General features: G+C 40.2%; 4 protein-coding genes, 1 long non-coding RNA gene and 1 pseudogene across 62 annotated transcripts; 2 read left to right on the forward strand and 4 right to left on the reverse strand.

Moving 5' to 3' along the window:
• Nucleotides 1-14,168: 14,168 nt before the first annotated feature.
• Nucleotides 14,169-29,924, reverse strand: LOC148405786 (uncharacterized). Of its 44 annotated transcripts, none has more exons than XM_088406999.1 (16): nt 29,655-29,924; nt 29,279-29,468; nt 28,667-29,009; nt 28,378-28,548; nt 20,488-21,583; nt 20,183-20,361; nt 20,054-20,124; nt 18,579-19,954; nt 18,363-18,460; nt 18,019-18,135; nt 16,815-17,448; nt 16,645-16,709; nt 15,717-15,808; nt 14,625-15,200; nt 14,302-14,450; nt 14,169-14,221 (listed from the first exon to the last, which is right to left on the reverse strand). In XM_088406999.1, exons 5-8 carry the CDS (start codon nt 20,782-20,784, stop codon nt 19,941-19,943), a joined length of 561 nt encoding a protein of 186 aa, XP_088263125.1. In that variant the 5' UTR covers nt 20,785-21,583; nt 28,378-28,548; nt 28,667-29,009; nt 29,279-29,468; nt 29,655-29,924; the 3' UTR covers nt 14,169-14,221; nt 14,302-14,450; nt 14,625-15,200; nt 15,717-15,808; nt 16,645-16,709; nt 16,815-17,448; nt 18,019-18,135; nt 18,363-18,460; nt 18,579-19,940. The 44 variants fall into 44 exon arrangements, with proteins under 44 accessions (XP_088263125.1, XP_088263127.1, XP_088263124.1 ...); XM_088407001.1 differs by lacking the exon at nt 18,019-18,135 and adding an exon at nt 18,136-18,212; XM_088406998.1 differs by having other exon boundaries at nt 18,266-18,460.
• LOC148405787 (uncharacterized) lies at nt 25,489-27,639 on the forward strand (annotated as a pseudogene).
• Nucleotides 29,925-33,632: 3,708 nt separating the features above from the next.
• On the reverse strand, nt 33,633-51,085 carry LOC148405788 (ATP-dependent DNA helicase PIF1-like). 14 transcript variants are annotated; one of them, XM_088406736.1, is made up of 11 exons: nt 51,050-51,085; nt 49,910-50,560; nt 47,593-49,696; nt 47,305-47,413; nt 47,042-47,223; nt 46,834-46,969; nt 46,649-46,737; nt 45,874-46,053; nt 45,736-45,786; nt 45,508-45,636; nt 33,633-35,003 (listed from the first exon to the last, which is right to left on the reverse strand). In XM_088406736.1, the coding sequence occupies exons 2-3, from the start codon at nt 49,933-49,935 to the stop codon at nt 48,970-48,972; spliced, it is 753 nt and encodes a 250-aa protein (XP_088262862.1). In that variant the 5' UTR covers nt 49,936-50,560; nt 51,050-51,085; the 3' UTR covers nt 33,633-35,003; nt 45,508-45,636; nt 45,736-45,786; nt 45,874-46,053; nt 46,649-46,737; nt 46,834-46,969; nt 47,042-47,223; nt 47,305-47,413; nt 47,593-48,969. The 14 variants fall into 14 exon arrangements, with proteins under 14 accessions (XP_088262862.1, XP_088262865.1, XP_088262863.1 ...); XM_088406739.1 differs by lacking the exon at nt 51,050-51,085 and having other exon boundaries at nt 49,990-50,085; nt 50,306-51,012; XM_088406737.1 differs by lacking the exon at nt 51,050-51,085 and having other exon boundaries at nt 49,910-50,085; nt 50,306-51,012.
• On the forward strand, nt 41,658-44,091 carry LOC148405789 (uncharacterized). The gene is made up of 2 exons (XM_088406696.1): nt 41,658-43,759; nt 44,057-44,091. Exon 1 carries the CDS (start codon nt 42,078-42,080, stop codon nt 43,464-43,466), a length of 1,389 nt encoding a protein of 462 aa, XP_088262822.1. The 5' UTR covers nt 41,658-42,077; the 3' UTR covers nt 43,467-43,759; nt 44,057-44,091.
• A 638-nt stretch (nt 51,086-51,723) lies between the features above and the next one.
• On the reverse strand, nt 51,724-52,749 carry LOC148405790 (uncharacterized). Its single transcript, XR_015864249.1, has 3 exons — nt 52,618-52,749; nt 51,955-52,464; nt 51,724-51,896 (listed from the first exon to the last, which is right to left on the reverse strand). It is a non-coding gene; the product is annotated as an uncharacterized LOC148405790 (long non-coding RNA).
• An 891-nt stretch (nt 52,750-53,640) lies between these two features.
• LOC148405791 (uncharacterized) lies at nt 53,641-112,022 on the reverse strand. 2 transcript variants are annotated; one of them, XM_088407041.1, is made up of 6 exons: nt 111,679-112,022; nt 109,394-109,430; nt 56,376-56,727; nt 56,208-56,270; nt 54,424-55,754; nt 53,641-54,337 (listed from the first exon to the last, which is right to left on the reverse strand). In XM_088407041.1, the coding sequence occupies exons 5-6, from the start codon at nt 54,513-54,515 to the stop codon at nt 53,869-53,871; spliced, it is 561 nt and encodes a 186-aa protein (XP_088263167.1). In that variant the 5' UTR covers nt 54,516-55,754; nt 56,208-56,270; nt 56,376-56,727; nt 109,394-109,430; nt 111,679-112,022; the 3' UTR covers nt 53,641-53,868. The 2 variants fall into 2 exon arrangements, with proteins under 2 accessions (XP_088263167.1, XP_088263168.1); XM_088407042.1 differs by lacking the exon at nt 111,679-112,022 and having other exon boundaries at nt 54,424-56,270; nt 56,376-56,724.
• Between the last annotated feature and the right edge of the window lie 1,456 nt (nt 112,023-113,478).

Below are 113,478 nucleotides of genomic sequence, written 5' to 3' on the forward strand. Positions count from 1 at the left end.
GAACCGACCGGGTCCAGGGAGGTCAAAAAGATCCAACTGCTGGGTAGCCTGGAGGACAAAGTCGTGAGGGACCTTCGCCTGTCAACATACGGGACGGCGGATGAGATCTTTCGGGTCCTCGAAAACATGTTCGGAAACAAAATGGCAATTGTGCTGGAAATCATGGAGGAGCTACAGGCACTGCCACCTGTTAAAAGTCCCCATCCCAGGAAGATTGTGGACTTAATACAAATTGTGGAATAGGCCCTATTCCACCTCTGTATGACCTCAGTGGACTAGGGAACACCGGTGCCCTGAAAAATCCACTCGTCACAAAGTCCCTGGAAAGTAAGCTGCCGAAGGATTTAAAGAAAGAGTGGCTAGTCCATGTGTCAGAAGAGGAAGATCCCTCCCCTGAGGACAGGTTCGACATGCTCATTAAGTTCCTTAAAAATCAAAAGAAGATATATGGGCAAGTAGACTGTGCCGAAGAGGAGTCTGCTGGCAGAGAAAGGCCTTGAAGAGTTCCCTGTCATTATGATGATCCTGGAAGTCACCGCAAATGCTGGCCAGAAGATTGGGACTCTGATAGACTTGGCCTCTGACACAAACTACATAACTCATGAGTAAGCTGAACTTGAGGAGTGAGGATGTGACTCTTGTAGTCCATGGAGTCGGCGGGATGCAAGTGACTGTGGAGACCAAGCGGTACCTGCTAAAGATCCGGGTTTCAACTCCAAGAGGAACCCTGAGATCCCACCAGCTTGTTTGCTACGGGCTGGACAGCATTACCGAGGTGGTTTAGGGGTTGGCCTAAATTATTCGGCGTGTGTATTGTAGTTAATGGCTTGCTGAAATTTATTCTTTGTTGTATTCGCGTAATTTAAAAGTAGGTAGTCTAATTTTAAGGCACTGCTAGTTTAATGTCAAACACGTACTGTGTATTTTGATTATGTAATATTGTGTATCGGGTTTTATAAGGAATGTGAAAAGAGTTAATGTTTTTTGTTTAGGGTTTTTTACCTGTGACCAACATAACAAGGATTGAAGAAAATCAAAATAAAAAAGGAAATAAAAAAGGAAAAACAAGAGTCTGGTCATTGAGTGGAACCCAGTTAGAAGCTCAGTTTTGGTACTAACCCTTCAAGTGTGGGAGAAGCACAGCAAAAAAGTTAAAACACTTGACATTATTCGAAAATGAAATTTCTGCTTGGTTACGCTTTTTAGAAGCAAGAATATTCAGGATAACATTCATCATTTTTGCTGAACTACGTTTAGTTTATGTTTTACAGTCAACGTTAATGAAATGACCAAAACAGCGTTTTCAGCCCGAGTGGAGGACATTTTGACCCTATTTGGCAGACATCATTCTACAATGAAATTTCTGCTTGGTTATGCTTTAGAAGCAAGAATATTTAGGATAACATTAATCTTTTCTGTTGAAATATATTTAGTTTTTATTTTACAGACAACATTAATGAAATGGCCAAAACAGCGTTTTCAGCCCGAGTGAAGCACATTTTGACCCTTCTTGGCAAACATCATTCTACAACTAGATTATGTACAATTCCTCAAAAAATTGCGTGTGAAGGGCAAACAGTTGAAGGGAGAGGTGTTGCATGCTGGAGTTATGTTGAATGTTGAAGTGCTTGAACCTGTGACATCATGTGAAATATACAAAGTTGGCATTGTTTTAAATAGGCCTATCTTTGTAGAAGATAAAAGAAAAAAACAAAACATTAGGAATTGTGGGAACATTTTGAATTGTGGGAAGAGGAAAATGGAATTCATGGAACAGCGGGCTTCGGGGAAATCGATTAAAGTTGGAACATTTTGAATGAGTCAAATAATGTAGAAGATACAAGGAAATACTGAAAATGATGAATAGTTCTTTAACACTATTTTCTTCATAATATTTTTAGTAAACTCTCAATTTTCTGGTTCGTAGTTACCATTCTCCTAGTAAAATAAAAATTCTGGATGGAGCCCTGTTGTGTGTGCGCATGAGTGTGTGTATTCGTTCGTCACTTACATGGATGAATTGTCCATCCACGGTCACCGTCTCCTCATGCAGTTTTTGTTTCATGACGGATAGCATTGACGGCACAGATGAGGCATAGAGGAGCTCTCTCTGGCTGGGGCCTCCTTTTCCTCTGGAAATTGCAGTTGGGGCCCGACATCAATTTTGTGGCCCTTCTACTTATTGACAAACACGAAACTGCTGCCCTCTTTTTGACTTTGGATGCAGTTTTTACTTAGAGTCATGTGTTCTGCAACCACCTTAGCGATGAACAATGTTGTATCCATTCTGAAAGAGAAAAGCAAAAACTATTGACGTTGTTTTTTTTTTGTATTCGATGTATGTCAAAACTCATTTTGGCTCTGGGGCCGGATCTACACCTTCTGTTCTCAGGTGGATCAGTAAAAAAATGTCAACTCTAGCTTTGTTTCCCAGAACTATGTTTTATCATTAGCCTACATTTGTAGCCTATCCTACATACCTATCGTAATCACGGATGACAAGAGATCTGTTCTAAGCAAAACACATATATTCACAAACGATTGCATTAGAAAAAAATATGTTTTTGTGTTTGGTGGTGAATGTGTTAACAACGGCTTTATTTTAACAGTTGACTGAATGCAATTTTACTCCTGAACCAACTCACCACACTAACAAACCGAAGTGGAAGCTATGATTATTTAGTTTTTTGGCCTTGATTGTCATACTACTTTGAAACAAAAAATAAAACGTTATAGCAGCGCATGGCCAGTAAGATTAAGTTATATCATATTAATATTAATCGTCTTTTGCATGAAACCAGATTAATTTTATTTTTAATACACTGGACGTGAGGGATTTTTTCATATTTACTGCTCTCTAGCGGCGGAAGGGAGCATTTGTTTTGATTTCTTTTAAAAATCAAAACTTTTGATAGAGATGAACTACAGACTCGCTTTTTTTCGACGGACTGAAATTTTTGCCGGGTCGAATGAAATCTAGTGTTGTAGAAATCAAAGCTTTTTGATCCACTGAATCCGTCTGAAGCAACTGTGTTGAAATGGGTCAGTATCGCGACGCACTCACATGAATCCATGTTGAGCATCACGACTGCTTCCTGAAACACTGCATCAATGGGACAGTTGTGTCAAAATGGGTCAGAGTTTCAAAGCATTTGACACAATTCAGTATGGTGACATATTTTTGATAAAACCACATTGCATTTCCATTTGACATTTGGGCAATGTATAATAAAAATACAAGAAACTATTGTAACATTCTTAGAAAACAAAAAAAAAGAAATACTTGTGCAACAAGATACTGTGATGGTACCTTGTTGCAGTTGGTTGGCAACCAGTTCAGGGCGTGCTTCATCTACTGCCTGAAGTAAGGTGGGATAGGTACCAGCAAGCCTGCGATCCTTGTCCTCACAAGGATCGCTGGCTTGCTGGAAGACAGAAAATGGATGGATCAATGGATGGATAGGTATATAATATATATAGATAGAAAATGGATGGATGAATAGGTATATAAAATGCTTCAAACACTGGAATCGGTATTTATGTGTTTTACATATTTTTTTTTTCAAAAATAAAATAATTCCTGTCACATTGGTTCCTATTTTGTGGAGTTGCAGGCATATGAAAATATATTTTAGGTACCTATTTTAGGTATGTATGTATGTATGTATGTATGTATGTATAGTATGTACTGTACAGTATGTACATTGTGTATGCATGTATGTACACTGTACGCATGAGTGTGTACAGTACAGTAGGTATGTATAATATGTGGTGCGCATGTATGTGTATTTGTATGTATGTTTGTACAGTATGTATGTAATTTGTGAAAAATATAAATATTGCAGATGAACCAGTGCAAAATATACATAAATATTTAGAAAAATCTCAAAATAATGAATATTTATTTTCATATATTTGCATATTACTTTGAATAACCTCTTAAATTTCTGATTAGCAGATACCATGCTCCTAGTAAAATAAATATTCTGGATGGAGCCCTGTTGTGAGTGTGTGTGTATACGTTTGTGACTCAACAAACTTACATGGATGAATTGTCCATCCACAGTCACCGTACCCTCAGGCAGCTTTTGTTTTACGTGGGCTGGTGTTGATGGCACAGATGAGGCACAGAGCAGCTCTCTGGTTTGGGCCTCCTTTTCCTCTGGTAATTGTAGTTGGGGCTCGACATGAATTTTTGTGGCCCTTCTGCTCATTGACAAACACAAAATCGATGCTCTTGTGTCTTTGGACGCAAGGTGAGGACACAGGTTTTGCCTTGACACTTATGTGTTCTGCAACCACCTTAACAATGGAGCAATGCTGTTGCCATTCTGAAAGAGAAAGCCAAAAACACGGTTTTTGATTTGATATATTCTAATTGTTTCAAGAGAGTCACTGAAACTGCATAAAGTACAACAGAAGCTCGTATCTACACAACCTCAATGTGAAATTTAGCCATCAGGTGAAGCACAGCCGCAAAGCACCCATTTAAGCAGCAAGGAAGGCTTCCATTTCAAATGTCACTTTTGCACTAAAATAAATAGTATAATAAATAGTTTTGTATTATTATTACATTACATTTCATATTTCATATTTGGACTGCATTTAAGGCATCACATATATTTTAAAATTAGGTAAATAAGAGATACTTATATAGTATAAAAAGAATTTATGTAAATTATTAAATAATCATTTTAAATTAAGAACTACAGTACTATAAATTTATTATAACGTATTCAAAATAACGAATGAGCTCATTGTAAATGAACAAAAATTATCGTGCCTAACAAGCATTGCAATATGCAACGAGATAGTTTTAGAACATACAAGAATACTTTTTTGCGAGCAATGCAATGGCATTCGGCGGAAAACAACATGGCTTTCAGTTTACATTAGCATCTTAGCTTCGTCGTTCCTTTAGTCAGTGCAGAATAGAAAAATACTTCGATCGCCCTAGAAGAGATTAACATTGGCCGAGGGTCCCCACCAGGGCTCTCACCAGACATCGCCTTTATTCTGTGACGTATTATGAACGGTCAGTCTCGTAATTCTTTTTAAACATAATTAATTTACATCTGGACAGGTAACGTTGCCACATCAAATCCGCTCTTGCATCTGCAAAATGAAATAAATAAAAAATACAGTATTTACTAGACCGATTTAGTGCTAAATTTCTTCTCCACAACTCCAACGCAAAACTGAAAGTAAAAGTAGGAAGCTATAGTGTGTTGTTGCCACTCACTCATTACAAAATAAAAAACGAGTATAAAAAATGAAACTTATGCCAACAGGCTGAATTATTAACATTAGAAAGAAAAAAAGAAACGATGTAAAAAACTATTCTGTATGGAGTCTCATGACTTGCTCTGTGCTGAACAAAAGTGGGAGGCGCAGGCCACCGGCAGGTATAAGTGGGCGTTCATCAAATGTGGCTTCCCACATGGCCAGGGGGATAGTGACTGGGTTCCCCGAGTCCTCCACCACCTCCACTATGTCTACCAAGTAATCAACACGATGGTGATGTTTTTGCTTGACTCGCAGATCTGTTGAGTGGAATGATAAAATGAAGTGTCATAATGGATGAAATTCAAAACAAAATTACTGGTTGTTTACATACACACATTCCAGGCACACGCTCGCGCGAGATGGTCATCATTATACTTAACTTTCAGTTTTTAACACAAAACCTTATCATTTTGCGTTTAATGAAAGAGGACTACAGAACTCTTATTGTAATTACCATTAAAAGTCGGAATTCACAGGATTTGTGCAATTTTAAGTTCAACCATAGCTGAGTGTCTAATTTATTCCATTTATTCCAATTAGAATAGATATGAATGACTCATGAACAAAAGTGTGAGGCACAGGCCACCGGCAGGTATAAGTGGGCGCTCATCAAATGTGGCTTCCCACACAGCCAGAGGGATGGTGACTGGGTTGACTCATGTGTTTAATTAATACCATTTATTCCAATTAGAATAGATATGAATGACTCATAGTTATGAAAATGCTTCATATTAACACCTCAATTGGAATTAAGAGGCCAAACCTAAGTTGACTTTGATTTGGATTCACAGGTGTGTTGTATTCATTTTATTAATCCAAACACACGTGTCACGTGTATGGTTCAATCAGAATAGCCAAGCTACGTCAATGGTTCTGTCTTGACTGAAATGTGTTGTGAGATTGTAGATCACATGCTATAAATGGCAGCAAGAGCGTGACTGAGACAGAAGTACTTTGAGTACTGCATTGTTTTTGTCTTGATGTTGCTTGATAAGTATTAAAATACCTTGAACACAGGCAATTTTTGAGTACCACTGACATAGAAGCAATTAATTACTCACATCTACTTTGGTGTACTGCGTTGTGTGCATGGTGACACCGTAGTCATTGCCTCGTACACTCAAATGGGTGAAGCGATAGTTGATCCCCACAGAAACATTATTGAGGGTGGCCTCCCTCCAGAGGGTGATCTTTACAGATGCTTCATCCTGTAGTAGTTTAAAAATGCTCTGTATGTGTTGTTTGAAGTTCGACAACTGAAAATCACTAACTGTGTACTTACTTTTTGAATTGTGATTATGCACATGGGCGCATCCCGGGTGCCCCTCTGCCTCACCATCCGCATTGACTGCATCTAAAGTGGACCAAGGTAAACATAAAAGTCAAAGGCATAATTATGTGTGCTCGTGCCTAGAATGTGTGTGTATAAACAACCGTGAAACTGAAAGGGAAGAAAAAAAGTCATTCGGGTGTCCTTGTAATAATCAGTTCATTGCAATAATTGTGTTAACCTGCACGTAACTGTATTTCAAATGCATTCATGTCCTTCTGGGGCAACCTCTCGACAAACCAAAGTAATGGTGAGTTTTAGTCAATCACATTTTGAACGTAAAACAAGTTGACACTTAATGAAAAACGAAAGGTATTCCAAATACAGTATTGCAAGAGAAAGCAAGTAATCGTGTTAGAACACAAAAAATGGGCGTAATACACATGATGGAAATAGAATAATAGAAAAATAATTAATGAATAAATGATTTTTTTTCACACGTTATCTTTGATGAGTGTATGTACAAGCATGTGTGTGACAGTGCTTATAGGTGCATATGTGACCTAATAAACTTACATGAGTTACTTGCCCTTCAAGGGAAACCATGCCCTCAGGCGCCTGATTTTTGATTGCCTGAGGGGTGATGGTGGCGATGGGGGGCACAGAAGGAGCTTGGCTTGGGCCTCCAGGTCAGGGGAGATGGTGAGTTGGGGACCAGAATAAATCTTCATCCCCCTCTTGCTTAGCAGGACATTTGGGGTCCGGCTATCCACACAATTACAAAAGACAAAGTTGTTGCCCTCTGTGACTTTGGCAGCCAAATATGGAAATAGAACAAGTTTGTACACGCTTTGCCCGTCACAGAGGGCAACAACTTTGTTTTCATGAAATCCGTCCAACTCTAGCGGTCTTTAGGGCAAAAAATCCAGTTTTTGGCCGTGATGCATGTTTCTACTTTTACTGCTTTCGCGATGAGCATCTGTGTTGCCACACTATTAGGACCGTGATATTTCATCAAATAAATTCTAAATAGTTGCCAAAACGGTACAGTTGTACCGAACCTAGTATATGCACAACATCATTTAAAGTTTAGTGGTATAATGACGCGCAATTTCCACAAGAGTGAATTGTTGAGGGGATAACCACAAAGCATCAATTTAATTTCAATTAAATAATTTCATGTCAATTAAATAGGAACGTCTGCCTTTTCTAACGTCAGCGTAATATCATGAAAAAGAAATAAATTTTCACACCAGCATTATATTACATTTATTGACTGCATTTAAAGATAGTATTATGTACAACAAAACCAAATAATGCAACAATTCCTGTATTTGTAACGAAATAAAATTTCATGAGTCAGTGGATGAAGTTGAGAGCAATGATTTTAAAGATCCATCAGGTGTCAGTGTTGAGCAACAAAAGCAACAGGTCAAGCTAGCTTAAAGCCGCACGTGGCGAGTCTGTGTGCTAGCAGAAGCGTCCACATATACATTGTGATGGAAAACAAACTACGAAATTTCAGTTGACACTTTCTTTGCACATTAACAAAATAAAAATCCCTAACATATTCCAGCACTCTGGAGGGATTTATTGTGACGAGCGGCGACAAAGCAGTGTATATAATTAAATCGAGTTTTACCCCCCACCCCACCCCACTATTGCGTTGGAGAAAAAAAAAGGGGAAAACGTTGACGATGAAATAATGAAATGTACTGTCTATAATAGAAGAGCATAAAATAAAGACATTTCCAATGGTTCATCGACTGTTTGTAGTTTTACACAAAACGTGTTACACAATGCAAGGTAATTTTTCCTCCACCTGCTAGCCAAGAGGTTTTTTTTTTAATATATGTGGCAGAAGGCCGAATTTTTTTTCACACTGGTTTGCACCGATTTCTAACGGCATTTACAGAACATAAAACAACGTTACGGAAAATAAACCTAACACTATACATTTTGAAGTGTATAACCATGCCTTATATATTAAATATTTTCGAGTTTTTTTGTCACTTTCTTACATTTTGAGTCGGGTCAGTCGGCAAAATGTAATTTGCAGTATTTATATATTCCAAATATATATATAAAAAAAAAAAAACATGTCACAGAAGTACATTCACTCGAAAAAACTGAAACACGCAGAACAATAAATTCTCAATAATAAAGTAAACTAAACAATAAAGTATCTATCTATCTATCTATCTATCTATCTATCTATCTATCTATCTATCTATCTATCTATCTATCTATCTATCTATCTATCTATCTATCTATCTAATTTTGGGAAGGTGTTACATTCGGTTTGAATTTAAGAGGAAATAATAGCCTACCTCTCTCTGTCGTCGTCAATGTGAGGTGGACTTTTTATTCCAAATAGCATAGACCCATCCCACTATCGCGTTGGAGAAATAATGGCCTACCTCTCTCTGTCGTCGTCAATGTCAAGTGAATTTTTATTCCAAGTAGCCCCACCCCTAAGTGGCAGAAAGCGGAAAAAACATTCGATTTTGGTAATGTACGTCATCTTGAAAAAAAAAGAGGGGTGATTTATTAAAGTTGTAGCGGGCTTCAAATCGGCTGTGCATACCGACTATGTGCCTATTTATTACTACTTAATAAGCATAACATCTAGAGGTACACAGGGGCTTGAGAATGCACACCATTCATAACATCACCCTTAATAATTTAATGAAGCAACCCTCAATTTCCAGAGCATTCAAAACCAATAGTTTCTTTTCTTTTACTTTTTATTTTTGCAGCCATTGATTATTAACTAATAAACGTGACTACATAAGAAATAAAGTATTTGCACTCACCAATACGGGCCCGCACAGTACCTCCATTTATAAATGAAATGGTTAAGACCGAAAGACTTTGACCGAGCAAGAACAGTTTTTGAGCACATAAAAATATATTGATTTTCTGTGTTTGCGACCTCTGCGTTTTCGCTGAGCACGTAAGGACACAACTCAAGCGTGAGCGAAGGATTTGGAGCGAGCAAAATGTTTTTCTGTGCTGGACTGACTGCTTCGGCCAAAATTCTTGTGGTAGACAAGTGTGAGCAGTCTGGGTGTTGTCCAGGTTGTCTCATGAGGTTTGAAGAGGGTAATGTGGACAAAGTGTGATTCCTTTTGATACAGCATTTTGTTGGAATAAAGTTACTGAGAAATACAAGCAGCTTGTCTAAAATGCATCAAGTAAAAGCACAAAAGAAAAACCTCTCTGAAATTGAATATCATTATATCATAATGTTTAATTATAAACATTTAATTCTCTGGATATTATAATGATTATAATATGCAGAGAATTAAATGTATTTTGTGGCATTTAACAATCTGGCCAATTTGCATCAAAGGGGTTTCCACTGTATGACACAATTTTACTGTTAAGCACTCAAGTATGCTGGCAGCATAATCGATGCAACACTGAATGGTGTTAAACTGAATGCGAGAAACAAACGCGAAAAGTAATTCCTAAGAAGTTAAGAACAAAATTAGTTGGTAGAGTATGCCTGAACAGTGGAGAGTGTTTTTTTAATGTCTTATTAAATAAATCAAGATAAGATAGTTGAATAGCTGCACAATAAGAAATGTAAAAAAAAAAAAAAAGGGAATAGAAACAAATCTGTTCCAGCAGCAAAGAATTTCCAATTGACTTTTTTTTCTTATTCAAACTTTAGGGCAGGGATCACCAAACTTTTTGAAACCGAGAGCAATTCTTTGGTACTGAGTAATACGAAGGACTACCAGTGGTGGCGGTTGGCAAAGAAATACCGTGCATTCGCCGGAAGAGGGCAATGTTGTATTGAAACGTAACCTAATTTTGTTCTGTTCGATTTTTATATTTTGTATTTCGGTTGAAATGGCTCCATATTATTTCTAAGTCCACTGGAGCAATAGTGTTAATTTATGGATGATTTTCAATCCGTCAGCTAGCAGAGTTTATTAAGGGTTGCGAAAGGGGCTTCCGGGAAAATCATTCACGCTGCTGTCATCAAGTCAGACGCGACGGCACGCGTATATCCGAAGACGTAAAGTGTTCCAGCTTTGTCTATGTTTAGCGGCCCAAAGTGGTATGTATGAGTTTGGTTTATGTTTAAATGCATATTATGTTGTCCGTAGCTGACATCTCTTTTGTATGTGTCAGTTCTACGGTGTGAACTGTTGCAAACAAGTGCAGTCAGTAAAGCATTAGTACGAAGAACCTTGGTGTCTCTCCCTTTTTTTGGACAAAGCCGGCATAACCAGTTTATGTGAAGACCTTGATCATGTGATTGATTTCTCACAAGAATTAAGGATCAGCTGTAGTAAATCAAGTGTAATATGTCATGTATATGTGATTTGCATAATCGTTAGTAAAATTCCTGGAAAATTACAATGGTCTATCACTTGAACTATTATAACTATTATAGCAGACCAGGTCTGCTGGTTATTCATGTGATTTTTGGGGGCGACCCAGTGCCTGCGGCCACTACGTGGATGACCCCTGCTTTAGGTAATTCAATTATGCTGGTAGCATAAACTCTCAAGCAATGTATTATTCAATGACACGGAATTCAAAGTTCAAAGGAAGTTGCATGGTAGAATAGGCTAAAAGACGGTGGAAGAGGTTGAGCAATGTCTTGTTTTCCTGTAGTTTGAACATGTTTCCCATTGGGTGAATAAACATTTAAATATGAACAAATGTTGTTTTAGTCGAGGGGGTATCATACAGTGGAAAGTCCTCATTGTAACTACAATAGTATTTCTTAATGGAGAATTAATGATAAAATAGGAGATGAATAGATGCACAGAGTAGTACAAAAAAAAAAAATAATGGGAACAAATCTGGTCCAATCGCATCAAAGGTGTTTCCACTTTAAGGCACTTCCATTTTTTTTTACTGTAAAGGGTAACTATACATTTAAATATGAAGAAGTACAGTGTTTTAGTAAAGGCAGTATCAAACAGTGGAAAGTCCTCATTCTAACTGCTGTAAAATTTCTTAATGAAGAATTAATGATAAAACAGATGAATTGATGCACAAAAAAAATAGCATCAAAGGTGTTTCCACTGTCTGACTCATTCATTTTATTACTGTAACGGACTCAAGTATGCTGGCAGCATTAACCGGTAACTGATGAAACACTGAATGATGCTGAACTGAATGTTGGTTACAACAGCTGAAAAGTAGTTACTAAGACAATTCGGAGGAAATTGGTTGATACAATAGGCTTAAAAACAGCAGAGGGTGTGTGCGTGTGTGTGTATGTACACACACACACACACACACATTATATATATATATATATATATATATATTTTTTTTTTTTTTATAACAGGCTTCTCATTTCATGACTGTACATTCGAATGTCACCTTACACCAAAAACAGAAGTGCTGCATCAGTCCATCACACTGTTTTAGCTGAGGGGTTTTCATACAGTGGAAAGACAGAATTTAATCTCATAATAACTGCTTTAAGATTTCTTAATGAAGACGTAATGATAAAATAGTGGATGAAAAGATGCACAAAGACTTATGTAAAAAAATGGATTAAAGGAATAGAAACAAATCTCTAAGATCAAACAAGCTTGTCAAAAATTTTAAGTGCAAACCATTGAAAAAGGAGACCAACAAATACAAATACAATGGTTTACGAACTCCCTCTTTTACAAACTTTTCATTTTACGAACGTGGACCGCGGCGTTTTTTTGTCCCCCTCTTACGCACAAACCTTTCGTTTTACGAACAATCCAACATGCCCCAACATGCCGGTCAATGTGTCCGCACTATTTTTTTCGCTTTGCTGCATCAACAAAATCAACTGTTCTCACATGTCACGGTAACGCTGATATGCTATTGCTCTTACAATGTTACAGTCACTGTGTCAGTCACGGTGTCAGTCACAGAGATGCTGATATGCTATTGGTCGATTAAGGTCACAGTCCTGGTCTCAGTCACGGAGATGCGGATATGCTATTGGCCAGCGTCACGTCAATCAGAGAAATGCCAATGTGCTATTGGCCGAACGCCTTCATCTAGCTTGATGGCACAGCCGGTCGGTGTGTTGTGAAGACTTTGCAAACTTTATCTGTTAGACATGGCTTCTAAAATTGCGAGTGGTGGTAAAGGAAGAAATAAGAGGATGATGACAATAGAAACGAAGCAGGAGATAATAAAAAAATACGGAGGCGCACGCATAGTTAACCTTGCTCGTGAGTATGGCCGAAACCGCTCGGCATTCTTCTAAGGGCAAGACTTTCCTTGCCAGGGGACGGACCTCGGTCAACAACAAAATGGAGAGGCTTCTTCTATTATGGATTAAAGTGAAGGAAATCGCCTGTGATATGTTCTCGTTTGAGAAAAGTTTTCATTTAAGAAAATAAATAAATTCTGCGGGTTGGTCTCTGCTCCCCTCCGCCTCCACCCAGCTCAAGTCACGTCGCCCCAAAGGTAAATGTCATTTTTCCTTTGTATATTTGTTTAATTTAACTGTACAGTAGATTGTTACTACTTTTTAATATGTGTATAAAGTCATGATGTTTTTACCTAAGGTTTTTGCACGCGTTGCACGCATTCACTAATTAACATAGGTTTGGATTTCCCGTCATACGAGCAATTCGAGTTACGAGCATAGCTGCTGAACGGATTAAGTTCGTAACACGGGGGTCCACTGTAGTTGTGTGATGTGAAGCAGTACATTATAGCTTCATGTGTCAAGAGTGAGAGATTGTATTTATGTTATGGAATATTAAGATGTTACATGAAACATTGTCTGTATCAACGGCAGTGGTTAGATTTTGGAGCTGATTTGTTCTCATTCCATAATTTGCTAGGGCTGCGATTGGCTGGCAACCAGTTGAGAGTGTCCCTCACCCACTGCCGAAGACAGCTGGCATAGACACCAGCAAGTGAGCGGTCCGCGTGAGGCTATGCGCCGACAAATAGATGGATGGATAGAATTTGCGAGGGTAAAAGTTAACACAGGCAATAACAAATTGAGGTAGATGTGCCTCCCAGAATGCTTGTTTGATCTCAGAGATTTAACGGAATCATGAGTATGGTACATACAAATGTATTTAAACAAATGCATGAGTGAAAAGGTATTTCATAGAGCAACCTTTGCAGAGCACACAGATGATGGCAAAAATGTATCTATGGATACAGATCATGTAGGTTGGATTGGGGGACTAGGACTGTTCTTTTCAATGCAGGGACAACAGCGTAAGAACAGGAAAAGAGATTGCATTCTAAGGATAGGATGGCGTCATGGTCCTTGTAAACTCCTCAGCAAGGTCGCATGATGAAAAGATGAAGGAGGTGGTGAAGACTAAAGCTGTAAAAAGATAACGCTGCATTTAAAACACCACTTAATAGCAATTTGGCTACTCCTATTGGCGATTTACAAATGAATCGGCAGAAGTGGTGCTTGGTTGTCCGTGGTCTTCATGTTGTTGGCACTTGTTTTCTTTTTCTTCTTGATTTTTACTTTTTTTTTTGTCTCTTGGGGAAAAAGGAGAACACACGACAAAACTTCCATGATGCTGACATCATCTTTCATTTTCTACAATACAGTAAATTAGTATATCACACTCATGCCCAATCAAGTATCCAGTGACATGAATACACTCACATATTTGTTACTGTGATTCTGCTATAAACTGCTTGTGCACCCGAACAAAGAGCCTGTTAAAAAAGAAAGGAAATATTTTTACAACATTTAATGGCTTTAGGAAAAAAGATAGGCTTAATGATTAGCAGTTTACCTTGAAGAGAGGAGATGTTCCAGATGACAACAGGTCCTTGAGCAAGCAGTACAATGGCTCATCAAAATCTTCTACTTGGTGGCAAACGTCCAGCTGTTGTTTGGATGAATGAAATGTGGAGCCACAGGAAACAAGTGGACAGCATCAGTCTACAATAACGAAACAAATTCGTTAAGGGGGTGAAAACAAAAGCTGAGAAAGATATCCACATTTTTTTAGCTGTAATTGACATAAATTACGGCAACTCTCTCCTTTCTCCTGAACAAAGGACCTGTTAGAAATACTGTAGATGGGACAAAAATTACTTATGATGAGCTACTTACCTTTTCCTACCAATAGAAAGAAAATGGTCTGTAGAAAGCACAAAACAGACGTGTTTTAATCCAGAGGGGAACTGCCACTGGACAAGCCTGATGATGTGTCATCAAAGCCTTTGACGCGGTGGTGATCTTCCACTCGTTCTTTGGATGAATGCAACATGTGGAGCCACAGGCAACAAGTGGAAAACATCGGTCTCCAAAAAAGAAACAAAATACACTGAGGAGGTGACAACAAAAGCTGATAGAGATATGCACATTTTTAGTTTTAACTGAAATAAATCACAGCAATTTACACCAGAATGAGGACAACTCCTGCTTGATTGCTGGCTCTTTCTCCTGAACAAAGAACCCGTTAGAAGTAGATGGGACAAAAGTTACTGTCGTTACAAAAGAAGATGATGAGCTACTTAGCTTTTCCAACCAATTAAAGAAGGAAAAAACAGACTTGTTTTAATCCAGAGGGAAACTGCCAATGGACAAGCCTGATGATGTGTCATCAAACTCTTGCACACGGTGGTGATCTTTTCTTTGGATGAATGCAATGTGTGGAGCCACAGGCAACATGGGGAACACATAGGCCTGCAAACAAGAAACACATTCAGGGGGTGAGGACAAACTGCAAAAGAGAGGCGAACCTATAGTTTGTTTTAACTCTTTTAGTGCCAAGCGTTATCGGAAAAGGAAACCTCGAGAGAGCCAGTGTATTTTGCATTTTCAATCATCTTTCACGGCCAACAGAATATTGGATACTATGTCTATGTAAATATGTAAATGTAAAAAAAAAATGAAAATATGAATATATCACATGAAAGATTGACTACCATTCCTTTGAATGCATGTTCAGTTGACAATAGTTATGTTTTATATGTAAAAACACTGTTATCTAGTGGTCACATTTTATCACAACAGAGCTTACAGAAATTATTTTAGATAAGCATTAGTAGTCAAGAGTGTATTCTCATTATGAGTGTATTCTCCATAAGAACATACTTATAACTTTATTATTTAGTTATTATTGTGATTACTATTATTAAAGGGTAGAATTCTTGTCCATGGCACTGAAAGCATTAACTGACACAGTTCACGGCAACTTACACTGGAATGAAGAGAAGTCCTTGCTTGTCTGCCACCCTGGTTTTCAAGTCAGTGCTCCACGATGTATATTTATGGGCACCGATCATTTTAATCTGGGGGGAAAAAAAAGGAATTCAGAACCATTGAGTACAAATATATAACATATATAAATAATAAATAAATATATATACAAAAGTAAAACAGACTTGGCTTTGTCTTACAATATATGTGTAAGATAAACTGACTGATTTAATAGTGCAACAGCTTTGCTTTATGTATTCTAATTGCTATTTTTCTGGCTGATTCATTAGTACAACAGCTTTGCTTCATGTATTCTAACTTACTTTTTCAGACACCACAGCGCCTCTTTGTCTCATATGTGTGTGTGTGTTAAAAACAATGTCAAGGTCAAGGCCTGAATCGCAAGTTATCTGCAAGTTCTGCCACGGTGCACAATGCTCATGTTGTGTGACGGTTGAATTGTGAGACCCCCACACCTCAGTAACAGTTTTTTAATAAAAAGACTGCAGTCCGAAAGCTCGGAGAGAGAGAGGGAAGAGAGACTTTGCAACGAGGCTGACATGGTCACGCTCTTTTTCGAGCTCTCCCCACTGCAGTGGTAAAACTTAATCTCTGACTCCTGTGTTGTTATTTACACCTCTCCTCGGGTCATTTGTGGGGTATCAAGCCCACTTCAAACCCAACAATATGTAAATATCCTTTCCATTTATATCTCTACAATGGCATGCCGTTTAAATTCATATGTCATGCGTAATGTCCAGTCATATGCACGTGCAATCAGAAAGTGACATGAAAAACGCACACAAGTGGCTTCTGTTCTAGTATTGACGTCTATTTCCTCTGAACAAATATCCTGATAAAATACACGGGCCAAAAATTATTTTACTGGCTTTACAAAGGAAGACAGGTTGAATGATGAGCGACTTACCTTTTCCTACGAATAAAAGAAGACAGTCTGAAGAGAGCAGAAAACAGACTTGGTTTAATCCAGATCTACAAAATATAATCAAAATAGATGGTAGTGAGGACGACTGCTCCAAAAGATAGGCAGACCTACAATTGGTTTTAACTGACATACAGTAGTTCACAGTAACTTACACTGGAATTGTCACGTTTCTTGTCTTTTTAGTTTGTGTTGATTTGCAGACTGTCTCCTTCCTCCGCATTGGGCGGGGCCATCGGACACTCACACCTGTTGCGCATCTCGTCAGAGGGCTTTATAAGCTGGCCGGCACTTACAAACAAGCCTTTGCCGGGTTATCCCCTCGTCAAGCTCGCTTGCCGTCCCGTGAATCCCAGCGCTCTTGACCTCACGTCCCACCTTCTCGAGTCTTCTTGGTTTGTACTTTGTGCGTGTTATGTTTTACGGCTTGTGAACGATTTCTGTTGCTACTTTGTTTGCAGTCATCCCCCGTGGACTCACGTCCTCCTTGCTGCCCTTCTTCCCCGTGGACTTTAGATCCAGACGTTCTCGTCTCGCTTTGTGTTGGTACTTTGTGACTTTGGTTTGCTACTTTGCCTTCGGACTGTTTTTGTGTTTTTCTCACGCCTTGCGTGCTCCTTTTGTTAATAAACTCAGTAACTTCACCTCTCGTGCCTAGTTGGGGTCCATTCCCATTTGGGATCCGCGGGTTATTCGTGACAGGAATGAAGAGAAGTCCTGCTTGGCTGCCACCTTGGTTTACAAGTCAGTGCTCCTTGATGTATGTATTTGGGCACCCATTCTTCTACCCTGTGAGAAAAAGGGGAATACAATAGTGTCGAGTAGAAATTCGCATGCTGCAAAGGCGAGATGGGCTTGGCTCTTTCCAACATTTAAGTATAACCATTTCATTTTCTACAATGGTAGCACATTAAGATTATGTACACACATATCTATGCTCTCTATTATGAGATGAATCTACCATCTCTTCAGAACAACTAACCTGTTTAAAGTAGAGGAGAGTAAAATGACAACACTTACAGTTGACAAAAAAATATTTTATAGAGACTTACTTGGTCTGTTTTCTGCTGTCATTTCACGCTGACGATTATTACATTGTCAAAATTGTGAACAAAAATAATTCCACTAGACCCTCCCTCCCCAAAGATTTTTATACTTTCTCTGTACATTGTCTCTCCTCCTCACCTTCCACTCACCTTACACACACGTTAAACCGTCTTCGCAGCAGATTTCATCCTATCAAATGTCAACATATAATCCCACCACTCCCTCCCATCGACTTGACCCCTCCATTCCTCCATTTTTTTTTTTTTTACTTTTTCCTGAATTTTGACTCTCACCTCCTCACCTCCCACTCACCTTATCGCACACACACTACATCATCTTCACCCCTGATTTAATCCCATCACATCTCAACATTTGGGCTCCTTCACACAACAGGGACAACTCGTAATTTGCGACTTGGATAGGACTCACCTTTCAGTGTGTAAAACACAGAAGACAGGGTTGTGATAGCTATATTATGTTCGCAGTACACCTGAATGAACAGCACACTGAGGTCGGGAGACAAAAATGAGGTCAAGCAGTGTGTTCTTGTCAGTGGTACCTGTATTTATGAGCTGTGTGTAACCCTTAGAGACTAACAGTTCCATAATGGGCTTGTATGAGTCTGAGAGTGCATCTTCATTGAAATCTCCACATACCAAGATCTGATGATGATCCATCACTTCCAGAGCGTACAACAACCTTTCCAACTTTGGCAAAAAAGAGCGCAGACTCTGTCCCGGAGGCCGGTACACAGCTGCAATGAACATATTGATGGGAGCTTAAAGTTTGACCACAACAAATTCAATATCAGTGACACCCTGGATGTAGATTGTTTTGTGTGCCGGAATGTGTTCTTTCACCCAAATACCTACACCGCTGCCACATTTCGTTGCCAACTTGTTCTTTGCCCCTTGGACAGGGGCGGCTTGTCTCGCCATTGTGCCAGTCCTTTGGTCTTTCTTGTAGTTGTCGGCATCGATGGTCACAATTTCCTCATGAAGCAGATTCAGCATATGAGAGTTATGCTCATTTACCTGTTTGTTTGTGGCAAAAACATGAAGAACTTCCTTCGGGCAGCGGTGTAAGTCATAGCCAGCAAAGCTCTGTCCACTTCCGACAGCTCATGGGACTTCTTTTTGACGCGAAGTCGGTTTAGTAGTTTGGCGAACGGAACGTCATCCTTCTGCCTCATGATTTCGGTCAGCGTGATCATTTCAAAGTTGTCGCGCCAGTTGTCCAGTCTGGTGGGATCGTAAACACCTAAAGGTTTGGACTGTCTCACAGGAGGTAGCTGATAGAAATCCCCGACAGCGATAACGGACATGCCACCAAATGGTAAATTGATTCCTTTGATTTGCTTCAACCGGGCGTCGACATATGCAAAGAGGTCTTTCGACACCATGGAAGTCTCGTCGATGATGAGAATTTCAGCGAGCGATAGCTCCGCTCTCACTTCGTCCAGTTTGTTGCCCAGGCCATGATACGGGGGTTTGAGGCTTCTTGGCAGTTTCAGTAGGCAGTGTAAAAAGTCATACCTGAAATGTTGAAGGCCGCGGTGCCAGTGAAGGCTGCAAGAATGACCGTTTGTTTGGAAATGTCCGCTTCCTCAGCCAGTCTGCGCAGTATTTTTGTAGCCTCTGCGTGAATACATTTGATTAAATGTGACTTCCCCATTCCGGCGCCACCATTGATGTAATAGAAGAACTGCCGTGGTTTTAAGCCACACACACGTCGTATGCACCAATCTCTGACCAGGTAGAAGGCACACGCTTGCGTTCGGTTAAGGGTCCGATATATGTCGCGCAAAACAGCCGGATCGATGCGGCGGCTTCCGTCGCGATGGACATTTCCGTTACCTCGGACCTGACATTGTAGTCTGGTACGTTTTCCTCCGCGTCACCAGGATCATCCCTCGCATTAATTTCCTCGATGCACTCGAGTCTTTGCAGTTCGCTTTCAGGCGCTAGCTGACACCACTCGTTGAAGACTATTCCGCTTTCATCCACCTCTCGGATGGCGTTGTCAACATCTCTGCGTCACCGGGATCATCCCTCGCATTGATTTCCTCGATGCACTCGAGTCTTTGCAGTTCTCTTTCGGGCGCTAGCTGACACCACTCGTTGAAGACTATTCCGCTTTCCTCCACCTCTCAGATGGCGTTGTCAACATCTTTGCTGTGCTTCTCATCGTTCTTTCTCTTCCGGTCGACAATTTGCACAACGGCCTCTGGATGCTCAGCAGCCGGCAACTGTACAAAGGCATGGTCTTGAAACAACTTGTATGTAGGACTGCATGAACCTTTCAACACCTCTGCAGCGCTCATGTGCAAAACTCAAAAACCTCTTACCTCTTTGGTTCTGGACTTCAACTGGCAGTCGGCACGATGAGGCAGATAGAGCTTGAGAATGGATTTTTTTCCTGTGAAAATTTACAGTATTTGATGACGGCGTGTTTACCTGTTCTTTTTTGGACATACCCCATGTCGTTCAGCAGGGGGAAAACATTTCCGCCTTTAGCTTGCTTGCCGTACACGATTCCGCAGGTTGAGGCAAAATCAGCCAAGCACTTCGCTTCAAATTCCTCTGTTTGAGGTCTGCCCTTATACTTTTCCGGCAAGCCGGTCATCCACACTTCAACGGACTCCTGCGTTTGGCCCTCAAGGTAAGAGAGGGGATAACTCATTTTCAGCGCATTGTCACTGGTTTGTACAAAAACCACACTGCAGGACGCTTGCTTCATATGGAGGCCACATTCGCGTGCGACGCACTCTTGTGCACTCACCTCTTTTTTCTTTGAGTAAACTTGCATGATTTGTTTCATTTCATCGCTCTCGTTGACATTTTCGCTGCGGGAGTTCACAATCACCGATTTCAGGTACTGGCTCAGGCCGTGTTCAGCTTTGCTGATGTAGCTGCAGATGTAGGTAATGCAGGAATAAGCGTTCAGAATGTACCGAATGTCCATATTTGCATCCCAAGCAAGAAGCAGGTGTCGATTGTAGTTGTTCACCCAGCAGTCTTTGGGCTCTCGCTTGAGCACGACAGAGGTCTTTGCGGCAATTGAGTACAAACCTTCCATGTACTCATCACTGGTGAGCTCGCACTTAGCCAGTAGCTGCGGCAAAGTCAGAGAGGCCGTTTCCAGTTCGTTCAGCAACTTTTGCAAATCAACAAGCTTGGGGTTTGGCGCCGACCACTTCTACTTCTCTGGATTTTCTCCATCACACTCTTCACGTCTCATGATCATGGTTCTCTCGCACGGCTGCTTGAGGAAACCAAAACGGCACTGCGCGCCGGGTGCTTTGATGCACGTCTTTGAATGAGACTTATTTTGCATCTGAACCTCTGTGACTTTTTGATGCAGTTTGGGTTCCTTTTCCAGGTTGGGCAGCTCAGCGGAAATGTAGCGCGACACAAAATCGCAGATTTCTTGATCTGAGGCCTCCTCAAAGATGGGGGCGCCTTCAACCCAAATGATGCAATGGATGTGCAGACTTCCTCTGTGCTGAGACTCCAATCTGTAAAAGTAGTCGACCACTTTTCCAATGGGTTGCGCCGGAGAACAGAGCTTCCACACGTTTGTCAAACATGCGCATCGTTGTCATCGTATTGCTGCGGAGAATTTCACACTTTGTGGCCCAGTCGTGGTGAGCGAAAATCACCCGTTCACCTTTTTGCGCTTTGATGGCGGTGATGACTTCTTCCCAACGCATTTCAACAGTGGAGAATGTGCAGAAGAACGTGGGTGTGCCTAGCTGCCGAATCATGGCAAAAAGGTCCTTGAGACATTTCTCCCAAAAGGCCGGGGTGCCCCTTAACGGGACCATGAAGCGGACGGCGTCTTTGCTGTGTATCAGTTTTTCAACTTCCCGTTTGTCCTGCAACATAGCATTGTTTATTTGCCGACTGTCTCTGGTAAAAGGTTTACCTTTACGTAGCTGTATTCTTATGCTTGATGTGGCCTGGTGGATTTCAGTCACAAACTGAGCAAAGAACAAGTAGTTAGTGTCTCTGGCAAAACGTTCATCCACACAAGACAGTCGCACTAAATCATCTGTTGGTGTTAGTTATATACAGTTTCATATGTACTGTAATTGTGTATTTTATTTCTCATATTTTATATCTCGACTTGAGGATACTGCTATCTACAGACATCCAGGTACTTTAGCGAGAGCACTTGCAATTGCACAAATCACATCGCCGTCAACATTAAAGACAAATTTTAGCTTCTAAGCAGACCTTAACGTTTATGCAATACACATCTTTTAACCTTTTTGGTATGAATAAAACATGTTCATTTTCACATTAGTTTATTTAAGGTTTTCTCCAATAGTTTCAAAAAATATATTTTACTAATTTATAAAATTAACAATAATGAAATTCAGGTTATCCATACCAATGCCAAAAAGTCCACTTACCAAAAATCTAACAATTAGCCAACAGAGAAATAATTAAATGTACTTTTTATTTACTGTCTTTTATTTAGCTGTTAATGTATACACTGTAACATGTTTCGCATACCCCTACTAATGCCAAAAACAGCATGCTGATGGATGTGTGAATACGTGTGTGTGCTTATGTGTGTGTGTGTGTGTGTGGGGGGATGATGTACAAGACTTCAAGAGCAAAAAACGAGACACTGACTGGAACCTACTTATATCTAATATATCTAATATTTGTCGCAAAGTCAAGCGTTCAACTGCTAAAAAGGAGATGCCTAACTGTTATATGTACTCCGGGATTACATGACGCATTTAAAAAAAAATTTTTAAAAAAAAACGATTTTGAAAGTGGCATGTATGCAAAAAAGTGCTATGAAGAGTATTTTTAAAATATGCATATATTTTTGAGAAACACACCGGAATTACATTTAAAAAAATTATAATCTAATAGCTACTCAACCCCATTATCCCAAAAAGCCTTATTAGAATGATTTGACCAACGTTCTTTTGTCTTCTTCATATATGGCTATTACATTTGAAGTCCGGTGACAAACAAGACAGTTAAGATGAGCCTGACAGATATGTGCTGTTCTCCGTTTCTACTCACAGTTGTCAGAAATACTTCAGACATTGAGTTCAAGGCAGCAAGACTTTTTAAAAAATATCTTTCACAAAATTAAACATGCATATCTAATATCACGTGTTTAAGACGACAATTGAATTGGCACAATGACAACGATGACAAGTTAGGGTATTGACGATTTTTGTTCAACCGTCACTTCTTCTATAAAATTATGGTTGTGTCATTTAATTTTGCACTGTTTTTTCATTTAGTTATGTGCTGTACATTCCACCGAACGAAATATTTTATAATTAGGTTTAATCGTTTTTACAGCAAATTACTTAAGGATGTGTAAGTAATTAATAATGAATGAGAAAGAACGTCTACATTTTGTCTTGCTGATATTTATTAAAGCCATACAATTACATCTGTAAATAGAAGATTGTAGATAACGATAATGGCAGCAAAATTACGTTAGATAAGCAAGCATGTGAAAATAATAATAACGATAATAACAATAATAACAATAGTGGGGGAAATTCTAGGGGAATTTAGTGATAGCTGAATTTGAATATATTTCACAGCACACGTAGCATTAGTATACTAGCGAACAAACACGTAATGAACAAATTATAATGTAATTAATAATACTCAAAATAGTGAAAACAAAGTGATGGAAGAACATAGAGACTACTTTTTTTAACACCAACTAAGTACACCACTAATTGGAGAAAGTAAAGTTAATTACAACATTTATTTTTACGACAACTAAGTACACCACTAACTTAGTGTTGTTGTTCATTATTGCGTAACGAAAAATAATGAAATAATGATTAAAATAAATGATAATGAAAACAACGTTTTATTCATAAAAGTAGAAGATGGTGGCGGTCGATGTATTGCATTAAGTAAGCAATCAGGTTACTACATTATATTACCGCAACATAACTAGTCAAATGCGTCATCAAATTAGCACACGTAGCACACGTGTCGGCATACTATAGGACGAAAAAACTTAGCGAACAAAGTTGAAGTAATAATGACTAAATATGACAATTACAAATATTAATATCGCAACAGTTTAGACGACTTACTTACTTCACGGTACCCACGGGAAGAGCTAAACCGGAAGAGCAAGTGCACGGAGGTCAGCCCTTGGGTTACTTTCGCTGACACTTGGAAACGAAGTTTATTTTGGAAACGTCTTTGGAGTGTTGCTATGCAAAAAAAAATTTTTAACAATATATTATTTAGATTTGTTGCCGGTAGTAAGGGGCAAATTGAACTAAGACTTGAACTTGTGAATCAATAGGGCCGTAAATGTTATGAGCGCGGGTCCGAAATTAGAGCTGTGATGTCCCACTCTTCCTAAACAGTCCTCTACCACAAACTGACACAGGGAGTTCGCTTTTTTAATCTACAGTATTTGTTTAATGTTGTGTTGTACTGAATCTGATGGTTTGTAGCCCACAGGATCGTGAAATATTTATTGCCATGTACTGCATTGTATCAGTAATAAAGAATTTAGAAAAAAAAGAAAGAAAAAATAAGCTGTCATTTCAACTATCGCGTGAGCAGCGTCGACATCCATGACTGGGCCGAGTACGGCAACTACAATTCTCTTGTCAAAAAAAATCACCAAGTGGGACGATGTATCGTATGGAGGACCAAAAGTGCCAAAATTCAATAAATAAATGTACCATTCAATCATTAAATATAAGTGTCATTAAATAATTAAAAGTGTCATTAATTAATTAAAAGTGTCATTAATTAAATAAATGTTTAAATAATTTAAACGTTTCATTGAAATAATTAAACATTTATTTCATTAATGACATTTAATTATTTTATGACACATTTATTTAATTAATGACACATTTAATTATGTAATGACACATTTATTTAATTAATGACACATTTAATTATTTATTGACACTTATATTTAATGACACGCTGTTGCTACGTTTCATCCTTTACTTATCTGTCAAGCTCTCGCGTCATAGTTTAATGGGCGGGTCCTACACCTGATTGGTTACCCTGCTTTGTCTTGCAAGGGTAACCAATCAGATGTTAGGACCCGCCCACCCATCAAATTTGACGGAAGAGGTTGACAGTTTAGCAAAGTATGAAACACGGCCAGTTTTCAGCTATTTCTCTATCTGTCATTCGGCAATCTGTCAACCTCCCTCGTCAATTTAGTGGGCGGGCCCAAAGCCCGTTAACTCAAATCATGTCCAATCCATTACTTCGGCCTGAAGAGGTTGGAAACATGGCGGATGCGATGACAGAGGACCTTCGTGATCTTTCACGACAGTTAGGTCGAGATATTTCAGACCTTGCTGAAAATGTGGAGGCAGGGCCTGTAGAAAACGATTTTATTCAACGAAAAGTGAAGGAATTTATTGAAGTTGCTGGACTTATTTCTGCACTTTCCGTTTCCGACATTGACCCAAGAGTGACTGCAATTTTAGAGGAAGTACAGTAGAGGTTCACAGGTCCCCGAGCACGACACACAAATGGATCGGGACGTTTGGCGTTTGATATACCAATTGCAGTTCTGGAAAATTACGTACTTTGTGGATTATCAACAAGTCAAATTGCAGCGACGTTCGGAGTCTCAAAGAGGACAGTCAGGAGACTCATGAAGCAAGCCAGTTTGAGGTAAGTGTACTACATTCACAAGTTGTCAACTTATTCAGCGATCTCATCCACGTTTAGTGCCATATTTCTTTATTATCGGTAATGTATTTTGTGTAGATAGAGAGATCTCTCTTCAACGATGAACGACAAGGAACTGGACCGCATTGTAAGTGAAGTCCACATCCAAATTCCGGCTACAAGTTCATGCGTGGCCATCTGAATGCAAGAGGTGTGCGTGTTCCAAGTGAGTAAAACGATATGAGCAATGTTTTAATTCGTTTTAAAGTATTGCTTCTTTGAAATCAATTAGGGAGCCTAGCTGATTTCATGCATCTGGGATTTTATCTGCTTTAACCTCTGCTGAAATTTAAGTTAGCAACTTGATTTGTTTCTGTCGTGTGTTGAATAACTTTTATTTTGAAGGCTTTGGCTTTGCTGCACTGAAACTGTTTTACACACATGACTGTATATTTGTTACTTATAACCTGACCATTGCTTCAAAAAAGGATACCTTAAGAAATCCCAGAGGTCAATTTTATTTTCCTTCTGTCAATCTCAAGGCTGCAAGAGTCTTTACGCAGAGTCGATGCAGAGGGAATTCAAATGAGACGGCTCAGGTTGCATGTTTCAAGACGACGACAGTATTCTGTTCCAGGCCCAAATTCTTTATGGCATATAGATGGGAACCATATACTAATCAGGTCAGTGATCGTATTCAGTAATCTGTACATCTTTCTCTAGTTAATATTGAATACGATATGCTTTACCATAAACTTTTTTTTTGTCTGTTCACAACTGCCTGACAGGTGGAGATTTGTTGTCCTTGGCGGGGTGGATGGATTCAGTCGTTTAGTGGTCTATTTGACTGTGGCTGGCAATAACAGAGCTTGTACAGTCTTACAAAGAAAGTTTCATAGCTGCTGTTAATCAGTATGGGCTGCCTTCAAGAGTCAGATCTGATAAAGGGGGAGAGAATGCAGATGTGGCAGAGTTCATGATCAGGAGCAGGGATACTGACAGGAATTCACACATCACAGGCAGAAGTGTCCATAACCAGCGGTAAATACACATTTGGATCACAATATCACCAGATGAGTGTATTTCTTTATAATGTCACTAAGAAATAATTTGATACATTGCCAATTTTATCCTAAGCACAGAATTGAAAGGATATGGAGAGACGTTTATCAGCATTCCCTGGACCTCTTCTATCAGATCTTCACTTCACTTGAAGCAAAGGGAACACTGAATCCAGACAACGAAGTTCATCTTTTTGGACTGCACCGGATCTTCCTTCCACAAATTCAGCAAAGCCTGAACTCTTTCCAAGATGCTTGGAACTGTCATGGCCTTAGAACTGAAAGGAACCAATCACCACAACAACTCTGGAGACGTTACAGAGAGCAAGGCCCGATGGCAGATCCTACTGAGGTTAAAGAAAGAGTTGTACCTTTTTGATATGGAATTCATTATGAGAGGGGACAAAACCTTTGAGAATGGCCTATCACACACAGAAAGCAGCACCCCAGGTTATGTCATTTTAAGAAGTCTAAATGGCCACTGTTGGCTTAAAGAAAGAGGTTTAAAAATGTCAGCATGATGTACCTAGTGGAAGTAAAATAAAATAAGTAGTTCAAAAACTAAGGCTGGAGCTTCCATTGTCTGTTCAAAACAGGAAGTTTCAAAGCCTATGTTGAACAGAGTACCATTAGAAGGAGTAAAAAAAAAATACAACTGGGTCATGAAGCATCTTAAAGCCTTCTTTTCCCATCACTGCTAAATACCTCATGTCACCGGTTATAAATTCAAAATTGATCATATTCCTCGTCCTTTCAGGTTGAAGCTACCTTTTGACAGCTGCAGTACTTCCAGAAATTGAACTTTAAGTATCTTTAATGAAGATACATGAACTCTCGTCACTGGTACACAGAATGGATAACATCAATGCTGTGTTCTTCACACTCAGATGAGTGATACAAAAATGTTTAAAGGATGCATAATAAAACAGATGCCAAAAACTGCATGGTATTTGTGTAGTTTCACTGATACAGAATTTGTGTCACTTAAACCTCCTGATCAGTGCATTCAATAACTTTTATCATTTAAACATTTCTCGTTCCCTCTCCTCATCAGAGTCCCTTGCATCTATCTTCATTCTCAGTGGTTTCCCAAATGCATGTTTCCTTCACAAACTCTCTATGTAAACCTTGGTAGCTTGAGCTGGTTCCTTAATAAGCTCCCATTCTAGAAATAAATAAAAATGAAAATAAAGTAATAGATGTCAGAGAGACGTGTTGTGAGTTTGCAAGTTACATGAAACAGATATCTACTCGTTATCCATAAATATATGATTCATATTAATTAATGAAATGCCAAGTTAAAAAAGGAAGGAATTAGCTTTCAAACCAATAGGTTCAAAATAACTTATGAGCAAGGGAAAAAAAAAGACTAATTCCAATATTTATTTGATCACATTTTCAGGTTTGGTTAAAACAACCCAGATTAGGGGCGGCATGGCTTAGTGGTAGAGTGGTCGTCTCCCAGCCGAAAGGCCGTGGGTTCGATCCCCCGACCATCAAGACCATGTCTAAGTGTCCTTGAGCAAGACACTGAACCCCCGGTTGTTCCTGATGCTGCGTCATCAGTAGGTAAATGACTAGTTAGTGCAAAGCGCTTTGAGTACCTAAGGTAGAAAAGCGCTATATAAGTGAAAGTCCATTTACCAAAGTCCATTTGAGGCTGTCTTGTGTATCATTGAATGACTAAGTTCTCGAAATTACTTTTGTGCAAAACAACTCAGAAAATTATATCAAATTGGCCTAAATACTGGGTCAGTCCTTTTTTGACTTATAGTTGGCTTTTTTATTTAACCCAACCATTTGTTGAATGTAACATTCTGAAAAACAATATTTTTAACATACACTATAGTTGTGTTATAGTGCTAGTATAGATTTGTCTACATATGTTATTTTTCAATGAGACTCTTTTACACACAACTGGAGAGGAATTCTATTGTGATGATATAAACCTTCTTCTGTGTCCGTATGGTTCAGTGCCTCAGTGTTAGTCACTCCTGGTATGACTGCACTCTCCGCTGATGTTTCAGGCCTCTCTGGAACAGTCATTGACTGAGGCTGTCTCTCTGTCATTTTCACTTTGGCCTGCCTCTTGATGTGTTTTTGATTCCTCTGTTGATGTCCTTGAAATGTACAAAATATCTTCCTATTATCTTGATTGTGTGCTCGACACTCTTGAGACATTTGTTTCGGAACAAAAATAATATATACTAATCTTGCAGAATGGTAAAAAGCACCCACCCATTGCAGCTCAGTCTGTATACCTTCATTCCTGAAAAGGGAACTGCCTTTTCACAACTGAGACAGGGGACTTCTGGTCCAGAGGCCTGTTGTGAGTGCTCCTAACGACAACAAAATAGTTTTAAATAATGATTATAAATGAACAGTAAACATTGCTTTGACTATTGAACGTGAGTCTCTGTAAATATACGTAAGGCTGAAATGGTAGATCCTGCTGAAGTGGACGTATGTAAATTGTAGCCTGTCCGATCATCGTTGATGGCTCTTTCAGGTAGGCAAGTGTGTATCCAGAGCTTGGACACGGAATCAATCCAAGGTTTCTGCTGCGAGTAAATCCCGCTATCTTTAAAAGTTCAAAACGTCCTCAGTTTTGGAGCTTTGGAAATACTTCAAACAGTTCAGATGTGACAACCATACTTTACTCATGCCCACTCACAACTGAGCACATAAAAAACATTATTCATGTTATGGACATTAAGCTGGAGTCAGATATTAATTTATCATGTGATTGACTTTGAATGAAATTCTGAATACATTTGCAATATTGTTGTTTGTTGTTTATTTTTTTTTCTTGGGTGGGGGGGATTTGGTATCGCTATGGTAACTACTGACCTGAAAATGTTAATTTTTGCTCCCCAAGTCCGGCAGCAAGAAGGTGAGCTTTCAAGGTCATGTCTGGAACTTTATCTGCCTGGTGGTCAGACTTGTTTAGCCGATTTGAAATGCTGGTCTTCTCGGCCTTTTAACTCTATTCGCTCCAGCGGAATTACAGTATATGGCGCAAAAAGTCTTGCTACCTCGGCTGCAACAGAGAAATATGTCGCACCTTTATTTTCAAACTGGTGTGGTTCTGCCAGCAAACGAACAGCATTCGGCAAAATTACCGAGCGTTATGCTCGCCTAATTGATAGTCGTAATGAAACAACCAAATACATATATATTTTTAAAACGAATTCAAACGTGAAATAATAATGGATATTTGGCTTACCTTGGACGGGTGTTCTTGAGGGAGTAGCAGGTCTCTGCTGCTGCAACTGAGCCGCCATGGGAGGCTGAGTTTTGTGAAGTGCTTCTTCGATTCAATTTGATGCCTCTCTATGTAACTCTGTGCAACGTTTTGCCATTTTTCACTTCTCAAAACAATGGGACAAGCACGTGCACATGATGTATTCGGTCTTGAACTTTTTCTTGTTCGCCGTCGACTAATTATAATTAGGGATGACTACCAATCTAGGAGCATTTTCCGCCTCCTACTGGGCGTAAGATGACGATGATATTGATGTAGAAAATAAACCCGGCAAAGAATCGGTATAACAAGCGCTCAGCTGAACAAATGTTGTTGTTGTTATTATTATTATTATTATTATTATTATTATTATTATGAATAGGATTTTTCTTGATATTCCTTGAGACAGACAACCATGGGTTTAGTCGTTTGGCCTGACCATTCAAATAAATGTAAATGTTATCGTGCCATCCAACGTATTGGACTACATTCATCCTCTAAGTCAATCTTCTCTGAAATTGATTTGTTTTGGCTTGAAGAGCGGATAACCAATCAGGTGTTAGGACCCGCCCATTAAACTTTGACGAGCGAGCTTGACAGATAAGCAAAGGATGAAACCTAGCAACAGCGTATCATTAAATATAAGTGTCATTAAATAATTAAATGTGTCATTAATTAAATAAATGTGTCATTAAATAATTAAATGTGTCATAATGAAATAAATGTTTTATCAATTCAATGAAACGTTTAAATTAATTATTTAAACATTTATTTAATTAATGTCACTTTTAATTAATTAATGACACATTAAATTATTTAATGACACTTACATTTAATGTTTGAATGGTACATTTATTTATTGAATGTTGGCACTTTTGGTCCTCCATAGTATCGTTTTATCGTTATTTCTTTTGTCACCACACCCGCCTGACATGCAACTGCATTATGCTCCTAACAGTTTCCATATCGTTTTCATGCTCTCTTTTGGTCGTGCCATCATAAAAGCAACACAAAAATGCACGCAAATAAAAACGAGTCATATGAGGAAGCAGGATGATTCACTGCTTTGTTTCAGCAATAAATAATTGAAAAATAAAAATGGAGACGTCATGTCCACTGTCGCTTGACAGTTTCGACATCCATGACATATGTGTGTGTGACATGTTAATGCGCTTGAGTGACAGCTGATAGTCATTACTTTATTGACAAGGCAAAAGAGGCAAAAGAACAAAAGCTCCAAACGGAGTAATTTTGGTCAGCAAATATTGATACAATATATGTGGTATGACACAAATAAATTGTGAATGTCTAATTAATGTTGATTGAAAGCATACATTATGGCAACTGACGAAAGTTATTTCTGATAATGATGTAAAGACAATGTATTTGGGAAAAGAGATGATTTCTTACGTGATAATGAGAGGAAATAAGGGAATAACAACCACGCCCTGTCGTCTACATGTATCGTCATCGTTTGTTTATTTAAAAAAAAAGTCTCACCTATATGAAACCACATAGTGCGGTTTCCAAGTCATTAGGCGGCAGAAATGTCACAAATTCTGTCCAGTTCAAAAGAACTTTCCCTCTGAGGTCACCAGTATCAGAAGTCTTCCGTGGGAAAAAGAATAGCGCGATGACGCAAATCCCCGTTGAAGCTGAGCACGCGTGTCCACGAAACCGGAAGCTAGGGCAAATCTCCATTTAGGCTGGAGGTTTTGAAACATTAGATTATGATTAAAAAAAACAACAACAACAAAAAACAAAAAGCCCGGCCACATATAGCAAATAGGACAAAACGGAAACATTTAATGCCCGTTTGCAAGAACACCTATGTGTAGGCAAGGCCCGAGTTGTGTCCTTATCCCCCCATCACCTTTGTTTTCAGGGATGCTAATTGTTACCCAGGATCCCCTGGCAAGTCAAACCTGTTACAAATACAGTGGGCCCCTGTGTTACGAACTTAATCCGTTCAGCGGCTACGCTCGTAACTTGAACTGCTCGTATGACGGGCAATCCAAACCTATGTTAATTAGTGAATGCGTGCAACGTGTGCAAAAACCTTAGGTAAAAACATCACGACTTTATACACATATTAAAAATGAGTAACGTAATTTACAGTACAGTTAAATTAAATATCATATACAAAGGAAAAATGACACTTACCTTTGGGGCGACGTGACTTGAGCTGGGTGGAGGCGGAGGGGAGCAGAGACCAACCCGCAGAATTTATTTATTTATTTTCTTAAACGGGAACTTTTCTCAAACTAAAACATATCACTGGCGATTTCCTTCTCTTTAATCCATAATAGAAGAAGCCTCTCAATTTTGTTCTCGATCGAGGTCCGTCCCCCGGCAAGGAAAGTCTTACCCTTAGAAGATTGCCGAGCGGTTACGGCCATACTCACGAGGAAGGTTAACCATGCGTGCGCCTCCTTCGTATTTTTTTTATTATCTCCTGCTTCGTTTCTATTCTCATCATCCTCTTACTTCTTCCTTTACCGCCACTAGCAATTTTAGAAGCATGTCTAACAGATAGAGTTTGCAAAGTCTTAACAACATTCCTTCCTTCCGTTTTTGACTGATTTTCTCTCTTTCCTTCCGTCCCGACCAGCTGTGCCATCAAGCTAGATGAAGGCGTTCGACTAATAGCATATCGGCATCTCCGTGACTGACACCGTGACTGAAACAGTGACTGTGACATTGTAAGAGCAATAGCATATCAGCGTTACCGTGTCATGCGTGAGCAGTAGACTTCATTGATGTAGCAAAGCGAGGTCAATTATACGTACACATTGACTGGCAACGCGTGATGAAATTATAGTTAAAACCATCACGAATTTACACACATATTTAAAATTAGTACGATAATCTACTGTACAGTTAATATAAATAACATGGATATACAACGGATAAATGACATTTTCCTCTGGGGCGACATGACTTGAGCCGAGTGGAGAGGGAGGTGAGCAGAAACCAACCCGCAGAATTTATTTATTTTCTTAAACAAGAACTTTTCTCAAACTAAAACATATCACCGGCGATTTCCTTCTCTTTAATCCATAATAGAAGAAGCCTCTCCATTTTGTTGTCGAGCGAGGTCCGTCCCCCGGCGAGGAAAGTCTTGCCCTTAGAAGATTGCCGAGCGGTTCCGTCCATACTCACGAGCAAGGTTAACTATGCATGCGCCTCCTTCGTATTTTTAATATCTCCTTCTTGGTTTCTATTGTCATCATCCTCTTACTTCTTCCTTTACCGCCACTTGCAATTTTAGAAGCCATGTCTAACAGATAAAGTTTGCAAAGTCTTATTTCCCAACTCTATTGCTATCGCAATCTCTCAGTGACCGCTCACTATGCTGCTTATGCAGCGCTCTCAAAGCGGACCCGTAGGGAGTCTCACTCAGACACACATACAGCCCTCTCTAAGCGGTCACCGAACCCTTCATGTATAATATGCTAATTCACTGAAAGGCCCTAAATGCATCAAAATTGCAAATTAAAAAATCTGTAACTCTTTTTCTCTACATCCTAGCGTATGGCTGTCTTTGATTGTTATTTAGGTATTAGGGTCCTGCATATGCCTACAAATTTTGATAGCTGTAAGGCGAATCAACTGGGTTTGGCTGCAATCCTTCGATTATACAGTGATTCCCCCTACTTCGCGGTTAATGGGGGCTGTCAACCCCCCGCGAAGTCTGAAACCCGCAAAGTAGGGTATCAGTTCCTGGATTTCTATGTACGCCCCAATATAGCTGCAGTAACCATAAACAATCCTTTTTTTAAATTATTTTTTTGCCTATTTTATTTCCTTTCTCCTATTATTTAACATTACATTATACTTATTAACATTATTAACATTATTGTATATTCATTAAATAACTAATATTACTTAGTTTGTTGAGAATGTGTTCTCAGGACTGGTTATCTGCACCAAGACTCCGGTGAAAGAGGACGCAAGTCATCACTTTGAAGTTCACATTTATTTTGGCTCATGTATGGTGTATCATGTAGTATCTGTTGAATAATAAATCAACAACAATCTTAAAGTCAGTCAACTAACATATAAACACTTAATCTATGTATTTACTGTATTTTAGCCGACATGTGACATGTTTCGGCATTATCGTTCGCCTTCTTCAGGACACTGAAGAAGAAGGCGAGAGATAACACCAAAACATCTCAGGTAAACCTTTGCAAAATTTTGAGATTTTAAAATTTTGTTTTTGAATTATTGAGTTTTTAAGGTGTCACAAATGCCTATTTGGAGAATTGTATGTGGCTCCATAGCATCTCATTCAGACCACCAGGAGACACTACCAGTATCACAAAAAAATTCCCTAATTGGCAACAGTCCTCTTGACCGTGCAATCTATGGGATTTCTTTGGTTTTTGAAAAACAATAAAAACATGGGATGTATCTTCTATCGACCCATCGACCCTTGGAAAAAGACATGTATTTATTGTTCTTTAAATTGTAAACCATGTTAGATAAAATGGAAAGAACAAGAAAATGTCTGTAGGGTTAGGGTTAGGTTTTGGTTTGGTGTCTCGTTTTCAGCTAAAAAGCTTCTTCTCTTTGTACAATTGTCCTACAGAACCAATACACAGTGATCCCTCATATTTCACATTTGATGGGGACCAGAGCCTTCCCGTGATAAGTGAAAAACCGTGAAGTACCCCCCCCTCCGCACACACGCGCAAATTTTGGGAGGGGGAAGAGGCTTCACCAGACCTTTGGAAATCTCATACTTGTATTTATTTTGTTATAAATTGAAGTTTCAAATGTTTCAAATTTAAATTGTGATTGTTATCATGTTTGCCACAGCCATGGCTAATTAGACTTCCAGGCGCAGCTCTCTGTGAGACTACAGCCACTCAAAGGGCGCAAAGTAGCAAGGGGTCAGTGTGCACAGCTCGATGAGCAAGTTGTTGATCAATCAATCCCCCCAAAAAAGAACAAAACTAAATAGGATTCTTCAAAGAAGTGTTTTTTTTTTTTTTTTTTAAGAAATGCAGGTAAGGGTCAAGGTGTAACTCAATACAGTAAAAGGCAACATGCTCATAATACACACTTTTACAAAAACAATGGTGAGACCACATAATGGGAGCAAGCTTCCCGTGACTGTACAAGGATAAACTATAAAGATTGTACTGTACATGAATGGAAAAGGGCAGAACCTATTTTGATATACTTCATTTGTAAATGTGCATTACATGTTCAATTCACTCATGGTATGTGAGGCCATCTCTCTGGACCTCTATTTTGGTGGTGTGAAGAGGATCTTTTTTTTTTTTTTTACCAATTCTTCCATCATTTCAACTGTAGCAGCACCTGTAAAATAAAAATAAAAATATCAATAAAAAGTTCTCAACTGTCAAGCCTTACTTAGGCTGGATTCACATTGCATTATTCCGTATACAAGTTTGCATAAATGTTAAATTGATAAACCTCATTCATTACCTGTGCCCCTTCGCTATCCATTCCTTGGCTATAGTTAGGGAACACCAAGGTAGTGGGAGTTGCCCTCGGGGTGGGGCCTGTAGCTGACCAAACATGATAACGAGAATCGTTAGCTTGCAACCATCGACCATTGAGGGCAGGAGTGGATTACAACCCCTGTCGAGAAGGAAGCCAATCACATGTGTTGCAGGAGTGCCTGTGAGCTTATTGATAGATTGCCTGCCCAGTCAGTTGAGGACAGTACTTGGATGCAAGCGCGGCTGAAGGAAAGCAGTGAGGATGAAAGAAAGCTTTGGAATCCTGTTAGCTTTTGTAATGAGGCGTGTGATGTCAGGCCGGTCGCCCTGACATCACACGTGATGAAGACCATGGAGCGGTTGCTGCTACACCACCTGAGGCCAAAGGTCCGCCATGCCACTGACCCCCTGCAGTTTGCCTACCAGGAGAAGGTAGGAGTGGAGGACGCTATAATCTATATGCTACACCGATCCCTCTCTCACCTGGACAGTGGCAGTGGTGCAGTGAGGATTACTTTTTTGGACTTCTCCAGCGCCTTCAACACCATACAGCCTCTGCTGCTCAGTGGTAAACTGACAGAGATGGGAGTAGGCTCACACCTTGTGGCATGGATTACGGACTACCTGACAGGCAGACCCCAGTACGTGAGACTGGGGGGCTGTACGTCCGACACTGTTGTCAGCAGCACAGGAGCGCTACAGGGGACCGTGCTGTCTCCTGTCCTGTTCACCCTGTATACGTCAGACTTCCAGTACAACTCTGAGTCCTGCCACGTGCAGAAGTTTGCAGATGACACTGCTATCGTGGGATGTATCAGGAGTGGGCAGGAGGGGGAGTACAAGAAACTGATCCAGGACTTTGTCTCATGGAGCGACGCTAACCATCTGCACCTGAACACCACCAAGACCAGGGAGATGGTGGTGGACTTCAGGAGGCCTAAACCCCATCCGGAACCAGTAACCATCAAAGGAGAATGTGTAGAGTTTGTCCAGACCTACAAATACCTGGGTGTGCAGCTGGACAATAAACTGGATTGGACTACCAACACAGAAGCTCTGTGCAGGAAAGGACAGAGCCGACTGTACTTCCTCAGAAGGCTGGCGTCCTTCAACATCTGCAAAAAGCTCCTGCAGATGTTCTACCAGACTGTTGTGGCGAGCGCCCTCCTCTACGCAGTAGTGTGCTGGGGAGGCAGCACCAAGAAGAAGAACGCCTCGCGTCTGGATAAACTGGTGAGGAAGGCGGGCTCGGTTATGGGCACAGAGCTGGACAGTCTGACAACTGTGGCTGAGCGACGAGCGCTAAACAAGCTGCTATCAATCATGGACAATCCAACACATCCACTACACAGCATCATCTACAGACAGAGGAGCTGCTTCAGTGACAGATTGCTGTCACTGTCCTGCTCCACGGACAGGTTGAGGAGATCATTCCTCCCCCATGCCATGAGGCTCTTCAACTCCACCCGGGGCAGTAAAAGATCACATTAAACTCTAAACCTCATACTCTGCACTGCACTATTCACTTTATACAAGCACCTTAATTATACTTGCACTAGACTCCAACGATTCACACTATTCTGTTTACACTGTTAACAAGCACCTTAAGTATACTTCTGTACTGGACTTATGTGTATCTTTGTGTATTTTATTTCTCATATTTTATATCTCGACTTGAGGATACTGCTGGAAATGTGAATTTCCCTACGGGGATGAATAAAGTATCTATCTATCTATCTATCTATCTATGTTAGAAAGCCCACATTGTTTGTATGTTTGTACTTTCGTTCGATGTGCTGTTTGTGTGCGATGTTGTAGATTCCCATGCTGTGAGCATTTCGTGAACGCACCACTAGTTTAACGTGAATGACCCACCGTAGTTTTTTTGTTTCCTCGTCCGCGACATCGTTCAGTCCGTGACGTAGTTTGATAAAGTTGCTTATAACGCTCATTCCAGCACATTTGTGATTGTGTGTATGTGACGAAAGGTGAGTTTATTTCCTTGTAACGTTCAATTTGGACATTAGTTGTGTGTTATAGAGCAGGTGTATGCTTGTGTGTGACGTCCATTACTGCGCTTAAATTGTTGTGTTCGGCTAGCATGCTAACTATGCTAATAGCGTTTCGTTCCTATGAGGAAGCATTTATTTGTGTGTGGCTAGGGCTGAATGCAGTGAGATTAAAAGTTAATAATGTTATGCTGCTTGTTGAGTAGTGGATTGAATGGTGTATGTACTGTATGTATGTATGTATGTTAACATTGTTCTTTGTCTGTATTATTGCAGACCACAGTTAATAAATGTGCTAAATGGAGCAACGATACATGTTCTTTAACTGGAGCATACACATCCATATTTGCCACTCGAAAAAGAACTAGCTGGAGACATCATAGTCAAACCTGAACCCCACGATTTATGATCCTCTCCGTTTTATGGACCTCCGAGCCGGATCGAGTTTAATGCAAAGTATGGAACCAACAAATGACCAAAGTGAATCCACACCCCAGCGTGCTTCACAGCGAGAGCGACGCCCTCCAGCGTACCTGGCCGACTATGTGGTTGCAACTCTCCCTTCAATGGGACAAAACCAAGCCACTTCATCGGCACATGAGGAGATTCAATCTTCAGAAAGTGGGAGAACTCGCTCCTCCAGGAGAAGCACAAATTCCAAGTCCACTTGGTCATCTCGTGCCTCCATTAGCAAATTACCGACCAACATTCTCTCAGATGTGGAAAAGGCACAGCTGAATGAGAGAGTAAAGCAAATGGAGCTTGAGGAGCTTCAGCAGCACATAACAGAGGACCAGCAAGTAGAATATGAATGTCAGCAACTTCAGACTCAAGCCAGAGAGGCCCAAAGGATGCAGGAGGAAGCAATTAGGACACAGGAGTCACTAACAAGACAACTGGAAAGACGGCGACAGCTCAAGAAGCTAGAGAGAGAGGTAGAGATATCTAAGATGGTCACTTCTCTCCTTAAAGAGAAAGCCAGAGAAACAGACGACGCTAGACCCTCACCATGCCTATCGGAAGATGTTAATGCACAAAGCCCAACAACTCCACCTCCGGTTGTCCTCACGGCTTCACCGCAAATATTACCATCCCTACCTCAAATATCTCTTCCTCCACCTCAAACATTACATGCAATCCATACACCAGTGCGACATATGGTACCACCTCCTACACAATGCCGAAATGTGCCGCCACTGTTGCCAACCGCATCACCACCAATTTTACCTTCGAGCGTGGCACCTGGGAACTACTATACTTCCAATGCAGCCTTCACCTATCCTGTTGCACCAGAATCGTACTCTTCTCCCATCCTGCCGCCACCTGATCCACTGCAACCACAGTTGGCTCACATTTCTCCACCCTTTGGACCACCATATGGTATTCCTAAACCTATGATTCCCTCCTTCGATAGTGGAAAGGAAAGTGACTTTGCTTTATTGAAGATGGCTCTTGACAACTCACTGAATCATTTCCACCTGAACGAGCAGTACAAATATCAAGTGCTTCTTGGACACCTGAAACTACCAAGTGCGCTCCAGCTCGCCAAGGCCTTTATGCATGACCCGAGACCTTACACTATGGCCATGCAAGCTCTGCAAGACAAGTATGGACAACCACGCCAGCTTGTCCAAAGTGAATTAGGTGCCATCCTGAACACTCAGGCCTTCAAGTTTGGAGACTGCGAGGCTTTTGACAACTTTGCTTTATCAATACAATCATTAGTAGGCATGCTAAGGACTCTGGAAGGACAGAATGGCTATGAACTAAAATGTGGATCCCATGTTGATCGACTACTCAGTAAGATGCCACCAAGCTACCGTGACGGATTTGTTGAACACTGCCTGTCCCAAGGGATTCTTCGTTCAGGTACTGACCAGACTTATACATTACATGATCTGAGTTCTTGGCTGCAAATGAAATCCCAAGCAAAACGCATTGCCGGAAGAGCCGCTTCTCTCTACACTCATGAAGCTCCAAAAGCTACAAAGAAGGAACATCGCTCGCGTGATAAGCCAAAGGAGAGATCAACCACACTTGTCCTTGCCACCAGTGAAGGTCAATATCCCAAAGACCGGTCTGCTAAACCAAAGCCCATCTCCAAACCTAAACCATACTGTCCTCATTGCGATAATAAAGAGCATTTTCTCAACGCTTGCACCAACTTCAAGACATTGAATACCGACCAGATTGTTGAATGGTTAACCGAAGGACAGCGGTGCTTCAAGTGTGGACGAGCACACAAGCCAGAATTATGCACTCTCAAACGACCTTGCAATACTTGTAAAGAGCAACATCTGACAGTACTACATGATGCCGTGCAGCAAATCCAAAAGACTGTGCTTATGATGACTGCTCCCACAACAAAGGTGTATCTAGACAGACCAAACAGATCTCCTACAGTAATGCTGAAGGTGGTGAAAGTTCTACTGCATAACGGAGACCGAGCACTAGAGACTTACGCAGTGCTGGATGATGGCTCACAACGAAGTATCATCCTCCCACAAGCTGTTAAATATCTGAATCTCATCTCAGAGCCAGAGACACTCGCCCTCAGAACAGTTCACCAGAAAGTAGTGCAACTACATGGTGCATCTGTTGCTTTCCACATTTCTTCTCGATCCAAGCCTCAGGAGAAATACCAGATAAGTCAAGCATTCACTTCTGAAAATCTTGCTCTAGCAGAGCATTCCTATCCAGTGATCACACTTCAGCAGCGTTTCAAACATCTTCGCAATATACCGCTGCCACCTATTGACCATGCTCAACCGCTGTTGCTTATTGGGTCTGACGTGCCACACCTTCTGGCCCCCACAGAGCCAGTACGTTCTGGTCCACCAGGGGGGCCCATCGCAGTCCACACGAAGCTTGGATGGTCACTTCAAGGTCCCACATCTACAGATGAAGTGTCCATCTCCGAGCAACAGTGCCTGTTCACCTCCGTGGTCTCACCAACCAGTGAGCTTCACAAGAATATTGAACGTCTTTGGCAGATCGATGTGTTACCGTACACTAACAAGAAGCAGGTAACCCGATCCAAGCAAGATCAACAAGCCTTGGAACTTCTCGAAACATCCACAATCAGAGTTCCTGTAGACGGGATAGAAAGGTATGCAACACCACTACTTCGCCGAGTCAACTCCACCACGTTTCATGCTCCCATGGAGACAGTGATGCCAAGCCTCCGCAGCACCGAAAGAAGACTCGCCAAAGACATGGACCGTGCCCAGGCCTACTGCCAAGAAATCCAGAGGTTGGAATCGTTGGGATATGTGGCAGAGATACCACCTGAGGTCGCTAGCTCCACACCAGAATCTTGGTTTATACCTCATCATATGGTGCGGCACAACAACAAAGACAGGATTGTCTTTAACTGTTCCTTCCAGTACAAAGGGAAGTCCCTGAATGATCATCTTCTACCTGGACCTGTTCTAGGACCTTCATTGCTAGGCGTCCTTCTTCGATTCAGGCAGTATCCTGTAGCAGTGAGCGGTGACATTAAAAGTATGTTCCACCAAATTCGCCTTTTGCCACATGATAAATCAGTGCTGCGTTTCATCTGGAGGGACATGAAAAGGGACGACAAACCCAAAATCTATGAATGGCAAGTTCTACCATTTGGAACCACATGTAGCCCATGCTGCGCCATTTATGCTCTGCAGCGACATGTCCAGGACACAAGTAAGTCCAACAGCAATCTTGTTGATTGTGTAGAACAGTCATTTTACGTGGACAATTGTCTGAGCAGCACACATTCAAAGCAGGAAGCAAAAATCCTTGTTGATGATCTGCGTCAAGTGCTCCATGCTGGCGGTTTCGAAATACGCCAGTGGGCTAGCAACGAGCCAGCAGTCATTAAGCACCTTCCACCTGAAATCAGATCTGAGAGCAGTGAGCTGTGGCTGTCCAAAGCAAGTTTGGACCTTCAGGAACCCACTCTTGGCTTACGCTGGGATTGCCTCCACGACTCCCTGAAGTACAAACACAGAACTGTTGAGACATCTGAAGCAACACTGAGGAAGGTCTACAAGGTATTAGCCTGTCAGTATGATCCACTCGGTTTTATCCTACCTTTCACCACGATAGCCAAGATTTTGGTTCAGGATCTATGGAAACAGCAGCTAGGCTGGGATGATTTTATCCAGCCACAGAGTCTACGGGACAGGTGGCTTGCTTGGGAGCAAGAGATTCCAGACCTAATCCAAATAGAAATTCCTAGATGTTATGCACCAGCATCGACAGACATTCCTGGTTCACGTAGAGATCTTCACATCTTCTGTGATGCTTCCGAAAGAGCGTATGGGTCCGTTGCCTATTTACGGACAGAAGATGTACAAGGCCAAGTTCATGTTTCCTTTGTTTTGGCGAGATCTCGCGTGGCACCAAAGAAGCAATTATCCATGCCACGGTTAGAGTTGAGTGCTGAACTCACTGGCGCTTAATTAGCTGGTGTCCTCCAGACCGAGCTTACTTTACCCATTAGTAATGTCATTCTCTGGTCGGACTCCACAACTGTCCTCCATTGGATAAAATCCGAATCTTGCCACTACAAAGTGTTTGTGGGCACCCGTGTGGCAGAAATTCAAAACCTTACGGAAGTAAGCAATTGGAGATATGTGGATAGTGCAAATAACCCAGCTGACGATATCACTCGGGGCAAGACTGTGAAGGAGCTGTCCCAACCACATCGTTGGCACCAAGGACCTGATTTCCTCCGTCATGCTGAGGACTATTGGCCAATCAGTCCAACAGTCCACCTCGAGCCACAAGATAGCGAGTTGAGGAAATCCGCATTTTGTGGCCATGTGACTATAAACTCTGATATTCAACTCCCTGATGTCAACGCCTTTCCCACCTGGAAGGACTTGCTGAAGGCTACCGCTACATCCCTACATGGGGCGGCTGTCCGAGATTCTTGCATGCCTAACGATGCTGCCAAGTACATTCAAGCTGAGAATCTCCTCCTGAGGCAGGCGCAATCTGAGACCTTTCCTGAAGAGGTCAAGGCACTTGTTGCCGAAAGATCACTACCAAATAACAGCCATTTGAGTTCCTTATCTCCTGAGTATGACAAGGATACCGGCCTTCTGAGAGTTGGAGGGAGGTTGCGAAGAGCTGAGCAGCTAGAATCAGACAATATCCATCCAATTGTGCTTGATCCAAAGCATCCACTGACGAAGCTCATCATCCAGGATTTCGATGAGACACTCTTACATCCTGGACCCGAAAGAGTGTTAGCTGAACTGCGTCGTCGGTTTTGGATTCTGCGAGGAAGGGAGGCTGTTAAGAGACACCAGAGCCAATGCTTGCAATGCCAGGCATGGCGTGGCAACCCTTCTGTCCCCAAAATGGCCGATTTACCAGCAGCTCGCTTACGCTTGTGTAAACCTCCATTTTTCTCAACAGGTGTCGATTGTTTTGGCCCCTATTCTGTTAAGTTTGGACGTCGGACAGAGAAGCGTTGGGGCATAGTCTTTAAGTGCATGACTACCCGTTGTGTGCACTTAGACATCCTAGAGAGCCTTGACACCGATGCTTTCCTGATGTCTTTGCGACGTTTCATCGCTAGACGAGGTAAACCATTTGAGATCTTATCCGACAATGGAACCAATTTTGTCGGTGGAGATCGGGAGCTACGAGAGGCATTCGAGTCAATGGCTCCTTCCTTGAAAGCACAATTGGCCGAACAACAGATTGACTTTCGTTTCAATCCCCCAAGTGCTCCTCACTTCGGCGGCATATGGGAAAGAGAAGTGAGGTCAGTGAAGAATGCTCTTAAAGTTGTTCTTAAGGAACAGTCAGTTCCTGAGTCTGTGTTTAGGACTGTCCTTGTAGAAGTTGAGGGCATCCTGAACGCTAAGCCTCTTGGCTATGTGTCATCTGACATAGCAGATCCAGATCCCATCACGCCTAGTATCCTGTTAATGGGCCGCTACGATGCATCACTCCCTCAAGCTATTTATGACTCCAGTAACACCCTTGGAAATCGAAGATGGCGACACAGTCAAGTTCTTGTCGATCACTTCTGGTCTCGGTTCATCAGCTTCTACCTACCCAGTTTACAGGAAAGACATAAGTGGCAGAAAGAAGGGAAAGATCTCACACCAAACCAAGTGGTTCTTATTGTTGATCCACAGCTTCCGCGAGCCTTATGGCCAGTTGGGACAGTGACTGCTACTCACCCTGGAGTTGATGGACGTATTCGGACTGCTACTGTGAAAGTCAAGGACCGAATTTATGTTCGCCCAGTAGCTCGCTTGATCAAGCTACCAAAACTTGAAGATGAGGCCGAAGATCCCTCTGTTTGACTGGACTTTCCACCTTAGATTCGACAATTCATACGAATTGTCGGGGGCGGCTGTGTTAGAAAGCCCACATTGTTTGTATGTTTGTACTTTCGTTCGATGTGCTGTTTGTGTGCGATGTTGTAGATTCCCATGCTGTGAGCATTTCGTGAACGCACCACTAGTTTAACGTGAATGACCCACCGTAGTTTTTTTGTTTCCTCGTCCGCGACATCGTTCAGTCCGTGACGTAGTTTGATAAAGTTGCTTATAACGCTCATTCCAGCACATTTGTGATTGTGTGTATGTGACGAAAGGTGAGTTTATTTCCTTGTAACGTTCAATTTGGACATTAGTTGTGTGTTATAGAGCAGGTGTATGCTTGTGTGTGACGTCCATTACTGCGCTTAAATTGTTGTGTTCGGCTAGCATGCTAACTATGCTAATAGCGTTTCGTTCCTATGAGGAAGCATTTATTTGTGTGTGGCTAGGGCTGAATGCAGTGAGATTAAAAGTTAATAATGTTATGCTGCTTGTTGAGTAGTGGATTGAATGGTGTATGTACTGTATGTATGTATGTATGTTAACATTGTTCTTTGTCTGTATTATTGCAGACCACAGTTAATAAATGTGCTAAATGGAGCAACGATACATGTTCTTTAACTGGAGCATACACATCCATATTTGCCACTCGAAAAAGAACTAGCTGGAGACATCATAGTCAAACCTGAACCCCACGATTTATGATCCTCTCCGTTTTAATCTATCTATCTATCTATCTATCTATCTATCTATCTCTATCTATCATGAATTGAAATATCATGTGCAAATTCTGCTTGTTATCATGTTTGTTCAGGTAGAGGCTCCACTCAAGCTTGAAGTGTGATAGCCGTTAATCCGAGAGCGACTTTGGCCGTGACAACAGACAAAGAACAGAATCGGGAAGGATGCTTAACTACTGTAGGTTTAATAATTTAAGATTTAAGTAAATATGTGTATTGCAATAATCTTTGTATCAAAAATCTAAAGTATAATACTTTTCACTTTTAAAAAACTCTGTTACCCGCATACACAGGCATGAAAATTCTTGGGGGGTGGGAGAGGAGTCCTACTTTGCGGATTTCAGTTTTCTCGGGGGTGCTTAGCGTTGCAGTGGTTAGCACATCCTCCTCAGTTCAGGGAATTGAGTTAGAATCCAGTTCCGCCTTTGTCTTTTTTTTTCCTTTTTACATTTACTAAGTTTGGATTTTTAGGGAACATGCCTTTTTTATTTTTTACAAAATATAACGTGGATAACTGCTACGCTTTCAAGCTTGCTATAATTTGTATAGCTTTTATAGTATAAAATAAGATGAAGCAAAAAAAAAAAGTAAAGCAAGATACATTATCATTTCAAAGGAAAATGCAGTACCAAAATATATAATATGTATAAAAAATGTTGCCCAAATGAAAAATGAGTATTTTCAGTACATTTATGACAAAAAAGTGAGCAAATGAGCAGGTAAATGGTATGTGCCAGTTTGTTCATCTCTGAGCATATCTGGAGAATAATCAGCCGCACTTGTAACATTATTTAGTATAGAAAGCACTTTAATTCATTTACTGTATTGTTAAAAATGTGTGTGAATTCATTTAGAGTTTGCATTAATTGTATTTTATTTTGTTTGCTCTATTTTATCTTGGACATGCTTTTTTTTATTATTATTTTTTTTAGTCGTGTTGATTACAGACTCCTTGCTTTATGTTTTGTACACATATTTGTTCCTGGTGAAGGAATCTAGAAAAAGCTTCTTGCCTTAACCTAGTTCCTAGCGTGTTCGTTTTTTGTTGAAAGATCGCCCATACCACAACATAGTGAAACAATTGATTTAATCCAGACAGAGTGGGAAAGTACACGAGGCCTCGGGCCAGTCCTGCCACAGGCCGGAGCAGAAAATGGCAACGTTTCACCTTCAACATTCAGTTCTTATACCCTTTTGGGGCATCTAGTCCCACTGTGGAATGCAAGTGTGTGTGTGTGTGCGTGCACGTCCGTGTACAGAAAGAGCTGTGTAGGTTCACTGACAACGGACAGGGCTTTCTCTTTTGTTCTGAAGGGAGACCTCTTGCAACCTGCACATGGTGGTGATTTTCCAGTTGTTCTTTGGATGAATGCAACATGTGGAGCCAGAGGCAACAAGTGGACAACATTGGTCTACAAAAATGAAACAAAATACATTAAGGGGGTGACAACAAAAGCGGATAAAGATCTGCACATTTTTAGTTTTAATTGACATATATTAGAGCAACTTACACCTGAATGAGGACAAGCTTGGTTGCTGGCCCTTTCTCCTGAACAAAGAACCTGTTAGAAATAGATGGCACTAAAATTACTTTTACTGCCTCTACAAAAGAAGATAGGTTTACTGATGAGCTAATTAACCTTTCCTACCAATAAAAAAAAGTGGCCTGAAGAGAGCAGAAAACAGACTCGGTTTAATCCAGAAGCAAACTGCCACTGGACAAGTCTGATGACGTGTCATCAAATACTTGCACACGGTGGTGATGTTCCAGTTGTTCTTTGGATGAATGCAACATGTGGAGCCACAGGCAACAAGTGATCAACATTGGTCTACAAAAACGAAACAAAATACATGAAGGAGGTGAAAACATAAGCTGATAAAGATCTGCACATTTTTCGTTTTAATTGACATAAATTACCGGTCTAAAAGAAACAAACAAATAAAGAAGGGTGATGACAAACACTGCAAAAGATAGGCAAACCTACAGTTGATTTTAAGTCTTTTAGTGCCAAGCGTTCTTGGAAAAGGAAACCTCAAAAGTCTAGCATTTTCACTCATCTTTCAATGCCAACAAAATAATGGATGCTATGCCTATGCAAGTATAAAAATATTTAAAAAATGAAAATAAAGATAAAAATAAAAATTATAACTTAAATATATCACATGAAAGATTAACTTCCAATTCTTTGAACTGCATGTACAGTAGGCAATAGCTGTGTTGTATGTGTGGAAACACTGCCATTTAGTGATCACATTTTTTCACTACAATATAGATAAGCATTAGCAGTCAAGGGTGTTAGGTATTCTCTATAAAAAAAAAAGTATTTTATGTGACGTTTATTATTTATGATTGTTATGATTTAAGAGGAGAATTATCATCCATGACACCGAAAGCGTTAAATGACATAGTTCACGGCAAATTACACTTGAATGAAGAGAAGTCCTGATTGTCTGTCACCTGGGTTTTCAAGTCAGTGCTCCACGATGTGTTTTCTGGCATCCATTATTTTACTCTGTGAAAAAAGGGGGATATAGAACTGTTGAGTTAAAATATATAAAACATATAAATAGACTTGGCACGGTCTTACAATAAATTTAAATATCCTTACCATTTATTTCCCTACAATGGAATGGCAGTGTAGTCATATGTCACGCTTAATATCCACATACAATCGAACAGTGACATGAACAATGCACGTGTGGCTTCTGTTCTGGTATGGACGGCTCTTTCTCCTGAACAAATAACTTGTAAAAAAATATATGGGACAAAATCGATTTTTACTGATTTTACAAAGGGTGATAGGTTGAACTACTTACTTTTTCCTACCAATATAAGAAGGCAGACTGAAGAGAGCAGAAAACAGACTTGGTTTAATCCAGAGGGAAGCTGTCATTGAACAAGCATGATAATGTGTCATCAAAATCATTGGCGAGCTTCCAGCTTTCCTTTGGACAAATGGAACATGTGGAGCCACAGGCAACATGTGGACCACTTAGATCTACAAAATATAAACAAAATAGATGGTGGTGAGAACGAATGCTCCAAAAGTTGGACAAAACTACAATTGGGTTTCACTGACATAGTTCACGGTAACTACACTGGAATGAAGAAAAGTCCTGCTTGGCTGCCACCTTGGTTTTCAAGTCAGTGCTCCATGATGTAAGTATTTGGGCACCCATTCTTCTATCCTGTGAGAAAAAGGGGAATACAATAATGTCGAGTAGAAATTGGCATGCTGCAGAGGCGAGATGGGTTTTGGCTCTGTCTTACATTATATTTATATTTAAATATCCTAACCATTTCATTTTCTACATTGGGATGACATAAGATTATGTAACTCACGTACAATCCATCCGTAGACACATACCTATGCTCTCCATTCTGAGATGAACAACCATTTCTCCAAAATGATAGACCTGTTTTAAGAAGAGAGTAAATTATAACATGTACAGTAGACAAAAAAATATATTAGTGACCTACTTACCTTGTCTGTTTTCTGGTCTCAACTTATGCTGATGATTGTGACTGTCAAAATGGTTTACAAACCAAAAGGTGATAATCCCACTAAACTCTCCCATCAACTTGACCCTCCGTCTTAAAGATCTTTATATTTACTCGTTTGTGTTTTATCTCTCACCTCCTCTCCTTCCACTCACCTCACACACATGCTAAACCCATTTTGACATCAGATTTCATCCCATGTCAACATATAATCCCACCACTCCCTCCCATCGACTTGACCCATTTTTTTTTTTGTTACTTTGTCTCGAAATTTGACTCTCACCTCACCTCCTACTCACCTTCTCACCCACACGCAAGACCATCTCACCCCGGATTTTATCCCATCACATGTTAACCTCAGGGCGCCATAACATGACAGGGACAACACTTAATGTGCAATTTGTACATGACTCACCTTTCAGTTTGTAAAACACAGAGGACAGGATTGTGATAGCTGTAGTATGTTCGCAGGACACCTGAATGAACAGCACACTGAGGTTGGGAGACAAATATGAGGTCAAGCAGTGTGTTCTTGTCAGTGGTACTCGTATTTATGAGCTGTGTGTAACCCTTAGAGAAAAACTGTTCCATAATGGGCTTGTGTGAGTCTGACAGCGCATCTTCATTGAAATCGCCGCATACCAGGATCTGATGATGGTCCATCACTTTTAGAGAGTACAACAAACTTTCCAAGTTTGGCAAAAAAGAGCGCAGACTCTGCCCCGGAGGCCTGTACACAGCAGCAATGAACAAATCAATGGGAGGTTCAAGTTTGACCACAACAAATTCAATATCAGTGACACCCTGGATGTAGATCGTTTCGTGTGCCGGAATGTGTCCTTTCACCTAAATACCTACACCGCCGCCACGTTTCATTGCCAAGTCAGGACAATTTAAATGTGAGACACTTCGGTTCCGGCGATACACCGTGTAGCCTTCCAACACGACATTTCCAGCATCCGCCAACCCCTGGAGGTGAGTTTCTGTCAAGCACAAAATGTCAGCAAAGTGCAGCTCGTGGTGACATTTGATTATCCTGCGCATGACAAAGCAGCCCTTCGGTGTTGTGATAGACAACGACCAGGTTGATGGTCGGATCTAGTGTGGGCATGACATGAAGGAGAGGCATCACGTGGTCCAAGGAAGCTTCTGTCATCGTAGCAAGAGGAGAGGTTATTTCGGGGTTGGTGTGAATCCTTCTCTCGTCCATATGCAGCACATGGAGCCCACTGAGAGACGTCACTCAGCTCAGAGCCACGTACGCCATGCCGTGCTCAAAGACACCTTTCAGAGACGCCACCGCTTCAGATGTGGTTATACCTTGTACTTTGTGGATCGTGCAAGCAAAAGCAAGCTTAATGGGGAACTGCAAATGCACGACTCCTGGCCGTTTCAACTTTTCCTCCAGTCTGTCGATGTAAACAATGTTATCAGCAGGACTCGCCTTTGTCGCAGCGTCAAGCTCCAGCCCAAGTTTCTGAACGCGTGCATTGTTGGCATAATGCACCAATTTGACAACTCTCGCAAATGAGCCGTTGCACAAACCTGCCTGAACATCAATATTGCGGGTTACCATAACACGAGCACCAATGGCCACCTTTATCAAGTCCGGCAACTCATTCTTCGCCCCTTGGACAGGGGCGGCTTGTCTCGCCATTCTGCCAGTCCTTTGATCTTTCTTGTAGTCATCGGCATCAATAGTCACAATTTCCTCATGAAGCAGATTCAGCATCTGAGAGTTATGGTCATTTACCTGTTTGTTTGTGGCGAAAACATGCAGAGCTTCCTTTGGGCAGTTTTTTGGAGCAGTGTAGGTCATAGCCAGCAAAGCTCTGTCCACTTCCGACAGCGCACGGGACTTCTCTTTGACGCGAAGTCGGTTCAGCAGTTCGGCAAATGGAACGTCATCCTTCTGCCTCATGATTTCAGTCAAAGTGATAATTTGGAAGCTGTCGCGCCAGTGGTCCAGCCTGGTGGGATCGTAAACACACAAAGGTTTGGACTGTCTCACAGGAGGTAGCTGGTAGAAATCCCCGACGGCGATAACAGACATGCCACCATGTTGGTAAATTGATTCCTTTGATTTGCTTCAACCTGGCGTCAACATATGCAAAGAGGTTTTTCAACACCATGGAAATCTCATCGATAATGAGAATTTCAGCAAGCGATAGCTCCGCTCTCACTTTGTCCAGTTTGTTGCCCAGGCCATGATACGGGGGTTTGAGGCTTCTTGGCAGTTTCAGCAGGCAGTGCAAAGTCACACCTGAAATGTTGAAAGCCGCTGTGCCAGTGAACCCTGTTTGGAAATGTCCGCTTCCTCAGCCAGTCTCAGGCAGTCTGCGCAGTATTTTTGTAGCCTCTGCGTGAATACATTTGATTAAATGTGACTTTCCCGTTCCGGCGCCACCATTGATGTAATAGAAGAACTGCCGTGGTTTTAAGCCACACACGCGTCGTATGCACCAATCTCCGACCAGGTAGAAAGCACACGATTGCTTTCGGTTAAGGTTCCGATACATGTCACGCAATACAGCCGGATCGATGCGAGCGGCTTCCGTCGCGATAGACATTTCCGATACCTCGGACCTGATGTTGTAGTCTGGTATATTTTCCTCCACAGCATCGCCGGGATCATCTCTTGCATTGATTTCCTCGATGCACTCGAGTCTTTGCAGTTCGCTTTCCGGCGCTAGCTGACACCACTCGTTGAAGACCATTCCGCTTTCCTCCACCTCTCAGATGGCGTTGTCAACATCTTTGCTGTGCTTCTCATACTTCTCTCTGTTCCGGTCGACAATTTGCACAACGGGCTCTGGATGCTCAGCGGCTGGCAACTGTACAAAGGCATGATCGTAAAACAACTTGTATGTAGGATAGTGTGTGGACTTCAACTGGCAGTCGGCACGATGAGGCAGGTACAGCTTTAGCAACGTGCAGTAAAATTCCTCTGGCTTTTTTTCCTGTGAGAATTTACAGTATTTGATGACAGCGTGTTTACCTGTTCTATTTTGGACATAACCCATGTCATTTAGCAGGGGGAAAACATTTTTGCCTTTTGCTTGCTTGCCATACACGATTCTGCAGGTTGAAGCAAAATCAGCCAAGCACATTGCTTCAAATTCCTCCGTTTGAGGTCTGCATTTATACTTTTCCGGCAAGCCGGTCATCCACAATTCAACGGACTCCTGCGTTTTGCCCTCAAGATATGAGAGGGGATAACTCTTTTTCAGCGCATTGTCACTGGTTTGTACAAAAACCACACTGCGGGACGCTTGCTTCATATATAGGCCACATGCGTGTGCGACGCACTCTTGTGCACTCACCTCTCTTTTCTTAGAGTACGCTTGCATGATTTGTTTCATTTCGTCACTCTCGTTGACATTTTTGCTGCGGGAGTTCTCAATCACCGATTTCAGGTACTGGCTCAGACCGTGCTCAGCTTTGCTGATGTAGCTGCAGATGTAGGTAATGCAGGAATAAGCGTTCAGAATGTACTGAATGTCCATATTTGCATCCCAAGCAAGAAGCAGATGTCGATTGTAGTTGTTCACCCAGCAGTCTTTGGGCTCTCGCTTGAGCACCACAGAGGTCTTTGCGGCAATCGAGTACAAACCATCCATGTACTCGTCACTGGTGAGTTTGCACTTAGCCAGTAGCTGCGGCAAAGTCAGAGAGGCCGTTTCCGGTTCGTTCAGTAAATTTTGGAAATCAACAAGCTTGGGGTTTGGCGCCGACCGCTTCTCGTTTTCTGGATTTTCTCCATCACACTCTTCACGTCTCATGATCATGGTTCTCTCGCACGGCTGCTTGGGGAAACCAAAACGGCATTGCGCACCAGGTGCTTTGACACACGTCTTTGAATGAGACTTACTGTGCATCTGAACCTCTGTGACTTTTTGATGCAGTTCGGGTTCCGTTTCCGGATCGGGCAGCTCAGCGGAAATGTAGCGCGACACAAAATCGCAGATTTCTTGATCTGAGGCCTCCTCAAAGACGGGGGCGCCTTCAACCCAAATGAGGCAATGGATGTGCGGACTTCCTCTGTGCTGAAACTCCAATCTGTAAAAGTAGTCGACCACTTTTCCAATGGGTTGTGCCGGAGACAGGAGCAGGTCTCTGAACAGAGCTTCCACACGTTCGTCGAACATGCGCATCGTTGTCACCGGATTGCTGCGGAGAATTTCACACTTTGTGGCCCAGTCGAGGTCAGCGAAAATCACCTGTTCACCTTGTTGCGCTTTGATGGCGGTGATGACTTCTTCCCAACGCATTTCAGCAGCGGAGAATGTGCAGAAGAACGTGGATGTGCCCAGTTGCCGAATCATGGCAAAAATGTCCTTGAGGCATTTCTCCCAATAGGCTGGCACACTCCTTAATGGCGCCATGAAATGGACAGCGTCTTTGCTTTGTATCAGTTTTTCAACTTCCCTTTTATCCTGCAACATAGCATTGTTTATTCTTCAACCATCTCTGGTAAAAGGTTTACCTTTGCGTAGCTGTATTCTTATGCTTGATGTGGCCTGGTGGATTTCAGTCACAAACTGAGCAAAGAACAAGTAGTTAGTGTCTCTGGCAAAACGTTCATCCACACAAGACAGTCGCATTTTGAAATACTTGCTTGGTGTGAGTTTAATCTCCCTCTCTTCATCAAGAGTGTTTTCCCCAGTTCGAAACTGGACTGGAAAAGCCATGGCCTCACGTTTGGGTGTCTTGAAAAAGCTTACCGGGTTATTTCTTTCTGCGGGAGCAACAGAGTAAATTCCCTCAGTGAAACTCATAATTTCTTCTGAAACATTGTTAGGTTGGAGACATGATTCGAAAATTAAGGCACCACTGGGTTCATCTCCTTCTTGCACATTTTGGCCATGTTGCCGTGTTTTGTCACTCTTACCATTTTCTTTGTCATTGTTTATTTCACGGAGTGCATCACTCTCAAATCTGTTTATCTGGAGCAGATCTTCCTCATAAAAGTCACTCATATTCATTCCGTCTTCAGAAGAGCTACTTTCATCATCGGTGAGCGTTGGGTCACAAAGGTCAGGGTCGTCACAAATTATTATGTCGCTGTACTGTGGATGCACCTGTTTCAGTTTAATCAGAGCACGCATTAGGTTAGGCCAAGTGACAGTTTGAAATACCTGATGACCTTTGTAGCAAAGCCGTCGCTTCAGTTTCACTCGCAAAACTTGTGATTCACTTCTGGGTTGTGGCAAGACGTTTACTGTCTCTTGCACTTCTGATGGAACACACACAACATTTCCTCGAATGGCTCGTTGCTGACCTTTCGGAAGAGGAATAATTTTGGCGAATACCACATATTTTCATATGAGATGCCTCTCTAATATGTTTAAACCACAAAGCTCATTTGGAATATCTGCTAGTTGGAGGTTATTAGCAACCGCTAGAGCTGGCATTTTGCCATTTTTAAGATGCTCAAAGCAAGTGTGACAAATCCACTCTTGTTTTCTTTCCTCTGGTACTTTGCACGATGGTTCACATTCATGATTACAAATATGAACATACTTTCCTGTGAGGCAACTTTCAACAGTATGTTTATTTTTCTTATAAGTACTGCGCTTACAAGGGTGCATTTGGTTAGGAAATAATGCTCTGTGACACACAGAGCAGACAAATGTGGGTCCAAATTTAATTTGTCTTTTGAAGAGCTCAATAGCTTTAGTGATTTCACAACTGATTCTCTCTTTAAATAGTTGGTTTATGACTTTGTATTTTTTCAAAATCTTAGTTGTGCAACGCATTAGTTCTTAATAAATCACACTTAGTTTTCGTTGCCAGTCTCATGATTTCCTTGTGTTTGGCTCTGAATTCAGGGTCATTTTGGTATCGGTTTGTGACATAGGAGCACTCCCTGTTTTTAAACACAATGTGGCGAGGCGAAGAAACCACACGTTGCTGTGCTAGTGGAGATCTTTACTCTTCGCATGCCATCACAAAACTGATACAACAAAGTCCAAAACAGCAAAGACAAAGCCAACAGGTTCAAAGCATCAAAGGATCATAGCATCATGCCTACTGGGTGAGAGACATGGTCCTAATGTCCGCCACACAGCTCCCCCCCAAACACCCAGAAAGGCATAACGGAAAACCCCACAGGGTATTCACCAGTCTGGCACCCTGAGTCTCAGTCCGGTCCTGGGCAGTGTATGTGACACCAGGGCCCCAGGTGCGACAGGAGTAAGGGTGAGACACTCAGCGTGAAAACCATGAGGTAGGGTTGGCAAAGGGATGTTCTGAAGTTCCGCAGGAGCCGGAGTGGCAGTGCTGACCTGCATGCTGGCAGGCACAGTGGCTTCCGAGGGACGGCCGGTCGCGGTTGCGTCCCAGTCTGTGCCTGGGCATGAACCTGCTGCGGCACCAACACCAGCTGACCCGCTCCGATGTATACTCGGACCATACCTGCGGGCATGGTGAATCGGAGGGGCGGCTGAATGATGGTGGCTGGAGGCCTACTGCTGAGGCCGGACGGACATCGGTAGTAGATGAGGCCGCCCGGCTGGAAGATCCCGGTCGACGGCCAGGGAATCTGAAATTGGACTGCACAGCCGTTCTCACCAGCGCCCGTACCAGCCTGTTGCTGGCTGGCTCGATCCCTGGTGCGCCAAGGGAAAGGGCGACGGGTGAGAGGACCCTTGTCGGGGTGCTGGCTGGCTGACGTGGTACCAGCTTGCTGCATTACCTGACGTATAGAAGGCTGGTGGAGGGATGCCACGAAGTGGGACGTCTACGGCGATTCCTCGCTGAAACATTCTGACGTCCGGGGTCACCCATGTGGCGAAACTACATCTCCAACAGCCTGACGAAACTTTCTAACGTCTGGGATAATAATATGGCAAGATGACCCATCCGGGGTCACCCATTCTAACGTCCGGGGTCACCAATGTGGCGAGGCGAAGAAACCACACGTTGCTGTGCTAGTGGAGATCTTTACTCTTCGCATGCCATCACAAAACTGATACAACAACGTCCAAAACAGCAAAGACAAAGCCAACAGGTTCAAAGCATCAAAGGATCATAGCATCATGCCTACTGGGTGAGAGACATGGTCCTAGTGTCCGCCACAACAAGATCATTACTGTATCATTGTTTAGTGTAGCAACGTTGTCTATCTTTAAATGCAAGATCAGTATGATATCGTTGTTTAATGTAGCAACGTTGTCTATCTTTAAATGCAAGATCATTACGATATCGTTGTTTAGTGTAGCAACGTTGTCTATCTTTAAATGCAAGATCAGTATGATATCATTGTTTAATGTAGCAACGTTGTCTATCTTTAAATGCAAGATCATTACGATATCGTTGTTTAGTGTAGCAACGTTGTCTATCTTTAAATGCAAGATCAGTACGATATCGTTGTTTAATGTAGCAACGTTGTCTATCTTTAAATGCAAGATTACTATATCGTTGTTTAATGTAGCAACGTTGTCTATCTTTAAATGCAAGATCAGTACAATATTGTTGTATAATGTAGGAGCGCTGTCGGATCCTGAAGCAATTATCTGTCCTATAACGATTTGAAATGAGGGAAAGGGATTTCCTCCTATAGAGCTGGTCGATCATGTAACGCTGTCTGATGTAGTACTTTTGTTTTAAACTGTAATTTAGGTCTTGTCGATAGCGAGTTGTGATATAACACTTTTTACGTTGTCTTAGTTCTGCATTTTGACTGTACTTCTTTTTGTTTCATGTTCTTAGTTTTCCGCTGTAGTACGTTTCCAGAGTTAACATTCATCTTTTCCTGTGCCTTTATGCGTCTTTGGAATTTTCTTTTTCTTGCTCTACTCATTTTTGACAAATCTTGCAGCACTTTACCTGATGTTGGGCAAAGCACCTTATTGTTGTCGTTCGTCAGATCAGTGCATTGTTTTGCAGCATTAGGCGCTGGCTCTTTCGTACGAGAACTTGTAATGGTCTCAGCAACCGCTCGGCTCGTGTTGACACATTCCTATTGCGCCATCGGTGGAGGACGCTCTGCACAAGGCACCATCTCATGATCATCAGCAGTGACATCTACAGATGCAAAAATAACGGGTATCATCTCGTAACGAGAATCACAATTGGCGTTCGATATTGTGAAAGACTTAATCAATGTGTCTATCAGATCATTCAAGCATGTAAAAAGCATCATAATAGCTTTGCTATCTTGAACAGGGAGGCCATCACATCCTCTGCTATGCGGATCAAAAATCCCAAACCTGCCTTTACGGTCTTGAAAGACAGCTATGCACAGTGATTGCATAATCAAAAGAGCAAAGTTTACCTCTGCAGTCAAGCACTGAAGTCTATCACGAAGATTCGGATAATACACATCACCACAAAAAGAGGTCAACATGCCACACAATGAAAGACTCTTTATTAACATGTGCTGTTTTGAAAACCCACTTACAATTTCTGGAAGTTCATCGGTAGTCAAGAAATCATGAACAAAGCGACTTTCTGCTGCAACTTAGTCATAACACTTACATACAGTTCATGGCCCCGTTTGAGAACAAGATCAAGATGTGAGCTGGTCAGGTGATCTAACTCCTGCAGGAATGCCAGAAATATAACAAAGTTAGCCACACACTGGCTGTTTCTCCATTTGCCATATCTGCGATGGGCTTGGCTGTGAGAGGCCAACACATATGTTACCTTAGGTCGGACAGGTGCCAATCCATCACCACTTTCAACGTGTGCTTCACTGGCACGGTTACCAGTCTCTGAAAAGGATGCCTCATTCAGGCATGCATCAATCTCTGATATAGGTGCCTCACTTAGGCATGTATTCATCTCTGATATGGGTGCTTCGGTAGAACAAAAATCAGAGCGTGCAAGAGTTGCTTGGGAGCCACAACGTCGCTGCCAGCAAGACTTTACCACTTGAGATTTTTTGCTCTTCCTCTGCAATGCTTTTAATCTGATGGGGTGAGATAGAAAGAAGGAAGAGACAAAAAGGTAGAGCAGCAACAAAGAGGGGTGTTTGGGGTCAGGTAAAGAAGATCTTCTGAAAGAAAAAAAAACACGTTTAAATAATCCGACAGGCAAGTTCATAAGCATAATGCATTTCATGTACAAGACAAAAGTGCCAGAATATTGAACCCCATAAAACCTTTTACATTCAAATGTAGCATCATTCTAGATCAGGCGAGGCCATATGCTAGATTTTTTAATCTGCCCTAGGGAACGTGAAGAAATTATCAGGAGAATAATATTAATATCCTGAAGGATAGCAGAACTATTAGTACATTAAAATAGTAACTATCAGAATTGAGGGGGGGGACAACAACTTAATTTTGTTAATTCAATTTTCAGTTGTTAAATGATTTTAATAGTTAAATGCACGGGACTTGACTGCTTGAATTTTTCTCTTTAATTATCTAATGAAATATCACATTTTCATCTTTCATTTTTCCTATATTATTCCTAGGATTTTTTTTTACTATTTGTCTATTTCTTTTCATTTTAATTTTTATTTATATTACTATTATGTTTAGATAACAAATTCAGCAGTGTGTTAAACTATTACATTTACAAAATCAAACAATTTATAGAATCAATAATGAAGTGTTTAATGTTCCGAAATTAGAGCGGCCGTTTTGTCAAATTTTAGAACCCTTTGTGACTGGAGGAGCCATTGTTTCTTTACATAATTGTTGTTGCATAAGTGGTCACTGTGTCTGGGGTATAGGTGCGCGGGGTAGGGTTGAGGAGATAATTGGGAACTTATTTAAGGACAGGTGTGTTGGCAGCGCGGAGGTCATACGGTTTTTACCACACCGCTACAACGCAAAGAACGCAAGGAAAACGCCACACCACGCCACCAAACAATTCAAGCGCTCAATGCTATGCATGACTAATAATTGGAAACATCACAAGGATAAGATCTGGATTCGAGCACATCCTTTACTCACCATTTCATTGCTGCACGTAAAAAATCTCCCTTCCCGCACCCACCTGAACGGCTAAACTTGGGTCACTGGATTAGTCGCTGCAGTGACCGTCAAGTCAAAAATTTTGCCCACCCCCGTTTTCGATGGATAAAAAGCAGGAAGTTTGTCAGGTAAACACCCTACATAAACTCGTGAATTAAAAGCATGTTTTTTGTTCAATTATTATATATCACTTTCTCAAACCTGACATATGAACACAATACAGTGCAGAAAAAAAATATTTCCTTTCAAGCCCCATACAAAGTATTATAGCATAATGAACAATGAAGAAAAGGAAAGGTCAATAGGAATATGTAGAATAATCAAGTGTTGCAGTCACAGGCAGGGAGTTGAGTCTCTGGAGAAAACTGTTTTTGATCCTGCTGGTCTGGGCTCAGGGGCCATGCAGTTTTCTTCCCAATTGGCAGCAGGCTGAAGAGGCTGTGGGTCAGGCAGGAAGGGGAGGGACCCCCCGCGATCCTAATAGCTTTGCGGTTGAGACGCGTGTTGTAGATGTCCAGTAGAGTAGGAAAGGTTATGCTTATGTATATGATTATCCTGTCAGCTGCTTGCACAAGGAGTGTGACGACAGGACACGGTGCAGGCACCATACCACACGGTGATGTAGCTGCTAAATAGTAGTGCTCGTACTAGGCATGGGCCAAAAACCATGTTGACAGTTAACTGCAGTGTGAAAAGGTTAAGTAATACCACACTGAAATTCTTATTCTGTACACTTCCCCGACCAGACTACATTACATAATCAAGCAAAGAATTAAGTAGACAATAAAACAAAATAAAAAAAATGCAGTAACAGAGCAATAGGGGCACTACTAATGAATGACTAATAAATGAATAGACTTACTGTACATTCTGAGTATATTATGGAGTAGATGGAGTGGAAGAAACTTAAGGTTTCAATAATGGCTAATGCTGTTTATAACCAGTAATTAGTGTCTTTTTTTTCTTTTCTTTCTTGGAACAGGGCAGTTTATGATAGGCTTCTTGCATAGTTGTCCCAACAAGCTGCCTTTGAAAACAATTCAAAGGCAATTGCAGTTGTTAGGGCCCGAGCAGTGACCACTGCGAGGTCCCTATTGTTCCTCCCCAGATTATTAGGGCCCGAGCAGTGACCACTGCGAGGTCCCTATTGTTCCTCCCCAGATTATTATTATTATTATTATTAGGGCCCGAGCAGTGACCACTGCAAGGTCCCTATTGTTCCTCCCCAGATTATTATTATTATTATTAGGGCCCGAGCAGTGACCGCTGCGAGGTCCCTATTGTTCCTCCCCAGATTATTATTAGGGCCCGAGCAGCTACCGCTGCGAGAGCCCTCTTGTTTTTCTCCGGATTATTAGGGCCCGAGCAGCTACCGCTGCGAGAGCCCTCTTGTTTTTCTCCGGATTATTAGGGCCCGAGCAGCTACAGCAGCGAGAGCCCTCTTGTTTTTCTCCGGATTATTAGGGCCCGAGCAGCTACCGCTGCGAGAGCCCTCTTGTTTTTCTCCGGATTATAATGATTAGGGCCCGAGCAGCTACCGCTGCGAGAGCCCTCTTGTTTTTCTCCGGATTATTATTATTAGGGCCCGAGCAGCTACCGCTGCGAGAGCCCTCTTGTTTTTCTCCAGATTATTATTATTAGAGCCCGAGCAGCTACCGCTGCGAGAGCCCTCTTGTTTTTCTCCGGATTATTATTAGGGCCCGAGCAGCTACCGCTGCGAGAGCCCTCTTGTTTTTCTCCGGATTATTATTATTATTATTATTATTAGGGCCCGAGCAGCTACCGCTGCGAGAGCCCTCTTGTTTTTCTCCGGATTATTATTTAGGGCCCGAGCAGCTACCGCTGCGAGAGCCCTCTTGTTTTTCTCCGGATTATTAGGGCCTGAGCAGCTACCGCTGCGAGAGCCCTCTTGTTTTTCTCCGGATTATTAGGGCCCGAGCAGCTACCGCTGCGAGAGCCCTCTTGTTTTTCTCCGGATTATTATTATTAGGGCCCGAGCAGCTACCGCTGCGAGAGCCCTCTTGTTTTTCTCCAGATTATTCTTCTTCTTATTATTATTATTATTAGGGCCCGAGCAGCTACCGCTGCGAGAGCCCTCTTGTTTTTCTCCAGATTATTATTCTTATTATTATTAGGGCCCGAGCAGCTACCGCTGCGAGAGCCCTCTTGTTTTTCTCCGGATTATTATTATTATTATTATTATTATTATTATTATTATTAGGGCCCGAGCAGCTACCGCTGCGAGAGCCCTCTTGTTTTTCTCCGGATTATTAGGGCCCGAGCAGCTACCGCTGCGAGAGCCCTCGTTTTTCTCCAGATTATTATTAGGGCCCGAGCAGCTACCGCTGCGAGAGCCCTCTTGTTTTTCTCCAGATTATTAGGGCCCGAGCAGCTACCGCTGCGAGAGCCCTCTTGTTTTTCTCCGGATTATTAGGGCCCGAGCAGCTACCGCTGCGAGAGCCCTCTTGTTTTTCTCCAGATTATTATTATTATTATTATTATTATTATTTACTGTGCAGCGCTTTTCCATTTTTGAGGGCCTAAACATGCACGAAAAGTCACCAAAATTTGCACATTTGTCGGGCCCGGTGAAAAATTGGATATTTTTGTGTTTCCCAAAACAATGCAAAAAAAATGGCTCTGCAGCGCCACCTAAGGTCGAAAAAGAGCACCTGGTCCGGGCCCGTTTGACCTAGAGCTACGAAAATTTTTAGGCATATGAAGGACCTAGAGAGCTACAAAAAAGTCAGCGTGAGCCATGTGCTCAGATGTACAGAAAAAGAGTTATGAATTTTTTAATGTGCATTTTTGGCCCAACAAATTACTACAATTGTTGTAGCCAATTTGTAGTAATTTTTGCACGTTTGCAGGTCCCAAACTGCTCCTTGTTTCTCCTAAACGCTTTACTCAATCACCTTCAAATTTGCTGTGGTCCATATTCACACGTAGAAGCACAAGTGGGCAAAATTTGGTGCAGATCCGCTGACATATATGATAGGGGCGTGGCTTCAAATTATGTGTTCAATTTTTCCTTCGCCAAGAGGGACAAAAACCTTAATAACTTTGATGTACTAGCTTAAAAAAATCTAAAACTTCATAGACACATGGAAACTTATGTCTTTAACACCTTTAAAAAAAGTTTTTTTGAATACCTACTAGCGCCGCCTAGTGGTTTATTAAAATGTCATTTTTTACACTTTCATGTATTGTGCTCAGTCTGTTTGAGTACAACAAATGAAAATTGGTCAGAATATCAATAAGACATGGAATATTAAGGTTTCAAAATTTTATGACTTTTCGATAATGGGCGTAGTCTGCACGCCACCTCAAAGTCAGATGACTCGCCAAAACGAAAAAAGTGGCTGTAATTGGCCCCAAAATGGCCTTATGAGTGGAAAATAGCCTCTCACTCCCGGCCCGTTTGACCTAGAGCTACAAAAATTTGTAGCCTTATGTAGGACCTCGAGCCCTACAAAAAAGTCACCGCGAGCCATGTGCTCAGATGTACAGAAAGAGAGTTATGAATTTTTGAATGTGCACCTTTGGCCCGTTTTTGCTCATTTGCAGGTCCCGAACTGCTCCTTTTTTCTCCCAAACGCTTGACCCGATCGACTTCAAATTTGCTATGATTTTTGATCTGACTGTGAGGCACAATTGTTCAAATTTTCGTGACGATCCGCAATCAAATATGTTGGGGGCGGGGCTTCATATTAAGCCTTTGATGATTACTTTGCCACATGTGAAACAAACCTTTATAACTCAGCTTTCCAAGCTTGGAAAAATCTGAAACTTCACAGACACATGAAGACTCAAGCCCTTAACACATGTGTTTAAAAAGATCTTAAATTGCTTATAAGGCCACCTAGTGGCAAACAAAAATGTCAGTCTGATGTCTCACCAAAACGAACAAAGTTGCTGTGTTTGGTCCCAGATGGACTTATCTTGTCTAAACTTCATATATTTGATGGGTTTCCAATGCTGAATACACCTATCAACGTATTTTTTGTTATAGTGCGAGCGCCACCTAGTGGCAGCCAAAAAAATAGCATTTTTTAAACGTTTTTATGTGTTTAGCTGAGCCCTTTGAAGTAATATTGCTGAAATTAAGTCTGACAAGCCTCTAGACAGCCTTGCTGACCTCCACCAAATTTTACGAAGTTTCGATAATGGGCGTGGCCTCTACGACCATTTTCATTCCGAAGCTTTATCTGTCCAGTAAAAGTTGCTCTAATTTGACCCAGATGATTTGATCTTCTCACAATTTCACACATTGGATGAAAATATTCTCCTGAACATATCGACAAAAATATATTCCAGTTTAAAGCTAGCGCCACCTAGTGGCTGCAAAAAATGTCATTAGTCGAAAGATTACAGTCAATCCTGTTTGGTTTGACCTACAGCTATGAAACTTTGTAGGCAAATGAAGGACTGCAAGACCTACAAAAAAGTCAATAGAAGTGATGTGCAAGGATGTACAGAAAAATTATGAATTTTTTTAATTAAAGTTTTGTCCCATTCTTAGACATTAGCTGGTCTCAAACTAGTGCCTTTTTCTCTTAAATGGTTCACCCCATTACCTTCAACTTTAGCATGAATCATTATCCAACTGAGGGGCACACATAGTCCAAATATCGTGAAGATCTCTTGACATAAAAGATGGGGGCGGAGCTTCAAATTATGTTTAATACTTCCTTTGCCAAGAGTGACAAAAATCTTAATAACTCAGCTATGACAGCTTCAAACCATCTGAAACTTTCCTGGGCCTTTAAAAGTAATGCAATCATACAGCTATGTGATAAACTTTCAAATCATTTACAGCGCCACCCAGTGGCGGACAAAAATCTCATTTTTTATACTTTTATGTACTGTGAAATGCCTGTTTGACTAAATGACCTCAAAAATGGTCAGAAAAGCTATGACACATTGGAAAATTAAGGTTCCCAACTTTTATGACTTTTCAATAAAGGGCGTGGCCTCTATGCCAACTCAAAATCCGATGTCTCGTGAAAACGGTAAAAGTTGCTGAAAATGGACCTAGACGATCTGATATTTTTAAAACTTCATATATGGGATGGGACTCCAATGTGAAACACACCTACATGCCAATTTTTTATCATAGTACGAGCGCCACCTAGTTGCAGCAAAAAAAAGCCAATCCTTAATGTTTTTATGTACTCTGCTGTGCCCCTTGAAGTGATATCCCTTAAATGTTTTCTGAAAAGCCAGTGGCCATGCCTTATGCCCTCCACAAACAGTACGATGTTTCGACAGTGGGTGTGGCCTATATGGCATTGAAAGTCACAACATTGGAACAATAAAAGCTGCAGTAACTCCACCCACATTGTCCCACCTTGACTAAATTTTACATATTTGGTAAGAGTCCTGCACTGAAGTCATCTACAACTACTTTTTCATCGTTCATAGTCCTTGTTCATACCCCGACCTGTTCATACCCCAACGTGCACAGGTCTGCGAGGGCCCTTTATAGCTGCTTGCAGCTCTAGTTAGGGCCCGAGCAGCTACCGCTGCGAGAGCCCTCTTGTTTTTCTCCAGATTATTATTCTTATTAGGGCCCGAGCAGCTACCGCTGCGAGAGCCCTCTTGTTTTTCTCCAGATTATTATTATTATTATTATTAGGGCCCGAGCAGCTACCGCTGCGAGAGCCCTCTTGTTTTTCTCCAGATTATTATTCTTATTATTATTATTATTATTATTATTATTATTATTATTAGGGCCCGAGCAGCTACCGCTGCGAGAGCCCTCTTGTTTTTCTCCAGATTATTATTATTATTATTATTATTATTATTATTATTATTTACTGTGCAGCGCTTTTCCATTTTTGAGGGCCTAAACATGCACGAAAAGTCACCAAAATTTGCACATTTGTCGGGCCCGGTGAAAAATTGGATATTTTTGTGTTTCCCAAAACAATGCAAAAAAAATGGCTCTGCAGCGCCACCTAAGGTTGAAAAAGTGCACCTGGTCCCGGCCCGTTTGACCTAGAGCTACGAAAATTTTTAGGCATATGTAGGACCTAGAGACCTACAAAAAAGTCAGCGCGAGCCATGTGCTCAGATGTACAGAAAAAGAGTTATGAATTTTTGAATGTGCATTTTTGGCCCTTTTTTGCACGTTTGTAGGTCCCAAACTGCTCCTTGTTTCTCCTAAACGCTTTACTCAATCACCTTCAAATTTGCTGTGGTGCATATTCACACATAGGGGCACAAGTGGGCAAAATTTGGTGCAGATCCGCTGGCATATATGATAGGGGCGTGGCTTCAAATTATGTGTTCAATTTTTCCTTCGCCAAGAGGGACATAAACCTTAATAACTTTGATGTATTAGCTTAAAAAAATCTAAAACTTCATAGACACATGGAAACTTATGTCTTTAACACCTTTGAAAAAAATTTTTTTTAATACCTACTAGCGCCGCCTAGTGGTTGATTAAAATGTCATTTTTTACACTTTCATGTATTGTGCTCAGTCTGTTTGAGTAAAACAAATGAAAATCGGTCAGAATATCATTAACACATGGAATATTAAGGTTTTAAAATTTTACGACTTTTCGATAATGGGCGTAGTCTGCACGCCACCTCAAAGTCAGATGACTCGCCAAAACGAAAAAAGTGTCTGTAATTGGCCCCAAAATGGCCTTATGAGTGGAAAATAGCCTCTCAATCCCGGCCCGTTTGACCTAGAGCTCCAAAAATTTGTAGCCTTATGTAGGACCTCGAGCCCTACAAAAAAGTCAGCGCGTGCCATGTGCTCAGATGTACAGAAAGAGAGTTATGAATTTTTGAATGTGCACTTTTGGCCCGTTTTTGCTCATTTGCAGGTCCCGAACTGCTCCTTTTTTCTCCCAAACCCTTGACCTGATCGACTTCAAATTTGCTGTGATGTTTTATCTGACTGTGAGGCACAATTGTTCAAATTTTTGTGATGATCCGCCATCAAATATGTTGGGGGCGGGGCTTTATATTATGCCTTTGATGATTACTTTGCCACATGTGAAACAAACCTTTATAACTCAGCTTTACAAGCTTGGAAAAATCTGAAAATTCACAGACACATGAAGACTCAAGCCCTTAACACAAGTGTTTAAAAAAATCTTCAATTGCTTATAAAGCCATCTAGTGGCAAACAAAAATGTCAGTCTGATGTCTCGCCAAAACGAACAAAGTTGCTGTGTTTGGTCCCAGATGGGCTTATCTTTTCTAAACTTCATATATTTGATGGGTTTCCAATGCGGAATACACCTATTAACGTATTTTTTGTTATAGTGCGAGCGCCACCTAGTGGCAGCCAAAAATATAGCATTTTTTAAACATTTTTATGTGTTTATTTGAGCCCTTTGAAGTAATATCGCTGAAATTAAGTCTGAAAAGCCTCTAGACAGCCCTGCTGACCTCCACCAAATTTTACGAAGTTTCGATAATGGGTGTGGCCTCTACGGCCATTTTCATTCCGAAGCTTTATCTGTCCAGTAAAAGTTGCTGTAATTTGACCCAGATGATCTGATCTTCTCACAATTTCACACATTGGATGAAAATATTCTCCTGAACATATCGACAAAAATATATTCCAGTTTAAAGCTAGCGCCACCTAGTGGCTGCAAAAAATGTCATTAGTCGAACGCTTACAGTCAATCCTGTTTGGTTTGACCTACAGCTATGAAACTTTGTAGGCAAATGAAGGACTGCATGTCCTACAAAAAAGTCAATACAAGTGATGTGCTAGGATGTACAGAAAAATTGTTATGAATTTTTTTAATGTGCAGTTTTGTCCCATTCTTAGACATTAGCTGGTCTCAAACTAGTGCCTTTTTCTCTTAAATGATTCACCCCATTACCTTCAACTTTGGCATGAATCATTATCCAACTGAGGGGCACACATAGTCCAAATATCGTGAAGATCTCTTGACAGAAAAGATGGGGGCGGAGCTTCAAATTATGTTTAATAATTCCTTCGCCAAGAGTGACAAAAATGTTAATAACTCAGCTATGACAGCTTCAAACCATCTGAAACTTTCCTGGGACTTTAAAAGTCATGGAATAATACAGCTATGTGATAAACTTTCTAATCATTTACAGCGCCACCCAGTGGCGGACAAAAATCTCATTTTTTATACTTTTATGTACTGTGAAATGCCTGTTTGACTAAATGAACTAAAAAATGGTCAGAAAAGCTATGACACATTGGAAGATTAAGGGTCTCAACTTTTATGACTTTTCATTAAAGGGCGTGGCCTCTATGCAAACTCAAAGTCTGATGTCTCCCCAAAACGGTAAAAGTTGCTGTAATTGGACCTAGATGATCTGATGTTTGCAAAACTTCATATATGGGATGGGAGTCCAATGTGAAACACACCTACAAGCCTATTTTTTTATCATAGTACGAGCGCCACCTAGTGGCAGCAAAAAATATAGCAAATCCTTAATGTTTTTATGTACTCTGCTGAGCCCCTTGAAGTGATATCCCTTAAATGTTTTCTGAAAAGCCAGTGGCCATGCCTTATGCCCTCCACAAATCAGTACGATGTTTCGACAGTGGGTGTGGCCTATATGGCATTGAAAGTCACAAAATTGGAACAATAAAAGCTGCAGTAACTCCACCCACATTGTCCCACCTTGTCTAAATTTTACATATTTGGTAAGAGTCCTGCACTGAAGTCATCTACAACTACTATTTCATTGTTCATAGTCCTTGTTCATACCCCGACCTGTTCATACCCCAACGTGCACAGGTCTGCGAGGGCCCTTTATAGCTGCTTGCAGCTCTAGTTATTATTATTATTATTATTTACTGTGCAGCGCTTTTCCATTTTTGAGGGCCTAAACATGCACGAAAAGTCACCAAAATTTGCACATTTGTCGGGCCTGGTGAAAAATTGGATATTTTTGTGTTTCCCAAAACAATGCAAAAAAAATGGCTCTGCAGCGCCACCTAAGGTCGAAAAAGTGCACCTGGTCCCGGCCCGTTTGACCTAGAGCTACGAAAATTTTTTGGCATATGTAGGACCTAGAGACCTACAAAAAAGTCAGCGCGAGCCATGTGCTCAGATGTACAGAAAAAGAGTTATGAATTTTTGAATGTGCATTTTTGGCCCATTTTTGCACGTTTGTAGGTCCCAAACTGCTCCTTGTTTCTCCTAAACGCTTTACTCAATCACCTTCAAATTTGCTGTGGTCCATATTCACACATAGGGGCACAAGTGTGCGAAATTTAGTGCAGATCCGCTGACATATATGATAGGGGCGTGGCTTCAAATAATGTGTTCAATTTTTCCTTCGCCAAGAGGGACAAAAATCTTAATAACTTTGATGTACTAGCTTAAAAAAATCTAAAACTTCATAGACACATGGAAACTTATGTCTTTAACACCTTTAAAAAAAGTTTTTTTAAATACCTACTAGCGCCGCCTAGTGGTTGATTAAAATGTCATTTTTTACACTCTCATGTATTGTGCTCAGTCTGTTTGAGTAAAACAAATGAAAATTGGTCAGAATATCAATAAGACATGGAATATTAAGGTTTTAAAATTTTACGACTTTTCGATAATGGGCGTAGTCTGCACGCCACCTCAAAGTCAGATGACTCGCCAAAACGAAAAAAGTGCCTGTAATTGGCCCCAAAATGGCCTTATGAGTGGAAAATAGCCTCTTACTCCCGGCCCATTTGACCTAGAGCTCCAAAAATTTGTAACCTTATGTAGGACCTCAAGCCCTACAAAAAAGTCAGCGTGAGCCATATGCTCAGATGTACAGAAAGAGAGTTATGAATTTTTGAATGTGCACCTTTGGCCCGTTTTTGCTCATTTGCAGGTCCCGAACTGCTCCTTTTTTCTCCCAAACGCTTGACCCGATCGACTTCAAATTTGCTGTGATGTTTTATCTGACTGTGAGGCACAATTGTTCAAATTTTCGTGACGATCCGCCAAGAAATATGTTGGGGGCGGGGCTTCATATTAAGCCTTTGATGATTACTTTGCCACATGTGAAACAAACCTTTATAACTCAGCTTTCCAAGCTTGGAAAAATCTGAAACTTCACAGACACATGAAGACTCAAGCCCTTAACACATGTGTTTAAAAAAATCTTAAATTGCTTATAAGGCCACCTAGTGGCAAACAAAAATGTCAGTCTGATTTCTCGCGAAAACGAACAAAATTGCTGTATTTGGACCAAGATGGTCTTATCTTTTCTAAACATTACATATTTGATGGATTTCCAATGCGGAATACACCTATCAACTTATTTTTTGCTATAGAGTGAGCGCCACCTAGTGGCAGCCAAAAATATAGCATTTTTTAAACGTTTTTATGTGTTTAGCTGAGCCCTTTGAAGTAATATTGCTGAAATTAGGTCTGACAAGCCTCTAGAGAGCCTTGCTGACCTCCATTAAATTTTACGAAGTTTCGATAATGGGCGTGGCCTCTGTGACCATTTTCATTCCGAAGCTTTATCTGTCCAGTAAAAGTTGCTGTAATTTGACCCAGATGATCTGATCTTCTCACAATTTCACACATTGGATAAAAATATTCTCCTGAACATAGCGACAAAAATATATTCCAGTTTAAAGCTAGCGCCACCTAGTGGCTGCAAAAAAAGTCATTAGTCGAAAGATTACAGTCAATCCTGTTTGGTTTGACCTACAGCTATGAAACTTTGTAGGCTAATGAAGGACTGTAAGACCTACAACAATGTCAATAGAAGTGATGTGCTAGGATGTACAGAAAAATTGTTATGAATTTTTTTAATGTGCAGTTTTGTCCCATTCTTAGACATTAGATGGTCTCAAACTAGTGCCTTTTTCTCTTAAACGATTAACCCCATTACCTTCAACTTTGGCATGAATCATTATCCAACTGAGGGGCACACATAGTCCAAATATCGTGAGGATCTCTTGACATAAAAGATGGGGGCGGAGCTTCAAATTATGTTTAATACTTCCTTCGCCATGAGTGACAAAAATCTTAATAACTCAGCTATGACAACTTCAAAACATCTGAAACTTTCCTGGGACTTTAAAAGTCATGCAATAATACAGCTATGTGATAAACTTTCAAATCATTTACAGCGCCACCCAGTGGCGGACAAAATTCTAATTTTTTATACTTTTATGTACTGTGAAATGCCTGTTTGACTAAATGAACTCAAAAATGGTCAGAAAAGCTATGACACATTGGAACATTAAGGTTCTCAACTTTTATGACTTTTCAATAAAGGGCGTGGCCTCTATGCCAACTCAAAATTCGATGTCTCGCGAAAACGGTAAAACTTGCTGTAATTGGACCTAGACGATCTGATATTTTTAAAACTTCATATATGGGATGGGAGTCCAATGTGAAACACACCTACAAGTCTGATTTTTATCATAGTACGAGCGCCACCTAGTGGCACCAAAAAATATAGCAAATCCCTAATGTTTTTATGTACTCTGCTGAGCCCCTTGAAGTGATATCCCTTAAATGTTTTCTGAAAAGCCAGTGGCCATGCCTTATGCCCTCCACAAATCACTACGATGTTTCGACAGTGGGTGTGGCCTATATGGCATTGAAAGTCACAAAATTGGAACAATAAAAGCTGCAGTAACTCCACCCACATTGTCCCACCTTGTCTACATTTTACTTAATATTTGATAAGAGTCCTGCACTGAAGTCATCTACAACAAATTTTTCATCGTTCATAGTCCTTGTTCATACCCCGACCTGTTCATACCCCGACGTGCACAGGTCTGCGAGGGCCCTTTATAGCTGCTTGCAGCTCTAGTTATTATTATTATTATTATTATTTACTGTGCAGCGCTTTTCCATTTTTGAGGGCCTAAACATGCACGAAAAGTCACCAAAATTTGCACATTTGTCGGGCCCGGTGAAAAATTGGATATTTTCGTGTTTCCCAAAACAATGCAAAAAAAATGGCTCTGCAGCGCCACCTAAGGTTGAAAAAGTGCACCTGGTCCCGGCCCGTTTGACCTAGAGCTACGAAAATTTTTAGGCATATGTAGGACCTAGAGACCTACAAAAAAGTCAACGCGAGCCATGTGCTCAGATGTACAGAAAAAGAGTTATGAATTTTTGAATGTGCATTTTTGGCCCATTTTTGCACGTTTGCAGGTCCCAAACTGCTCCTTGTTTCTCTCAAACGCTTTACTCAATCGCCTTCAAATTTGCTGTGGTCCATATTCACACATAGGGGCACAAGTGGGCAAAATTTGGTGCAGATCCGCTGACATATATGATAGGGGCGTGGCTTCAAATTATGTGTTCAATTTTTCCTTCGCCAAGAGTGACAAAAACCTTAATAACTTTGATGTACTAGCTTAAAAAAATCTAAAACTTCATAGACACATGGAAACTTATGTCTTTAACACCTTTAAAAAAAGTTTTTTTAAATACCTACTAGCGCCGCCTAGTGGTTGATTAAAATGTCATTTTTTACACTTTCATGTATTGTGCTCAGTCTGTTTGAGTAAAACAAATGAAAATTGGTCAGAATATCATTAAGACATGGAATATTAAGGTTTTAAAATTTTACGACTTTTCGATAATGGGCGTAGTCTGCACGCCACCTCAAAGTCAGATGACTCGCCAAAACGAAAAAAGTGGCTGTAATTGGCCCCAAAATGGCCTTATGAGTGGAAAATAGCCTCTCACTCCCGGCCCGTTTGACCTAGAGCTCCAAAAATTTGTAGCCTTATGTAGGACCTCGAGCCCTACAAAAAAGTCAGCGCGAGCCCTATGCTCAGATGTACAGAAAGAGAGTTGTGAATTTTTGAATGTGCACCTTTAGCCCGTTTTTGCTCATTTGCAGGTCCCGAACTGCTCCTTTTTTCTCCCAAACGCTTGACCCGATCGACTTCAAATTTGCTGTGATGTTTTATCTGACTGTGAGGCACAATTGTTCAAATTTTTGTGACGATCCGCCAACAAATATGTTGGGGGCGGGGCTTTATATTATGCCTTTGATGATTACTTTGCCACATGTGAAACAAACCTTTATAACTCAGCTTTACAAGCTTGGAAAAATCTGAAACTTCACAGACACATGGAAACTTAAGCCCTTAACACAAGTGTTTAAAAAAATCTTCAATTGCTTATAAGGCCATCTAGTGGCAAACAAAAATGTCAGTCTGATGTCTCGCAAAACGAACAAAGTTGCTGTGTTTGGTCCCAGATAGTCTTATCTTTTCTAAACTTCATATATTTAATGAGTTTCCAATGCGGAATACACCTATCAACGTATTTTTTGTTATAGTGCGAGTGCCACCTAGTGGCAGCCAAAAATATAGCATTTTTTAAACGTTTTTATGTGTTTAGCTGAGCCCTTTGAAGTAATATCGCTGAAATTACGTCTGAAAAGCCTCTAGACAGCCTTGCTGACCTCCACCAAATTTTACGAAGTTTCGATAATGGGCGTGGCCTCTACGACCATTTTCATTCCGAAGCTTTATCTGTCCAGTAAAAGTTGCTCTAATTTGACCCAGATGATCTGATCTTCTCACAATTTCACACATTGGATGAAAATATTCTCCTGAACATATCGACAAAAATATATTCCAGTTTAAAGCTAGCGCCACCTAGTGGCTGCAAAAAATGTCATTAGTCGAAAGATTACAGTCAATCCTGTTTGGTTTGACCTACAGCTATGAAACTTTGTAGGCAAATGAAGGACTGCAAGACCTACAAAAAAGTCAATAGAATAGATGTGCTAGGATGTACAGAAAAATTGTTAAGAATTTTTTTAATGTGCAGTTTTGTCCCATTCTTAGACATTAGCTGGTCTCAAACTAGTGCCTTTTTCTCTTAAACGATTCACCCCATTACCTTCAACTTTGGCATGAATCATTATCCAACTGAGGGGCACACATAGTCCAAATATCGTGAAGATCTCTTGACAGAAAAGATGGGGGCGGAGCTTCAAATTATGTTTAATACTTCCTTCGCCAAGAGTGACAAAAATGTTAATAACTCAGCTATGACAGCTTCAAACCATCTGAAACTTTCCTGGGATTTTAAAAGTCATGCAATAATACAACTATGTGATAAACTTTCAAATCATTTACAGCGCCACCCAGTGGCGGACAAAAATCTCATTTTTTATACTTTTATGTACTGTGAAATGCCTGTTTGACTAAATGAACTAAAAAATGGTCAGAAAAGCTATGACACATTGGAACATTAAGGTTCTCAACTTTTATGACTTTTTATTAAAGGGCGTGGCCTCTACTACGACTCAAAATCTGATGTCTCGCGAAAACGGTAAAAGTTGCTGTATTTGGACCTAGACGATCTGATATTTTTAAAACTTCATATATGGGATGGGTGTCCAATGTGAAACACACCTACAAGCCTATTTTTTATCATAGTACGCGCGCCACCTAGTGGCAGCAAAAACTATAGCAAATCCTTAACGTTTTTATGTACTCTGCTGAGCCCCTTGAAGTGATATCCCTTAAATGTTTTCTGAAAAGCCAGTGGCCATGCCTTATGCCCTCCACAAATCAGTATGATGTTTCCACAGTGGGTGTGGCCTATACGGCATTGAAAGCTACAAAACTGTAACAATCAAAGCTGCAGTAACTCCACCCACATTGTCCCACCTTGTCTAAATTTTACATATTTGGTAAGAGTCCTGCACTGAAGTCATCTACAACTACTATTTCATCATTCATAGTCCTTGTTCATACCCCGACCTGTTCATACCCCAACGTGCACAGGTCTGCGAGGGCCCTTTATAGCTGCTTGCAGCTCTAGTTAGGGCCCGAGCAGCTACCGCTGCGAGAGCCCTCTTGTTTTTCTCCAGATTATTATTCTTATTATTATTATTATTATTATTATTATTATTATTTACTGTGCAGCGCTTTTCCATTTTTGAGGGCCTAAACATGCACGAAAAGTCACCAAAATTTGCACATTTGTCGGGCCTGGTGAAAAATTTGATTTTTTTGTGTTTCCCAAAACAATGCAAAAAAAATGGCTCTGCAGCGCCACCTAAGGTCGAAAAAGTGCACCTGGTCCCGGCCCGTTTGACCTAGAGCTACGAAAATTTTTAGGCATATGTAGGACCTAGGGACCTACAAAAAAGTCAGCGCGAGCCATGTGCTCAGATGTACAGAAAAAGAGTTATGAATTTTTGAATGTGCATTTTTGGCCTATTTTTGCACGTTTTCAGGTCCCAAACTGCTCCTTGTTTCTCCTAAACGCTTTACTCAATCACCTTCAAATTTTCTGTGGTCCATATTCACACGTAGGGGCATAAGTGGGCAAAATTTGGTGCAAATCCGCTGGCATATATGATAGGGGCGTGGCTTCAAATTATGTGTTCAATTTTTCCTTCGCCAAGAGGGACAAAAACCTTAATAACTTTGATGTATTAGCTTAAAAAAATCTACAACTTCATAGACACATGGAAACTTATGTCTTTAACACCTTTAAAACAAGTTTTTTAAAATAACTACTAGCGCCGCCTAGTGGTTGATTAAAATGTCATTTTTTACACTTTCATGTATTGTGCTCAGTCTGTTTGAGTACAACAAATGAAAATTGGTCAGAATATCAATAAGACATGGAATATTAAGGTTTCAAAATTTTATGACTTTTCGATAATGGGCGTAGTCTCCACGCCACCTCAAAGTCAGATGACTCGCCAAAACGAAAAAAGTGGCTGTAATTGGCCCCAAAATGGCCTTATGAGTGGAAAATAGCCTCTCACTCCCGGCCCGTTTGACCTAGAGCTCCAAAAATTTGTAGCCTTATGTAGGACCTCGAGCCCTACAAAAAAGTCAGCGCGAGCCATGTGCTCAGATGTACAGAAAGAGAGTTATGAATTTTTGAATGTGCACATTTGGCCCGTTTTTGCTCATTTGCAGGTCCCGAACTGCTCCTTTTTTCTCCCAAACGCTTGACCTGATCGACTTCAAATTTGCTGTGAAGTTTTATCTGACTGTGAGGCACAATTGTTCAAATTTTTGTGATGATCCGCCATCAAATATGTTGGGGGCGGGGCTTCATATTATGCCTTTGATGATTACTTTGCCACATGTGAAACAAATCTTTATAACTCAGCTTTACAAGCTTAGAAAAATCTGAAACTTCACAGACACATGGAGACTCAAGCCCTTAACACAAGTGTTTAAAAAAATCTTCAATTGCTTATAAGGCCATCTAGTGGCAAACAAAAATGTCAGTCTGATGTCTCGCCAAAACGAACAAAGTTGCTGTGTTTGGTCCCAGATGGTCTTATCTTTTCTAAACTTCATATATTTGATGGGTTTCCAATGCGGAATACACCTATTAACGTATTTTTTGTTATAGTGTGAGCGCCACCTAGTGGCAGCCAAAAATATAGCATTTTTAAACGTTTTTAAGTGTTTAGCTGAGCCCTTTTAAGTAATATCGCTGAAATTAAGTCTGAAAAGCCTCTAGACAGCCTTGATGACCTCCACCAAATTTTACGAAGTTTCGATAATGGGCGTGGCCTCTACGACCATTTTCATTCCCAAGCTTTATCTGTCCAGTAAAAGTTGCTGTAATTTGACCCAGATGATCTGATCTTCTCACAATGTCACACATTGGATGAAAATATTTTCCTGAACATATCGACAAAAATATATTCCAGTTTAAAGCTAGCGCCACCTAGTGGCTGCAAAAAATGTCATTAGTCGAAAGATTACAGTCAATCCTGTTTGGTTTGACTGACAGCTATGAAACTTTGTAGGCAAATGAAGGACTGCAAGACCTACAAAAAAGTCAGTAGAAGTGATGTGCTAGGATGTACAGAAAAATTGTTATGAATTTTTTTAATGTGCAGTTTTGTCCCATTCTTAGACATTAGCTGGTCTCAAACTAGTGCCTTTTTCTCTTAAACGAGTCACCCCATTACCTTCAACTTTGGCATGAATCATTATCCAACTGAGGGGCACACATAGTCCAAATATCGTGAAGATCTCTTGACATAAAAGATGCGGGCGGAGCTTCAAATTATGTTTAATACTTCCTTCGCCATGAGTGACAAAAATCTTAATAACTCAGCTATGACTGCTTCAAAACATCTGAAACTTTTCTGGGACTTTAAAAGTCATGCAATAATACAGCTATGTGATAAACTTTCAAATCATTTACAGCGCCACCCAGTGGCGGACTAAAATCTCATTTTTTATACTTTTATGTACTGTGAAATGCCTGTTTGACTAAATGAACTCAAAAATGGTCAGAAAAGCTATGACACATTGGAACATTAAGGTTCTCAACTTTTATGACTTTTCAAAAAAGGGCGTGGCCTCTATGCCAACTCAAAATTCGATGTCTCGCGAAAACGGTAAAAGTTGCTGTAATTGGACCTAGACGATCTGATATTTTTACAACTTCGTATATGGGATGGGAGTCCAATGTGAAACACACCTACAAGCCTATTTTTTATCATAGTACGAGCGCCACCTAGTGGCAGCAAAAAATATAGCAAATCCTTAACGTTTTTATGTACTCTGCTGAGCCCCTTGAAGTGATATCCCTTAAATGTTTTCTGAAAAGCCAGTGGCCATGCCTTATGCCCTCCACAAATGAGTACGATGTTTCCACAGTGGGTGTGGCCCATACGGCATTGAGAGTCACAAAACTGTAACAATAAAAGCTGCAGTAACACAACCCAAATTGTCCCACCTTGTCTAAAGTTTACATATTTGGTAAGAGTCCTGCACTGAAGTCATCTACAACTAAGTTTTCATCGTTCATACTCCTTGTTCATACCCCGGCCTGTTCATACCCCAACGTGCACAGGTCTGCGAGGGCCCTTTATAGCTGCTTGCAGCTCTAGTTATTATTATTATTATTTACTGTGCAGCGCTTTTCCATTTTTGAGGGCCTAAACATGCACGAAAAGTCACCAAAATTTGCACATTTGTCGGGCCCGGTGAAAAATTGGATATTTTTGTGTTTCCCAAAACAATGCAAAAAAAATGGCTCTGCAGCGCCACCTAAGGTCGAAAAAGTGCACCTGCTCCCGGCCCGTTTGACCTAGAGCTACGAAATTTTTTTGGCATATATAGGACCTAGAGACCTAAAAAAAAGTCAGCGCGAGCCATGTGCTCAGATGTACAGAAAAAGAGTTATGAATTTTTGAATGTGCATTTTTGGCCCATTTTTGCACTTTTGCAGGTCCAAAACTGCTCCTTGTTTCTCCTAAACGCTTTACTCTATCGCCTTCAAATTTGCTGTGGTCCATATTCACACATAGGGGCACAAGTGGGCAAAATTTGGTGCAGATCCGCTGACATATATGATAGGGGCGTGGCTTCAAATTATATGTTCAATTTTTCCTTCGCCGAGAGAGACATAAACCTTAGTAACTTTGATGTACTAGCTTAAAAAAATCTAAAACTTCATAGACACATGGAAACTTATGTCTTTAACACCTTTAAAAAAAAAAATTTTAAATACCTACTAGCGCCGCCTAGTGGTTGATTAAAATGTCATTTTTTACACTTTCATGTATTGTGCTCAGTCTGTTTGAGTAAAACAAGTGAAAATTGGTCAGAATATCATTAAGACATGGAATATTAGGGTTTTAAAATTTTACGACTTTTCGATAATGGGCGTAGTCTGCACGCCACCTCAAAGTCAGATGACTCGCCAAAACGAAAAAAGTGGCTGTAATTGGCCCCAAAATGGCCTTATGAGTGGAAAATAGCCTCTCACTCCCGGCCCGTTTGACCTAGAGCTCTAAAAATTTGTAGCCTTATGTAGGACCTCGAGCCCTACAAAAAAGTCAGCGCGAGCCATATGCTCAGATGTACAGAAAGAGAGTTATGAATTTTTGAATGTGCACTTTTGGCCCGTTTTTGCTCATTTGCAGGTCCCGAACTGCTCCTTTTTTCTCCCAAACGCTTGACCTGATCGACTTCAAATTTGCTGTGATGTTTTATCTGACTGTGAGGCACAATTGTTCAAATTTTTGTGACGATCCGCCATCAAATTTGTTGGGGGCGGGGCTTCATATTATACCTTTGATGTTTACTTTGCCACATGTGAAACAAACCTTTATAACTCAGCTTTACAAGCTTGGAAAAATCTGAAACTTCACAGACACATGGAGACTTAAGCCTTTAACACATGTGTTTAAAAATATCTTCAATTGCTTATAAGGCCACCTAGTGGCAAACAAAAATGTCAGTCTGATGTCTCGCAAAAACGAACAAAGTTGCTGTATTTTGACCCAGATAGTCTTTTCTTTTCTAAACTTCATATATTTGATGGGTTTCCAATGCGGAATACACCTATCATCGTATTTTTTGTTATAGTGCGAGCGCCACCTAGTGGCAGCCAAAAACATAGCATTTTTTAAACGTTTTTATTTTTTTAGCTGAGTCCTTTGAAGTAATATCGCTGAAATTAAGTCTGAAAAGCCTCTAGACAGCCTTGCTGACCTCCACCAAATTTTACGAAGTTTCGATAATGGGCGTGGCCTCTACGACCATTTTCATTCCGAAGCTTTATCTGTCCAGTAAAAGTTGCTGTAATTTGACCCAGATGATCTGATCTTCTCACAATTTCACACATTGGATGAAAATATTCTCCTGAACATATCGACAAAAATATATTCCAGTTTAAAGCTAGCGCCACCTAGTGGCTGCAAAAAATGTAATTAGTTGAAAGATTACAGTCAATCCTGTTTGGTTTGACTGACAACTATGAAACTTTGTAGGCAAATGAAGGACTGCAAGACCTACAAAAATGTCAATAGAAGTGATGTGCTAGGATGTACAGAAAAATTGTTATGAATTTTTTCAATGTGCAGTTTTGTCCCATTCTTAGACGTTAGCTGGTCTCAAACTAGTGTCTTTTTCTCTTAAACCATTCACCCCATTACCTTCAACTTTGGCATGAATCATTATCCAACTGAGGGGCACACATAGGCCAAATATCGTGAAGATCTCTTGACATAAAAGATGGGGGCGGAGCTTCAAATTATGTTTAATACTTCCTTCGCCAAGAGTGAAAAAAATCTTCATAACTCAGCTATGACAGCTTCAAACCATCTGAAACTTTCCTGGGACTTTAAACGTCATGCAATAATACAGCTATGTGATAAACTTTCAAATCATTTACAGCGCCACCCAGTGGCGGACAAAAATCTCATTTTTTATACTTTTATGTACTGTGAAATGCCTGTTTGACTAAATGAACTAAAAAATGGTCAGAAAAGTTATGACACATTGGAACATTAAGGTTCTCAACTTTTATGACTTTTCATTAAAGGGCGTGGCCTCTATGCAAACTCAAAGTCTGATGTCTCCCCAAAACGGTAAAAGTTGCTGTAATTGGACCTAGATGATCTGATGTTTGCAAAACTTCATATATGGGATGGGAGTCCATTGTGAAACACACCTACAAGCCTATTTTTTATCACAGTACGAGCGCCACCTAGTGGCAGCAAAAAATATAGCAAATCCTTAATGTTTTTATGTACTCTGCTGAGGCCCTTGAAGTGATATCCCTTAAATGTTTTCTGAAAAGCCAGTGGCCATGCCTTATGCCCTCCACAAATCAGTACGATGTTTCGACAGTGGGTGTGGCCTATATGGCATTGTAAGTCACAAAATTGGAACAATAAAAGCTGCAGTAACTCCACCCACATTGTCCCACCTTTTCTAAAAATTACATATTTGGTAAGAGTCCTGCACTGAAGTCATCTACAACTACTTTTTCATCGTTCATAGTCCTTGTTCATACCCCGACCTGTTCATACCCCAACGTGCACAGGTCTGCGAGGGCCCTTTATAGCTGCTTGCAGCTCTAGTTATTATTATTATTTACTGTGCAGCGCTTTTCCATTTTTGAGGGCCTAAACATGCACGAAAAGTCACCAAAATTTGCACATTTGTCGGGCCCGGTGAAAAATTGGATATTTTTCTGTTTCCCAAAACAATGCAAAAAAAATGGCTCTGCAGCGCCACCTAAGGTTGAAAAAGTGCACCTGGTCCCGGCCCGTTTGACCTAGAGCTACGAAAATTTTTAGGCATATGTAGGACCTAGAGACCTACAAAAAAGTCAGCGCGAGCCATGTGCTCAGATGTACAGAAAAAGAGTTATGAATTTTTGAATGTGCATTTTTGGCCCATTTTTGCACGTTTGCAGGTCCCAAACTGCTCCTTGTTTCTCCTAAACGCTTTACTCAATCACCTTCAAATTTGCTGTGGTCCATATTCACACATAGGGGCACAAGTGGGCAAAATTTGGTGCAGATCCGCTGACATATATGATAGGGGCGTGGCTTCAAATTATGTGTTCCATTTTTCCTTCGCCAAGAGGGACAAAAACCTTAATAACTTTGATGTACTACCTTAAAAAAATCTAAAACTTTATAGACACATGGAAACTTATGTCTTTAACACCTTTAAAAAAAGTTTTTTTAAATACCTACTAGCGCCGCCTAGTGGTTGATTAAAATGTCATTTTTTACACTTTCATGTATGGTGCTCAGTCTGTTTGAGTAAAACAAATGAAAATTGGTCAGAATATCATTAAGACATGGAATATTAAGGTTTTAAAATTTTACGACTTTTCGATAATGGGCGTAAGTCTGTACGCCACCTCAAAGTCAGATGACTTGCCAAAACGAAAAAAGTGGCTGTAATTGGCCCCAAAATGGCCTTATGAGTGGAAAATAGCCTCTCACTCCCGGCCCGTTTGACCTAGAGCTCCAAAAATTTGTAGCCTTATGTAGGACCTCGAGCCCTACAAAAAAGTCAGCGCGAGCCATGTGCTCAGATGTACAGAAAGAGAGTTATGAATTTTTGAATGTGCACTTTTGGCCCGTTTTTGCTCATTTGCAGGTCCCGAACTGCTCCTTTTTTCTCCCAAACGCTTGACACGATCGACTTCAAATTTGCTGTGATGTTTTATCTGACTGTGAGGCACAATTGTTCAAATTTTTGTGATGATCCGCCATCAAATATGTTGGGGGCGGGGCTTTATAGTATGCCTTTGATGATTACTTTGCCACATGTGAAACAAACCTTTATAACTCAGCTTTCCAAGCTTGAAAAAATCTGAAACTTCACAGACACATGAAGACTCAAGCCCTTAACACATTTGTTTAAAAAAATCTTAAATTGCTTATAAGGCCACCTAGTGGCAAACAAAAATGTCAATCTGATTTCTCGCGAAAACGAACAAAGTTGCTGTATTTGAACCCAGATGGTCTTATCTTTTCTAAACATTACATAATTGATGGATTTCCAATGCGGAATACACCTATCAACGTATTTTTTGCTATAGTGTGAGCGCCACCTAGTGGCAGCCAAAAATATAGCCTTTTTTAAACGTTTTTATGTGTTTAGCTGAGCCCTTTGAAGTAATATCGCTGAAATTAAGTCTGATAAGCCTCTAGACAGCCCTGCTGACCTCCACCAAATTTTACGAAGTTTCGATAATGGGCGTGGCCTCTACGACCATTTTCATTCCGAAGCTTTATCTGTCCAGTAAAAGTTGTTGTAATTTGACCCAGATGATCTGATCTTCTCACAATTTCACACATTGGATAAAAATATTCTCCTGAACATATCGACAAAAATATATTCCAGTTTAAAGCTAGCGCCACCTAGTGCCTGCAAAAAATGTCATTAGTCGAAAGATTACAGTCAATCCTGTTTGGTTTGACCTACAGCTATGAAACTTTGTAGGCTAATGAAGGACTGTAAGACCTACAAAAATGTCAATAGAAGTGATGTGCTAGGCTGTACAGAAAAATTGTTATGAATTTTTTTAATGTGCAGTTTTGTCCCATTCTTAGACATTAGCTGGTCTCAAACTAGTGCCTTTTTCTCTTAAACGATTCACCCCATTACCTTCAACTTTGGCATGAATCATTATCCAACTGAGGGGCACACATAGTCCAAATATCGTGAAGATCTCTTGACATAAAAGATGCGGGCGGAGCTTCAAATTATGTTTAATACTTCCTTCGCCATGAGTGACCAAAATCTTAATAACTCAGCTATGACAGCTTCAAAACATCTGAAACTTTCCTGGGACTTTAAAAGTCATGCAATAATACAGCTATGTGATAAACTTTCAAATCATTTACAGCGCCACCCAGTGGCGGACTAAATTCTCATTTTTTATACTTTTATGTACTGTGAAATGCCTGTTTGACTAAATGGACTCAAAAATGGTCAGAAAAGCAATGACACATTGGAACATTAAGGTTCTCAACTTTTATGACTTTTCAATAAAGGGCGTGGCTTCTATGCAAACTCAAAGTCTGATGTCTCCCCAAAACGGTAAAAGTTGCTGTAATTGGACCTAGATGATCTGATGTTTGCAAAACTTCATATATGGGATGGGAGTCCAATGTAAAACACACCTACAAGCCTATTTTTTATCATAGTACGAGCGCCACCTAGTGGCAGCAAAAAATATAGCAAATCCCTAATGTTTTTATGTACTCTGCTGAGCCCCTTGAAGTGATATCCCTTAAATGTTTTCTGAAAAGCCAGTGGCCATGCCTTATGCCCCCCACAAATCAGTACAATGTTTCGATTTGGGTGTGGCCTATATGGCATTGAAAGTCACAAAATTGGAACAATAAAAGCTGCAGTAACTCCACACACATTGTCCCACTTTGTCTAAATTTTACATATTTGGTAAGAGTCCTGCACTGAAGTGATCTGCAACAAATTTTTCATCATTCATAGTCCTTGTTCATACCCCGACCTGTTCATACCCCAACGTGCACAGGTCTGCGAGGGCCCTTTATAGCTGCTTGCAGCTCTAGTTATTATTATTATTATTTACTGTGCAGCGCTTTTCCATTTTTGAGGGCCTAAACATGCACGAAAAGTCACCAAAATTTGCACATTTGTCGGGCCCTGTGAAAAATTGGATATTTTTGTGTTTCCCAAAACAATGCAAAAAAAATGACTCTGCAGCGCCACCTAAGGTTGAAAAAGTGCACCTGGTACCGGCCTGTTTGACCTAGAGCTACGAAAATTTTTAGGCATATGTAGGACCTAGAGACCTACAAAAAAGTCAGCGAGAGCCATGTGCTCAGATGTACAGAAAAAGAGTTATGAATTTTTGAATGTGCATTTTTGGCCCATTTTTGCACGTTTGCAGGTCCCAAACTGCTCCTTGTTTCTCCTAAATGCTTTACTCAATCGCCTTCAAATTTGCTGTGGTCCATATTCACACATAGGGGCACAAGTGGGCAAAATTTGGTGCAGATCCGCTGACATATATGATTGGGGCGTGGCTTCAAATTATGTGTTTAATTTTTCCTTCGCCAAGAGTGACATAAACCTTAATAACTTTGTTGTACTAGCTTAAAAAAATCAAAAACTTCATAGGCACATGGAAACTTATGTCTTTAACACCTTTGAAAAAAGTTTTTTTAAATACCTACTAGCGCCGCCTAGTGGTTGATTAAAATGTTATTTTTTACACTTTCATGTATTGTGCTCAGTCTGTTTGAGTAAAACAAATGAAAATTGGTCAGAATATCATTAAGACATGGAATATTAAGGTTTTAAAATTTTACGACATTTCGATAATGGGCGTAGTCTGCACGCCACCTCAAAGTCAGATGACTCGCCAAAACGAAAAAAGTGGCTGTAATTGGCCCCAAAATGGCCTTATGAATGGAAAATAGCCTCTCACTCCCGGCCCGTTTGACCTAGAGCTCCAAAAATTTGTAGCCATATGTAGGACCTCGAGCCCTACAAAAAAGTCAGCGCGAGCCATATGCTCAGATGTACAGAAAGAGAGTTATGAATTTTTGAATGTGCACTTTTGGCCCGTTTTTGCTCATTTGCAGGTCCAGAACTGCTCCTTTTTTCTCCCAAACGCTTGACCCGATCGCCTTCAAATTTACTGTGATGTTTTATCTGACTGTGAGACACAATTGTTCAAATTTTTGTGACGATCCGCCAACAAATATGTTGGGGGCGGGGCTTCATATTATGCCTTTGATGATTACTTTGCCACATGTGAAACAAACCTTTATAACTCAGCTTTACAAGCTTGGAAAAATCTGAAACTTCACAGACACATGGAAACTCAAGCCCTTAACACAAGTGTTTAAAAAAATATTCAATTGCTTATAAGGCCATCTAGTGGCAAACAAAAATGTCAGTCTGATGTCTCGCCAAAACTAACAAAGTTGCTGTGTTTGGTCCCAGATAGTCTTATCTTTTCTAAACTTCATATATTTAATGAGTTTTCAATGCGGAATACACCTATCAACGTATTCTTTGTTATAGTGCGAGCGCCACCTAGTGGTAGCCAAAAATATAGCATTTTTTAAACGTTTTTATGTGTTTAGCTGAGCCCTTTGAAGTCATATCGCTGAAATTAAGTCTGAAAAGCCTCTAGACAGCCCTGCTGACCTCCACCAAATTTTACGCAGTTTCGATAATGGGCGTGGCCTCTACGACCATTTTCATTCCGAAGCTTTATCTGTCCAGTAAAAGTTGCTGTAATTTGACCCAGATGATCTGATCTTCTCACAATTTCACACATAGGATAAAAATTTTCTCCTGAACATAGCGACATAAATATATTCCAGTTTAAAGCTAGCGCCACCTAGTGGCTCCAAAAAATGTCATTAGTCGAATCATTACAAACAATCCTGTTTGGTTTGACCTACAGCTCTAAAACTTTGTAGGCAAATGAAGAACTGTAAGACCTACAAAAAAGTCAATAGAAAAGATGTGCTAGAATGTACAGAAAAATTGTTATGAATTTTTTTATTGTGCAGTTTTGTCCCATTCTTAGACATTAGCTGGTCTCAAACTAGTGCCTTTTTCTCTTAAACGATTCACCCCATTACCTTCAACTTTGGCATGAATCATTATCCAACTGAGGGGCACACATTGGCCAAATATTGTGAAGATCTCTTGACATAAAAGATGGGGGCGGAGCTTCAATTTAGGTTTAATACTTCCTTCGCCAAGAGTGACAAAAATCTTAATAACTCAGCTCTGACAGCTTCAAACCATCTGAAACTCTCCTGGGACTTTAAAAGTCATGCAATAATTAAGCTATGTAATAAACTTTCAAATCATTTACAGCGCCACCCAGTGGCGGACAAAAATCTCATTTTTTATACTTTTATGTACTGTGAAATGCCTGTTTGACTAAATGAACTCAAAAATGGTCAGAAAAGCTATGACACATTGGAACATTAAGGTTCTCAACTTTTATGACTTTTCATTAAAGGGTGTGGCCTCTATGCAAACTCAAAGTCTGATGTCTCGCAAAAACGGTAAAAGTTGCTGTAATTGGACCTAGATGATCTGATGTTTGCAAAACTTCATATATGGGATGGGAGTCCAATGTGAAACACACCTAGGAGCCTATTTTTTATCATAGTACGAGCGCCACCTAATGGCAGCAAAAAATATAGCAAATCCTTAACGTTTTTATGTACTCTGCTGAGCCCCTTGAAGTGATATCCCTTAAATGTTTTCTGAAAAGCCAGTGGCCATGCCTTATGCCCTCCACAAATCAGTACGATGTTTCGGCAGTGGCTGTGGCCTACATGCATTGAAAGTCACAAAATTGGAACAATAAAAGCTGCAGTAACTCCACCCACATTGTCCCACCTTGTCTAAATTTTACATATTTTTTAATAGTCCTGCACTGAAGGGATCTACAACTAATTTTTCATCATTCATAGTCCTTGTTCATACCCCGACCTGTTCATACCACAACGTGCACAGGTCTGCGAGGGCCCTTTATAGCTGCTTGCAGCTCTAGTTAGGGCCCGAGCAGCTACCGCTGCGAGAGCCCTCTTGTTTTTCTCCAGATTATTATTATTATTATTATTATTATTATTATTATTATTTACTGTGCAGCGCTTTTCCATTTTTGAGGGCCTAAACATGCACGAAAAGTCACCAAAATTTGCACATTTGTCGAGCCCGGTGAAAAATTGGATATTTTTGTGTTTCCCAAAACAATGCAAAAAAAATGGCTCTGCAGCGCCACCTAAGGTCGAAAAAGTGCACCTGGTCCCGGCCCGTTTGACCTAGAGCTACGAAAATTTTTAGCCATATGTAGGACCTAGAGACCTACAAAAAAGTCAGCGCGAGCCATGTGCTCAGATGTACAGAAAAAGAGTTATGAATTTTTGAATGTGCATTTTTGGCCCATTTTTGCACGTTTGCAGGTCCCAAACTGCTCCTTGTTTCTCCCAAACGCATTACTCAATCGCCTTCAAATTTGCTGTGGTCCATATTCACACATAGGGGCACAAGTGGGCAAAATTTGGTGCAGATCCGCTGACATATATGATAGGGGCGTGGCTTCAAATTATGTGTTCAATTTTTCCTTCGCCAAGAGTGACAAAAACCTTAATAACTTTGATGTACTAGCTTAAAAAAATCTAAAACTTCATAGACACATGGAAACTTATGTCTTTAACACCTTTAAAAAAAGTTTTTTTAAATACCTACTAGCGCCGCCTAGTGGTTGATTAAAATGTCATTTTTTACACTTTCATGTATTGTGCTCAGTCTGTTGGAGTAAAACAAATGAAAATTGGTCAGAATATCATTAAGACATGGAATATTAAGGTTTTAAAATTTTACGACTTTTCGATAATGGGCGTAGTCTGCACGCCACCTCAAAGTCAGATGACTCGCCAAAACGAAAAAAGTGGCTGTAATTGGCCCCAAAATGGCCTTATGAGTGGAAAATAGCCTCTCACTCCCGGCCCGTTTGACCTAGAGCTCCAAAAATTTGTAGCCTTATGTAGGACCTCGAGCCCTACAAAAAAGTCAGCGCGAGCCCTATGCTCAAATGTACAGAAAGAGAGTTATGAATTTTTGAATGTGCACCTTTAGCCCGTTTTTGCTCATTTGCAGGTCCCGAACTGCTCCTTTTTTCTCCCAAACGCTTGACCCGATCGACTTCAAATTTGCTGTGATGTTTTATCTGACTGTCAGGCACAATTGTTCAAATTTTTGTGATGATCCGCCATCAAATATGTTGGGGGCGGGGCTTTATATTATGCCTTTGATGATTACTTTGCCACATGTGAAACAAACCTTTATAACTCAGCTTTACAAGCTTAGAAAAATCTGAAACTTCACAGACACATGGAGACTCAAGCCCTTAACACAAGTGTTTAAAAAAATATTCAATTGCTTATAAGGCCATCTAGTGGCAAACAAAAATGTCAGTCTGATGTCTCGCCAAAACTAACAAAGTTGCTGTGTTTGGTCCCAGATGGTCTTATCTTTTCTAAACTTCATATATTTGATGGGTTTCCAATGCGGAATACACCTAACAACGTATTTTTTGTTATAGTGCGAGCGCCCCCTAGTGGCAGCAAAAAATAGAGCATTTTTTAAACGTTTTTATGTGTTTAGCTGAGCCCTTTGATGTAATATCGCTGAAATTAGATCTGAAAAGCCTCTAGACAGCCCTGCTGACCTCCACCAAATTTTACGAAGTTTCGATAATGGGCGTGGCCTCTACGACCATTTTCATTCCGAAGCTTTATCTGTCCAGTAAAAGTTGCTGTAATTTGACCCAGATGATCTGACCTTCTCACAATTTCACACATTGGATGAAAATATTCTCCTGAACATATCGACAAAAATATATTCCAGTTTAAAGCTAGCGCCACCTAGTGGCTGCAAAAAATGTCATTAGTCGAAAGATTACAGTCAATCCTGTTTGGTTTGACCTACAGCTATGAAACTTTGTAGGCAAATGAAGGACTGCAAGACCTACAAAAAAGTCAATAGAAGTGATGTGCTAGGATGTACAGAAAAATTGTTCTGACTTTTTTTAATGTGCAGTTTTGTCCCATTCTTAGACATTAGCTGGTCTCAAACTAGTGCCTTTTTCTCTTAAACGATTCACCCCATTACCTTCAACTTTGGCATGAATCATTATCCAACTGAGGGGCACACATAGTCCAAATATCGTGAAGATCTCTTGACAGAAAAGATGGGGGCGGAGCTTCAAATTATGTTTAATACTTCCTTCGCCAAGAGTGACAAAAATGTTAATAACTCAGCTATGACAGCTTCAAACCATCTGAAACTTTCCTGGGACTTTAAAAGTCATGCAATAATACAGCTATGTGATAAACTTTCAAATCATTTACAGCGCCACCCAGTGGCGGACAAAAATCTCATTTTTTATACTTTTATGTACTGTGAAATGCCTGTTTGACTAAATGAACTAAAAAATGGTCAGAAAAGCTATGACACATTGGAACATTAAGGTTCTCAACTTTTATGACTTTTCATTAAAGGGCGTGGCCTCTATGCAAACTCAAAGTCTGATGTCTCCCCAAAACGGTAAAAGTTGCTGTAATTGGACCTAGATGATCTGATGTTTGCAAAACTTCATATATGGGATGGGAGTCCAATGTGAAACACACCTACAAGCCTATTTTTTATCACAGTACGAGCGCCACCTAGTGGCAGCAAAACATATAGCAAATCCTTAATGTTTTTATGTACTTTGCTGAGGCCCTTGAAGTGATATCACTTAAATGTTTTCTGAAAAGCCAGTGGCCATGCCTTATGCCCCCCACAAATCAGTACAATGTTTCGATTTGGGTGTGGCCTATATGGCATTGAAAGTCACAAAATTGGAACAATAAAAGCTGCAGTAACTCCACACACATTGTCCCACTTTGTCTAAATTTTACATATTTGGTAAGAGTTCTGCACTGAAGTCATCTACAACTACTTTTTCATCGTTCATAGTCCTTGTTCATACCCCGACCTGTTCATACCCCAACGTGCACAGGTCTGCGAGGGCCCTTTATAGCTGCTTGCAGCTCTAGTTATTATTATTATTTACTGTGCAGCGCTTTTCCAATTTTGAGGGCCTAAACATGCACGAAAAGTCACCAAAATTTGCACATTTGTCGGGCCCGGTGAAAAATTGGATAATTTTGTGTTTCCCAAAACAATGCAAAAAAAATGGCTCTGCAGCGCCACCTAAGGTTGAAAAAGTGCACCTGGTCCCGGCCCGTTTCACCTAGAGCTACGAAAATTTTTAGCCATATGTAGGACCTAGAGACCTACAAAAAAGTCAGCGCGAGCCATGTGCTCAGATGTACAGAAAAAGAGTTATGATTTTTTGAATGTGCATTTTTGGCCCATTTTTGCACGTTTGCAGGTCCCAAACTGCTCTTTGTTTCTCCTAAATGCTTTACTCAATCGCCTTCAAATTTGCTGTGGTCAATATTCACACATAGGGGCACAAGTGGGCAAATTTTGGTGCAGATCCGCTGACATATATGATAGGGGCGTGGCTTCAAATTAAGTGTTCAATTTTTCCTTCGCCAGGAAGGACAAAAACCTTAATAACTTTGAGGTACTAGCTTAAAAAAATCTAAAACTTCATAAACACATGGAAACTTATGTCTTTAACACCTTTAAAAAAAGGTTTTTTTAATACCTACAAGCGCCGCCTAGTGGTTGATTAAAATGTCATTTTTTACACTTTCATGTATTGTGCTCAGTCTATTTGAGTAAAACAAGTGAAAACTGGTCAGAATATCATTAAGACATGGAATATTAGGGTTTTAAAATTTTACGACTTTTCGATAATGGGCGTAGTCTGCACGCCACCTCAAAGTCAGATGACTCGCCAAAACGAAAAAAGTGGCTGTAATTGGCCCCAAAATGGCCTTATGAGTGGAAAATAGCCTCTCACTCCCGGCCCGTTTGACCTAGAGCTCCAAAAATTTGTAGCCTTATGTAGGACCTCGAGCCCTACAAAAAAGTCAGCGCGAGCCATGTGCTCAGATGTACAGAAAGAGAGTTATGAATTTTTGAATGTGCACCTTTAGCCCGTTTTTGCTCATTTGCAGGTCCCGAACTGCTCCTTTTTTCTCCCAAACGCTTGACCCGATCGACTTCAAATTTGCTGTGATGTTTTATCTGACTGTGAGGCACAATTGTTCAAATTTTTGTGATGATCCGCCATCAAATATGTTGGGGGCGGGGCTTTATATTATGCCTTTGATGATTACTTTGCCACATGTGAAACAAACCTTTATAACTCAGCTTTACAAGCTTAGAAAAATCTGAAACTTCACAGACACATGGAGACTCAAGCCCTTAACACAAGTGTTTAAAAAAATATTCAATTGCTTATAAGGCCATCTAGTGGCAAACAAAAATGTCAGTCTGATGTCTCGCCAAAACGAACAAAGTTGCTGTGTTTGGTCCCAGATGGTCTTATCTTTTCTAAACTTCATATATTTGATGGGTTTCCAATGCGGAATACACCTATCAACGTATTTTTTGTTATAGTGCGAGCGCCACCTAGTGGCAGCCAAAAATATAGCATTTTTTAAACGTTTTTATGTGTTTAGCTGAGCCCTTTGAAGTAATATCGCTGAAATTAAGTCTGAAAAGCCTCTAGACAGCCCTGCTGACCTCCACCAAATTTTACGAAGTTTTGATAATGGGCGTGGCCTCTATGACCATTTTCATTCCGAAGCTTTATCTGTCCAGTAAAAGTTGCTGTAATTTGACCCAGATGATCTGATCTTCTCACAATTTCACACATTGGATAAAAATATTTTCCTGAACATATCGACAAAAATATATTCCAGTTTAAAGCTAGCGCCACCTAGTGGCTGCAAAAAATGTCATTAGTCGAAATATTACAGTCAATCCTGTTTGGTTTGACCTACAGCTATGAAACTTTGTAGGCAAATGAAGGACTGCAAGACCTACAAAAAAGTCAATAGAAGTGATGTGCTAGGATGTACAGAAAATTTGTTATGAATTTTTTTAATGTGCGGTTTTGTCCCATTCTTAGACATTAGCTGGTCTCAAACTAGTGCCTTTTTCTCTTAAATGATTCACCCCATTACCTTCATCTTTGGCATGAATCATTATCCAACTGAGGGGCACACATAGTCCAAATATCGTGAAGATCTCTTGATAGAAAAGATGGGGGCGGAGCTTCAAATTATGTTTAATACTTCCTTTGCCAAGAGTGACAAAAATCTTAATAACTCAGCTTTGACACCTTCAAACCATCTGAAACTTTCCTGGGCCTTTAAAAGTAATGCAATAATACAGCTATGTGATAAACTTTCAAATCATTTACAGCGCCACCCAGTGGTGGACAAAAATCTCATTTTTTATACTTTTATGTACTGTGAAATGCCTGTTTGACTAAATGAACTACAAAATGGTCAGAAAAGCTATGACACATTGGAACATTAAGGTTCTCAACTTTTATTACTTTTCATTAAAGGGCGTGGCCTCTATGCCAACTCAAAATCCGATGTCTCGCGAAAACGGTAAAAGTTGCTGTAATTGGACCTAGACGATTTTATATTTTTAAAACTTCATATATGGGATGGGAGTCCAATGTGAAACACACCTACAAGCCTATTTTTTAATCATAGTACGAGCGCCACCTAATGGCAGCAAAAAATATAGCAAATCCTTAATGTTTTTATGTAGTCTGCTGAGCCCCTTGAAGTGACATCCCTTAAATGTTTTTTGAAAAGCCAGTGGCCATGCCTTATGCCCTCCACAAATCAGTACGATGGTTCGACAGTGAATGTGGCCTATGTTGCATTGAAAGTCACAAAATTGGAACAAAAAAAGCTGCAGTAACTCCACCCACATTGTCCCACCTTGTCTAAATTTTACATATTTGGTAAGAGTCCTGCACTGAAGTCATCTACAACTACTTTTTCATCGTTTATAGTCCTTGTTCATACCCCGACCTGTTAATACCCCAACGTGCACAGGTCTGCGAGGGCCCTTTATAGCTGCTTGCAGCTCTAGTTATTAGGGCCCGAGCAGCTACCGCTGCGAGAGCCCTCTTGTTTTTCTCAAGATTATTATTAGGGCCCGAGCAACTACCGCTGCGAGAGCCCTCTTGTTTTTCTCCAGATTATTAGGGCCCGAGCAGCTACCGCTGCGAGAGCCCTCTTGTTTTTCTCCGGATTATTAGGGCCCGAGCAGCTACCGCTGCGAGAGCCCTCTTGTTTTTCTCCAGATTATTATTATTATTATTATTATTATTATTTACTGTGCAGCGCTTTTCCATTTTTGAGGGCCTAAACATGCACGAAAAGTCACCAAAATTTGCACATTTGTCGGGCCCGGTGAAAAATTGGATATTTTTGTGTTTCCCAAAACAATGCAAAAAAAATGGCTCTGCAGCGCCACCTAAGGTCGAAAAAGTGCACCTGGTCCCGGCCCGTTTGACCTAGAGCTACGAAAATTTTTAGGCATATGTAGGACCTAGAGACCTACAAAAAAGTCAGCGCGAGCCATGTGCTCAGATGTACAGAAAAAGAGTTATGAATTTTTGAATGTGCATTTTTGGCCCATTTTTGCACGTTTGCAGGTCCCAAACTGCTCCTTGTTTCTCCTAAACGCTTTACTCAATCGCCTTCAAATTTGCTGTGGTTCATATTCACACATAGGGGCACAAGTGGGCCAAATTTGGTGCAGATCCGCTGACATATATGATAGGGGCGTGGCTTCAAATTATGTGTTCAATTTTTCCTTCGCCAAGAGGGACAAAAACCTTAATAACTTTGATGTACTAGCTTAAAAAAATCTAAAACTTCATAGACACATGGAAACTTATGTTTTTAACACCTTTAAAAACAGTTTTTTTAAATACCTACTAGCGCCGCCTAGTGGTTGATTAAAATGTCATTTTTTACACTTTCATGTATTGTGCTCAGTCTGTTTGAGTAAAACAAGTGAAAATTGGTCAGAATATCATGAAGACATGGAATATTAAGATTTTAAAATTTTATGACTTTTCGATAATGGGCGTGGTCTGCACGCCACTTCAAAGTCAGATGACTCGCCAAAACGAAAAAAGTGGCTGTAATTGGCCCCAAAATGGCCTTATGAGTGGAAAATAGCCTCTCACTCCCGGCTCGTTTGACCTACAGCTACAAAATTTTGTAGCCTTATGTAGGACCTCGAGCCCTACAAAAAAGTCAACGCGAGCCATATGCTCAGATGTACAGAAAGAGAGTTATGAATTTTTGAATGTGCACTTTTGGCCCGTTTTTGCTCATTTGCAGGTCCCGAACTGCTCCTTTTTTCTCCCAAACGCTTGACCCGATCGACTTCAAATTTGCTGTGATGTTTTATCTGACTGTGAGGCAAAATTGTTCAAATTTTCGTGACAATCCGCAATCAAATATGTTAAGGGCGGGGCTTCATATTGTGCCTTTGATGATTACTTTGCCACATGTGAAACAAACCTTTATAACTCAGCTTTCTAAGCTTGGAAAAATCTGAAACTTCACAGACACATGAAGACTCAAGCCCTTAACACATGTTTTAAAAAAAATCTTCAATTGCTTATAAAGCCACCTAGTGGCAAACAAAAATGTCAGTCTGATGTCTCGCGAAAACGAACAAAGTTGCTGTATTTGGACCCAGATGGTCTTATCTTTTCTAAACTTCATGTATTTAATGGGTTTCCAATGCGAAATACACCTATCAACGTATTTTTTGTTATAGTGCGAGCGCCACCTAGTGGCAGCCAAAAATATAGCATTTTTTAAACGTTTTTAAGTGTTTAGCTGAGCCCTTTGAAGTAATATCGCTGAAATTACGTCTGAAAAGCCTCTAGACAGCCTTGCTGACCTCCACCAAATTTTACTAAGTTTCGATAATGGGCGTGGCCTCTACGACCATTTTCATTCCGAAGCTTTATCTGTCCAGTAAAAGTTGCTGTAATTTGACCCAGATGCTCTGATCTTCTCACAATTTCACACATTGGATGAAAATATTCTCCTGAACATATCGACAAAAATATATTCCAGTTTAAAGCTAGCGCCACCTAGTGGCTGCAAAAAATGTCATTAGTCGAAAGATTACAGTCAATCCTGTTTATTTTGACCTACAGCTATGAAAATTTGTAGGCAAATGAAGGACTGCAAGGCCTACAAAAAAGTCAACAGAAGTGATGTGCTAGGATGTAGAGAAAAATTGTTATGAATTTTTTTAATGTGCAGTTTTGTCCCATTCTTAGACATTAGCTGGTCTCAAACTAGTGCCTTTTTCTCTTAAACGATTCACCCCATTACCTTCAACTTTGGCATGAATCATTATCCAACTGAGGGGCACACATAGTCCAAATATCGTGAAGATCTCTTGACATAAAAGATGGGGGCGGAGCTTCAAATTATGTTTAATACTTCCTTTGCCAAGAGTGACAAAAATCTTAATAACTCAGCTATGACAGCTTCAAACCATCTGAAACTTTCCTGGGCCTTTAAAAGTAATGCAATAATACAGCTATGTCATAAACTTTCAAATCATTTACAGCGCCACCCAGTGGCGGACAAAAATCTCATTTTTTATACTTTTATGTACTGTGAAATGCCTGTTTGCCTAAATGAACTAAAAAATGGTCAGAAAAGCTATGACACATTGGAACATTAAGGTTCTCAACTTTTATGACTTTTCATTAAAGGGCGTGGCCTCTATGCAAACTCAAAGTCTGATGTCTCCCCAAAACGGTAAAAGTTGCTGTAATTGGACCTAGATGATCTGATGTTTGCAAAACTTCATATATGGGATGGGAGTCCAATGTGAAACACACCTACAAGCCTATTTTTTATCATAGTACGAGCGCCACCTAGTGGTAGCAAAAAATATAGCAAATCCTTCATGTTTTTATGTACTCTGCTGAGCCCCTTGAAGTGATATCCCTTAAATGTTTTCTGAAAAGCCAGTGGCCATGCCTTATCCCCCCCACAAATCAGTACAATGTTTCGACAGTGGGTGTGGCCTATATGGCATTGAAAGTCACAAAATTGGAACAATAAAAGCTGCAGTAACTCCACACACATTGTCCCACCTTGTCTAAATTTTACATATTTGGTAATAGTCCTGCACTGAAGTGCTCTACAACAAATTTTTCATCATTCATAGTCCTTGTTCATACCCCGACCTGTTCATACCCCAACGTGCACAGGTCTGCGAGGGCCCTTTATAGCTGCTTGCAGCTCTAGTTATTATTATTATTTACTGTGCAGCGCTTTTCCATTTTTGAGGGCCTAAACATGCACGAAAAGTCACCAAAATTTGCACATTTGTCGGGCCCGGTGAAAAATTGGATATTTTTGTGTTTCCCAAAACAATGCAAAAAAAATGGCTCTGCAGCGCCACCTAAGGTCGAAAAAGTGCACCTGGTCCCGGCCCGTTTGACCTAGAGCTACGAAAATTTTTAGCCATATGTAGGACCTAGAGACCTACAAAAAAGTCAGCGCGAGCCATGTGCTCAGATGTACAGAAAAAGAGTTATGAATTTTTGAATGTGCATTTTTGGCCCATTTTTGCACGTTTGCAGGTCCCAAACTGCTCCTTGTTTCTCCCAAACGCTTTACTCAATCGCCTTCAAATTTGCTGTGGTCCATATTCACACATAGGGGCACAAGTGGGCAAAATTTGGTGCAGATCCGCTGACATATATGATAGGGGCGTGGCTTCAAATTAGGTGTTCAATTTTTCCTTCGCCAAGAGTGACAAAAACCTTAATAACTTTGATGTACTAGCTTAAAAAAATCTAAAACTTCATAGACACATGGAAACTTATGTCTTTAACACCTTTAAAAAAAGTTTTTTTAAATACCTACTAGCGCCGCCTAGTGGTTGATTAAAATGTCATTTTTTACACTTTCATGTATTGTGCTCAGTCTGTTTGAGTAAAACAAGTGAAAATTGGTCAGAATATCATGAAGACATGGAATATTAAGATTTTAAAATTTTATGACTTTTCGATAATGGGCGTGGTCTGCACGCCACTTCAAAGTCAGATGACTCGCCAAAACGAAAAAAGTGGCTGTAATTGGCCCCAAAATGGCCTTATGAGTGGAAAATAGCCTCTCACTCCCGGCTCGTTTGACCTACAGCTACAAAATTTTGTAGCCTTATGTAGGACCTCGAGCCCTACAAAAAAGTCAGCGCGAGCCATATGCTCAGATGTACAGAAAGAGAGTTATGAATTTTTGAATGTGCACTTTTGGCCCGTTTTTGCTCATTTGCAGGTCCCGAACTGCTCCTTTTTTCTCCCAAACGCTTGACCCGATCGACTTCAAATTTGCTGTGATGTTTTATCTGACTGTGAGGCAAAATTGTTCAAATTTTCGTGACAATCCGCAATCAAATATGTTAAGGGCGGGGCTTCATATTGTGCCTTTGATGATTACTTTGCCACATGTGAAACAAACCTTTATAACTCAGCTTTCTAAGCTTGGAAAAATCTGAAACTTCACAGACACATGAAGACTCAAGCCCTTAACACATGTTTTAAAAAAAATCTTCAATTGCTTATAAAGCCACCTAGTGGCAAACAAAAATGTCAGTCTGATGTCTCGCGAAAACGAACAAAGTTGCTGTATTTGGACCCAGATGGTCTTATCTTTTCTAAACTTCATGTATTTAATGGGTTTCCAATGCGAAATACACCTATCAACGTATTTTTTGTTATAGTGCGAGCGCCACCTAGTGGCAGCCAAAAATATAGCATTTTTTAAACGTTTTTAAGTGTTTAGCTGAGCCCTTTGAAGTAATATCGCTGAAATTACGTCTGAAAAGCCTCTAGACAGCCTTGCTGACCTCCACCAAATTTTACTAAGTTTCGATAATGGGCGTGGCCTCTACGACCATTTTCATTCCGAAGCTTTATCTGTCCAGTAAAAGTTGCTGTAATTTGACCCAGATGCTCTGATCTTCTCACAATTTCACACATTGGATGAAAATATTCTCCTGAACATATCGACAAAAATATATTCCAGTTTAAAGCTAGCGCCACCTAGTGGCTGCAAAAAATGTCATTAGTCGAAAGATTACAGTCAATCCTGTTTGGTTTGACCTACAGCTATGAAAATTTGTAGGCAAATGAAGGACTGCAAGGCCTACAAAAAAGTCAATAGAAGTGATGTGCTAGGATGTACAGAAAAATTGTTATGAATTTTTTTAATGTGCAGTTTTGTCCCATTCTTAGACATTAGCTGGTCTCAAACTAGTGCCTTTTTCTCTTAAACGATTCACCCCATTACCTTCAACTTTGGCATGAATCATTATCCAACTGAGGGGCACACATAGTCCAAATATCGTGAAGATCTCTTGACATAAAAGATGGGGGCGGAGCTTCAAATTATGTTTAATACTTCCTTTGCCAAGAGTGACAAAAATCTTAATATCTCAGCTATGAAAGCTTCAAACCATCTGAAACTTTCCTGGGCCTTTAAAAGTAATGCAATAATACAGCTATGTCATAAACTTTCAAATCATTTACAGCGCCACCCAGTGGCGGACAAAAATCTCATTTTTTATACTTTTATGTACTGTGAAATGCCTGTTTGACTAAAAGAACTCAAAAATGGTCAGAAAAGCTATGACACATTGGAACATTAAGGTTCTCAACTTTTATGACTTTTCATTAAAGGGCGTGGCCTCTATGCCAACTCAAAATCCGATGTCTCGCGAAAACGGTAACAGTTGCTGTAATTGGACCTAGACGATCTGGTATTTTTAAAACTTCATATATGGGATGGGAGTCCAATGTGAAACACACTTACAAGCCTATTTTTTAATCATAGTACGAGCGCCACCTAGTGGCAACAAAAAATATATCACATCCTTAATGTTTTTATGTACTCTGCTGAGCCCCTTGAAGTGACATCCCTTAAATGTTTTTTGAAAAGCCAGTGGCCATGCCTTATGCCCTCCACAAATCAGTACGATGTTTCGACAGTGAATGTGGCCTATATCGCATTGAAAGTCACAAAATTGGAACAATAAAAGCTGCAGTAACTCCACCCACATTGTCCCACCTTGTCTAAATTTGACATATTTGGTAATAGTCCTGCACTGAAGGGATCTACAACTAATTTTTCATCATTCATAGTCCTTGTTCATACCCCGACCTGTTCATACCCCAACGTGCACAGGTCTGCGAGGGCCCTTTATAGCTGCTTGCAGCTCTAGTTATTATTATTATTTACTGTGCAGCGCTTTTCCATTTTTGAGGGTCTAAACATGCACGAAAAGTCACCAAAATTTGCACATTTGTCGGGGCTGGTGAAAAATTGGATATTTTTGATTTTCCCAAACTAATGCAAAAACAATGGCTCTGCAGCGCCACCTAAGGTTGAAAAAGTGCACCTGGTCCCGGCCCATTTGACCTAGAGCTACGAAAATTTTTAGGCATATGAAGGGCCTAGAGACCTACAAAAAAGTCAGCGCGAGCCATGTGCTCAGATGTACAGAAAAAGAGTTATGAATTTTTGAATGTGCATTTTTGGCCCATTTTTGCACGTTTGCAGGTCCCAAACTGCTCCTTGTTTCTCCTAAACGCTTTACTCAATCGCCTTCAAATTTGCTGTGGTCCATATTCACACATAGGGGCACAACTGGGCAAAATTTGGTGCAGATCCGCTGACATATATGATAGGGGCGTGGCTTCAAATTATGTGTTCAATTTTTCCTTCGCCAAGAGGGACAAAAACCTTAATAACTTTGATGTACTAGCTTAAAAATATCTAAAACTTCATAGACACATGGAAACTTATGTCTTTAACACCTTTAAAAAAAGTTTTTTTAAATAACTACTAGCGCCGCCTAGTGGTTGAATAAAATGTCATTTTTTACACTTTCATGTATTGTGCTCAGTCTGCTTGAGTAAAACAAATAAAAATTGGTCAGAATATCATTAAGACATGGAATATTAAGGTTTTAAAATTTTACGACTTTTCGATAATGGGCGTAGTCTGCACGCCACCTCAAAGTCAGATGACTCGCCAAAACGAAAAAAGTGGCTGTAATTGGCCCCAAAATGGCCTTATGAGTGGAAAATAGCCTCTCACTCCCGGCCCGTTTGACCTAGAGCTCCAAAAATTTGTAGCCTTATGTAGGACCTCGAGCCCTACAAAAAAGTCAGCGCGAGCCATATGCTCAGATGTACAGAAAGAGAGTTATGAATTTTTGAATGTGCACTTTTGGCCCGTTTTTGCTCATTTGCAGGTCCCCAACTGCTCCTTTTTTCTCCCAAACGCTTGACCTAATCGACTTCAAATTTGCTGTGATGTTTTATCTGACTGTGAGGCACAATTGTTCAAATTTTTGTGACGATCCGCCATCAAATTTGTTGGGGGCGGGGCTTCATATTATGCCTTTGATGTTTACTTTGCCACATGTGAGACAAACCTTTATAACTCAGCTTTACAAGCTTGGAAAAATCTGAAACTTCACAGACACATGGAGACTTAAGCCTTTAACACATGTGTTTAAAAATATCTTGAATTGCTTATAAGGCCACCTAGTGGCAAACAAAAATGTCAGTCTGATGTCTCGCAAAAACGAACAAAGTTGCTGTGTTTGGACCCAGATAGTCTTTTCTTTTCTAAACTTCATATATTTGATGGGTTTCCAATGCGGAATACACCTATCATCGTATTTTTTGTTATAGTGCGAGCGCCACCTAGTGGCAGCCAAAAACATAGCATTTTTTAAACGTTTTTATGTTTTTAGCTGAGCCCTTTGAAGTAATATCGCTGAAATTAAGTCTGAAAAGCCTCTAGACAGTCCTGCTGTCCACCAAATTTTACGAAGTTTCGATAATGGGCGTGGCCTCTACGACCATTTTCATTCCGAAGCTTTATCTGTCCAGTAAAAGTTGTTGTAATTTGACCCAGATGATCTGATCTTCTCACAATTTCACATATTGGATGAAAATATTCTCCTGAACATATCGACAAAAATATATTCCAGTTTAAAGCTAGCGCCACCTAGTGGCTGCAAAAAATGTTATTAGTCGAATGATTACAGTCAATCCTGTTTGGTTTGACCTACAGCTATGAAACTTTGTAGGCTAATGAACGACTGTAAGACCTACAAGAAAGTCAATAGAAGTGATGTGCAAGGATGTACAGAAAAATTTTTATGAATTTTTTTAATGTGCAGTTTTGTCCCATTCTTAGACATTAGCTGGTCTCAAACTAGTGCCTTTTTCTCTTAAACGATTCACCCCATTACCTTCAACTTTGGCATGAATCATTATCCAACTGAGGGGCACACATAGTCCAAATATCGTGAAGATCTCTTGACATAAAAGATGGGGGCGGAGCTTCAAATGATGTTTAATACTTCCTTCGCCAAGAGTGACAAAAATCTTAATAACTCAGCTATGACAGCTTCAAACCATCTGAAACTTTCCTGGGCCTTTAAAAGTAATGCAATAATACAGCTATGTGATGAACTTTCAAATCATTTACAGCGCCACCCAGTGGCGGACAAAAATCTCATTTTTTATACTTTTATGTACTGTGAAATGCCTGTTTGACTAAATCAACTAAAAAATGGTCAGAAAAGCTATGACACATTGGAACATTAAGGTTCTCAACTTTTACCCCGACCTGTTCATACCCCAACGTGCACAGGTCTGCGAGGGCCCTTTATAGCTGCTTGCAGCTCTAGTTCTTATTATTAGGGCCCGAGCAGCTACCGCTGCGAGAGCCCTCTTGTTTTTCTCCAGATTATTATTATTATTATTATTATTATTATTATTATTATTTAATGTGCAGCGCTTTTCCATTTTTGAGGGCCTAAACATGCACGAAAAGTTTTTTTAAATAACTACTAGCGCCGCCTAGTGGTTGAATAAAATGTCATTTTTTACACTTTCATGTATTGTGTTAAGTCTGCTTGAGTAAAACAAATAAAAATTGGTCAGAATATCATTAAGACATGGAATATTAAGGTTTTAAAATTTTACGACTTTTCGATAATGGGCGTAGTCTGCACGCCACCTCAAAGTCAGATGACTCGCCAAAACGAAAAAAGTGGCTGTAATTGGCCCCAAAATGGCCTTATGAGTGGAAAATAGCCTCTCACTCCCGGCCCGTTTGACCTAGAGCTCCAAAAATTTGTAGCCTTATGTAAGACCTCGAGCCCTACAAAAAAGTCAGCGTGAGCCATGTGCTCAGATGTACAGAAAGAGAGTTATGAATTTTTGAATGTGCACCTTTGGCCTGTTTTTGCTCATTTGCAGGTCCCGAACTGCTCCTTTTTTCTCCCAAACGCTTGACCCGATCAACTTCAAATTTGCTGTGATGTTTTATCTGACTGTGAGGCACAATTGTTCAAATTTTTGTGACGATCCGCCATCAAATATGTTGGGGGCGGGGCTTCATAATATGCCTTTGATGATTACTTTGCCACATGTGAAATAAACCTTTATAACTCAGCTTTACAAGCTTGGAAAAATCTGAAACTTCACACACACATGAAGACTTAAGCCTTTAACACATGTGTTTCAAAAGATCTTCAATTGCTAATAAGGCCACCTAGTGGCAAACAAAATTGTCAGTCTGATTTCTCGCCAAAACGAACAAAGTTGCTGTATTTGGACCCAGATGGTGTTTTCTTTTCTAAACTTCATATATTTGATGGGTTTCCAATGCGAAATACACCTATCAACGTATTTTTTGTTATAGTGCGAGCGCCACCTAGTGGCAGCCAAAAATATAGCAATTTTTAAACGTTTTTATGTGTTTAGCGGAGCCCTTTGATGTACTATCGCTGCAATTAAGTCTGAAAAGCCTCTAGACAGCCCTGCTGACCTTCACCAAATTTTACGAAGTTTCGATAATGGGCGTGGCCTCTATGACCATTTTCATTCCGAAGCTTTATCTGTCCAGTAAAAGTTGCTGTAATTTGACCCAGATGATCTGATCTTCTCACAATTTCACACATTGGATGAAAATATTCTCCCGAACATATCGACAAAAATATATTCCAGTTTAAAGCTAGCGCCACCTAGTGGCTGCAAAAAATGTCATTAGTCGAAAGATTACAGTCAATCCTGTTTGGTTTGACCTACAGCTATGAAACTTGGTAGGCAAATGGAGGACTGTAAGACCTACAAAAAAGTTAGTAGAAGTGATGTGCTAGGATGTACAGATAAATTGTTATGAATTTTTTTTAATGTGCAGTTTTGTCCCATTCTTAGACATTAACTGGTCTCAAACTAGTGCCTTTTTCTCTTAAACGATTCACCCCATTACCTTCAACTTTGGCATGAATCATTATCCAAATAAGGGGCACACAAAGTCCAAATATTGTGAAGATCTCTTGACATAAAAGATGGGGGCGGAGCTTCAAATTATGTTTAATACTTCCTTCGCCAAGAGTGACAAAAATCTTAATAACTCAGCTATGACAGCTTCAAACCATCTGAAACTTTCCTGGGCCTTTAAAAGTCATGCAATAATACAGCTATGTGATAAACTTTCAAATCATTTACAGCGCCACGCAATGGCGGACAAAAATCTCATTTTTTATACCTTTATGTAATGTGAAATGCCTGTTTGACTAAATGAACTCAAAAATGGTCAGAAAAGCTATGACACAATAGAACATTAAACCTCTCAACTTTTATGACTTTTCATTAAAGGGCGTGGCCTCTATGCCAACTCAGTCTGATGTCTCGCCAAAACGGTAAAAGTTGCTGTAATTGGACCTAGACGATCTGATATTTTTAAAATTTCGTATATGGGATGGGAGTCCAATGTGAAACACACCTACAAGCCTATTTTTTATCATAGTACGAGCGCCACCTAGTGGCAGCAAAAAAAATTAGCAAATCCTTAATGTTTTTATGTACTCTGCTGAGCCCCTTGAAGTGATATCCCTTAAATGTTTTCTGAAAAGCCAGTGGCCATGCCTTATGCCCTCCACAAATCGGTACGATGTTCGACAGTGGGTGTGGCCTATATGGCATTGAAAGTCACAAAATTGGAACAATAAAAGCTGCAATAACTCCACACACATTGTCCCACCTTGTCTAAATTTTACATATTTGGTAAGAGTCCTGCACTAAAGTCATCTACAACTACTTTTTCATCATTTATAGTCCTTGTTCATACCCCGACCTGTTCATACCCCAACGTGCACAGGTCTGCGAGGGCCCTTTATAGCTGCTTGCAGCTCTAGTTATTATTATTATTTACTGTGCAGCGCTTTTCCAATTTTGAGGGCCTAAACATGCACGAAAAGTCACCAAAATTTGCACATTTGTCGGGCCCGGTGAAAAATTGGATAATTTTGTGTTTCCCAAAACAATGCAAAAAAAATGGCTCTGCAGCGCCACCTAAGGTTGAAAAAGTGCACCTGGTCCCGGCCCGTTTCACCTAGAGCTACGAAAGTTTTTAGGCATATGTAGGACCTAGAGACCTACAAAAAAGTCAGCGCGAGCCATGTGCTCAGATGTACAGAAAAAGAGTTATGATTTTTTGAATGTGCATTTTTGGCCCATTTTTGCACGTTTGCAGGTCCCAAACTGCTCTTTGTTTCTCCTAAACGCTTTACTCAATCGCCTTCAAATTTGCTGTGGTCAATATTCACACATAGGGGCACAACTGGGCAAAATTTGGTGCAGATCCGCTGACATATATGATAGGGGCGTGGCTTCAAATTATGTGTTCAATTTTTCCTTCGCCAAGAGTGACATAAACCTTAATAACTTTGATGTACTAGCTTAAAAAAATCTAAAACTTCATATACACATGGAAACTTATGTCTTCAACACCGTTGAAAAAAGTTTTTTTTAAATACCATCTAGCGCCGCCTAGTGGTTGAATAAAATGTCATTTTTTACACTTTCATGTATTGTGCTCAGTCTGTTTGAGTACAACAAATGAAAATTGGTCAGAATATCAATAAGACATGGAATATTAAGATTTTAAAATTTTACGACTTTTCGATAATGGGCGTAGTCTGCACGCCACCTCAAAGTCAGATGACTCGCCAAAACGAAAAAAGTGGCTGTAATTGGCCCCAAAATGGCCTTATGAGTGGAAAATAGCCTCTCACTCCCGGCCCGTTTGACCTAAAGCTACAAAAATTTGTAGCCTTATGTAGGACCTCAAGCCCTACAAAAAAGTCAGCGCGAGCCATGTGCTCATATGTACAGAAAGAGAGTTATGAATTTTTGAATGTGCACTTTTGGCCCGTTTTTGCTCATTTGCAGGTCCCGAACTGCTCCTTTTTTCTCCCAAATGCTTGACCCGATCGACTTCAAATTTGCTGTGATGTTTTATCTGACTGTGAGGCACAATTGTTCAAATTTTTGTGACGATCCGCCTTCAAATATGTTGGGGGCGGGGCTTTATATTATGCCTTTGATGATTACTTTGCCACATGTGAAACAAACCTTTATAACTCAGCTTTACAAGCTTAGAAAAATCTGAAACTTCACAGACACATGGAGACTCAAGCCCTTAACACAAGTGTTTAAACAAATCTTCAATTGCTTGTGAGGCCATCTAGTGGCAAACAAAAATGTCAGTCTGATGTCTCGCCAAAACGAACAAAGTTGCTGTGTTTGGTCCCAGATGGTCTTATCTTTTCTAAACTTCATATATTTGATGGGTTTCTAATGCGGAATACACCTATCAACGTATTTTTTGTTATAGTGCGAGCGCCACCTAGTGGCACCCAAAAATATAGCAATTTTTAAACGTTTTTAAGTGTTTAGCTGAGCCCTTTGAAGTAATATCGCTGAAATTAAGTCTGAAAAGCCTCTAGACAGCCTTGATGACCTCCACCAAATTTTACGAAGTTTCGATAATGGGCGTGGCCTCTACGACCATTTTCAGTCCGAAGCTTTATCTGTCCAGTAAAAGTTGTTGTAATTTGACCCAGATGATCTGATCTTCTCACAATGTCACACATTGGATGAAAATATTCTCCTGAACATATCGACAAAAATATATTCCAGTTTAAAGCTAGCGCCACCTAGTGGCTGCAAAAAATGTCATTAGTCGAAAGATTACAGTCAATCCTGTTTGGTTTGACCTACAGCTATGAAAATTTGTAGGCAAATGAAGGACTGCAAGGCCTACAAAAAAGTCAATAGAAGTGATGTGCTAGGATGTACAAAAAAATTGTTATGAATTTTTTTAATGTGCAGTTTTGTCCCATTCTTAGACATTAGCTGGTCTCAAACTAGTGCCTTTTTCTCTTAAACGATTCACCCCATTACCTTCAACTTTGGCATGAATCATTATCCAACTGAGGGGCACACATAGTCCAAATATCGTGAAGATCTCTTGACATAAAAGATGCGGGCGGAGCTTCAAATTATGTTTAATACTTCCTTCGCCAAGAGTGACAAAAATGTTAATAACTCAGCTATGACAGCTTCAAACCATCTGAAACTTTCCTGAGACTTTAAAAGTCATGGAATAATACAGCTATGTGATAAACCTTCAAATCATTTACAGCGCCACCCAGTGGCAGACAAAAATCTCATTTTTTATACTTTTATGTACTGTGAAATGCCTGTTTGACTAAATGAACTAAAAAATGGTCAGAAAAGCTATGACACATTGGAACATTAAGGTCCTCAACTTTTATGACTTTTCATTAAAGGGCGTGGCCTCTATCCAAACTCAAAGTCTGATGTCTCCCCAAAACGGTAAAAGTTGCTGTAATTGGACCTAGATCTGATGTTTGCAAAACTTCATATATGGGATGGGAGTCCAATGTGAAACACACCTACAAGCCTATTTTTTATCATAGTACGAGCGCCACCTAGTGGCAGCAAAAAATATAGCAAATCCTTAATGTTTTTATGTACTCTGCTGAGCCCCTTGAAGTGATATATCCCTTAAATGTTTTCTGAAAAGCCAGTGGCCATGCCTTATGCCCCCCACAAATCAGTACAATGTTTCGACAGTGGGTGTGGCCTATATGGCATTGAAAGTCACAAAATTTGAACAATAAAAGCTGCAGTAACTCCACACACATTGTCCCACCTTGTCTAAATTTTACATATTTGGTAAGAGTCCTGCACTGAAGTCATCTACAACAAATTTTTCATCATTCATAGTCCTTGTTCATACCCCGACCTGTTCATACCCCAACGTGCACAGGTCTGCGAGGGCCCTTTATAGCTGCTTGCAGCTCTAGTTATTATTATTATTTACTGTGCAGCGCTTTTCCATTTTTGAGGGCCTAAACATGCACGAAAAGTCACCAAAATTTGCACATTTGCCGGGCCCGGTGAAAAATTTGATAGTTTTGTGTTTCCCGAACAATGCAAAAAAAATGGCTGTGCAGCGCCACCTAAGGTCGAAAAAGTGCACCGGGTCCCGGCCTGTTTGACCTACAGCTACGAAAATTTTTAGGCATATGTAGGACCGAGAGACCTACAAAAAAGTCAGCGCGAGCCATGTGCTCAGATGTACAGAAAAAGAGTTATGAATTTTTGAATGTGCATTTTTGGCCCATTTTTGCACATTTGCAGGTCCAAAACTGCTCCTTGTTTCTCCTTAACGCTTTACCCAATCGCCTTTAAATTTGCTGTGGTCTATAATTCGACATAGGGGCACAATTGGGCAAAATTTGGTGCAGATCCGCTGACATATATGATAGGGGCGTGGCTTCAAATTATGTGTTCAATTTTTCCTTCGCCACGAGTGAGTTATTAAGTCAAAATGCCTGTTTGACTAAATGAACTCAAAAATGGTCAGAAAAGCTATGACACATTGGAACATTTAGGTTCTCAACTTTTATGACTTTTCATTAAAGGGCGTGGCCTCTATGCCAACTCAAAATCCGATGTCTCGCGAAAACGGTAAAAGCTGCTGTAATTGGACCTAGACCATCTGATATTTTTAAAACTTCGTATATGGAATGGGAGTCCAATGTGAAACACACCTACAAGCCTATTTTTTATCATAGTACGAGCGCCACCTAGTGGCAGCAACAATATAGCAAATCCTTAATGTTTTTATATACTCTGCTGAGCCCCTTGAAGTGATATCCCTTAAATGTTTTCTGAAAAGCCAGTGGCCATGCCTTATTCCCTCCACATATCAGTACGATGTTTCGACAGTGGGTGTGGCCTATATGGCATTATAAGTCACAAAATTGGAACAATAAAAGCTGCAGTAACTCCACCCACCTTGTCCCACCTTGTCTAAATTTTACATATTTGGTAAGAGTCCTGCACTGAAGTCATCTACAACTACTTTTTCATCGTTATTAGTCCTTGTTCATACCCCGACCTGTTCATACCCCAACGTGCACAGGTCTGTGAGGGCCCTTTATAGCTGCTTGCAGCTCTAGTTATTATTATTATTCTCCAAAGTAAATCGTAAATGTGAGGGCCTAAACATGCATGAAAAGTCACCAAAATTTGCACACTCATCGGGCCTGCTGTAAAATTAGGTATTTTGGTGTTTTCATACATAAAATCTAAAAAAATTATTTTTAGCGCCACCTAGAGTCGAACACTTCTCCGGGGTCACGGCCAGTTTCACCTAGAGCTTTGAAATTTTTTAGGCATATATAGCACCTCAAGACCTACAAAAAAGTTAGAGAACACCATATGCTAGGATGTACAGAACCAGAGCTATGAATTTTTTTATTTGCCTTTTAGGACCATTTTTGGATGTTTGCACGTAGCAAATTCTTCTTTATAGCTCCTAAACAATTAAGCCGATCAACTTTAAATTTGGCGTGCTCCAATATCACGCTTAGGGCCACGTTTGGGTGAAATTTCGTGAAGATCGGCCAACATATATGATGGGGGCGGGGCTTTAAATTATTTGTGTCAAATTTCCTTCGCCGAGAGCAACAAAAACCTTAATAACTCCAATGTGCAAGCTTCAAAAAAATCTGACACTTTACAGAAAATTTACTAGTTATGTCCTTAAAAAATCTGCATGATAAATTTTAAAACTATTCACAGCGCCACCTAGTTACAGACAAAAATGTCATTTTTTAAACTTTCATGTATTGTGCAAAGCCCAAAAGAGTAAATGGACAGAAAATTTGTACAAATAGCATTGAGACTTAGATAAAATGGGTTTTCAAATTTCACGGCTTTGTGATTAGGGTGATGGTCTGTATGCCACCTCAAAGTCAGAGTTTGCCCAAATCAGCAAAACTTGCTGTAATTAAGCCCAGATGATCCTTCAAACAGCAGCCCCTTCTTTCCCGTTTGACCTCGAGCTACGAATTTTTTTATGCATATGTAGGACCTCAAGACCTACAAAAACATTATAGAGCAGCATATGTTAGGATGTACAGAACCAGAGTTATCAATAGTTGAATGTAGAATTTGGCCCGATTTTCTACATTTTTCGGTACCAAAACCCTTGACCCAATCAACTTTACATTTGGCGTGCCCCATTATCTAACATAGGGGAACATTTGGGAAAAATTTTGTGAAGATCGGCCAACATAAATGATGGGGGTGGGGCTTCAAAATACGTGTTTTAAACTCAAATTTCATTCGCCATGAGCAACAAAAACCCTAATAACTCCAATGTGCAAGTTTTAAAAAATCTGAAACTTTACAGATATTTTACTCATCATAGCTTTAAAATACATGCATGGTTGATTATCAACTTAATGATAGCGCCACCTAGTCACAGACAAAAATGTCAATTTTTAAACTTTCATGTGTTGTGCTAAGCCCGTCAGAGTAAATGTACTGATGATTTGTCCGAATAGCATCGAGACTTAGAGATTAAAGGTATCCAAATTTTATGACTTTATGATAAAGTGGGTGGTCTGTATGCAACCCCAAATTCGGAGTTTGCTCAAGTCATCTAAACTTACTGTAATTGAGCCCAGGTGATCATAAAATAAGAGTCAGTTCTGACCCGTTTGACCTAGAGCTACGAAATTTTATATGTATATGTAAGACCTCAAGACCTACAAAAACATCATAGAGCGCCATATGTTAGGATGTACAGAACCAGAGTTATCAATTGTTGAATGTAGCATTTGGCCAGATTTTGTACATTTTTCAGTACCAAAACCCTGGACCCGATCAAATTCACATTTGAGGTGCTCCATTACCTGACAGAGTAACACCATTGGGCAAAATTTCATCAAGGTAGGCTAACCTATATGATGGGGGCGGGGCTTCAAAATACTTGAATCATATTTCCTATGCCACCAGTGTTAAAAAGCTTAATATTTCAGTTTTTGCACTGTGCTAATCCTGTTTGAGCAATTTAATGGTACCAATAGCGACACCTGGTGCCTGACAAAAGAGATAGTTTTTACACTTTCATGTTCTTTGCTTTGCTGCTTTCAGCAAATTCACTGAAAATTAGTCAGGAGAATATTGAGACAAAGCGAACATTATGAATCTCAAGTTTCATTACTTCAAATTTGGGCCTGGCCTTTACATTGCCTCAAAGTCCGATGTCTAGCCAGACCGGTAAAACTTAATGTAATTGGACCAAGATGATCTTCTTTAAATTTCATTTTTGGAGTACAATGCCAAACACACTTTTTTTGCTCGTAGTGCGGGCGCCACCTGGTGGCAGCAAAAAATTACATTTTCATTTATAGGTACCTTGTTGAGCCTGTCAAAGTAATATTACTGAAGTTTTTTCAGACAGGCCTTCAGAAACGCTTAATTTCTTCCATCAAATATTATGATGTCTTGATCATGGCCGTGGCCTATTCAGCAGTGCTCATCCATTTATCGTAACAGTAAATGCTGATGCAGTTTGTCCCAGATGATCTCATCTTTTCACGACTTCACACGTTGATTGAAAGTCAATTCCTTCAGACATCAACAAACATATATTCCATCATAGTGCTAGAATCACCTCAGAATCACCACAGACAATAAAAATGTTACCTTTTCTAGAACATTGACCTCTACAGTTCGCCTGCATATGCACGAATACATTCATACCCAAATTTGTCCATACCTCGTAACTGTTCATCCTTCAACGTGCTCATGTCTGCAAGGGCCCGTTATAGCTGCTTGCAGCTCTAGTTTTTTTTTTTTTTTTTTTACCTTGTTGGCAAGGTAAAAAAAAGACTGATAAAACAAACAACATGTTGGAAAAAATGGCACGTTTGCGTGTGTAAACTAATATATATGCTGAATTTTGATTATATCGCCCACTTTTGGGAAATTTAAGATTGCTAACAATGTAAAACATTGACACCACGCCTTCCACGACTTCAATAAGGCAACGACAAATGATCATTTGTGATCCAAACAGTGAATTTATGATGAAGTCAATAAAACAAAATTGCTTATTGTATTATTTTAAGGTTTAGAGCTGATAGCATTCTAAGTTATTTAGAAAACAAATTTCATTATACAGGATAATTTTTTTTTAACTAGTCTGCCTCACAGTGAACATTAATGACAGTGCGGTGGAGCATCTTGATAGCTTACCACTGAAGGGGAACTAAAAGCAAACACTGCCATATTAAAATATTTATGCATTTAATTTTTGTATTAAACATGGTACATATTTCTTAATTTACTGAATATGCAGTTAATTTTTGTAAAAAATAAAATATGATTGGTATTCAAAGGAAATAAATAGAGGTGTACATTTGCTAATGTGATATTTTTGCGCAAGGTTATCATACCATCAGAATCTATTATCAGTCGATGCCTGACACAAAATCAGCTACAGAAATGAATGGATGTTTCAAGTGTGTGAACACTAACCTTATTGTGCATCACTTATACACAAGAGGTTGAATAACAGGTAAACAGAGTGGACTAACATAATCGCGCTTTCTGCACCGTATGTGTGGTCATTTGAAAAAATGCTTAGTGTGTACATTCAAACATAACACTCATTCAACATGAACAATGTCTTTTTTGAATACCGCATGACCTTTGTATGGCACAACACCATAGTTGCCACAACAGTCTGTTCAGAACATGGTTAAGTAATTTGCACACACCTCAAGTTGGGAGAAAAACTGGATTCAACAGCAGGCTCTGTAGACACATAAAGCAACACAGACATGAACTCTGGAACATTTCACTCAAAACACATATTTAGATTGTTTACTAGGGCTGTGCAATATATTTGCACAAAATACTCATTATGATAAGGTCACATACAATATATGTATCACATAAACATGCATCTAGTTTCATTGTTCTGTAATTGTATGCTTTTCTTTGACGTTCACCAATTGATGCAATCTTGAATGGGCATCACCATCCAATGCAAAGGCAACTGTATCTATGGGCTCAAAAATGATGTGTTATCAAGAACTACAGACCTCCAGGTACTTTAGCAAGTGCATTTGCAATTGGATAAATCACATCGCCAGTGAGAGTACAGAAATACTTTAGCTTGTAAGCAGACCTTAACGTTGATACAATACACATCTCGTAACCATGTCAGTAATGAATTAAAAATGTTAATTTTCACCTTTTTTTAACGTTTTTCTAAAATAATTTCCCCCAAAATATGAAGTCTGGTATGCAATTAGACAATCACTGAAAATAAAGGTGAAAACCCACTGACAATCTGCCTACTTGTCAGTACCCTTGGTCAGATAAATTAGGCAGACATAAATGGAAGAGTGAATGTTATAGAATGTAAACTAAGTGCTATGACAATTTGATCACAAGATGTCCTTAATGTGGCTATTTTATGAGGGTTGGCAGAATTGACTGTTGACTACGTTGCTGTTTTCTTTTTTATCAGACAGTGGCAAGGCTTAAAAACTTTAAAATTTGATAGTAAAAACTTCAAAATCTTAAAATTTCTAAGAGGTTTTACCTTTGACTGTTTTCAAATCAACAAGGCGTCATCAACCCATCTCTACTGTATATTTAACACACATTAATGTAGGAGCAATGTCTTGTTTTCAAAAAGCAGGTCAGAAGTCCTACAGCTAATTCTGCAGACGCAAAGAACTAAGATATAACTTGCATAATATTTTACTCAAAATACAGATGTGTGTTTTTACTAGAAATGCACAATGTATTGTAAAAAACCTCACCTTGATACGGTCACTTGCAATACGTGTAGCACTACTACATGCATTAAGTTTCATATGGAATTGAAAGCATTTAGTATCTGTCTTGGACCAGTTGATGCAATCTTTAACTTACATCACAGACAATGTGAAGGATGATCAGTACCGACAGACATGTTTATGTACTGATAGGTACCTAGGTAAAAGAGCCAATCAATTCAAGACACACAGATGGCCTCTTCAGTCACTCAGTACATTCCTTTATGAGCATGTGACACAAACCATACAGAGCAGAACTACATTATTGATACATTGGGAGCGCTTCACCTTCAAACACCTTTTTTAAACCTATGTGATATAAATTATACAATTTTACAATAAGACACACATCAATATCATCATCATATCTACATTTTTGGGCCACTTTGTGAAATTACACAAGATATTTTTTCCAGTCGAAATAAAGTTTTTTTTTTTTTTTTGGTCTGATGGTAACAGAGACAACATTTAACTGTTCAGTTCATCAATACCAATGGCAAGTATTTTTTTTAAGATTGTGTGGATGAAATTCCAATCCAATTGTACACACCTGTGCTCACTAGAATGATGAACACGTGACACAATCTACACAAAAATACATTGAAGGTCTTAATCTTGATGCACTTTTTTTTTTTGTAACGTTGCCAGATAAATTAAAACATTTACACAGTAAGACACTCATCATCAAAAGGCTGCACGATAATGTCCAAAATAATTATCACAATTATTTTGGTCACTATTTAAATCCCAATTATTCATCATGTTTTGTCAATCGTGTATTTATTGCACTTTTTTTAAAACCAGCAGTAGATAAACGAGGTGTCATGGCTTGATAAGTTAAAATGATAATAATAATAAACTAAAATAAAGTTAATGACATTTTGTAGAAATTTCCCCAAGGCATGGCAGAAACTTGGCACACAAGGCAACACACTGCGAAGTTACTTGCTGAGTGCAAACCGATGAAAAATGGAGCGAAAAATGGAGCGTAACGAGTAAAATGCGTCATCAAATTAGCACCTGTAGCACACGTGGGTTCAGCATCGTAGCATATCGCATTAAAAACATAGCAAAGTTCAATTAATAATGACTCATTATAATAACAACAAAGTGCTTATAGAACATAAACGTTACTGTTTACAGTAAGTTAGGGCAGTGTAGATAGAGCATATCCCAATATTAATATCGCAACAGCTTATACGTACTTCACTTACCTCTCACATTGCCCGGGTACAATGAACCGGAACAGGAAGAACGTGCATATAGTGACCTTTTGATGTTGCCTTCGCTGACTCTTGGAAAGTCTTGAACAAAACTTTTTTTCGAAGCGTCTTTGCACTGTAGCTACGCGAAAACATTTGTAACAATATATTATTTAGATTTGTTGCCAAAAATGATGGGCAAAATGAACAAAGACATGAAAGTGTAAAACAGTAGAGCGGCAAGTGTTATTAAAAGCGTGGGTCGGTAATAAAATATGTGATGTTCCACGCTTCCTGAAGTGTACTAACTCAAGTACAGTACTGTAGTTCGCACGAAGATTTGGATGTCATTTGCTAAACGACATCGCCACAAATGCAGCTCCACTTGTCAAAACCCAATCTTCTCTGCCTTTGCAGTGACAATTCTCTTGTCAAATGAATAACCACGAAGTGGGATAATGTCTCATTTTATGATTATTTCTTTTGCCTTAACACCCGCCCGACATCGCTGCAACTGCTTTATGCTCTTAATAGTTTCCTGTCGTCTTCACACTCTCTTCTGGTCGCGTGGTGGTTTAAAAATGCATGCACGTAAATGAAAATTACAGTCATTTAATACTTCTCACAATGCAGGAAACCGCATAACGTCGGTTGCTTTGTATCAGCAACAAAGAACTGAAAAAGAAAAAAAAAGCTGTCATTTCAACTGTCACGTGAGCAGTTTCGACATCCGTGACATTTGTGCGCTATAAGTTAATGTAAAGCGACGGGGAAAATGGACGTTATGCGGTTGCTGATGTCATTACTTGATTAACCGCTACTTTTACCAAACGTGGGTGACGCAAAAGAGCATTACTGTTGTAAGACAATGTATTTGGGGAAAAAAGATGATCATATTAATAACAACAATACTCGAGTCGAGAGGAAATTAGGATATGACAACCACTCCGCGTCGTGTCATCATCTTCCTCCCCATTACCTGTAATTTCAGGTGCAAATTATTAGACGATATCCCAGGCCTTTGGGACTTGTAACAAATACTTCTGACAATTCGAGAAATAGTGATGGCCGAGTGAGGCTTTGGAGCTCCGAATCTTTTCTCGACCGCTGATTCGTTGCTCGGAGCCTTGAAGAAACGGTTTAAGGCAGACATCTCGTGGTCATTGATTGAAGCGTAACAAAATCGTATTGAAAAGTCAAGTGACCCCCCCCCCCCCCCCATCATTTATATTTAGATGCACAAAACGCATTACAAGTCTTGAGTGCATGGTTTCTCGGCAACACAATATTATGGAATTGGGCATAGTATATGATATTGTCTATTCGTAATATATACTGTACATATAAATCTATACATTTGTCTGTCTGTCGATATATTTCTTTAACTATATATAAATATCCATATAGTTATATGTCTTTCTGATTTATTTATCTTTAAATATCTATAAAATTATCTCTTTCTGTCTTATAATGCAATGCAATCAATCGATTAGGAAACAAAATGAAACAACGATCTGAAAAACGACACAACTCCTTACGTTCAATGAAAAACATTTAACCGATCCCCGTGGACTTTCGAGCCCACGAATGAGTGAGTTTTATAGTCATATGCAAATTATACTTCATGATGAAATTCCTATTCTGTTTACTTTTACTTAAATTACTGGTGATGATAGTGTAAAATATCATGTAGTACAAAATATTATCTATCTAGATGTCATGCGACCAAACCACGCCTCGGTGCAGTGACTTGAGAACTACTTTCTGAGTTACAGCTCATGAGGCGGAACTTCGACTGTCTGTAGTCCATCA

This window comes from Hippichthys cyanospilos, chromosome 22, assembly GCF_059441005.1.
Source record: "Hippichthys cyanospilos isolate Australia breed blue-spotted pipefish chromosome 22, RoL_Hcya_1.0, whole genome shotgun sequence".
NCBI lineage: Eukaryota > Metazoa > Chordata > Actinopteri > Syngnathiformes > Syngnathidae > Hippichthys > Hippichthys cyanospilos.

Excerpts from the sequence above, each read along its gene's own strand:
- LOC148405786 (XM_088406983.1), bottom strand. The coding sequence starts at position 20,784 with ATGGAAGGTTTGTACTCAATTGCCGCAAAGACCTCTGTCGTGCTCAAG. Across the intron at positions 20,362-20,487 it reads TTTACTCAAAGAAAAAAGAG|GGCCAAACGCAGGAGTCCGT; the intron begins GTGAGTGCACAA and ends TCTTACCTTGAG. Across the intron at positions 20,125-20,182 it reads CCCCTGCTGAACGACATGGG|GAAAAAAATCCATTCTCAAG; the intron begins GTATGTCCAAAA and ends AAATTTTCACAG.
- LOC148405789 (XM_088406696.1), top strand. The coding sequence starts at position 42,078 with ATGCCTAACGATGCTGCCAAGTACATTCAAGCTGAGAATCTCCTCCTG.
- LOC148405788 (XM_088406727.1), bottom strand. The coding sequence starts at position 49,779 with ATGTCTGTTATCGCCGTCGGGGATTTCTACCAGCTACCTCCTGTGAGA.
- LOC148405791 (XM_088407041.1), bottom strand. The coding sequence starts at position 54,515 with ATGGGTGACCCCGGACGTCAGAATGTTTCAGCGAGGAATCGCCGTAGA. Across the intron at positions 54,338-54,423 it reads ACCAGCCTTCTATACGTCAG|GGATCGAGCCAGCCAGCAAC; the intron begins GTAATGCAGCAA and ends TTGGCGCACCAG.